Here is a 120,911-nt window from a genome sequence, read left to right as displayed (position 1 = left end):
GGGGTGAAATAAATCTCCTTGGTCTTTCAAGATGGCTGAATAGCATGTAGCCACTAACCTCAGCTTCTCAGGAATATGAAAGAACAAATGAAGAACCACCTTTCCAAGGGTATAACTGATGGCAATTTCTGGTCAAGAAGTAAAAAAACGTGAGGCAAGAAAAAAGAAGACAGAGACACCGCTACAATCAACCATGCAATATGTCCATCTATCAGCTCTGAGCCACTATCTTACCCCATCAAGTACTTTCAGTTCCTGATACCCCAACAGAAGATAAATTCCTGCCATCCTTATTTTGCTTCCAGGAAGTGAAGCAGCAGCTCCATGCCAACAAACTGGAAAATCTAGAAAAAGTGGATAGATTCCCAGACACATACTATCTATAAAAGCTGAGTCATGAAGATACAGAAAACCTAAGCCGACCCATAACCAAGATGGAAACTGAATCAGTAATAAAGACCCTCCCAATAAAGAAAAGCCCAGGACTAGATGGCTACACTGCTGATTTCTACCAGACATTTAAAAGAACTAATCCCAATTCTTCTCAACATAGTCAAAACAATGTAAAGGGAGGAAATCCTCCCAAACTCCTATGAAGCCAGCATCACCTTAATTCTAAAACCAATAACAGATACAACAAAGAAAGAACTTTATATTAATATTACTAATGATCATAGATGCAGAAACTCACAACAAATTACTAGCTAACTGAATCCAACAACACCATCAGAATGATCATTCACCTGGACCAAGTAGGATTTTATCCCTGGCATGCAGAGATGGTTCAACTACGTGAATCAGTAAATGTCATATATCACGTTAACAAACTGAAAAATAAAAACCATATGATTACCTCAAAAGACAGAGTCAGCATTTGAGAAAATGCAACATCCTTTCATGATAAAAAAAAAATTTACACAAATTGGATTGAGAAGCAACATTGCTCAACAGAATCAAGGCAATTTAAGACAAACCCACAGCCAGCATCTTACTGAATGGGGCCTAAGTTGAAAGCATTTCCACCAATATCCAGAACCAGACAAGGATGCCCACTCTCATTATTGCTATTCAGTATAGTCCTGGAAGTTTTAGCCAGAGCCACTAGGAAAGAAAAAGAAATCAAAGGGATACAAATTGGAAAGGAGGAAGTCAAACTATCCCTATTTGTAGATGACATGACTCTACATATGGGGAAACCAAAAGACTCCACTAACAGACTATTGGAACTCACAGAAGAGTTTGGTAGAGTCGCAGGATATAAAATTAAGATACAAAAACCAATAGCCTTGTATACGCAGACAATGCCATGGATCTAAGAACAGTCCCATTCACAATAACTGCCAAAAAAATTAAATACCTTGCAATAAATTTAACCAAGGAGCTGAAAGGTTTCTATGATGAAAATTACAAAACATTAAAGAAAAAACACAAAGAAATGAAAAATCTTTCACATTTGTGGTTTGGAAGAATATCACCAAAATGTCCATAATACCAAAAGCAATTTACATTTTCAATGAAAGTAAATCAAAATACCAATAACATTTTTCTCAGATCTAGAAAAAATGATGCTAAAATTCATATGCAAACACAAGAGTCCTGAATAGCTAAAGAAATCTCATACAACAAAATCAAAGCTGAAGGCATCATGATAACGAATTTCAAGACATACTACAGGGCTATTTTAATCAAAACAGCCTGGTACTGGAACAAAAGTAGACATATAGACCAATGGGACAAAATATATACTCCAGAAATCAATCCAACAAACTAATCTTTGACCAAGGAGCTAAAATCAATCCATGGAGCAAGGACTGTCTCTTCAACAAATGGTGCTGGGAAAACTTGATCTCCATGTTCAGAAGTACGAAGCAAGACCCCTACCTTATATCTCACAAAAAAAATTCAGTCCAAATGGATTAAAGACTTAAATCTATGACCCGATACCATCAAATCACTGGAGAACATTGGGGAAACCCTGCAAGACATTATTTGCAAAGACTTCTTTGAAAAGATCCAGAAGCACAGGCAGTAAAACCTAAAATTGACAAATGGGATTATATTGAACTAAAAAGCTTCTGTACTGCAAAGCAAACACTCAACAACGTGAAGAGGCAACTGACAGAATGGAAGAAAATATATGAAAACTATGCAACTGATAAAAGTTGCATAGTTTAATATTCAGAATCTATAAAGAATTCAAGGAACTCAACAACAAAACAAACAATGAAATAAAAAAATGGGAAAAGAACTTGAACAGGCATTTTCCAAAAGAGGAAATCCAAATGGTCAACAGCACATTGAAAAATGCTCAGGATCACTAGCCATCAAGGAAACACAAATCAAATCAACACCACAATAGTTTTCACCTCACCCCAGCCAGAATGGCTCTCATACAGAAATCAACAATAAATGCTGGAGAGGATATGGGGGGAAATCTACCCTAATCTTCTGTTAGTGGGAATATAAACTAGTAAAGCCATTGTGGAAGATAGTATGGAGGTATCTCAGGAACCTGAAAATAGATCTACCATATGACCTAGCCATCCCACTCCTGAGAATTTACCCTAGAGAAATGAAATAAGCGTAACAAAGAGTTATCTGTACCCATGATTACTGCAGCTCAATTCACAACAGCTAAAACATGTAATCAACCCAGATGTCCATAAACTTACATCAGGATAAAGAAATTTTATGTGTGTATGTGTGTGTGTAAACTATGGAATACTACTCAGCCATAATGAAGAATGAAATCCTGTATTTTGCAACAAAATGGATGCAACGGGAAACCATTACATTTAGTGAAATAAGCCAGTTCCCAAAAGACAAATACTGTATGTTTTCCCTATCTGTGGTGACTAATAGAATTCCAAAGTATATACTGTATATGAGTAAAATTGACATTTTTGAGATCTGGTGACTGCTTATAGCTCCTGTCTCTACTGTTGAAGAACAGTGTTTTTTTCTTCTTATCATTTGTTGAACTCTTTATTCAGTATAGGGTTAATCTTATAAAAATAAAGTAAAGTGTGGGGCTGGTGCTGTGGCGCAGTGGGTTAATGCCCTGGCCTGAAGCGCCAAAATCCCATATGGGCACCGGTTCTAGTCCCAGCTGCTCCACTTCCAATCCAGCTCTCTGCTATGACCTAGGAAAGCAGTAGAAGACAGCCCAAGTCCTTGGGCCCCGGCACCCGTGTGGGAGACCCAGAAGAAGCTCCTGGCTCCTGGCTTCGGGTTGGCACAGCTCCGGCCATTGCGGCCAATTGAAGAGTGAACCAATGGATGGAAGGCCTCTCTCTGCCTCTCCTCTCTCTGTGTAACTCTTTCAAATAAATAAAAAAATCTTTAGAAAAAGAAAATAAAGTGAAAGTATGTCATGGTAAAAATTAAGAGAAAGGTTAAGTGAGGAAGGAGGAGGAAATGTGGGTGCATTGGCAAGAGTGAGGGTAGCATGGGAAGTATCAGTATGTCCCTAAATCTATATATACATGAAATACATGAAACTCGTGTAACTTAAATAACATTTTAAAGTAAGTAATATAAAAAAGAATTGTATCTACATCATATTCTATCTGTTAAAAACTAATTAAAATTTAAGTAAGAATAAATTTAAAAAAACAAAAATCAATAAATCTGCTTCTTTTCTAAGGAATCCCTCCCATGTATTTTAGTTGTAGTCATGAAAAGCTAACACATCCCAAGCCCAGAGCACAGGCTGCAGCAGGGTGATACCACGGTGTGAAGGGGGTCACTATCAAAATCCGTCACTGCTACCCACTTGGGAGATACAGGACTCAGGTGCAGCCCAGCAGTTTCAAACTCTGAAAGACTGTGTATGTGTGGGTGGGTGGGTGGGTGTGAGAGAGAGAGAGAGAGAGAGAGAGAGAGAGAGAGAGAGAGAGAGAGAGAGACTGTGTATATACATGTATATATGGCATAAAGACATATCAAATAAAATCAAAGTAAGGTTGTTAAACAAAAATACATAATTATAAAATCTACTTGCAATATTTCTCTGTAAAATAAATACTCGGCATTGTCAAACTGATCGAGCAGCATGTTTTAATCACTCATAAACGGAAGGAATAGGACTTCATTATTTTCAGTGATTTTAGGAAATTGGAATCATGCCAATATTCATAAGCAAAGCAGAGAAACCACAGGCAGATGCCATCAATTTGCAATGACACTTAGGAAGTCATGTTTGACGTGGACCATTACATTAAAACCAATGGGATTTTACATCTTACTATGGAGTAAATTCCTGACTTTTAACTGGACAACCTTATCCCCTTTCCAGAATATTAGTCAGGAAAACAGTGCCTGAATGCATCAGGAGTGCCCACTCATGAGAGCTCCTGTGGACAGAACAGAGGCCCCAACAGCAACCCTCCAGCTGTCTCCACACTGTGCAGAGTGCACGCAATTTCATCTGGGCACACATTCCACCTCTCTGTGTTGTGAACTGGAAGGGAGGCATCGTAACAGAAAGCATGTGGCTACTTCTGTGCTAATCTATCAGTTCTATGATAAAAGGTACTTGGTGGATGAACATTTTATCAAAACAAGCTTGAAAAATCCCCTTAGTGGGTCCCTTCCCACCTCATCACACACACCCCTGACTAGCACAGCATGGTCCAGGAGATCAGGGAACTGCACAGAACTCCCCAATGGCAGGATGAGCTTGGAGACCCTCCTCAAGTACAGCTCTGAGGAACGACAAAGCTGACATAGCACCTGCTTTCCCTGATGTACCAGGCCCCAAGATTTTATGCACTTTAGAAAGCAAACAGCCTTAAGAGGTATTTGAGGTTCTCAATATAATCAGACAAGTCACTGGGAAAATAACGTGGAAAAAAGTTCTAAGGTTTCCTCCTAAGAGTAGCACAGAGAAGACTCACTCCACACCCTGCTCAAGGCAGCCTTCCTTTCAAATGCTCTGTATCCTGCAGTTCCACTCAATGGGCAACACTGTGACACATGACACCATAAAGTGGCCCAGGAACTCATGAACAATGCTTAATTCCATGCACCTGAAGCAGCATCAGGAGCTTAGGGGAGGATGTGACAGCACCCAGTACCGGTGTGGGTGTTCATGGCCTTGTTTGTGGACAGAGCACAAGCTTAAACAAAGACAGTGAGGGCACATATACTGTCTAATTTGCAGCATAAATTAAACTGTATGTATCGCTTGAGCTGATCTTACCCCTTCATGAATGAGCACATGACCGAGTAACGCTTGGGTCTAAACCAGCTAAATTAAACCAGCATGCAGAGAAGGTTCAACTATGTGAATCAATAAATGTCATATATCACGTTAACAAACTGAAAAATAAAAACCATATGATTATCTCAAAAGACAGTCAGCATTTGAGAACATGCAACATCCTTTCATGATAAAAAAAAAAAATTTACACTGTATGTATCACTTGAGTTGATCTTACCCCTTCATGAATGAGCACATGACCGAGTAATGCTTGGGTCTAAACCAGCTAAGGTGACACAGTGACTCAACTCACTCAGTTTGAGGAACGGGAAACTAAAGGTATTTAACTAGTTATTTAGTACCAGAAATTCAACTAGTTTTATGAGTTACCTAATTAATGGACTAAAAATACTCAGGGAAATTTATCCGTAGCATCCTAGAGACAAGAATCCTCCAATATATGGTGCACTCTTTGAGCTGGATGTCTATTCCAAGGCTACCCAAAACCTAACAGACTCAACTGACTCCCCCCCCCCACAGTCCCTTGCCAGAAGCCCAGCTGTCCAGTGATTCCACATCCATGGAAAAAATATTCACCAGGCAGACCCAGGACATGCGATTCTGTGCACCTGAGAAGAACCTTCAGGGTTTTAAAGAGCTCGTCTCTCTGTAAATTGTTATTTTGGTCTGGAGAAAGGTGACAAGATTCCACTGGGGAGCACAGAACATGAGGCCCTGCTGGAACATGTCACCCGTTTCTTCATTTACCTCTATTCTCTCCTGGATAATAGCAATCTGGTGAGGGCTGTGCTCAAAACTTTCCTCTGAGTTCCCTGACACAGGAGTGTGAGGGTCAGAAGGGGCCCAGCCCTGTAGACGATACTGAGCTCTCTCATTTTGATCCTGAGAGCACCTTAGTCCTATCCTACTCCATGCTGTGCAGTGCCCCTGGCTGGACTGAGCGACCCCTGGTGCTCTGAGCTCCCAGTGGCTCTGAGGTCTTCTCCCCACAGTGTGAGGGGTGCCCTCCTCCCCAGGTCCACTCACTGACCATATGGTCTGGGGTATTATTGGCCAAATTTTCCATGATATTAAAACTCATGCTCTAAGGTTAAATAAGACAAAAATATCCCTTATGTCCATCCATGAGCAAAACAAAGAAAAAAATTATTCCAACTCTTTTAATTTTCCAGAATTCCTCGGGTAGCCAGAGATGAGACACAGAGGCACAGCCTACATCCTGATGGCCCAGACATCTCCGGGGAGCACATACCTCTGCTCAGAGTTGAGATCCTTGACTTTCTGTGGCAAAGAAATCCAATCCCTGAGCCCTCAGAGCCAAAGTGGACAAAGGTCAGGATGAGTGTGCAGTGACCACAGGGTTCTCTGATGATACAAGGATTCCAAGCTTCAAATGCAACATTATTCACAAGCCAAGACTGCAGACAATTTGGTCTTGGGCAACTCTCTAATTTCCAGGCCCTATTAAATTCATTTGGTTTCTGTATGTTCAAACAGGTCTATAAAGCAAAATAAAATGTTCAGGAACTTCCCTTATTGTACCATCATCAAGACCAGCGCCTAATACAAAGTGCCATAAACCACCATGTGTCCATCAGCAGCCTGGTTCTTCCAGGCTAGCATATAGGATTCACTGCCCTGGTCATCCCTGATCACGAATATGCAGCACCTGATCTTGGCTGCTGACAGACTGAGTGGCAAGTGCAAAGACTGCTGGAGTGGTAACCACTGCGCTAAGCAGGAAAGTTCTTTCTCACCCTTGCACAGCACCAGAGAGCTGCTATCTTACCAGCTCATATGTAAACGCCACAAAGGGATGTCACAAAAATGATGGACTGGCAGTCTCCAAAGCAGCACTCAAAAATTCAGCAGAAACTTTTTGAAAAAACCTTTTAAAGAGCTATGGAAAAATTAATCAGCCAGAAGATTACAGCCATTAGGTAAACAACCAAGAAGATATCTTCACAACGGTAGGAACATATCTGCCTTTTGTACTCCATCTTGTCCCAGCACCTTCCCAGCGTGGCAGCAGTCCTGGTGTTGAAGGGCTGACAGTCCAGATCCTCGTTACATCACATGAATGGGAAGTGAACTGAGCAGACCTTACCTTCAAAGTCAGGAGCATTCTAGAAGCACTGATCCAAGGTGCTGCTATCCTTTGCTCATAAAAAGTGATCATCAATTAAAGAAGTCTGCAGGAACAGATTATAAATGGAGACATGTGACATTAAAAAGCATGAGGTAGACGTTAGCCTGATACTCTTTGGGAAATTCAGAAACAATCAAGCATATAAGGGATCAGAAAACCATGGGTGTGCTCGGGGAAGTTGCACAGCAACAAAGACCAGAGGAGAGCTTTGTGTTTCACTTCACACTGGTCCAGCAGCCCAGAGCAAGGCTAGCTCCAGCAGAGACACACCCTGCACAGACTAGGGGAGCTCCTGACATTCAAGCAAATCTGTCAGAACAGGAACAGAGACTTCAGGAATACCATGCAAAAAGGAAAAGTCTGCAAAAACAGGCAAAGAAAAGGCAGCTTTGACCTTAAACTATTATAAATTCATTTGTTTAAAAAAAAAAACTCCTGGGGAAGTGGAAGCATCAGATATCCAGACACATCACTTTGTAGTCAACAAAAGATTAACTTTCAACCCAAAAATCACAAAACAGAAACAAGTGAGAAAACATGGGTCCTTCAAAAGAACAAGAATGCTGCAAAGAAACCATCCTTGAGGAATCCCAGAATGACTTAATAAAGAAACACGTGTAGTCAACTGCCTTAAAGTATTCCAACAGCTAAAGGAAAAGCTGACCATACTAAATGACATCAAGATAAGCATCTATGAACAAAATGAGAATATTAGGGACAAGCGCTGTGGCACAGCGGGTTCAGCTGCAGCCTGCAGTGCCAGCATGCTATATGCCTTACGTGCACAGGCTTTACTCCGGTTTCTCCACTTCTGATCCAGCTCGCCACCCCCTGGCCTGGAAAAGCAGTAGAGGACACCCCAAGTGCTTGGGCCCTTGCACCCACATGGGAGACCCAGAAGAAGCCCTGGCTCCTGGCTTCTACCTGGGCCAGTCCTAGCTGTTGCAGTAACTTGAGGAGTAAACCAGCAGATGGAAGACCTCTGTCTCTCCTTCTCTATTTAACTCCACCTTTCAAATAAATGAATGAAATGTAGCATGGACCCAAACAAAAGCTCTGAAGAAAAAAACTACAATAACTGGAAGGAAAAATTCCATGGAGGTGTTAACATCATCTTTGAGTGGTCAGAAGAAATAATTGGCCAACATCCAGAAAAGACAACTGAAATTACTGTCTGATGAACAGAAACAAAACATCAACATGGGATAGGCACTGTTAAACAGCACGTTAAGGTGCTGCTTGGGACACACAGATTCATGTTAAGAGTGTCTGGGATCAAGTCCTACCTCTGCTTCTGATCCAGCTACCTGCTAATGCACCTGGGAGGAGCCTAATGGCCCTGGCTGAATAGGCAGTTTTCAAGAGAGCAAATTCAAATGGCCAACAGGCATGGAAAAACGCTCAGGATCACCAGCAATGAGGGAACTGGAAACCAAAAGCACAATGCGGTTTTACCTCACTCCAGTTAGAATGGCTCTCATACAGAAATCAACAAACAAAAAATGCTGGCACACATGTGGGGAAAATGGTACGCTAATCCACTGTTGGTGAGAATGTCAACTGGCAAGCCACTGTGGAAGATCGTATGAAGATACCTTAGAAATATGAACACAGACCTACCGTATGATCCAGCCATTCTACTCCTGGCAATCTACCCCAAAGAAATGCAATCAGCCTATGAAACAATGACCTGTAACCCCATGTTCATTGCAGCTCATTTCACAGTATGTAACATATAGAATCAACCCAGATGTCTATCAACTGAAGACCAGATAAAGGCGTTGTGTATATATCACTATGAAAAATTACATAGCAGTAAGGAAAAATGAAATCCTGTTGTTTGCAATAAAATGAATGCAACTGGAAACCATTTTACTTAACAAAACATGCCAGTCCCGAAAAGACAAATACCACATGTTTTCCCTGATCTGTGGGAATGAATAGAGTACGAAAAAAGTAATGTATAGGAGTGAAACTGACTTTTTGAGAATTGATGATTGCTTATAGGTCTCATCTACTGTTAAGGAACAGTGTTTCTCTTCACACTATTTGTTGAGCTCTTAGTGTAGGGTTAATCTTATGAGCATAAAGTTAACTGAAAATATATCTTTGTAAAAATTAAGAACGGGAATAGGAGAGGGAGGAGGAAGAAGGGTGGAAGCATGGGCAGCAGGGAGGGTAGAGTGGGAAAAATCACTATGTTCTTGAATCTATATACAGGAAATACAGGAAATATGTGTACCTTAAGTAAAATTTTTTTAAATATTTATTTTGTTTATTTGAGCTACAGAGAGGTAGAGGTCTTCCATCCTCTGGTTCATTCCCCAGATGGCCGTAACGGCCAGAGCTGCGCCAATTCGAAGTCAGGAGCCAAGAGACTCCTCCAGGTCACCCACATGGGTGCAGGGGCCCAAGGACTTGGGCCATCTTGTACTGCGTCCCAGGCCATAGCAGAGAGCTGGATTGGAAGAGGAGCAGCCAGGACTCGAACTGGCACCCATATGGGATGCCAGTGCTTCAGGCCAGAGCGTTAACTCACTGAGCCACAGCCCTGGCCACCCATATTTTTTAAAAACTAATTTGTTTTTCTATACATTAGTAATGAACAATCTTAAGAGGATATTTTTTAAAACTCTAGTTAGAATATCATACAGAATAAAATACCTAGGAATAAATTGAACCAATAAATTTAATGCCAAAAATACAAAATATTGTTCAAATAAAGTAAAATCATCCTTAATAGATATGACATCGCATTTTTATGGATTAGAAGATTTAATTTTGTCAAGAAGGAAATACAATCAAAGCAATCTACATATTCAATGTCATTGGTATCAAAATACTACATTTTTTGCAGAGATGGAAAAGCTGATCATCAGAGTTAAAGTAATTAAAAGTGAGCACAGACAGCCAAAAAATTTTTTGAAAAAAAGGTTAGAAGACTCAAACTTCCTGAATTCAAAACTTACTGCAAAGCTACAGTTACCAAAAAAAAATGTGGTATTGGTATAAGGATAAACATATAGACCACTGGAATACAGTTAAGGGTCCAAAAATAAGTCCATACATCTGTGCTCAACTTATTTTCAAAAGAGCACCAATATGCACAATGGGAAAAGGACAGTCTTGTCAACAGTGGCACTAGGACATCTGTATATTCACAAATAAAAGAGCATTTCGGTCTTGGTCTCATACTACATACAAAAATAAATTGTTAACCACCTAAATAGAAGACTTATAAAACTTTCTGGAAGAAAATATGGTAGTAAATTTTCATGACCTTGAACTTGTTAATGAATTCTTAGATCTTCACACACACACACACACACACACACCCAGGAGTAACCAAAGAAAAGTAGATAAATTGGACTTCATCAAAGACAGAAATTTTATACCCTAAAGGACCTTATCAAGGAAGTCAGGGGAAGCATACAGATTAGGGGGAAATATTTGAAAATCATGTATCTGGAACGTGTCTAGTAGCCAGAATGTATAAAGAACTCTTACAACTTAAAATACACATAATTCAATTTACAAGTGGGCAAAGGACTTGAATAGATACTCTCCAAAGAAGATATAAAAGAGACCAAACTAGCACAGGTAAATATGTTCATCATCTTTAGTCCTTAAGACAAATCAAAAGCACGATGAAGCCCAACTTCATATAACCTAGGATGACAACAAATCAACAAAAATAAGAATAACAAATATTGGCAGTGATATGGAGAAATTAGAACCTTATTACTTTTCAAGTGGGAACATAACACAGTACAGCAGGTATAGAAGACAGTTTGGTGGTTCCTCAAAATGTTAAACACAAAACTGCCCTATGACCTAGCAATTCCCCTCCTAGATATATGAGAGGGCTTCATAAAATTCATGGAAATATGGAATTAAAAGATAATGTTGGGGCCGGTGCTGTGGCAGCAGGTAAAGCTGCTGCTGCCACTGGCATCCCATATGGACACCGGTTTGAGTCCTGGCTGCTCCACTTCCAATCCAGCTCCTTGCTAATTTGCCTGGGAAATCAGTTGAGAATGGCACAAGTGTTTGTGTCCCTGTGCCCATGTGAGAGACCTTGAAGAACCTCTTGTCTCTTGACTCTGATTTGACCCACTGCTGCCATTGCAGCCATTTGGGGAGTGAACCAGCAGGTGCAAGGTTCTCTTTCTCTGTCGCTGTTAACTCTGCCTTTCAAAATAAATAAATCTTAAAGAAAAAGATAATGTTAATTTTCTGTGATATTCTTCCAAACATTTGTAGAAAATATTCATGAATACAAGGGATCTTCAATAAGTTCATGAAAATGAATATTATGAAAAAGCTATGCATATTTATTAAAATATTAACCTAAAATAAAGTTACTATAATTCTATTTTCTACAAACATTTTAAGTGTCCTTAAATGTGTGTATTAACACATACACACACACATACACACACGCACAATAGAATACTAGTTGCTCTTAAAAAGGAATTGATTTATGCTACAACATGAATAAATTTCAAAAACATTAAACTAAACAAACAGAACCAGAATGAAAGAGTATATAGTGTAAAATACCAGTTATGCAAAACAGCCTGAATATGTAAACCCACAGTTAGAGAGAACAGCATGATGGTTGCGACCAGCTGGGAGGGCAAGTAATTGCTCAAAGGGTATGAGGGTTTCTTTTATGGGATGGAATATTTTGGAACAAGATAAAGGTAGTGATTATACACCAATACTATAACTGTCACTAGATTGCACATCTTAAAATAGCTAATATTATGTGAGTGAAATCTTACATTTTGACAGGAAAAACGAAACACTGGAAATCTGTTCAATTAAATGGAATATCAACTCCACGGGATAATCCCTTAAACGTACTCTGGCTCTCTGACTCAAAGCTTGGCATCCAGGGATTGAGAGCCTGCTCTGTGTCGGGCAGTGTTCTCGGCTCATCTTCCCTCCAGTGTCTGGGGTAGGTGGCGGAAGCCCTATTCTACAAGAGGAAACCAAGACTGAGAGACACAGTGATTGTTCCAAGGTCATCCATCTAATAAGACAGCAGACTGGGGATCTGACTGATGACTGATCTGACATCAGACTATTGTTAACTAATAGATGACGACAGAGAGCCAGGCAGTGGTGATTTCTGGACGGAGGGGGAAGCAAGAGGAAGGACTTCGAAAGCGGCACCAGGACTCTCTGGAGTGTGATGAAAATGTTCTCTATCTTGGTGGTGGTGATAATTTTGTGGGTGTGTATGTACATCAAAACTTAACAAACTGTACACCAAACAGGTGTAGTTTATCATACATGAGTTTTACTTCAATAAAGTTGCTTTAAAAATGAACAAAGGATCTGAACAGACAGCTCAACACAAAAGATACACAGATAGGAAATAAGCAAATGAAAAGATGCCCAACACCATGTCATGGGAAACCGCAAAGTGAAACACTGAGCTCTGCTACACTCCTGGAAGATGTCTAAAACACAAAAACCTCACAAACCAAATGCTGGAGAGGATGAGGAGCAGGAAAAACTCATTCATCGCTGGTGGGATTTGCAAAGCAGTGCAGCTGGAGTGGAAGATATCTTGATGGTTTCTTTTTAAAAAAATTAACTTATTTCTTTGAAAGGCAGAATTACAGAGAGAAGTGAAGACAGATTTTCTATCTGCTGGCTTACTCTCCAAATAGCCACAATGGCCAGGGCTGGGCCAGGCCAAAGCCAGGAACCAGGAGCTTCTTTCTGGTCTCCCATGTGGGCAGAGTCTCAAGCACTTGGGCCATTCTCCACTGCTTTCCCAGGCACATTAGCAGGGAGCTGGATGAGAAGGGGAACAGCTGGGATTCAAACTGGCACCCATATAGGATGCTGACACTGCAGGCAGCAGCTTAATCCACTGTACCACAGTGCCAGCCCCTTGATGGTTTTTTACAAAGCCAAACAAAAGTCTTACCAAATGATCCAGCAATGACTGTAACCACCCAGAAGCTGAAAAATTACATCCACACAAAAACCTGCACCCAAATATTTACAGATGCTTCGTTCCTAACCACCAAAAACTGGAAGCAAACAAGGTATCCTAGGTCAACGTACAGATCATTAGTCAACCAACAGTGATACATCCATACAACAGTGTATCATCCAGCAATAAAAAGAAATGAGCTAACAACCCATGCGAAGAAACGGGAACACCTTAAAAGTGTGTTGCTAGAGGAAAGCAGCGAGTCTGATAAGGCCACATGCTGTGTGATCCCAACCTTTTGTCCTCCTATCAGGGGTAAATCACAGGCAGTGAAAAACATCAATGGTTGCCAGAGATTTAGGGAGAATGGGAGAGTGAAAGTAAAGAATGGGAAATTTCCAGGGTGATGAGCTTATTCTGTGTACTACTAAGGGTGGGAACTCAACATCACTTTTTTTCACAACCTATAGAACTGCACAACATGGAGAGTAGGCAGTGTAAACTATGTGTTTTAGTTAATCATGAGATAGCAATACTGGTACCATCATTTTGGCTCAATAACTGAAACACATATGCTACAGCAATGCAAGATGTAAATACTAGGGAAGTGCAAGTCGGGGTGGGTATGTGGGAACTCTACCATAAGCTCGGTTCTATGTAGAAACAGTTTTGGTCTAGGACAGGCATTTGGTGTAGTGGTTAAGTTACCACTGGGGACACCAGCATCCTATACTGGTGTTCCTGGTTTCAGTACCAGCTCCTCTGCTTCTGATCCTGTTTCCTGCTAATGTGCATCCGGGGAGGAATCAGGTGATGACTCAAGTGCTTGGGTCCCTGTCAATCACATGGAAGACCAAGATTGAGCTCCAGGCTCCTGACTGGTGATGTCCTGCCCTGGTCATTGTGAGCATCTAGGGAGCAAATTAGTAGGTGGAAGATCTTTCTCCATCTGTCTGTCTCTGTCTCTATATCTCTTAAATAAAATGAAAATAAATAAATAACATAATTTTGGTATGCAATTAGATGAATCCATGAACACGCGACCATGGACATGGAGGACTAACCTTCCTTCTGCTTACCTGACAAAATCCTGTAGGAAATCAGCAAAATGATTCACATAAAGAAGTGAGCTGGCACACATTATAGATAGATGTATTATGGTGGATATTATTTTGAAACAGAACCATTGATCAAAGGAAGAATGGACATTTGACATTTCTGCATGCAAAACATTATTTTCTATTTTCATAGTAACATAACCCTTCTTCCATGTGAGAAATCCCTTTCTGGGCTCTGGCTGTGACTGACACAAACCTACCAGCCTCAGGCCTGTGGATGAGTTCTGGCTGACAACTTCCACTCCATCCTCATGGCAGTGTTTGGTCGAGGGCACACACCTGATAAGGGCAAGTCACTGGCTGCCCCCACTTTTTCTAGCCCATGCTAACAGGAAAGATGCTCTGTTTTGCTGTCACTAAGCTGGTAAGGAGGGAGTCCTGAGTGACTGACACCCACAGTTCTCACACCACTTCCTCTTGGCTGGGTAAGAATGCACTGTGCTGGGTAAGTTACCCAGGAGCACAGGGGTGGCTGACGTAACTTCCATAATGGCATTTTCTTTAATAACAAGGATATACCAGCCAGCACCGCGGCTCAATAGGCTAATCCTCTGCCTGCAGCGCTGGCACACCGGGTTCTAGTCCTGGTTGGGGCTCCAAATTCTGTCCTGGTTCCTCCTCTTCCATTCCAGCTCTCTGCTGTGGCCCCAGAGTGCAGTGGAGGATGGCCCAAGTGCTTGGGCCCTGCACCCGCAAGGGAGACCAGTTGAAGCACCTGGCTCCTGGCTTTGGATCAGCGCAGTGCGCCGGCCGCAGTGGCCATTGGGAGGTGAACCAACGGAAAAGGAAGACCTCTCTGTCTCTCTCTCTCACTGTCCACTCTGCCTGTCAAAATATATTTTCAGCAGCCACTGAAAGCATGACCTGAGTGAGAAAGGTGGTGGAAGTTTAAAATGCAACTTAGAACACTGCCAGTGATTCTTAAGCTGACTCGTGGTAGACAATCCTCTTTTCCCTTGGTGACGTGTGTGCCTGCCGCGGGATGACAGGGTGAAACTCACTGGGACTGCTCCAAACATCTGGGCTCTACATCCAAATTGGGATTTGGATGTACATCTGCATTCGGTTTCTTAGAAATCAAATGCTTCATCGCACTCACTAAGAGTGTGTGTGTGTTCCCTTCTGCTGATTGCTGAGATGCCCAAGAACAGGCAAGTTGTTTGATCAAAGGTCCACTTTGTTCTTATCTACAGAAACACCGCCAGGCTTGCTGCTTGGGTTTCCAGCAGGTTGAGCGTGTGTGTGTGATGAGAACATCTCCTGCTTCCCATCTCTGAAGTCTATGCAAATACCTTGGGGTAGTAAATATTCCAGCAGCAAAAGAGTGTTAGCTCTACCTTTCATCAGCTTCTACTGTCATCTGTGGTTTAAAATTTTTTTTAATTTGAAAGGCAAAGTTAGAGAGAAAGCGAGAGAGAGAGGCCGGGGTGGGAGGGGGTGTTGGGGGGGATGGTCAGTGTAGGAATCTTCCATCTGCTGGGTCTCCTCTTTTATTTATTGATGCCATCACAATATGCACCCTGTCAAGATTTCCCTGAAGTGAAAACATCTATCCTACCTCCAGCCGCTCATCTGGAAGTTCTTCTTTCCTTGTAATTTCTTTTTTTTTTTTTTTTTAATTATTTTAAGGGCAGAGTTAGAGATGGAGAGGCACATAGAGAGGCAGTGAGAAAGGGAAAGAGAAAGAGAGAGAGGGAGAGAGAGAGGAAGAGAGAGAGAGAGAGAAAGAGAGAGAGCGAGAGAGAGGATCTTCTATCTGCTGGTTCACTCCCTAAATGGCTCCAACAGCTGGGGCTGGGCCAAGTCAAACTCAGGAGCCAGGATCTTCATTCAAGTTCCCCACATGGGTTCAGGGTCCCAAGCACTTGGGCCATCTTCTGCTGCTCTCCCAAACACACTGGAAGGAGCAGCCAGGATTGGAACTGGCACCCATATGGGATGCCTGTGTCACGGGCAGCATCTTAACCCGCTGTGCCACGGCACTGGCTTCACACTGTCACTTGTTTAATCCACAACTGTCTAGTGGTTTTATACCAACCACACTGAATTTTCCTGTTGCACAGAGAGAGTGTGGCTCCCTGTGAAGGAGCCAGTGTTTCCCTGTATTCCTTCCATGGTCAGGCCTTGCTCCCATGAGTACCGTGTCAGGAATACAGAACCTTGTACCTTGATAAAGCTGCACAATCACAATGAATCATTCAAGTCATTTTTTCCCATATTTTTACTACTGATATGGGGACTGTGAAAGAGATTTCACATGTCACACAGATCAAAGACTTATAAGGCATGGAATATTTCAAAGCTTGAGTAAAATGCCTGAATTCAGATCATGTCCCTGGTGCTCAATGCGATTTTTATTGTGTAGAACTCCAGGTAATGATGAAAGATCAATTAAAGGAGACTTGAGGTATTCACTCATACCTCTGAGCAGCAGATGTTTTCAGGTCATGACTGAACAGCCTGCAGCAAGCGTCTTGTGTAGAGTGCCTTGGTATCACCGAACAAGATACCTGGGGGAGGCAGCTTCCCCAATACACAGGTCTGAGAACAATGAGGGAATAAAATGTGGTATGTACCACTTTACTGAGAATTGAAAAGGAGACTCCTCCGGCCAGCTTCCTGTTTTCCTGGAAGTGGTTCTGAATGTCAGAAATATCTGGATTTCCTGGGGAAAATAGAAAAACTGAAGAAGAAAAAAAAAAAAATGACGATAGCTAGACTAGAATACCATCAGTGTGCCAGGGTGAAAGTTTGTCACAAGAAGCCAGTGCTATGGTGGCCATGAAATCGCCACTACGCTGCAGTAGCTGCTCTGAGCCACAGTAAGGCGACGAAACAATGCATCAGTGAGGAACACGGCCACAGTGCTCCAGGTGTGTCAGGCATTCTCTAAACACTCTCCATTACTTACACACACTCTCCCAACAACGCCATCAGGCAAGTGCTTCTGTTACCGCCCTCTTGCGCTGATGCTAAGAGTAGCAGGGTCTGGGTCCCGGGCTTGTTCTGCTGAAGCCCTCATGACTTTGAACTCCTGCGACTAAACCACGAGAACGGGCCGTTGGGATTATTCAGCCAGAAGATTGTTACCTTCACTTGTCCAGAACTTACACCAGCGGACTGTGGGGAGCAATTTCTAGGTAAGCAGCAGTGTTTCAGGCACTGTAGATCCAAAGACTAGTAAGAAACCATCTCTGTCGTGGCAAAGTCGGCCAGCTGCCCGTGAAAGTGGGCAGGACTCAGGAGCAGCTGAGGCGGAGGGGTCTCTGCTCACAGAGAAGGGGGTGACATGACACCACCAGGTGATGACTTCCTTGGAGGAATGAGTGGGGTGTGTTGTGCACTTACAAGATGAGATCAGAGCCATGTTGAATTATTTTGGTTAAAGTGACGATTCTGGAGATGCTGATGCAGTGACTGGGAACCTGCCGGTGAGAACAGAGCTGTTGTCACACGCTCCTGCTTTTCTTCCTAGCCCTATCTGGTTGAATGTCCTCATGAAGATGAACAAACGTTTCAGTTACATTGCCTTAAAAAATGCCTTTTATCCTCAAGCTGGCATTGGGATCTCAGCAAACTCGGGCCTTCTTTCCCCGCACATTTCAATGTTCTCCGTGGGCCCCAAGCCCAAGCTCACGGACCTGACCGTCACCCACCTGGCTGTGGTCCACATAGTGATGCTTCTCACCAGGGGGCTCCTGCTGTCCATGGACCTGTGGGGAGCACGTGACGCTCAGAGCGACATCTGGTGTAAAGTGATCGTCTTCCTGAACAAGCTAATGCGGGGAGCTCTCCATTGCCACCACGGGCCTCCTGAGCACCCTTCAGGTCGTCACCATCAGCCCCGGTAGCTCCTGGTTGGCGCGGTTCAAATGTAGATCCCCACATTTCCTCCTCTGTTTCTCCCTCTTCATATGGGCCCTGACCTCGTGCATCTGTAGCAACCTGCTCCTCTACACGGTGGCCACACCCAGTGAGCCCCAGCCTGGACTCCTCTTCCTCACGGACCACTGCTCCTTCTTGCCCATGAGCTCTGTGCACAGGGCCCTGTCCACCCTGATGGCATTCAGAGATGTCTTCTTCATTGGGCTCATGGCTCTTTCGAGTGGCTACATGACACTTGTCTTGTACAGACATGTGTGGTGGTCCCAGCATCTCCACAGCCTGAGCTGTTCTCCAAGGAGCTCCCCAGAGAAGAGGGCCACTAAGACTATCCTGCTGCTGGTGAGCTGCTTTGGGATTGGATACTGTGTGGACATCATCGTTTCGGTTTCCACAGGCACGACATAGACCAGTGACCCCAAATCCTGGTGTGCGTCCAGATACTTGTGTCCCATGGCTACTGCACGGTCAGTCCTTTGGTGCTAATTAGGGCTGACAAACACATAATAGAAATTACTCAAACCATATGGGGAAGGAACAGTAACTGGCTAAGGAAATTTATCTAAAGAGTGTTTTCCACTCTCATTAGAATAATTTTACAAACTTCACAGAAATTTTCTCTCTAAAAAAAAAAAAAAACCGATTAATGTGGGATAACAGATTTTCTGTCACAACAAAGGTATTTGAGAAATATGGTCAGCAAGTACCTTGTAGATATTTCTGTCCTATAGCCACATCAATTAGATTAATTTCCATCCTTATAAGTTTGCTGACTTTCCATTTCTTCTTGCATCTCAGATCTTCATTCTAAGATTATTTTCTTCCTGAATCTTTACATTATACTATTTCTTGAAAAAACTCCATAGCAAGACATCCAGTTCTAGTGCACTGATGTTTTCTGTATTTTGGAGAAATTATTTCTTTTTGATGGAGGGGGAGGCTTACACTCTGATTTTGAGAATTACACTACCATTCTGGAGATTTCCCTTTTGAGGAAAATTCCCTTGACTCTTGGCTAGTTTTAATGTCTTGTAATAGTTTTAAGTATTCTGATTTTTACTAAAATGTATGCACTGTGATATCCCTTCTACATTCACTTTGTCATATAATATCTATTTTTAAACTTCAATCCATGTCATGATTCTTTTTAGGGAAGTCCTGTTATTTACCTCTTCCTAAATTTATCTGCTCCACTTACTATACTGAAATTCAACTTACTGTGTATTAAACCTCATAATGATGTTCTCTATATCTCTTAATTTTTTCATATTTTCCATCTCTGTTTTCTAACTTGTATTCTGAATAATTTCTTCAGCACAATATTCTAATTTAATAAGTCTCTCTTTAGCCATGTTTAAACTATTATTTATTAGCCATTAATCGGGTGTTACTTTTTTTATTAAGTTTCACTTTTTAATCTGCCTTAAAGCATATCTTGATGATTTTTACTCATTTTCATGTGGCTTTAAATTTTTAAAAATATTTTTCTTGGAACTGGTGAGTTAATCCTCCGCCTGCAGCACCAGTATCCCATATGGGCACTGGTTCTAGTCCTAGCTGCTCCTCTTCCAATCCAGCTCTCTGCTATGGCCTAGGAAAGCAGCAGAGGATGGCACAAGCATTTAGGCCCCTGCACCCATGCAGGAGACTGGGAGGAAGCTCCTGGTTCCTGGTTTCAAATCAGCACAGCTCCGGCTGTTGCGACCATTTAGGGAGTGAACCAAAAAAGCGTGAGGAAGACCTTTCTCTCTGTCTCTCACTCTCACTGTCTGTAACTCCTCTCAAATAAATAAATCCTTAAAAATATATTTCTCTTGTCTTAGAAACAATGATATTAATGGAAAAATTATTTCACTTTAGTTATTGACCCCTCTTAATATTTTCTAATTTTAGATTATAGGCTTGTATTTTCCAAGTTTTAATTCAAAGGAAAACTGAGCATTCTAGTGTGAGATGTATTTATCTATAGGGAAATTGCATTTTCTTCCTCCTTCTCTTTTACAGCACAAATCTGGGGGATTTTCAGATTGTTTGGATTTTTCTGGATTCAAAAACATGAAATCAATTTGAACTCTAAGCCAATATGAAAATAAGACATTCCTTCTTCCTCTGACCCAAACCCCTGACCTTTGCCAAGAAAGAGCCAAGGAAATAATAACAGAGTAATTATTGGTTGAATGTTCATTGTTAACTCCCTTCGTGAGATTTTGCTAGCTCAAATTTTTCTGAAGACATCAATCAATCCTCAAAAGCACTGGCTTTAGGTAGGAGTCCTGGCTTCTCTTCTTTGTCTTGTGTGGTCCGTGGTGTCTCCATACAGCTGTTAAGAGCCAGATTTCCAAGTTCCTAGTACCAGTAAATAATCCAAAAGAAACACAACTTTCTACTTCCAGACTTACTAACCTCCTGGGGACTTCCCAAACTATTTTGCAAATGCACATTTAGAAGACAATTGCTTTATATATGGCTTATACACATTTGTAGTGGAAGGTTCGTCTGTGTCTCCAGTCTGGTATCAGACTACTGCGTGAGTAAGGGAATAGCTTCTCCGACTGACTACACCATGCACAGACTCTGTGTTACGCCTGGTGCATCATGAAAGGTTCTGATTTCATGATGCCCTGTGCTCTGTTATCATCATAAACATAGTTGCATGGTGTGTTTTCAATTCAGAAAGTAAACACACTGCTTTCACCACTGCATAATATTAGGACTTCCAATCTTCATTGAGTTATTTATGTCCAGGGTTTATAAAACTGGTAGTTCCTACAGTTCAAGAACTGAATTAGGGCAATTTAGCTCTAATAATTCCTTAACAGAAACTCTATTCCTGAATATTTGTAACTTGTTTTGATATACTTCATAATCAAAAAACCATTTAGGATAAAGTTTAACATATTCAAAGTATATAGGCAATATTTCTAGACTATCCTTTTGTTGTAGAAGAAACTCCTGGCTCCTGACTGGAGGCCAGTTGGGGAGTGAACCAGCAGATGGAAGACCTCTCTCTCTCTCTCCATAACTCTTTCAAATAAATACATTTTTTTTAAAAAAATGCTAATAAACTGGTGCAAAACCGACTTGATTAGTTACGCTGTGAATATGTGCTGAAGTATTGCATTGTACATCACAAAAATGTACAAGTATTACATTAATCCCCCTCAAAAAAATGGTCTACAGCAACTGCAGTCTGGGTCTAGTGAAATTCATTAGTACTGAGCTTGTACTTATTTCTAGACCTCTTTTATTGAAAAACTAAAAAATATCTTAAAGAAAAATACAGAGTTCACACCGATAATTCAAATTAAAACTGAGCACTAAGGGATTTTAACTACACTTTACGTCTTTGTCTTTCTCCCACACCAAAATCACAAATGCAACAACAGCAACTCGCTTTTGCATCATCCCTTGTAATAATCTCATCTATCAAGGGTTTGACCCGGGAGCCCTGACTTCTTGAAGTTAGAAGGGCAAGGAGAGGCTGGCACTGTGGCATAGTGGGGGAGGCCACCACCTGCAGTGCAGGCATCCCACATGAGCGCTGGTTCATGTCCTGGCTGCTCCACTTCTGATCCAGATCTCTGCTGCGGCCAAGGAAAGCAGTGGAAGACTGCTTGAGCTCAAGTGCTTGGGCCCCTGCACCAGACCCGGAGGAGGCCCCCAGCTCTGGCTTTGGATCAGCGCAGTTCTGGCCACTGCAGTCATGTGGGGAGAGAACCAGTGGATGGAAGACCTCTTTCTATCCGCCTCTGCCTCCTGAAACTCTGCCTTTCAAATAATAAATAAATAAATCCTTAAAAATCAAAAAGAAAGAAAAAAAGGCAAGAAAGGGACTCTCCACTTCCTGGCCGCCCTGTGAGGGTCTCAGAGCGGCTCTCAGCTACTGCCAGCCTGTTCGTGCTCCCAGAGCCCCGGGCTCTCGAGTCTCCCTGGCCACGAGCTGTCCTCCAGGCCACTGAAGTCTGCACAGCCAGGTAATTCACCAGTTGCCCTGTTTCTTCCTCACTCTGGACAGCAGCTTCAGAGGACTCGGGGTGGGAGGGGTCTCCAGATGGCTCCATACAGCAAGACCCTGCGTGCGGTTCAGAGCCAATGACAGGGACAGGGCTCTCCAGTGGTAAATGCCTCAGTGGCACGAGCAGGTACTGCCAGGGTCCTCTGGCTGACCCTCTCCCCAGAGGAAAGCACCAGAGGTTTAGAGTTAATGTTGAGACAGAACAGCAGACCCTACATGCTTAGTTCCTTTCTAAGTCCATCGTGTAGCTCTATGTTCTGCAAAATCTAGAGCTGCGTTCACTTTCCTGCCCCATATCTGAACAGGAAGTGTCTTCTTTCAAGACACGCTGCTCAAGGTTGGGGCTGGGGAAGTGGACGCAGTTACACGGCCACCTGGCTAATGCAGTTCCAGAGGCTCCATCTGCAGATGCTGGCCTACAGGCAGGGACTAGGGGGGCTCTGCCCGGCACTACGTTTCACGAGAGGCCTGAGACTGGGCCTAGTTCTGAGGCCTGAAAACTTCTCTGTCCCCTAAGCAGGAGGTATCTTTCCAGAGCTGCTACAAGTTCAGGGAGGGTAACAGTAATTTCTTCCTTCCTGCAGCCTTCTTCTATTAAAACGAGGCACAGGGTCTCTCACCTGGCTTCCTTAGTTCTTGCAAAAGTAGACTTTTGGAATGTGAATAACTGTCCCAAGGTGGGGAAATGGTCGATGTAGGATTCTACTCAGCAACCACCTTGCTCTGCTTCAACCACAGTCAAGATGCTTATTTTTAAATCTTCAATAAGGTTCTGTAAGTGGTAAAATTTCACATTACTTGGGGACTGACACTGTGGTACAGTGAGTCAGCCTACCTGAAATGCCAGCATTTTGTATCAGAATGCTGGTTGGAATCCTGACTGCTCCACTTCCGAACTAGCACCTGTTAATACGCCTGGGAAAGCAGTGGAAGATGGCCCAAATTCCTGGGCCCCCCAGAAGCTCCTAGCTTCAGATCGGCCCAGCACCAGCCACTGAGGCCATTTGGGGCATGAACCAGCAGATGGAAGCTCATCTCTCTCTCTCTCTCTCTCTCTCCAACTCTGCCTTTCAAATAAATAAATCTTAAAGAAACTGGACTGGGAGCTACTGAGTACTATGGTTCTCCTCCGGCGTTTTGCAGGTATTTATTTCTTGTCTTCTATTTGCACTGTGAAAGACCCTCTGTCATCATTACTGTTACTTGTTTTTAGAAAAGTTGCCTATTTTTCCTGAATTTAAGATTGTTTTTATCTTTTTTTAACCTGCAGCTTCTTTACTTTTGCGAAACTTCTACTTTAAGATAAAGTGTGCCTTTCTTTCTGAGAAATTCTTCATAATTCTCTCTGGATATTTCTTCCCATGTTTCTTTATGGTCTTTTAGATTCCCACTAGACTTACTTTGAAATTACTCAAAAGACCCTTATTTTCAAATTATCCCATATATTTTCAGTAAACGTTTGTTCTTTTAAAAATCTCTTATATGACTGTGCTACACTATAAGGGAAATTCATGCAAGATGAAATTATATAATTTACTTTCATGCAAAAAATTTTGAAATGCATGCATAGTTTTTACATGCTATGCATTTCCATGAACTTTTAAAAAATTATTAATTTATTTGAAAGGCAAAGCAACAGAGAGATCTTCCATCTGTTGGTTTACTCCAAAATAGCCCATAATAGCCAGGGGTGGGTGGGCCTGGCCAAAGCCAAAAGCCCAGAACTCCAATCAGGGTCTCCTGCATAAACGCCAGGGACCCAAGCACCTGAGCCATCCTTCAGTGCCTTGCTGGATCTGAAGCAGAGTAGCTGACCCTTCAGTATGGGATGTGGGTGTCCCAAATGGCAGCCTAACTCACTGTACTGAATGCTCACTCCACATTTTAACTTTAACCTAACTTTTAGCTCCTGGTATTCACGCCCTTGTGTCTTTCCCCTTAAGGGTGGGCTGTGATTCACACTTCTAACAAGCAGGACAAGGTCAAGTGAAGGAATGGCACAAACACTCCGACTTACACCTTGATCTCTCCTTGACCCGATGGATCCACCTGTCATGGTTGAGAGCTGACCAAAGGTAAGGCCCACATAGCAAACAACTGAGGGGGGTTTCTGGGCACCACTCCATGAGGAACTAAGGACCTGAATCCCACAACCCACAGAGATCTGACCCACTGAATCCTGTCAAGATCCCTTTAAGTGACTTTGAAAGGAAAGCCTGTCAAGCCTTGAAATGACTCCAAAGATCATAGCTTCATGACAGACTGAGCTGAAGGACCCAGGAAATGCTTGCTGTTCCAAGTTGCTCTGTTTTAAGGTGATTTTCTTACACAGCAATAACTGGTTCATGTGGGAAAATGAGGCATCCCACCCAACGGCCTGAAAACTATGCTGCAGTTACCTTGGGCAAGTTAATCTGCACGCTGCATTTCCCTATCTGTGGATGTACTGCGATGCATGTACGAAGGCTGCTCAGACAGAAAAAGTGAGCTTGCTTTGAACTCAACATGAAAAATGTTAACACACTCAAACTGGCTTCCAGTATCTTTTAAGAGAAATTTCAGTTGAATGTTTCCTAAGTTTTATGCCCTGACATCAAAAATACTTTTAACCCTAAAAACAAAGGACACATTCAAAATCAAGTACAAATCAAGTCTTATTTTAATGGAGTACTTCATTCACACCGTTTCCTCTCTGCGCTGCCACTCTGGTAACAAGTAGGTCCCCACATCTCAAGAACACAGCATCTGACCAGACTGAGAGCCAGTCTGAACAATGGCCCCAAACCAGGCCTTTCTAGAACAGCAAAACAAGGAGCAGGAAAAACGAGCCTTTGCTTTCACTTAAAAAGCGACTGTGAATTGGAAAGCCCAAGCCTCCACTTTCTAAACTAAGAAAATCTGGAGTTTAATGCAAACACAGAAACCAAAATGTATCAGGAATGAAGTATGGAACCCTCATTCACACAAAGTCAAGACGCCTTCTGAGAAATATGGATCTCACCACCTGGCCTCTTCTACTAGGAATGGCCCCATTCCAGCACATTTAATGGAAGAAGTTTTTGCTTCAATTTATTTAAATGGATGTAATAGATGAGAATGAGTCAGCTCACTCTCAAGAAATATTCCTGGGTAATAATTTTTGGTTGCTGAGAATATTCAGCACATTATTTCAAAAATCTGAGGATGAGAAAAAGAGAATTTGGAAGTGGCAGCTACATTCACTGATAGGTTTATGTAAAACGCACATACATACAATCCCCATTTTTTTCAGTGTATATATCAAGGGGCCAAGACCCCTAATCAACAAAATAAGTTATTTTGTACATTACAGTGCACAGAACAGAGGAAAGACACTTCCTGGGAGGTGAATAAAAGGCATTTTGTAAAGGTCCGTATCACTCTCAAGTGGGAGGACTGGAGCCCAGGCCGCGGGGCCTTCATTAGCTGGACCCCTTCTCTTCTTTGGTTGCAGTGGCCTCCCTGGCAGATGCGTCTGCGTCCCGTTCTGCGGGCTTCTTCTCGTCCTCCTCCTCCTCATCATCCTGGGGGTAGAGGTCGGGGTATTTCTGCATACATTCCTGCATGGCCCGGAACTGGTCTACACAGTCTGATCCCTTGATATCCTCCTTGCTGTAGTGGAAGCAGGAAAAGGCAGACTTGAACTGTTCCCCACACGGGCCACTGGCCATGCCCCCGAGGCAAGGGCAGTTCCAGTTAATGTCTCCATTGGGCAGTATCAATCCTAGAACAGGAAGATGGGCAAGCAGAATGTGAGAGATGTTCTCTAAAGTTTCAGACAAAGCAAAACCAGTCCAGTCCTTACAGGTCACTCAGGAGGAGGGAACAGTACTAACCGTTACCTGGCAGGCACTCCCTTGTTTCCTAACATAGATACAGCACCCCTTGGCCCAGCGGACAGAAGCTTCACCAGCATCTGTCCCCATGCGTGACACTCATCAACATTCTTAATGACCTCCTGGTTCTGTGATATACTGTGCTCCAAGAATTAAATGCTGGAAACCATTTCTTTAATCCAAAGAAGCAGCCATCTCTTCAATGGTTAGCAAGGAGCTTTTTGAAACACTTCTCTAAGTCAATGCTTGCACCCCAGACAGATGATCAGGCACAGACCACCCTGAGGCTCCCTGCCCCTCAAGCCCCTCCGCCTGGTAGCTGCTGTCAGAGCTCAGCACAGTTAGGACACTGGTAAAAAGGGAGGGATTATCCTTGCACACTGAGGTGGAAAGATGTCCACGGCATGCTGTATAAGATAATGCTAGTGGCATACCAGGCGGTAGGATCAGATACTTGTAAAAGTAAAATATTAATCAAATTGTTAAACTGCACATATATGTGCTGAGAAAGAAACGAAGTCATAGATGGCTTTTAAGTTCCAATATCATGGAAGTCTCTTGCTTTTGAATTTCAAACTTTTCTTTTCTTTGAATTTTGTTCACATCTAAATAGTATTTCCCAGATTTTCAAAATGTTTTCAAGACAACAGCTTCATTTCTGGCTTTGTGATAGGCCAGAAATATGATTCACCGTGCATCTTCCACACAGACTGACAGCACTCTGAAAGCCTCCAGAATGTCCAGTGAGGTCACCGCACTCCACCACTCCGGGGAAGTACCCAGGCATGGCACTCTGTACTTGTGTCCAAAGTCCAGGGCTGAACTCTGCTTCCAATTCCAGCACACGAAGTTTCACTGATCAGTGGGTCGGCTGTTGCTGTTCCTCATTTATAAAATGGGACAGTGGTGGGGACATCTATTGGTATTGCCCCAAAAGCACTGACCAACTGCACCATCAACAGTTACAGAGCAAGTTCTTAGGCAGTACATCATACTTGCCAACTCACACTCTCTTTGCCAACCTTCACAGTGGTACTACTAGCCACAGCTCACGCACAGTGCTTTCTGGGTCCATGAGGTCCCAGTCAGGGTTTCAGCAGGATCCACCAGGTTCCCAGTGCCCACACCCTTTCCCCCATATCACAGCTCCTCTCCGTTCCTCAGGGATTGCAGGGCTGGAAAAACACAAGGAAATGCTGCCTTCTGGAGGTCAAGTCTGCTCTCAAACCTGCACAACCAGCTGCCAAAAGAAGAATCCCGACATGTGAAAAGTAAACCCCAATTGGCAGGATCCTTGCTTCATTATTTCTCCGGGGAGGGTGAGCTAGAATGAGATGGCTCCTTACAAAGAAGTTACATTTCAGAAACACAACACAAACCCATAGAGAGTCACTTTGACAAGTTAAATTAACCCAGACCCAGTAAGTGTTCAACTTGCCATCAAAGGCCTGCCGTGCCACTCCCTGCCTCAGCCAGGTCCTGGCCCCTCCTGGCCCTCAGTGCTCCCACACGACAAGATGACCCTTAAAACCTCCTGACTTTTAATTCTTCACTGTTCACAGCGCTACCACAGTCACAGAACTGGGCACTGGCAGCCAGGCAGCTCAAAGAACTAGTGACCTACTTAGTCTACTTAGTGGTTTTGTTATTGAGAGCTCAGAACTTGGATCCCAGAGTTCCCTGTGCTTTCTAAGATTCCATGAACAATTATTCACTAGAAGGGGTTACAAAAACAAATACACTATAGGGGACACTCTTAGGGCCCAGGTCAATACATTATGCATGACAAGCTGGTAGAGAACAACAGGGACAACGAAGAATGGCAGGAACTAGAGGAGAAGGCCCAGTCTAAAGGCAGACACACTCACACACTTACATTTTTTAAAACCACCGGGTGGCAAGCAAGGTCTGATTTGTCCTGCAGGCCTCAGGAAGTCTTTTTTTTTTGGACAGATAGACAGTGAGAGAGAGAGACAGAGAGAAAGGTCTTCCTTCCATTGGTTCACCCCCCAAATGGCTGCCATGGCCGGAGTTACACAGATCCGAAGTCAGGAGCCAGGTGCTTCCTCCTGGTCTCCCACGTGGGTGCAGGGGCCCAAGCACCTGGGCCATCCTCCACTGCCCTCCCGGGCCACAGCAGAGAGCTGGACTGGAAGAGGAACAACTGGGACTAGAACCCAGTGCCCATATGGGATGCCGGCATCACAGGCAAAGGATTAATCAAGTAAGCCACAGCGCCGGCCCAAGAAGTCTTGATAATTAATGAAATGTGCTAAAAATGGACCTAAAGATAGGCAGAGTACTAAAATTGACACGATTTATTTTTCTTTATAAAAGAGTGCAGCTGTCACTCAGAACACTAACATTCTGTGTAACTTCTACACGTCCCACTGTCCCTTAGGTATGTGTCCCTAGCTTTATTCTAACCTCAAGGAACAACAGGGTAACAAGCAAATTGTCTATCTAGGAATACCCACTTAACTTAGGGTTTGGAAAATTCCAATCAAGATTTCATACGCCAGAGGTGGCTATTTCAAGCTCTTCAACCATATTTATCACCCAATAGCACTCAAATGTTTGTTAGTATCCCAGACGTGAGGAGTGGTTTTCGACTGGGAACTGAGTAGTTTACTGCATGTGGACTGTTCATGAACACCACATACACACACACATCTTGCGCAGGCTATCTGAAGTATCCAGTGAGCCCAGAAGCCCAAAGTCTTTCATGAAGCCCGAAGTCCAGGGGCCACGTACCCAGTTCGGACTAGGTTTAGCTGAATCCTCATGCTGGAAAATCATCAGAACACATCATGCGAGGTGCTTGCTGGGGCACTTAAATAGAGAGCAGGACCTCACCAGCCTCACATTACAAGGTGTCTGGTCACTTTAGTGAGCAGACTATCACTTTATCCACCTGCGACTGCTGCAATACACTCCCCAACCCCCAAACTCATTCACCGTGACATACCCAACAACTTAGGTCAGTGTAAAATCTGAGAGAAGACACACAAGTGTTTCAGTAAGGACAAACTCTGTGTTGTGCCCACTGGCTCAGGACAGCCCAACATCTTTGAAAAACATTTAGCACCCTGAGACGGCCCGCGGCTGGGATGGACACCTCAAAACTCAGCCTTAGCAAGGATAAAATGGAAAAGGAACTATGAACACTGAGCCTCCCTCCAAAAAACCTGTCTGTGGGTTTCTGGGAGGCCCCCATCCCTCACCGTGCTCCTCATAGGGATCGTTGGGGTCATCAGCCACCAGCTCCGCATTGCTTGGCGTCTCATGATCTTCTTTGGTCACAAATATGATTCGATCCTTCCCTAGTGTTTGGAGAACAGAAGAAAAAATGTTTCAAACAAGAGCAGCCTTAGAACAAAGTAGCCACACAAACCCAGTTTGTCCCATGTGTACTCCCAAGGGAGGTGACACCAAACTGCTCCCCCTGGGCTCTGCCACTGACTGGGATGGGCCTGCAGCTGCAAGAAAAACCCCATGATGGTAGTGGGCAAGGCGACCGCACACTCCACCCTCCATGCACTTCTAGGTGGGAGACCAGACAAAACACCCTGATCCAACCAAAGGTGTCTGCTTTTAGTCTCCAAGGTTGCCAACAGCCCATCAGCACAGCCCCCTGCCTCACACCCCTCACCCCTCATGCCTCAAAAAAAGAAGAAAAAATAAAAGAGGCTGTCCTCCTCCTGAGATCTTCCAATGCATTTTGCCTGTCCACAGTGTTCCCCACAGGCCTGTGGGTACCCCACCCACTTGCTGGGCCTTCCCTCCTGCCAGCCTCCCAGGAACCCTCCAGGAGTCAGCCCTCACGCAACCCTAGCAACACGAAGGGCCAGGGCTGCTCAAACTGCCTGCAACTGAGCAATAGCACCCAATTCTGTTACACAAGCTGCTGTGGTAAAAGAGGAGGGGAAGGGACAGACAGGGAAGCAGGGCAGGAAAGAGGCACGGATGACAGAACTCTGACCAAGTCACAGCATACAGTGATGCCGAGTACTGCAGCCCACACAGCTGATGCAGTCATTAAATCTGCCCACGGAAACCCTCCACAGGAAAACGGCCCAGGCACCTGCTGCTGAAACGCTGAGGGGCTGGCCAAGTGCTCACAATCAAGACCCTCTCTCGGCCTCTCAGCCCCCGAAGCCAGCAGAAGGCAGGCTCATGATGCTGGGGACACTACAGCCACCTCCACAGCCCACAAGGCCTGGGGGCTATTTCCCAGTGAATATAACTGGGGAAGGGGTCTCATCACAGAAGCGCTCATGCTTTCACTTCTGTGACCTTCTGCAGTTTGCTAGTTTTTTAGGACAAACACAACAGGCTGGGAGGTAGGATGAGCATGTGGCTGGACAGAGACCTGCACTGGGGAGCCTACACTTTAAGTGCAGAGAGCCTTGTTCAGGGTGGGAGGGTCCTGAGAGCTCCAGGGAAACAGCCGTGCAGGAGCAAATGCATTTCCATCTGGAACTTCTCCTGAGCAGTTAAGTGAGCACAGAGAGGGGCATCAGCAGTGAGCGAACGGGATGAGTGAATGAATGTGTCATGTCAGCCAAACCCTACAGTGCCACTGCTGTGTGTGGCAGAAAACCAAGGCTGAGAGTGGTCACACGACACCAAGCACAGGCAGGCCCTCCTATCTGACTTCCTCACTGCTCCTTTCCAGCCACCATTTAGCTGCAAACACTTCACCACCTTCCTCCACCAGCTAAGCACATGGCAGACATGTGCCAGATACGCCCCTTGCGGTGTGGAGACTCAGCAGCCCACGTGCTGCATGGTGAGGACGGACAGGGCCGATCCACATCTGGGTCCTGCATGTCAGCTAGTCCCTCCGCCCAAAGCAGGACCCCCATTTAACAGCAGTGAGACTGAAGCTCTGGGTGGTGGCTCGCCCAGGCTCACACAGGCCTGGAACTGCCAAAGTCCACATGGGTGCAGGTCCTTTCTACACACCCACACGGTCCCTCCCCAACACACACGCGAACAGTGAAAGCAGACACTGAGTACTCAGCATGACTCAGGCACAGTCCAAGGGTTCACGGGCCTTGGGCATGAATAAATATGATAAATCCCAATCCAAGCCCCATTGCAAGAAGCCTAGAACCAAGGGAAAGTTTGCTGAGTGAATAAGCATCTTTCTTGAACCTTCCCAGAAAAGTGTAAGGACAAATCCTACAGGCCTACTGACAACTCACTCTGACCCCAGATCTGGCATAATGGGACCCTCAACTAAAGGGAATGGGAGGTGCCTCGCATTTAAAACTTCCTTAGAGGCCGGCCGCCGCGGCTCAATAGGCTAATCCTCCAGGCTAATCCTCCGCCTTGCGGCGCCGGCACACTGGGTTCTAGTCCCGGTCGGGGCACCGATCCTGTCCAGGTTGTCCCTCTTCCAGGCCAGCTCTCTGCTGTGGCCAGGGAGTACAGTGGAGGATGGCCCAAGTGCTTGGGCCCTGTACCCCATGGGAGACCAGGAGAAGCCCCTGGCTCCTGCCATCGGATCAGCACGGTGCGCCGGCCTACCGCGGCGGCCATTGGAGGGTGAACCAACGGCAAAAAGAAAGACCTTTCTCTGTCTCTCTCTCACTGTCCACTCTGCCTGTGCAAAAAAAAAAAAAAAAAAAAACTTCCTTAGGTACCTCAAAAACTGCCCTTGGAGAGGGCCCCAAGAGTGGCCCTGAGCATAAACAGCCACTGAGAGCCAGAAGCCCGGCCTGCAGAGGTGGCTCCACAACAGCTGTTGGCATTGCCTCTGAGTATTTTAAACCTTTTTGGTTTCCCTTTACATTTAGGAAACTTCAGTCACTGATATGCTAAGGGAAAGATGTGGAAGCAGACCCAACCGTGAACGGGAACATATGCGATGGCCAGCTGGCAGGGGAATCAGCCACACTAGTGGTGCTCATGGAATTTCTCTAGGGGAACACGAGTAAATACGGCAATGCTTGTGTTTTCATTCCAAGACAAACCCAAAAACGGTGAGTCCACACGTTCAGGAGCACTCTGGCTCACAGCAGCTTCCCCTTCCCACAGAACCCGGGCACTGGGGTTCAGATCTGGCTTAGCCACCCACCTGCCAGCTGTGTGACCTCAGCACCCTCTGATCTCAGACAATAGCTCATGTTCACCCCGTGAGCAAGAATCAAGACAGGTGACAGGAGTCTCTGCTCTCAGCTGAAATCCCACTCCCAGGACAGTAATTTTTTAAATGGCATCAACTGACAATGACACTGTGGCCAAGGTAAAGACAATCACAGGCTAGAGAAGTACAAAAAGTTTTGGAAGTGGTGTTCTCCATCTCAATCAGTGGAGACAGCTAAGCCAAAGTGCACAAAGAGGAAGTTAGCCAGAGCAAACCAGTTCCCATCCCAGGCTCGTGGGTGAGTCAGGGATGGAAGGTCCCTGGGCCAGTCTGAGAACAGGACTGCAGGATGGGGCTGAGAGGAGAGCTCAGTGAGCAGCTAGAAACCCAGAAAGCTGACCCTTTTTGCAGTTTTACTCTCTGTGGAGTCATCCTTGAAGCCTCTCTCTCACACCTCCATCAGCAAATCCACAGTCCTACCTTCACATACATCCACAAAGATCTGTATCCCTCATCTTCTATGCCCCATCTCCCATTGTCTGCTCCCTCCACTCCAGCCATGTCAGCCTCTCTGCTTTCACTGAACACACCAGGCATTCCCCTGCTATCTGGGCCTTTGCACAGAAAACTACCTCTCCCTGCTCAGATGCCAACCCCCACCCGGACCTCTAACCGGCTCCCTTACCCTGCCTGCTTTGTTTTCAACACATTTGCCCTCATCTAACATGTTATATAGAACCTAACTCTCTTGAAAGATGCAACTCTTCTGTATTTAGGAGGCAAATTCAAAATCTAGGAGAGAAATCCAACTCAACACACATTTGCTGAACTCTTTGTGCTACAGACCTTGCTAGAGTTTGGGGAGCAGAGATAAAGACACCCTGCTAGCCCTTCAGAATCCTAAAACTGGAAGAGGTGGAGGGGAAAGCGGCACATGTCTCCGATGAATACGTAAAGAGCTTTCACAGCCTAAGAAGGAGGCAAGCATACAAAGTTTAGTTCAGGAGCAGGCATTGTGGCTCAGCGGGTTAAGCCGCCTGCAATGCCAGCACCCTCTTAGTGCCACTGGCAGTCCTGGCTGCTTCACTTCTGAACCAGCCTCCTGCTCATGTGGCTGAGAAGGCAGGGCAGATGGCCCAAGGACTTCACCCACTTGGGAGACTCAATGAAGTTCCAGGATCCTATCTTCTGCCACCTGGGGAGCGAATCAGCAGATAAGATTGACTCACCCACCCAAAAGCCTTAAAAAATGTTTAACTCCTGCTGTGCCAGAACCTGGCAGGGGGTAGGGGGATGTGGGGAGGTAACAGCTAAATAAAACACAGGCATCCAGTGGAGAAGTATGGTTGGGAGGGAAGGTAGAGATCTTCATTCAAGAAGGGAACCCCATCTCAGGCAACATCTCGGGGAACTGGGGAGGGAAAGAGGGGATGAGCCATTCACCCCCGACCCGGGCAAAGCCTGGAAGGCAAACAGTGGTTCTAAGAGGCAACCTCACTCCAGGGTGTGTGGTCAGGACTGGAAAAGGTTTTGAGAAAGTGATATGTGAAATATCTCCAAAACCTCCACAGCCTCCTCTGGCCCACAGGTGGGCCATTTCACTACCATAGCTTTCTCTTCACGTCACTTATCACAGTTTGGGACTACACATTCCCCTAGTGATGTTTTCATGCCAATCCTCTACCATGAACGAGGGCACAGAATGTGCTACCCTGCTCACTACTGTATAACCAGAAGCAGGCACATCACATGCACTCAATAAATGTCTGTTGGCACAACAGGAGAGGGAAAGTTCTGTTCTAGAAAGAGAAACCAAAGAAAGGAATAGTGTGGCACCAACAGTGAAGTGTGGGCAGCCCTAGGTCACAGAGTGAGGTCAAGCCCCAGAGTAGAACACCTTGAATGCCAACCTAAGGCCTTTAACCAGATGCTGGGTAGCGGCTGGACGCCTGACGTAAATCTGCCCAGGCTCTGGGGGCCGCCGTTGTAGTGCAGCAGGCTTAGCAGCCCACTCCCACCTGTGATGCCAGCTTCACCTGTGAGACCCCTGGTCAAAGCCCCAGCTGCTCTGCTTGCCACCCAGCTTCTCGCTAATGTGCCTGGGAAGGCAGTGATCCAAGTATTCGAGCTCCTGCCACCCACACGGGAGACCCAGATGGAGTTCCTGGCTTCCACTTAGCTCAGACCTGGCCATTGTGGCCATCGGGAAAGTGAACCAGCAGATGGAAGCACACACACATATACACACACTCTCTCTGTGATGCTCTGCCTTTCAAATAAATAAATAAGTCTTTTAAAAAATACATTTGCACAGGCTCAGAACAAAGCATGTATGTGCATGGGTTCATTTCATAAAGATCTGAGAATCTGCTCCACAGCAGGTCCTGGGTACAAGCTTAGAAGACGGGAGGTAAGATGGCAGCAAATCCTGTTTCAGAGAATTTAGGATGTGACAGACACAAGTTCAGGGAAGGCCTCCCTGAGGAAGTGGCACTTGAACTCCATCCTAAAGAATGGGAAGAGCTGGAAGAAGAATGCACTTGGCCAGGAGACCTGTGGCTGAGCAAGCGAACAGGGGAAGAAGTCAGGGTGGAGGAGTATGCAGGGGTTGGCTTACATAAGCCTTTGTGCGGTAAAATGTTTGGCATCATTTTTCTAAATACCAGAGCAATCATAAAGAATCAGTGGGCAGAAAAACAAAAGCTGGGACTTTTTAGGGGACCATCGTATAGATAAAGACAAAAACTAAGGACTGCTAACAAGTGCTTTCAATTCTCATCCTCAAGCTAGGATAGGAGTGACCTTTGACCCAGGAAAAAACAGTGGCCTATGGGAGGCCCTGGGTTGTGGCACAGCACTGCTACCTAAGACACGGGCATTCCATGTGAGTGCTGGTTCAAGTCCCAGCTCCTCCGATTCCAATCCAGCTCCATATTAACGTGCCTAGGAAAGCAGCAGAAGATGGCCGAACACCATGGGCCTCTGCTACCCATGTGGAAGACCCAGTTAGAGTTCCAGGTTCCTGCAGCCATTTGGGGAGTGAACCAGCAGACCTCTCTCTCCCTCTCACTGAAACTCTGCCTTTCAAATAAAATACATAAATCTTTAATAATAATGGCCAATGGACTAGGACTCCTTTAACCCACAGAGAGAAGGAAGGCTCATATTAATCTGCATGGTGTCTTTACACGCAAAGGCTCAGTATTTGCCAAATGAAGAAATAAATGAGACTCAGAGACAAGTGAAAACAAGAAGCTAAGAGACCTACTGTCTAGCGAAGTGGTGGGGCCGAGGTCTCTGGGGCACAGAGTAAGTGTTCATCAAGAGAAGCAGTACAAGCACACCTCAGAGACACTGTGGGTTTAGTTCCAGGTCACCACAATAAAGTAAATAGCACAATAAACTGAGCGACACAGCGTTTTGGTTTCCCATACATATTAACTTATGTTTGTACTATATTATAGTCAATTAAGTGTGCAATAGCATTATAGCTACAAAATAATACACATAATTTAAAATATTTTATTGCTAAAAAACACTAAAACGGAAGCTGCACGGTATGTGGAGCACAATGAAAGTGAGGTGTGTCCGTGGTCCTTAGAGAGGGAGAGTGACAGCTTTCGGGTCCGGGAAGCAGCCGTTCTACACCCAGGCAGAAGTCCTGCGGTAAAGACCCGGCTCATTTCTTTATTTACTTGCGTTCCTAACATTTTACTTATTCTCATCTACTTGAAAGAGAAAGGTCTTCTTCCATCCACTGATTTCCCAAATGCTGGCCAGAGCAGGGCCAGGCTCACACCAGGAGCCATGAACAGCCTCTGGGTCTCCCCCGGGGGTGGGCAGGGGCCCAAGTACTGCAGCCACCAGCGGCTGCCCCAAAGGCGCTTTGGCGGGGGCTGGATGGGTGGCCACCCCTTCTGGGCCTCAGGACCCCTAAGTTAAACTGAGGGAGCAAAGCTGTTCAAATTTCCGGCGGAGTGCTAACCCCACAGCTGTGCATTCGCTGCAGCCAGCCGCCGCTGCCCCAGCACCGAGAACGCGCTGCCGAATGAAGGAGGCCCGGCGCCGGGGCCTGGCGGGGTCGGGGGGCCGCTCGGACACAGGGGCCCCGGTAGTGTGGCGAGGCCCAGCGACGGCTCTGGGGGGCAGAGCAGCAGGGCCTCCAACGCCGGCCCCACCGGCTCGGCCGACTCACCTGCGTCTCGGTTTACGGCTCAATGAACCGGGCCCGGCGTGTAAAAGCGGCCGCGCGAGCGCCGAGCTAGGAACACGCTCCAACGGCGCAGGGGCGCTTCCCGCGCCCCGACACCGCCCACGCCTCCGTGGAGGGCCCGCGCGGGGCGCGGACAAGTCGCCGCAGCACAATCCCAACCGCGAGCCCGGCGCCCGCTTCCCGGGCGCCCCCGGGCCTGGTGTGCGGCTCTCCCACGTGCAGGCCCCTCGGAGCTCCGGGTCCAGGCTGCACCGTGACCTTGGACCAGCCCCGTTCCTCCCAGAACCCCGTTTCCTCGTCTACACAACTCCATGCGGCGACCCCGACGCCCGGTCAGCCCCGAGGTGGGCACCCCCAGACCGCGCCTCGGGGAGCCCGCGCCGGCCGCGGGGGCCACAGGGGCCACAGGGGCCCGCGCGTCTCCCACAGGCCGGCGCAGCCCGCTCTCCCTACCTTCCTGCCGGCAGTAGGCCATGGCTGCGGCCCGGCGACTCGACCTCGCACCGGCGGCGGCGGTGGCGACGGTCACGCCGTGACCTCCCTCTACTCAGGCTGTGAGGCCCGCGCAGACCCGCCCCCTCCAAGCCTGCCCGCCGCGCGCCTGCCTCCGCGCCCTCGCAGCGCCAGCCCCGCTCTCCTCAGCCAGAAACTACATTTCCCAAGAGGCTGAGGGGCGCCTGGGCGGCCCTCCAGAAGGTGGGAACTACATTTCCCAGGAACTCTTTGCGGCGCGCAGGCGTGCCAGTGAATCTCGCGCGTCTTGCTACTTTGTGGAGAAAATGCCCGCCGCAGGTTTAGCTGCGCGCATGCGCAAAAAAGTTGGGGTTCCCTCGGGGCGGGGACTGCGTAGCAAGTCGCTCCTGATCCTGGGCTCCACGCGGATTTGCTCGGCGGTAGGGCAGCGAAGAGGCCGCGAGACTCTGCGCTGCGATCGTCCTCTGGACCAGAGCGAGTGGGCGGCCGCGACTCGGGCCCCACCATGGCGGCGAACGTGAGTGCCTCCCTGTCGGCCGGGCCGCACCCAGGCCGCCCCGTCTCCCTGCCGGCCGCCCGGGTCTGTGGGGCTGTCCGCGCCTCGTCGCTGTCTTGTCCGCTGTCGCTCGGCCTGTCCGTCCTGCTCCCGTCTCTGTCCGCTGTCCTCGGCGCGGCTCGCCCTGCGGGGCGCGGTGTGGGGAGCGGGGCTCGGGAGGGGTCGCGCCTGGCTCCTCGGGGGTCTGAACCCTGCAGAACTGGGGGGCCGAGCGCGGCCTCGGGGAGGGGGCCGGGCCGTCGCGAGGGCGGGAGCGGATCCCGCCCGCGGGGAGCTGTCCAGCGAGGGACAGACCGGGCAGAGAGCGAGGCCCCCGCCCAGAGGCTGCAGAGGACGATCGTGTCCCTCGGCCCGCCCTTCCCTCCCCTCCCCTCCCCTCCTCTCCTCTCCCCTCCTCTCCTCTCCTCTCCTCTTCCCTCCTCTCCCCTCTTCTCCCCTCCCCTCCCTTCCCCTCCTAGCGGATTTGGTCAGAGGGGCCCTAGCCGGGGATGCCCTTCAGGGCTGCGGGCCTCTTTGCAACCTACAGAACATTCATTCGACAAACCTCGCCCTCCTCCCGGGGTGTCTGCGGTGCGAGAAGCTGGTGACTCACTCCCTTACTCTGTGGAGCCAGCTCCAGCACCCTGCCAGCCCAGACCCGCCCTCCCCGGCCTGTCACTCTCTTGCCAAGGCTACTGCTCTGTCCCCAAAGGGACCCCGGGAGGCCAGGGTTTGTGTCGCCCCTTGCCCCTGGCACAGTGCTCTAGAAAAGGCGGGCTGAGGGCCTCCAGGGCAGACGGTTCCAGGAGACCCGCCTGGCCCTGCAGCAGGTGGCGCCGCCATCCATGGAGTTCACAGATGGGGAATTTCCAGATCCGGGGAAGGGACCTGCCCAGGGTCTCGCCTCCACCCTGGCACACACCAGGACACGGGAAGGTGCCGAGGACTCAGGGAGAGCTGGGGGCACACCCGCTCTGTAGCTGTGTGGCCCTGCGCTCGCTGGATCTGTGTTTCATCACGGACTCAGCACAGAGCCTGGTGCCCAGCACCGAACAGCAGGTGGTTCTCACAGCCGTAGCTTGCCTGGCCCGGGTGTGTCACCAAGAAACGGGGGTACCTTTGGGCCGCCTCTGCCGCCAGGCTCCTGCTGATCTGCAGAGCTGGGGACACGTCGATGGCAGCCACCAGGACAAGTGCAGAAGAAAGCTCTGAAGAGTGGGGAGGGCCAGGGAGGGGGCAGCATTCCCTATGACAGTAACTGTCCCTTGATGAAGGTCCTGACCCCCTCTGCGTTTCCTGAGTAGGCGGGGTCAGAGAAGCAGAGCAACTCAGCCGAGGTTGCCCAGCAGCCGACTGGCCAAGCTGGCTGTGAGTCCTTGTTCCCACCACTTGTTCATGCAGCTGAGCCTGGAGTGCCCGAATGGGTGTGTGTGTGTGTGTCTCGCTGGGAGGGGCTCATTTGCATATCTCCTCCCTGCCCCTCCTGAGTGTGGAGTGTGGGAGATTTGGTTCAGAACCTGGGCTGGGTGTGTCTTGTCACTACCCACCTCCCTCCAGCCTGGCAGGGAGCCTCCTGGGCCTCTCTTCCTTGGAGCCCTGGATGCTGGCCAAGGGGGGCCCAGGAGGAAGCCATGCCTGCAGCTGGCACCCAGAGTTCACCTCACATTTCAGCCCCAGCACTGAGGGACACAGACGTGAGCTTTACGGTAGAAAAATCCAAAAGGCCGTGAGATCTGGGCAGACGCCAGAACTGCTGAGACTTGGTTTTTCTCACCGGTGAAATGGGGCATGGTGAGCGCCCGCCCCCCAGATCTTGCCCACGCCTGGCCCGTGGTAGCCTGGCAGGTCTGCATCGCCGTCCTTACCGTGGCCAATGGTCAGTGACCCACCTGCTGACTGATTCCAGCAGTGTATCTGTTGATACCGGAAGTCAGGTCGTTTCTGGGCGCGGTGGACACGTGTGGTCCCGGGCAGGCCTGGGCTGCGGTGTGCAGAGATTCTGCTCTGTCTCTCCTCGGACTGGGCGGTGGTAAGGTGGGGCCTCAGGCAGCGGGAGCTCCTCTGGGAAGCACTTTCCACCTTCGTGACCGCTCTTGGCTCACCCACAGCCTGGCTGCTGCCCCCTGTCGGATGCAGAGACCTCTGATAAAGCCCTGCTAGTGAAAACCCACAGGGCCCCTGCAGGGCCCGCGGTGCTCAGCGGCCTGGCCACTACGTCCTTGGCTTCTCACCACAGCCTGTGCACTGGATCCCTGTTCCCACTTTACTGATGAGGAAGTGGAGGCTACAGAGGGTTTCCATTGTCTGGCCAAAGGCCCCTGGCCGGTGTGTGGCAGAGCCTGGATGGCTAGCCTTCCTGGTCGGCAGGGGACGCACTGCAGACTGTGCCTGGGAACTCGCCCAGACATGCCCGTGGCCCTCATGCTTTCCCACGCCTTCACAACCCAGCCAGGCAGACGGCAGCCGCTCCTCAGACACACGTCCTGCTGCCACACCACTGCTCACCTGGGCCCTCTGCTAGGCAGGCCCTCCCCCAGGGTCTGCCACTAGGGCCACACTCAAATGCCTCCTCCTCCAGGGAGCCTGCTTTGATACCTCAGAAAGGACCAGGTGCACCTCTCTCACAGGCTACTCAGAATGACCACCAATCTTATGGCTGTGACTTGAGTGCCCTCAAAGCCCAGGAGCAGTTCCGGAAACTCAGCCCCTATTTGTTAAATGTAAGAAACAGCACGTCCCTAACGAGCTTTATGTACATCAGTTTGGCAGTTTCTTAAAATGTTACGTATGACAGACTGGGCTTTGTGGCGCAGAGGCTTAAGTCACTGCTTGGGACACTCACCAAGGAGCATCCTGGCTACTCAACCAGCTTCCAGCTAATGTATCCTAGCAGGCAGCAGCTGGTGGCCCCAGCACTTGGGTTCCTGCCACCCATGTAGGAGACCCAGATGGAGATCCAGGCTCCTGGCTTGTGTGTGTGTGTGTGTGTGTCTTTTTCTCTCTCTCTGCCTATCGTGTAAATGAAAAATAAAACATTTAAAAAAAAACTTTAAAGTTAAACATGGGGATGTGTGTTTGGTGCAGACATCCTCTATGGATTTGAGTCCTGAATCCACTTCCAATTCCAGCTTGCTACTAATGCACACCCTGGGAGGCAGCAGGTGGCGGCTCAGCCCCTGCCGCCCAAATGAGAGGCCCGGTGGAGCTCCTGGCTCCTCACTTTGGCCTGGCCCCTCCCCGGCTGTTGCAGCCATTTGGGGCGTGAACCAGCTGATGGAAGATCTCGGTCTCTGCTTCCCCTCCCTCCACCTTTCAAATAAAATAAAAATTAAACTTATGTCCCTAAAGTTAAACACCCATCCTCCCTCTGACCCAGCAGTCCCACTCCTCAGTATGGTTGTCCCTCAGTATCCTTGAGGGGATTGATCCTGGACCCTTCACACACATACACACAGCAACGTCATTGTCAAAACCCATCAAATTGTATACTTAGAGTCTGTGCGTTTTTACTAACTGTAGTTAAAGCTCAGCAGAAACTGAGTGTACACCGCAGGAGTCAGCGTGTTTTCAACGCAGTTTCTGCTGTGACTTCCCCGCAGTATTCCAGCACGGCTCCCAGAAGAGAGCACACCAAAACCAGCACCGCCGCACAGCCGGGCTTCCTGGAGCGGCTCAGCGAGACCTCCGGGGGGATGTTCGTGGGGCTCGTGACCTTCCTGCTCTCCTTCTACTTAATTTTCACCAACGAGGTACGACGTCTGGGGCCCCTGGCCAGAGTGAGCACCTCCACTGTGTCAGGGGCTGTGACTTTCCAAAGAGAAGGAGGGCTGCGGGGCTCCGAGCAGTCTTTGTGCTCCACTCACAGCCAGGCTAAGCTGGAGGGCAGGTGGACCTGAAAATCCAAGGGCAGCACCCACCTCAGGCGTGGTTGGTGCAGGTGTTTGTGTGGGAATCCCCAGGGACTCCTCCCTTTATCGCTGGCCCGCGGTCCTCCGTTGCGTGTTTCTCTTGGGCAGGCTCTTCCTATGTGGTGGCAGAGGTGGCCCCACCAACTCTAGGCTCACATCCAACTGGTTGAGCAATCCCAGAGGAAAGGTCCTCTCCCTAAGTCCATGTAGAACGGCTGCAGGACACGTGCGGCACAGGATTTGGTCAGCAGTGAGACCAGCACTGTAAAACATGAGGCCTGCGAGAAGGGGCTGAGAAGCAGAGGACAGTGGGGGAGATAACGCAGAAGGCAGAAACCCGGCTCTTCCAGCTGAGATGAGAAGGGGCCGCTGGGAACCAGGCAGTGTTGGGTAGAGGTCTGCCTGGGGAGGCAGGAATCCTGGACTCTGGTCCTCTCAGTCTGCCACCTGCTGGGCCTCAGTTTTCCAGGAGTGAAATGGGGAGACCAGTCAGGCTCTGCGAGGCCCCTGCTGAGCCTGCCCCTCCACACCCAGGGCCGCGCACTGAAGACGGCGACCACGCTGGCTGAGGGGCTCTCGCTCGTGGTGACCCCCGAGAGCATCCACACGGTGGCCCCGGAGAACGAAGGGAGGCTGGTGCACATCATCGGAGCCCTGCGGACGTCCAAGGTAAGCTGGGCGGCTCAGGGCACGTGGCTGGCTGTGGTCAGGCCACGGCTGGAGGGTGTGGCCTTGCGGGTGGGACTCCGGGGGGCCTCCCCCACTCCTCAGGCTTGGTGTCACCTGTGAAACATGCACAGTGATGGCAGCAGACTCTTGGCTGGCTCAGAAGATCTGGGGAGATGAGTCTGCTAACCTTTTAGCACAGGGCCTGGCACGTGGTGTGGGCCTGAACTTCTTACCCGGGGCCCCGAATGACGGTGCTTAGCATGGTGCGCAAGGCTGCAGAAGTCCCATGGTCACTGGAACTCCCCTGCTCTTTGCACAGCCAGTACCCTGTAGTTAGCGCCATTGGGTCGTGCAGCCCTAGCATGAAGCCGTAAGGACTTGGGCCAGGAAACACCTGCAGAATTCTGCATTCTCTCCCTGCTGTCTACAGTAACTTCTCTTCCAGTCCAGCTTTCCCGAGCCAGGCATGCTGAGCTGGTGTGAGTCTTACCTTCATTTTTTTCGGTTTCTTTGATTCTCTCCATAGCTCTTGTCTGACCCAAACTATGGGGTGCACCTGCCAGCCGTGAAGCTGCGGAGGCACGTGGAGATGTACCAGTGGGTGGAGACTGAAGAGTCCAGGTGAGGGCGGGGGCTGAGAACCACCTGGGGTACACGTGCAGGGGGCTTTCAGTCTGACACCTCTGAAATTCGGGAGAAAATCTTCCCATGAGAAAAATGTCAAACTATTCTGATTAGTAGGCGGTGACGCCTTCTTTGGAGCAGGCAAAAGAAGACCCAGCTCAGGGAAGACAGAGGTGGCTGCCTCCCTCCTCGGAAATCCTGGGTGTGCACGCTGAGGCACGAGCCATTAGGGTCCTGTGTCCCCTCCCCACCCCAGCCCCTGTGCTCAGCTTCCCCCGCGTGTCCCATCTCCCTCACAGACCCATCAGCTAACTAGACCATGGGGCCTCCTGAGAACTGAACAGAGAATCCCCAGGAGAAGTCAGCTAGAGGCTGAAGAGTGGAGCTGGCCTCCTGGCTCACAGCCGATCCTCTCCCCAGGGCAGGCTCAGGTTACCTGGGCCACATGGCCTCTGAGTGGGGCTGGGGAGATGCTGGAGGAGCCAGAGCACAGTGGCTGGGACTTGGAGCAGAGGGGCAGCCTCATCTCGGGCCCCGAGGGCAGGGCGGGGCCCTTACTGTGCGCCAGCTGGAGGCAGATGACGGCTGAGCAGAAGGCACTTTTCCAGGGCTGGGCCTTGTGGTGCAACAGGTTCAGCTACTACCTGGGGTGCCATCATTGCCTATCAGAGCGTGGTTCGAGTCCCAGCTGCTCTACTTCTGATCCAGCTTCCTGTTAATGCACCTGGGAAGACAGTGGAAGAGGGCCCTAGTGCTTGGGCCCCTGCCCTCGTGCGAGACAGGATGGGGCTCCTGGTTTTGGCCTGGCCAGTCCTGACTGTTGTAGCTGGCTGGAGAATGAACCAGTGATGGAAGATGTCTCCTGCTTACTCTGTCACTTTTCCTTTTAAATAAATTTTTGTTTGTTTTAAAGAAACAAATACTTTTCTGCAGTCAGGGCTTTCAAGGAATGGGCTGGCTCTGCCAGGGAGTGAGGGTCTGTCTCTGGGCTTCTGCTCTGTTTGGGGGTTTGGTAGGGACCTCGAGTGCTTCTGACTGCAGATGCTTAGCAGCAAGACTGCCTCGGGGTGACTGGGCTGACTCCCCACCTGTGCCCCCCCTACAGGGAGTACACCGAGGACGGGCAGGTGAAGAAGGAGACGAGGTATTCCTACAGTGAGTACCGGACCGTGGGCTGTGGGCGGAGCCATGGGCAGGGTGCAGAACCAGGCACGGGAATACCCAGCACCAGTTCCCAGGGCCTACTTTGTCATGGGCTCAGGTCCGAGGGCCTGGGGTTGGGGCCTCCGCGTGCAGCCCCCTCACCTCTTATACTGGAGTCTGAGTTCTCCCTCTCCCGAGCAGACACTGAATGGAGGTCGGAAATCATCAGCAGCAAGAACTTCGACCGAGAAATTGGCCACAAGAACCCCAGGTGAGACGAAACGCAGCCTTGCCTGCTGTTACCAGGCCTCCAGCCCCAGTCTTCATCCAAGTCGAGGACTGAGTTAATTCTGTGGGCTAACAGAAAGGTGGGACATGGTTTTGAAGCCAAGCCGTGTCCTGCCCTGGCTCCTGTGACCCCAACAAGCTCCCCTCGGGCAAGCCACCAGTGTAGGGTACAGACCGAGTGCCCACATCCAGCGCCAACTGTGGGGGAGGGGCAGAGGGAGGGCTGTTCGGGAGGCAGCAGCAGCGGCCTGGGCCTTCTCAGGAGTTCCGCAGAGGGAGTTAGCCTGGCGGCGTGGGCCGGCGATGCTGGCACTGCATCTGTAACTCGCATGGCTGGGGTACAGACTGTGTGCTGCCATGGTCAGGGGCTCAGATGCCACCTGGGGTGTGAGAGGGTCAGTGAAGGCACAGAGTCCACAGATCTGTGTGATGGCTGGTGGGCAGGGTCGGACAGCTGGCAAGGGCCTAGGCAAGAGGTGTGAAGCTCTGGGGTCAGGGAGACAGGGTGAGGGTGCTCAGCCCGGGGGCGGGGGTACAGGGCCCCCAGGGGTGGTAAATACAAGATGTCTGCCTGGCCTGGGTGGGGACCGTGCCCAGCTCAAACAACCCAAAGGGACCCACACAGCTCCCACCCTGCTGCCCCCTGCTGACTGCTCCCCCCTCCCCGACAGTGCCATGGCGGTGGAGTCATTCACAGCAACAGCCCCCTTCGTCCAAATCGGCAGGTTTTTCCTCTCAGCAGGTACGTCTCAGGCCTCCCCCGGGGCCCAGCAGGCCAGAAGCACAGCATCAGAGCACCTTTCCCAGCATCCCCCTTCTGGCTGGGGATGGGGGTGAGGAGGGTGGCCCTGGGAAAGGCAGTGTCCCAGGAGGGAAGGACTGGGCGCAGACCCCACACCTCGCCCAGGCAGGTTGACCCAGGCACTGCATGCTGCTGCCGGGCTGGGGTCTGTCCTGAGCAGCCCTACCTCAGCCAGCGGTAGTGACAAGGCCACTCCCTCCCTCTGGCCCCACCGGCGAGCCCCATGGGTCCCCGGCCCTGAGCCAGGAAGCAGACCCATTGCAGCTCCCCCAGTGACTCCTAGGAAGCGTTCAAGGCATAAGGTGGCACCACTGGCCACACCAACCTGGGGCTCTTTCCCCTGGGCCTGAGCCAGCAAAGTGGGAAAAAAGATACAGCCAGGCAGCCCTGGAGAGGAAGGAGAGGCTGTGCTAGGCAGGGCTCAGCCTGGTGGGCTCCTGTCTGCTGGGGGCACCCCGGGCCAGCCTGCGGTAACCCTTGGACGTGGTGATCCTAAGCTGAGGCGGGATGCACAGACTTGGTGGGAACGGGCACAGGGAGCTTCCCGGGAGGAGGTGGTGACTGGAATGAGACTGGCGCAGAAGCTGTGGAGGAAGAGTTAGCACTCCAGGCAGGAGGGCCGCATCTGCAAAGGCCCTGGGCGTGTTGGGGGGGTGCAGGCAGTGCAGGCCAAGGGCTTTGCAGACAAGGTTTCTACTCACGGCTCCTCACAGGCCTCATCGACAAGGTCAACAACTTCAAGCCGCTGAGCCTGGCCAAGCTGGAGGACCCCCACGTGGACATCATCCGCCGGGGAGACTTCTTCTACCACAGCGAAAACCCCAAGTACCCAGAGGTACAGAGCAGCTCGGGCTACTCAGATAGCAAGGGCCCGGCCCAAGCACAGAGTTAGGTGACTGGGTCGCAGGAGTTTGGTTGAACCTAGCGGCTCTTGGCCAGTGAAATTGCAGGGGCGAGGCCCGCTAGGCAATGGGTCAGGCTGGACAAAGGGGAGGAAGTGGCAGAGGAGGCCGAGTGCCAGGTGTTGGACGGCACCACAGGCACCGGCCCAGGCTGACCGCTCCCCACCCTCTCCCCCTCTTCTCTTCCGCCCCCCAGGTTGGAGACCTGCGTGTCAGCTTTTCCTATGCGGGACTGAGCAGCGATGACCCTGACCTGGGCCCCGCTCATGTGGTAACCTGGCTTCTGCAGAGGCAGACCCTGAGTCAGGGCTTTGTGGCTCCTGGGCACAGAGTCAGGACACTCTGGACGCTCCCTCTGGAGACCGTGCACCTGCTCGGACCGCATGCCCCGCCAGGCTTGCCGTGGAGCTGTTCTAGAGGGGTCTCCTGGTCATGCCCAGTGAGGGACATGTCAGCGCCCCCAGCCTCCGAGCTGCAGCTGTGTGGTCCTGCATTCCTGAGCCAGCCACACAGTCAGGAACTCCACCTGGGGCCTGACCCCAGAGGATGGGAGGGAAGACATTTGGGGCTCAGATAACCTGGGAGAGGGGAGAGGGGCCAGATGCACAGGACTTGGCCCAGTGCCTCCTGTGTGCTGTATGGCCCTAGTAGTGCCCGCTGTGCCAGCCAGACCCTGTTCTCAGATGGCCCTCAGGCCAAGGCCACGTGCAGCCCTGCCCCGGCTCCAGCTCGGCCCAAGGCCCTCCTGCAGCTTTCAACGAGTGGCTCCCCTGTGCTCTGGAGGCCTGGGAGGGTGGGCCGTGGGTTTCACCTTGTGCTGTCCCCTCTGACGTCTCCCCCGACTCTAACCCTGAATGCCCTCCTCAGGTCACTGTGATTGCCCGGCAGAGGGGTGACCAGCTGGTCCCCTACTCCACCAAGTCTGGGGATTCTCTGCTGCTCCTGCACCACGGGGACTTCTCGGCAGAGGTGAGTGGCTGCTGCCCCTTCTGGACAGGGAGGTGAGTGGCCGCTGCCCCGTCTGGATGGGGAGGGGAGTGGCCACTGCCCCATCTGGACGGGGAGATGACTGGCTGCTGCCCCATCTGGACAGGGAGGTGAGTGGCCGCTGCCCTGTCTGGATGGGGAGGGGAGTGGCCACTGCCCCATCTGGATGGGGAGATGACTGGCTGCTGCCCCGTCTGGACAGGGAGGGTAGTGGCCGCTGCCCCATCTCTATGGGGAGGGGAGTGGCCATTGCCCCGTCTGAACGGGAAGGGGAGTGGCCGCTGCCCCGGCTGGACGGGGAGGGAAGTGGCCGCTGCCCTGTCTCTATGGGGAGGGGAGTGGCTGCTGCCCTGACTGGACGGGGAGGGGAGTGGCCGCTGCCCTGTCTGGACAGGGAGACACCAGCGCGTCCTTCCCTCCTTCCTCTGGTGCTTTCAGAAGCCTCCACCACTAGAGGTGAGAGCCAGCACAGAGAGGCAGGAAGAAGAAACAGGGAATGACACCTGCCTGGGCAACAGAGCAGCACAGACGAGCCCCCAGGCGTGCAGTCTCGTAGGGGATTGAGGGACACACAGCCGGGCTGGTGCTGTGAACGGGAGAGCAGGCCCCGCAGATAAGCAGGCATCGTGACAGGAAGTCAGTTTCCATGGTGGCCAAGCAAGGTCCCCGACAAGGGACATTCGTGCTGAGACCCCAGTGAGAAGGGTTCCCCACCCTGGAAGACTCGGGTCTGTCAGTGGTTCCGACAAGAACAGCCAAGTCCAGGGAACAAAGTGTTCACCTCATCAGGGTGCCCGTGGTGCTGTGTGGCCGCAGCCCACAGGGGAGGCAAGGCCATGGCTGTGAGGCTGCCCCACAGCACAGGCCCCACGGGAGCCAGCTCACCAGGCCCGAGCGAGGGCGAGCACCCTCAGATACAGGTCCCCGAGCCACACGGGCATCCCTGTCCCCAGCTCCGGACAGGACGGTCATGCCTCACCCGTGTCCCAAGTGGTGGTGCAGAGATGCTCCGATGAGTCAGCTGTGTGCCTTCACAGTGAGCCTTTCTCCTCCCTGCAGCCAGCAAGGAGGCGTTTCCTCTGACGTTGGTAAACACAGGGACCGGCTCCACTTTTCATTCCCAGGGCCAGGAAGCTGAGCAGGTGGCTGGGATTAGCCACAACCTCTGGGTTCCTATTAGGCTCTCAGCTGCATGGGGTGGTGCACAGCTTTGCCCATTCCTTGTACCTGGCCGGGCCTGGGTGTGGTCGGGCTGTTGCCCAGGAGCCCTGCCACCAAGCTCAGGGCGGGCTGCCAACCCAGCCCGGTGGGCTGTGAGTCACCCTTCCCTCAGCAGCTCTGAGAGCTCCCTAAGGGGTTTCTAAAATTAGAGGCCCCGTCCAGGCCTCGTTCCCTCTCCTGGGGCTCATACCCAGCCCCAGGCTGCCAGCGTCCGGGGTAGAGGCCCCAGTCTCGACTGCTCCCCTCCACCAGAGAGGAGTGGATGGGGCAGGCAGGCAGCCTCCTGGGCATCCCAGCCTCCTGCTGTGTGGCCATTCCCCCCATCCCTGCCCAGCTACTCCCACCCTGATGTACCCAAGGCCTGGGGTCTCTGCCAAGTGGGAGGAAAGGGGCTGAACCAAGGAGGCAGCCAGGACACTGTGCACAAGCCCAGCCCAAGCCCTGACTCGGGCTCCACCTGCCATGAGACCTTAAGCCAACGTCATGCCCTCTGAACCTGAGTCTTCATCATAAAATGCAAAGAACCTGTTTATCTGTAAAGGGTAAATTTTCATCCGGATCGTCATGTCTACCTTATTTGGTTGCTGTGAGCATCCTTCATTCATTCATTCAGGAAGCCCTATTGAGCACCAGGCCCTGCTCTTGGGAAGCCAGTTAAGCCTGGGGGGAGGCCCCCTACATGTCACTCAGCCTGTCTCAGAGCCTCCGTTTCTCTTCTGTAAAACGAGGATACATGTCCCACCTCCTGGAGTGACTCTGAGGGTAAATAGTGTGCTTGGAGAACACTTAGGACAGTGACAGATAAACGTGCACTTATTTGTTGCTCTCTGAACAAACAGCATTTAAGCCAAGACTGGAACATTGTATAGGAGCTACCGAGGCATGACGGTGGTCAGACTTATAGGCAGAGGGGCGAGCGTTGTGGCACAGCAGGTTAGGCCTCTGCTTGGGACACCCACATCCCATGTCTAAGTGCCTGGTTCAAGTCCCGGCTACTCTGTGCTTCTGATCCATCTCCCTGCGAGCGTACCTGGGGGGCCGCAGATGATGGCCCACATACCTGGGTTGCTATCACCCTCATGGGAGACCTGGATAGAGGTCTAGGCTCTTGGCTTCAGCCTGAACCAGTACATGGAAGATATCTCTCTCTCCATCTTTCTCTGTCATTCAGTGTTTCAAGTAAATAACTCTTCAAAAAAAAAAAAAAGAGAGAGAGGAATGGATATTTAAAAAAAAAAAAAGGCAGAGCAAAGTACTTAAACAAACACCTAGAAGTGGGAGGACCCTGATGTGGTTTCAGGACAGGCAGCTGTGGGGCCAGGGCACAGCAGCAGGGTCAGAGAGGGTGGCAGGGCCCTAGCAGGCTGCCCTGTGGAGAACTTGATTAGGCAAGGGAAGGAGGCAGTGCAATGGTGCAGGGGAGGGAGGATGCTGGTACAGAAGAGGAGTAGGCTGAGACCTGGCTACACTCCATCCATCTGTCCACTGGCTCATTCCTTTGCCCGAGAGACACGGGGGAACATGGCTATAGGTAGAGCTGACATGGCTTACCCATGCTGGACAGAGGACAAGGCGAGGAGCGAGCCAACTCTGCCTCCAGGTTCGGCTGGGGTAGGTGGGAGGGCAGGCGGTGGTACCACTGCTAAGAGAGAGGAACAGGTTGGGCTGGAGGCTCTAGTGTTGGTGTTGGGTGTACCAAGATGCCTAGCAGAGACGTCACGCAGGGCATGGGAGTCCAGGGCTGTGTGGCCCAGAAGATGCACCAGACCACCAGCTCTCAATTTGCAGGCCGCAAGCATATGGGGGAGCTGGGGGGGATGTCCTAGGCCAAGAGTGTGGATGGAACCAGCTGAACCAGAGCAGGAACAGCAGTGGGGACTGAGGAGGAAGAGGAAGAGGCTCCCTGATGTCCAGGGGTAAACTGGGACACCCTGATCAGTCAGCGCCCTGCCCGACTGCTCATGGGGGTTAGCCAGGGACCACCTGCAGCGTGCTGGAGGTGACACTGGCCTTTGAGGGCCCTGGAAGGTGGGCCCTGATCTGAGAAAGGCTCCCATTGTTCCCAGAGTGTCTTCTGCAGTGCTCTGTGCTCTGTGCTCTGCCAGCCGGGCAGAGGAACTTGGACTGGGGGAGGTCAGGAAGGAAGTTTGGCCCTACCTCTGTTGTCTGTTCAGAAGTGGCCAACAGCTCGAGTCAGCACAGCCCCTCAGCAGCTGCCTGCCCCCTGGGTAGGCCAGGGAGTGGCTCAGAGTCCTGACCGTGGCCCCTCCTTGTTCCGCAGGAGGTGTTTCGTAGAGAACAGAAGAGCAACTCCTTGAAGACATGGGGCCTCCGGGCCGCCGGCTGGATGGCCATGTTCATGGGCCTCAACCTCATGACGCGGATCCTCTACACCCTGGGTGAGCATGGAGGGGGAGCAGGGGGGAGGAGCTGCTCACATCCCTCACCTGTCAGCCTCCCCGCCGTGGGGCAGCTCAGGCAGCCCTGCCCATCTCTCTGTCCCCACAGCTGTGAGATGAGTGCTCAGGGAAGGGAGGCTTGAGAAGCAGATGCCCCCCGGGGTGGGCTAGGGCGAGGCCGCTTGCCGGGAAGCTGCTGTGTTGTCTCTGACCTGAAAGACTGGCTCGTTCCTTGGGCTTCACGGCGTGAGGATCTGGCCGGCCTCTGGCGTGGGTAGGACCAGCATCAGGAGTCAGCTGGGTCAGAGTGCTGGACGCCTAGGCCATCCCCTTTGCTGCCTCAATGTTACTTACCCGAGTTTCAGGAAAGGTTTGGGAGATAGGAAATGCTTAAAAACTTCCAGGCTTCATCCCCCTACTCCAAAACCCAGGCTAGATCTGGGGCAGCCAGCCAAGTCTTGGCATAGGAGAGTCTGTGGGCCTGCACACTTGGCTTCAGACTGGCTCCAGGGAGCCCTGCCAGAGCCCACGTGATCCAGTGTGGTTCTGAGAGTCTCCGGGATGGAGAATGTGCTGGGCCTAGCGTGTTGGTTTGGGAGGAGAGGCTTTCTCAGGGGAACCTTGTGTCCCAGCCTTTATCCTATTGTTGTTCCTGATCAGGGTGTTCCAGTTTACCTCTGGACATCAGGGAGCCTTTTCCTCTTCCTCCTCAGACTCCAATGCTGTCCCTGCCCTGGTTCAGCTGGTTCCATCCACACTCTTTATCCTATTGACCCTATCCACCAAGCGAGCCTGTCCACCTTTTCCTGGATGCCAACAGAAACCACCCCACATAACAAGTGTGGGAGTCAGGCTGCAGCCCCTCCCACAGTCAGAGCTGGGAGGGCCACCGCCCTCATCTATAGACAGCAGAGCTGGGGCTCAGAGGGGAGGACAGTTCCTAGCAGTAGGACATAGGGCAAGTTTCTTAACTCCCTCTCGGTAGGATGAAGAACGGCGCTTGCTCTGTAGGGCAAGCGTGAGGGTTTCATGCAATGGTGCAATGCTTACTACAGAGACAGATGGGTGCTACCTGCCCGAGAACAGCCCAGCAGGAGGCCAAGAGGTGGCTCCAGGGCATCCGGCAGTGAGGGCAGGTGCAGGGCCTTGCTCACAAACCCAGTGGTTAAGTAGACCCCGGGGGCCTCCCGAGAACTGAACAGAGACTCCCCAGAGAAAGCAGCTAGAGGCTGGAGACCAAGGGCAGAGGACAGGGTAATTCCCCATCCATCAGCTGGACCTTGGCCTTCATCCAGTTGGACCAGCAACCTATGAGATCCCTGAGGTGGATTAACTTCCTCCCCCCTGTACACAGCCGGGCACTAGCCAACTGCTAATGTCTTGCTGCACAAATGACCCAGCACTGCCAGGGGTGGCTCAGCCCGAGGGGCACCCATAGGGGGCTCAGACGGCGAGCCCAGCCACACATCCCCTGTGTGGGGTTCCCCTCCCATTCCTGCCATCTCCTGGCTCTGCACGAGGTGATTTGTTTTCACCACCCTTACCCCTTCTCCTCACAAGGCAGCAAAGGCCTCCCTTGTCTAGACAGGGACAAGCTGTGGAGGAGAGAAGAGCCTGGCCTCAGGGCCTCATCACCCTTCTCTTCTCCACAGTGGACTGGTTTCCTGTCTTCCGAGACCTGGTCAACATTGGCCTGAAAGCCTTTGCCTTCTGCGTGGCCACGTCACTCACCCTGCTCACCGTGGCCGCCGGCTGGCTCTTCTACCGGCCCCTGTGGGCCCTCTTCATCAGCTCCCTGGCCCTGGTGCCCCTCATCATAGCCCGGACGCGGGTGCCTGCCAAGAAGCTAGAGTGAAGCTGGAGCAGGCCCTGGCATCTGCCTGGCCTGCACGAGCCTCAGGATCCAGGAGGCCCCAGCCTCTGACCTGGCTCCACACCAGAGCAGGCCCCCAGCTCGGCTTGGCCTCTGCACTCCCTGCTCTTCTGAGAGCTGGCGTCCACCAGTTCCCCCTTTCCCCACCCCTGTTCTTGCCACTAAGCCGCTGTGCTGGGCAGAAGCAGCTCGCATATGGGGCCCTAGCAAGCATTCTCCTGCTCCTTCCCTTCCCCTGGGACCGGGGGTGTGGCAGGTACGTGGTCCACTTCACTCACTCCAGAGACCCGCTGGGAGGGCTCAGCCCTACCATCGCCTGTGTCTCGTCCCTGAGGACAGGAGCCAGGGCTGTGCCACTGCCATGGGCATCCATCATCCACACGGGGCCTTTACACACTGTTGCCACACAGTCCTGGGCTACCCAGCCAACTGAGCAGGTGCACCCAAAGCAGTCTATGGACAGAACACACTGCAGGTGGCGCCGTGAGGAAGCTGACGTGGCTGGGCTGTGCACTCACCGCTCTGGTGGGATCTCCTGGGTGTGCAGGACCACCCAGGCCCTGCGAAGGCTTCTCTGTTACTTTGCAACTTCACTTCTTCATGTGCACTTTCTCACCCAAGAGGGACTTGTCTGAAATAAGATTTGAAAAAACCAAAGACTTCCAGAATCACTAGCGTTTCAGACTGTTACAGAAAACACCTTTTAACCTGTGAGCTCAAGTTCACCCGGAGCACTGACAGGCATTAAGCTGGGGTGCAACTTCAGTGGTGCGGGGTCCCTGCGACACACATGATGCTATGGGGACAAGCTCTAGCAAAATGGCTGGTTTTCACTCTGGGAGACCGGAAGCTCACAGGGTGGAGAAAGCACCTTCTTTGATCCCTGCTACAGACACTATCTTCGCCTGAAGACAGCCATTGAAGGACGCTGACTGGAAGCTTCGTGTAGCCGGCTGCATCACAGGGGCCCCCAGCCGGCCAGAATCCAGAGCCAGAGGGCTGAGGCATGCATGGGATGCCCACGCTGCCCTCTGCACCTTCCACAGTGGGAGTGCTTGGACCCAGGCACCCAGCCTCAGAGGCTGCTTCCGGCTGGATTTCTGTGTTGTATCCACAGCTTTACTCCCCAGTACAATACACTCCCACTCAACTCAGCTTCCAAGTTTCCCAAATTTCCCCAACGCTCTTAAGGATAAAGTATGCTGTAACCTTAACATCCCAAAAAGTCCTCTGTGCAGCCTTTACCCCACCAATACTGGGAGCGGGTGCTTTAGCAGCTGATACTGGGGCTGAATCAAAGGGGAGACCTTCTGAGCTGCTCTCGCGTCCTGGGCTCTGGTCTGTAAATGGAGACCCTTTGTGTTAAAACAGCCACCCTCTGAGATGACTCACCTGGTGGAGCAGTATTCACTGCTGCTTAGTACCGACCAACTTCATCAGATCTCTCAACTCTCAAAGGAGATTTCTGGAAAAGTTCTAACTAGAAGATGGCTAAATATACAATCTTTGGGGTCTGCTTTGTGTTTGGGTTTCTATTTTTTAATATGGACTTCACTGCCAATTTCAGATGTTCTTAAAAAGCCAAATTTTTAGAATTTTAAGAGTTTGGAAAATCTCTGTTAAATCTGTATTACCTTTGTTATTTTTGATAAAATTTGGAATAAACTTATAGTATCTTTTGGTATAAGACCTTGCCACTTTTTTGGTCTTGGTGTTTTTTATGAGGCTTTTTTTTCCCTGAAATCTCTAGTAAAAGAATTCAGCCACAGAATTCATCAAAAACTATGGATTTTTAGAACTGAGTTTTAAGTAGCTTTTCAGTGGTTAAAGCTAGGTTTCAGTTCTTTTAAAGAGGGCGACTCAATATTGCCAACACTTAATAAAACTCACTTTGGCCTGATTTGAAGTGAATGACTCATGCTTCGCCCAACTTTAGAATGTGCTAGAAGAGGTGGAAGAGGCATGGTGCAGCAGAAACGCGAAAGGCATCATGGGTTCTGCTATCGTGCGACCCAGGTTCCCAGTTCCATCTGCCCCTCACTGGCTGTGTGACATGGGATCAAAGGTCATAGAGCCGGCTTCCTGCCCCAGGACACAGGGACAGTGTCTGGCAGGGCTGGCCTGCAGGGAACACAGCCACAACAGACACGCGGCTCCCACTTTCTCATTCAGTGCTTCCGGTCCCGCAGCAGGGCTGCTGCCCTTGGTCACAAGCAGAAGGGGTGGGAGCTTCCCCAAACCTGCTGCTGGATTTCGTTTCCACAATGCCTCTTGCTGCCTCTGCCTGGCTCCCTTCCCTAGACATGGCAATGCTCTACTGTCACTCACCTGCAGGAGGGCTGGGGATCTGGTGCAGGAAGTGTGGGACTGCGGTTTCTATAGCAACGCCCATCTGTTTCTCAACCAGAGCAGTCCTGCCAGGCTCCTGCCCCTGTGAGTCACAACCCAAGTGTTTTGTTTGTCTCCCTTGGATAAAACGGGCCCTTTGTAAAATTCAGTGATCTGAGTTCCCAGCAGAAAGCTGATCTCCTGTAGTCTCAACATACATACAAATCACTGTCACGCAGGTGGTCTTAGCTGGTGGAAAATCTGAAAGAAAGAACGTAAAGCCAAGTCTTCGTATATAAATGCTTTATTTCCTTCCTCAAATTGTTATAAAAGTTCTCCTTCCTGAGAGTCTACGGCGTGTGACACTCTAAGTTTATCCAGGGATGAATGAAATCCAGTTTCACACTGACCCACCTCTAGTGACAGTTCCCTAATTCTCGGGGGGGTTCCTTTCCATGCCTGAGTTCAGCTCCCGCACTGTGACTTCAGAGACAGATCCCGAGGGTGCCGAGGCCACGTGGGCGACCTGCTCTCCTCCCTTAGGAGGTGCTGTCAGCAAAGCTGGCTCAGTGGTGATGCAGAGGGCCTGCAGCAAGAGGGTGGACTGTCCGGTAGATGGCTGCCACCCTCCAGAAACTTCCAGTAGTTTCTATCAAAAAGCCAACCGCACAGGCAAAGAGGGGAAGAACAAGGTCAGAGCAGGAAGTGCCCCCCCGGGGGGAGTGGATGTGACAAGGGCTGGGGCCCACCAAACTTGCAGCACAGCCTCCGCTCTGGCTCCTGTGCCGGCCCCTGGGCCCAGTCTGCAGTGCCCGCAGCTTCTGTTTGCCCTCTCAGCAGAGAAGACACCTCCACCAAGGCCTGGCCACCCCCGGGGCAGGAGCAGGGCTGGCGGGGGCCCGCAGGTCACGGCTTCTCAAAGAGGCCTGGCCACCCCCGGGGCAGGAGCAGGGCTGGCGGGGGCCGCAGGTCACAGCTTCTCAAATGGAAACAGGTGGGAAGCCTCGGCCTTCTTTCCCCTCTTGCTCTTCTTGGCGCACTGGGGCTTCTGCTCTTCTTCAGCTGCTCTGTTCTGAGGCCAGGAGGCAGCCAGGATCCTGGCCGCTTCTGCTTGAGAGCTGGTCCCCTCCTCTTCATCAGAAGAAAGGCCACCTCTGGCATCCGAGCGGGGGGCTCCCGCCTCGCTCTGAAGTGGGGAATGGCGGAGGGGGCACAGGCCACGGTTAGTGATCACATCCCAGGGAACACCGCCCAGAGGCAGTAGAGCTGCCAGCCGCCTGCCTGACGGGGCTGCTGGGAGGGGCCAGGGAGCCCAGACCTCGCTGTGCCTTGCTCACCCCAGCAGGGACTTGGGGATGTGGCAGGAGCAGTGCTGGGGACACACGAGCGCATCCAGGGTAACCGGGCCTGCAGCTGTTTTGTCACCTCACTCCTGGACAGACTGCACTAGGCTCTGAATTTCCCAGATGCCGAGCACCACACCCAGTCCCACAAGATCGTAGGCAGCACTCCCTGGAGCCTGGGGCGGGGCGCAGAAATCTGGCTGGAGATGGGTGTGGGTGGCGGGTAAAGCCAGGTAAGGGGGTAGAGGGAGGGAGTCCAGTGAGGAGCAGGACAAAAATGTTTTTCACAGGCCCACAGGCAGCACGTAGAGGGACCAATCATCCCAGAGCGCACTTCTGCTGTCTCACACAGCACTGATCGTACCAGGTAACTGCCTCAGGGTCTGCCTGCCCCTAGGAGGGAGCCCCCTGAGGGCTGCCTGTCAATTCTGCACCTGTGCACAGCCCAGCCAGGCACGGCACAGGTGCCGCAAGAGCACCTCCAGGGCTGAAGGGTGCTGCGGGCCCTGGGAATGCCGAGCGATGCCCAGGACGCGCGGCCTCCCTCCCTCTGTGGTGCGGAGCAGAGACCAGACTCAGGGCAGGCACTCGTGTGCACGGGGGAAAGGGAGCTTGGGAGCTGGAGGAGGCAGCTGCGGCCCGACTCCAGGAAAACACAGGGCGTCTTAACAAGGCTGTCTGCGGCTGGATGTGCGCACAGGGTAACTCAGCTGCAGCTCTAGAACTGACCCCAGGTCGGTCGCCTCCGCCGAGGGCCCACGCTCACCTTGGCCCCATAGCGAAGCCTCAGCCGCTCCCTGATGAGCAGTCCTTTGGCCAGCAGCTTCCAGTTCCCGAGAGCCCGCTTCTCCTTTTTCTGCAGGCAAACGACAAGCGGGAGACCATGAGAGACACAGCCATTTCCAGGAAGACGGGTATAAAGACAGGTTTAGAGTCTGCGGTGAGAGACACAAACTCTCAGTCACCCTAAGCCTCGTTTTCAAACACTGGTCTGATCTGGAGAGGGAAACCCGAGAGCCACCACAACCCCAAACTACTTTTAACTACTTAGCTCTGGAATCTGCAGCCGAAGAGGCCGTGCAGACCCTGAACCTCAGGCAATGGCTTCCAAGACAGGGCCAGGTGCTGGAGCTGGGACCCAGGCCCAGTGTGGACAGTGGCAGGAGCCTGTGACCCAGTGCTCACACCCTAGCGCCCCTCACCCGAGGTCTGAGAATCAGAACGGCTCCAGGTCATGTGAACATTTCCCCTCTCATCCCGTGTGCAGCCGTGGGCTTACCCCGCACCCTGCACCCTCCACCCCGCCCCACCCACACCGCTCACCTCCTTTTCCTTCTTCTCAATGAGTGCCTGCTCATTCTCCCAGGCAGCCAGGAGCACGTCCTTGAACTCCTCACACACGACATACCCTTCAGTGCTGTGGGGATGCGACACCACGACCCTGAGCTTGCCGCCGACTTGGGTCTCTGCTCCCCGTTCCTTCTGCAGGGGACAGCGGGCCACCTTGGCGCCCTCGGGGCCCAGGGGCAGGCAGCCCCCATGCAGCAGTGGGCCTGCAGACACCGGCTCCCCAGCTTCCTCCCAGCCCTTCCCCCAGGCAGCCTGTGCCCCACAGCAGGAGCTCCTGGGGAAGAAGCGCCTGGGACCATCCCAGCAAACTGCTTCACTCCAGCCTCTGAATGCTGGTTTCACTGGTCTGCTGCTCCAGGCAGAAGCCAGAACTGGTGGAGTTTGCAAATACAGCGTACAATGTTCACAAACAGACTCAGCCCGCAAGAGCCTTGCATCCTGGCCTCCACAACCCCCTCCCCCCCCCCCCCCCCCCCCGTCCCTCACGCACACGGGATGACAGTAGCCTCCGTGGAAGTCGAAGCCAGTGACGGCCTGGACACAGTCGATGTCCAGCTTCCGGGCCACGCGCTGTAGATTGGGCAGGTTCAGCTGGACACAGCCAATGGGCATCATGCTGGGCAGGAAGAGGTACACGTTCCCAAACTCATTCCGGGGCACCTGGGGAGGGGGCACACCAAGACTCAGCCTGCAGAGAACACAGCAGCCGGGCCCTCGCCCCTTCACTGCTCTCCTTACCTTCCCGTCCACGGCCACCGGAGGCTGATACTCCTCTGTCTGCCAGTGGCCGAACAGGCCCAGGTCATTATGGTCGTGCAGCTGGGGCTCGGTGAGCCGGGCTTTCCGGGCACGGTTGGAAAAGCCTTTCACCATCTACCGGGAGGGGACAGCCCCGTCACAAGAGGCTCGCCATTCCGGGCTGCGACCATCACACCAGGAGCACCTGCTACCTGACGCAGCCCCCACAACCGGCCAGGAGACGGCTGTGCTCTGCATCCCTTTTACAGCTCCCACTGCCAGGCAACGTTTGCAGAGCTCCCAATCGTCCCGGGGCCTGCGCTCAGGGCTTCAGGTGTTAGCCACCCTGCGGGTGCAACCTCTTCAAGAAACCGCCAAGCAGAGTCCTAGTTCACCTCCATTCCAAACGAGCAGCCTCAGAGGGGAGACGATTCACCTGCAGCCACGCAGCCGTGCAGGCCTCAGGCCGTGCTTCCCCCCCCCCCCCCCCCCCGTCCTGTCCCACACCTCCTCCACTGACACACACAGGGGCACGCAGAGGATGGCAGGGCCGGTGTGTCGCTACAGCCAGGACTGAGACCGGGGTGGGAAACGCCTGGTCTGGCCCTGCCAAGGCAACCACAGGCAGAACTCCAAGTTCAGCAAACCCACGGCAGGCTAACTTCTCAGTTGATAATTTTGTTTTGGCCCACAGGTGACGTCAGGAATATCCAAATGGGCCCTGGCAGAAACAAGGTTCCCCGGTCCTGATTTAGACCAAGACAGCCGTCTTCCTGCAGAGCCCGTGCCACCTCCCGCACCCGGGCGGCGCTGACAGGTCAGGACCCCTGGCACACTTCCCAGCCATCGGGCCAAGGCCTCGATTTTCCCTGGTGAGTCAGGGGGAGGAACAGAGGACTGGCGAGGAGGAGGTGGTGGCGTGGCACGGACACGGGGCTGCGGATTGGCTCGTGGGCCCGGGTGAACACACTGCCTCTAGGGCAGGGGTCAGGGTCCCAGCCGGCCTCCGCTGCAGTCTTTCTTCATTGCCCCAGGCCTTTACAAATGGGAACGCCATCCTGAGACCCAGCGCCCAGCACACAGGCCCAGGCTGGGTGAGACCGGCACGCTGCAGTTTGCTGCCGTCCGCTCAGGTGTCCGTGTCTGCCCAGGGCTCTGGGTCCCAACGGTGCCTTTCAGGGAAGCCGGTCCTTCTGCACTGTCCAGGAAGCACCACTGAGCACGGCTCACAGGTCAGCCTGTGATGGGAGTCCCAATGACAGAGGAGGCACGGACAGCCACCGCCACAAGTAGTGGGAGGAGTCCAGGGCGGAAGGGAGCTTGGAGAACAGAGAAGGGAAGGGAAGTCTGCTCGGAACGGCTCATGTCAGGCTGAGTGCAGTCGGCCGAGGACAGGGCTGGGAGCAAAGAGGCAGAACTTGTCCTGGAGGCAGCATGGTGTGGAGGAGGGGCCACTAGACCACAGGTGACAGGCAGCTAGGGCCGGCCGAGGGCAGCTCGGCGGGGCGCTGGGTTTCAGCAAGACCCATGGCTGCCACGTGGGGAGTGGACAAGGCCGTGGCTATCAGTCTGTCACAAGCGGCTGAGGGAGGAGCTGGGGCAGTGGCCATCAGGACCAAGGATGGACCCAAAGGATCTGCATTCTTCTAGACCAGGGCTAAGAGGACAGCCGCCAGTCACACGTCACCACTGAACACTTGAAATGGGCTAGTCTGGGATCAGCGCCATGCAGGGAACCTGCTGCCTGGGCACCCCCAGCACACAGCTGACGAGATGCGCATGGGGCTCAGGGCCCTGCTGCAGCACCGCCTGCACCAGCGCTGGGGAGCGGCTCTCGCCTGGCAGCAGCCCAGGGGAGGCAGAGGGCAAAGCCACCGGCCCTGAGGTGCCTCTGCAGAGCAGCATGGGAGATGCCAAAGCAGGCTCAGTGCCACACAGTGGGCAAAGGTGGAAAACACAAGACAGGTCCAAGAAACAGGACAAGCACAAGGAGTTCCTTATTCTGATGCAATCACAAACGTGCTGTCTGGGGAGAAGACACTCTGACGAAATATTTGGAGAACCCAGGGAGATACACCCCTGGAACTAAAATAGTCTTTGCTGTTCTTAAAAAGTATAGTGGTAGCCAGCGCTGTGGTACAGCAGATAAAACTGCCACCTACAGTGCCGGCATCCCTTATGGGCACGGGTTCAAGACCCAGCTGCTCCATTTCTGATCCAGCTCTCTGCTATGACCTCGGAAAGCAGTGGAAGATGGCCCAAGTGCTTGGGCCCCAGCACCTGCACGGGAGACCTGGAAGAAGCTCCTGGCTCCAACTGTTGCGGCCATCTGGGGAGTGAACCTGCAGATGGAAGACCTCTCTCTCTCTCTTCCTCAGCCTCTCTGTAACTCTGCCTTTCAAATACAATAAATAAAATCAGAGAGAAAGAAGAGTTTATTCAATATTTGAAACAGGCCATATCTTTTTGAAATGCTATTGCAGCTTCAAAATAACAGTTATAAGCCAGAAATCTTCAACTGAATCTTTTTAGAAGTAAAAAAAAGAAAAAGAAATGGGGGTCGGCACTGTGGTGTGGTGTAGCAGGTTTAGCCACCAGCCTGCAGCGCCAGCATCCCATACGGGCTCTAGTTCAACTTGTGGCTGCTCCACTTCTGATCGAGCTCCTGCTAATGGCCTGAGAAAGCAGTGGGCTCCTGCACCCATGTGGGAAGATAGGAAGAATCTCCAGGCTCCTGGCTTTGGCCTAGGCCAGCCCGGGCCATTGTGGCCATCTGGGGAGTGAACCAGCAGATAGAAGATCAATCTCTCTGTCTCTCCCTCTTTCTCTATAATTATGCCTTTCAAATAATTTTTTTTAATTAAAAAAAGGAAAAAAAAAAAAAAAGGAAATGAGCTAGCCTGAACTGGGGAAGGAACTGAAAGTCAAATCCACACGAGATTATGAAGAGTCAAAAACAAATTTAAAATATCTTAGCAACATCTTAACCTATTTCTCATGTTATTTTATACTGACTTGAACATATCTAAATATTAAAATTCCATTGGTTTTTAAAAAATGTATCTGAAAGGCAATGAGATGGAAATGTGGACACAGAGAGACCTTGCGTCCACCAGTCCATTCCTCAAATGCCTGCTAGTCAGAGCCGCTGCACGGTGCCCTGGCAGCCCCTTCCCACCACCTGAGGCTCCTCCTCCTCCCACCCAGCTCCCCAGAGCCCAACACCCACCCAGACCCCCACACCCCTGGCCTGAGGGGTGTGATACAGAGAAATGAACATGCCTCTGTGACCGCCACCGTGCTGGGCTCCGTGGCCATGAAAAGGACGTAACTCTGCCAGGCACAGTTCTGCAGACCAAACCGTGCCACAGCGCGGTGTGTGAGAAAGGTCGCCGGGAGGCAAAGAGGGCTTGGCTTCCCGCCTGTACTCCGCCACCCAACTCTAACACCTCGGACAAGGTGTTTCTCCTTCCTCATCTGTAAACAGGGCATTGTAACGCCAATCCCCAGGCTGCCGAGGCTGAACACAGCTCCCGGCGAGAACGGTCAGAATGAAGGGGAATTTGGCAGGTGGACATTCCCTCTGTAAAGCACGGCTTCAGCCACTTAGAACCCTGCACCAATTCCCATCTGCAGGGCCTCCAAGCTCACAACAGCAGTCCAAGGGCTACTTTCCGGGCCACATTTCTTGTGTTTTAGAAAACCTATGTCTGATCAATTCCTCAGTAATAATGTAAATGCTTAACTCTTTCTCAAATCCTGCTCAGGCCAGAGAACTGGAGCATCTCCTACCCAGGGCATGCTCTGCGTAGCCCCTAGACCTCAGCCCTTTGCCCTCTCCCTCGCAGGTGCCTCCCCAGCTCCGTTACCTTGTAGGGCACTTCTCCAAGCCTCACCACTCGAGCCTGCTTCAGCCACGTGTCCCTGGAATGCAGAGTATGCACACAATCCCTAGGAGGCGACATGGAGACAAAGCACATACTCAGTGCACAGCCCTCTGCAGGAACCCAGGGTCTCCCAGGACTTGGAGGAGGAAGAGCGCAGCCTTGCTGATTCTCCAGGCCGTCTTGTGCCCCAAGGTGCCCACAGAAGCTGCCTCAGTCAAACAGCCTCTCCCACTGGGGCTGCCGGTCTTCAGGGCAATGAATAGGGCTCCTCTGTCTGAGGCTCCAAGCTTGGCCTCCACTGGCCCAGCCCTGCTGTGCAGAGTCGCAGTGAGAGCTCCCCCTGCAGCCTGTGGAGCAAGGGAAAGCCACAGCCGGCAAGTGCAAGCCTGACCCCCACAGGGCTCAGCACCGTTCCCCAAGGCTCCCTTCCAGCCAGGCCCGACGCCTTGCACCACTGAGCCTTCTCCGCAGAGCTCAGTCTGCGCCCACGCCCACTGTCCAGAGACAGGGGCTCCACCAGCAAGGGCATCGGCTCTCCTCCTGGCACAGACACCAGGCAGCCCGAGGCACGATGGACGTGGGTCCATCTGCTGTGCCACTTGCCAGCTGGCTGACCTGGATGAGGCACTTGCCCTTCCTGGGCCTCAGCGTCCTCATCTCCCTACCAGGAGTCACGAGCTGTGCTTTCCCTCACCCAAGGCGGCCAGGAGGAGCCGACACTGCCACAGCGCCGGGCTGGTGCTTCTCCGTCACAGCCCGAGCACGCCACCCCACACTCCCACTTGACTGCCCAAGTGATGTCCTGGTCACGGTCTTCAGACAGGGATGGGGAAGGCAGGGGTCAGAGGGGCTGACAGGTGGGCAGCTCCTGGACATTCCTAGGGGAAACAGCAGCGGGTGAACACAGCCCTCCCAGTAAATGTCAACTTCCAACACTCCACACCCATTAGAATGCTTAACACCGAAAGCAGAGTCACGCGTGCTGGCAAGGAGGATGTAGAGGAATGTGACCCCGTGTGTTCTGGGTGGGACATAGAATGGCACAGCCCCTGGAGACGGAGCACAGAAGCCCCTCACTTTCAGGGATCTGTCATCTGACCAGCAACTCCACCTCTCGGATGTGCCCAAAGAACAGAAAGCAGGGTGGCAAAGGGCCACCTGCACACCCGTGGTCACAGCAGCCCCCGCGTCCACTGACAGGTGAGGGAGAAACCAGTGTGGCCCATCAGAGGGACACAATTCAGCCTCAAAAAGGAGCTGCAAGGACACAGGCGGCCACGGCATGCTCATGAGACATGCCAGACACCACGGGCTAGGAACTCCCTGCACGCCCAAGCCCGTGGGCTTCCGGCGTGGTTAAGGTCAGAAACACGAAGCAGAGGGCTGGCTGCGGGCAGTCTGCGCTGAGCAGGTGGTTTCAGGCTGGGAAGTTACCAGACGGTTAAAATGACAAGCTGTGCTGCACGTACTCAACCACAATCTTGAATGCACGTCCACCTCCTAAAGCTCTCTGCTGTCACGGACCTGGCCCCTGGCCACGACACCAGCTCCTCCCCACCACGCTGGAGGCCCAGGCCGCTTAGCCTTTGGCTGCTGGGCACTGATGTCCCAGGGCAGGAAAGCCCTGGCCAGGAGTGGACCAGGAAGCACTACACGTCAGAAAGACTGCCCGATGCGATGCAGACAGGCGCGGACAGGACTCCAACCCCCACCGCGTGTGCGCTTCCCTGGGCCCCTGCATTTCTCCTCCTTCTCTGTGCTTTCTGCTGCCCTACTGTTTATGGAAACTTCCCATTTCTTGGTCTTGTATTTCGGGACTTTCAAAAAGTATTTCTTTTATTTGCTTTCTGGTGCTATTTCTCCAAAATTCCAGCTTCTATTTTTGGTTTCTGCCACTTTTTTCAGTTTTAATTCTGCATATATTTTGCACTTGTTTCTGAATGAGGGCACTCTGCTTTGGCAGTTCATTTTCACTGCGGTATAAAATACACCATTTCATCCGCCGCTAAGTGTACAGTTCAGCAGCGTCAGGGACACACACAAGGCTGTGTACCCAGCACCACCACCCCTCCCCATAATTCCTCACCCTCCCAAACAGGACTCAGAACCCAGTCACTTCACGGTCCGTCTGCATCCTCTACGCCTTCCTTCCACGTGCCTGTAACTTCTAATCAAAGGCGTGCTTTTTACTGTCCTATCTTAAATGTGATGTGTTCTACTCTCTAATTTCCCCTGAAAGCTCTTCCCCCCTGTCCATCAATCCTGTTAATCTGCGAGCAGGTGCACACACTGCAGCTCATCGCAAGAACGCAGTGAGGAACGTGAAGCAATGCGATGCGTTGACATCACAGCCGCTGCCCAGCAGGCAGCCCAGGCCACCGCGCAGCCCCACGCACCTGGAGTAGACGGCCTCGCCGCGACAATAGCCGAGGATGGCAGCCGTCTCGGGGTAGATGGCCTCGTACTTGAGGAGGTGCCGCTTCAGGGCGTACAGAGGGTGGTTCTTGTACGTGCCGATGGAGGTGGGCAAGGGCTGATCCAGGTGCTTTGCCTGAAACTGCAAGGAACAGGAAGTGAGGCGGGAGCGTTCTGAGAGATGCCGCGCCAAGGTCTCCCAGGCCCTCCCGACTGTGTAATGGCACACCATTGGCTCTGGCCGTGAGGCAGGTTTTGGAGCAGTTTTGGAAAGCTAGGACAAACGACGTCATGGTGTGGCCGTGGCACCACCTGAACGTCCCCGGCCTATCGCAGTCCTCAGACTGTGCTTTGCTGTCAGAGGCCTTGACAGCAGGCAGCTTCCTGCAGGAAAAGGCTGGCCCCCCGAGCGGCAGCCCTTCCACCCTGGTCCTCCAGCACCGCAGCGTGAGCGCCACACCTGCAGGCTTCCTCGCGGGCTGCTCTAACGCACACACTCCTCTGCGGACTCTGCCTTCTCAGCAGCCAGCTCCTCGGCTGTGCCGGCATCCTGTTCACCACGCGCTCTGAAGTTTTCCCGACAGACTTCTACGGCCTGGCCGTGGGGACTGGGCAAGAGCAGGAGAGGATCTGCCGCTGCTCGGCTCCCAGTGAGCCTGACTCAGGCTGTTCCAACACCAGCCGCACACCTCCCACCCCCACCACTGCACAGCGCTCTCGCACGGGGGAAGTGTGCTGCCGGACGCGCAGCTGAGCCGACCCTGCCCTTCCCCATCCTGAGCGCCGGCAGGTCTGCCTCTGGCCTACCCGGGCACATCCCCACACACAACCACCGCCAGGCCCCAGCCACCACGGCCACAGGCAGCTCCGGCTTTCTCCCGGGGGTCAGGGCTCATCCTATGACCAAGTAATACAGCTGCATTAGGTTTTCTAAGTCTGCTTCCCAATGTGCTTGTCCACGGACTGAAACTATTTCCTCATCCCGAATGCCTTCCTCTACATGAGACAACCGGTCTGTACGTGTGAGCTGTATCTGTGTATGTGTGCACAGATGGCAGGACACAGGAAGAACACATTTTTGAGTTACTCCTTTTTTTCTCATGTGTTTTACAAATTGCATAAATTATTTTAAAGCCTCAAACCTACAGCCAGACAATAACCAGAAATATAAAATTCAAAACCACATAGACCTGGGTTCAAACCCCTCGTCGGTCACTCTCACTTCTGCAACCTCCTGCCAGTTAAGGCCATAATAACCCCAGCTTTACAGCCGTTGTGACAATTACATGATGTAGTGCTGGGAATGCCCAGGGTTCTTCAGAAAGTTCGTGGAAAACTTAGAAAAACCTAGAAAAAAGTTCATGGAACATGCGTATTATGAAAAAATTACACATGGATTTCAATATGTGCATCAAAACAAACCCATCTTTTAATTCCATTTTTCCCATAAACTTTTTGAAGTACCCTTGTATAAGGTGCTAAAAATGGGAATTATTTTAATAAACCAACTGGGCTCTGAGCCCCTGGCAGCCAAGGCCTTACCTCCGAGTCTTCTTTCTTCTGCCTTTCCACAAACGGGCTCTGGTACGGTCGCAAGGTCTGGGCCCACCACTCGGCATCAACCCGGCACTTGCGGGTTGACGTCATCCAGGCCGGGTCATACCTCTGGGTGACGTCCCGCACCCAGCCCTCATTGTCAAAGCCCACGACATAGCTCAGGGGCTTGGTGGCGAACCTGTAGCAGGTCAGAGGCTGGCCCACCACCCCGTGCACACAGTCCACACACACCCACTTGGCCTCCTGCTCACAGAACACCTCCAGCCACTGGTCCACGCCAGCTGCTCTCCCTCGCTCATGCTCCTCACCGTCCCGCGACAACTTCTTGCTGCCCTTGCCACCTGCAGATCTTGAGGACGCTCCTGGGATGCCTGAGTGCTTGCTGTGGCCGCCACTTGGGGTCCTGGGGCCATGCTTGGACCCGGCCTTTGTCCTCTGAGGAGCTGGGGTCTTCCTCTGCCTTGGGGGGCCAGGCTCGGAATCGTCATCCCCACTGGAGGGCTCAAAGTCAGAGCTACTGTCGGCCCCGTCGCTCCCACTCTCCTCTTTGTAGGACACCCTGGAGGCCACCCGCCGCTGCCGGCCGCGCGCTCGTCTCGGGGTTTCCTGCTTCTGCTTCCCCTTGCGGTCGCCTTCTTCCTCGCTGGAGGAGGACTCAGCACGCTGCCTGCTGCCTGCAGCGGCCTTGCTCTTCCTCCCCCGGGCACCCGGTCTGCCAGTGCCCTTCAGAAAAGTCTCCTCTCCTTTGGCTGCTTTGCTCGTCTTTGGTTTGGGATGGTTTTCTGCAATCTGGCTGGAAGTTTCTGAGGAGCCCCCAGGATCCTCTGTGGGTCTCTCCTTGGAAGATCTGCTTCCCTGAATCAGAATGAAAACTGTTACTGACAGGATAGAGACAGCAGTCACTGGCCACCCACGGGCTCGGCGCTGTGGTGCAGTAGGCTAAGCCTCCACCTGCAGTGCCAGTATCGCATATGGGCACCATTTCAAGACCCAGCTGCTCATCTTCCAATCTAGCTCCTTGCTAATGGCCTGGGAGAGCAGTGGAAGATGGCCCAAGTGCTTGGTCCCCTGACCCATGTGCAGATCTGGATGAAGCTTCTGGCTCCTGGCTTCAGACCAATCCAGTTCCAGCCTTTGCGGCCATTTGGGTTATGAACCAGGGAAGACCTATTTCTCTGTCTCTCCCTCTCTCTGTAACTCTCCCAAACAAATCAATCAGAAAGGAAGGAAGGAAGGAAGGAAGGAGGGAGGAAGGGGGAGGGGGGAGGGAGGGAGGAAACAAAGAAAAAAGAAAGGGAGAAAGAATTAGCTAACACTTACAGATCCTCAGATAAGGCCATGGTACAAGGAGTCTTCCAAAACCCATGGAAAGTGTTTCACGAAAAAAACACAAATTAAATTCAAAAATCTCTTGAGCCAAAATAAATGTATCACTTAATTCCATTTTCCCATGGACTGTTTTGAATTCTTTTTGAAAAGAATTCATTTTTAGGGCAGAGAAAAGAGCATAGGATTTGGAAACAAACAAACCCAGTCTGGAATTTCAGCTCTGCCTCCGCTGGCTGTGTGATCTGGGTCAGTTATGTCACCTGTGACTGTCAGATGCCTCAGCAGTAGCAGCCACCTTGCACACAGGCGTTCTGCTGAGAAGACTTCTAGACTTAAACAACACACCTGCTGTTTAAAGAATACAGAAACTGCTGGGATGCTAGTCGACACCCTGTGAGGCGAACATGATGACCACTACACTGTGGATACTTGCTACAGCAGCCAACACTGTGGCCCAAAACGCTGGCATCCCACTTGACCACTGGTTCCATTCTGGCATCTCCACTTCGATCCAACTCGCTGCTAACATGCCCGGGAAAGTAGCAGAAGACGCCTGACTACTTGGGGCCCTGCTACCCACGTGGGAGACGCAGATGGAGTTCCAGCCTCCTGGCTTTGGTCTGGCCCAGCCCCAGACATTGCAGCCATTTGGGGAGTGAACCAGCAGATGGAAGATGATCTCTCTCTGTCTTACCTATCTGTAACTCTGCCTTTCAAATAAATAAATTTTTAAGAAAAAAATTTTAAGAACCACAGAAATCACAAAGAGCAACTTCCAGAGTGTCAGGCTTCAGCCAGTGCTGACCCCAACAAGCATAGCAGTTGGCCTCCTCCCTGGAGCGTGTGGAAGCCACGGCGCCGCACAGTGTGCAAACTCGCGGCACCACCGAGCCCAGGGCCTCCTGACGGCTGCCTGCACCCACGAGGCTCAGGTTCATGGTGCTCACTCACGTCCCGTCTCCTCAGCGCTGGGCAGCTGCACTGCAGGCTCGGGGAACCCGTGCTCCATGAGCACCAGCTCGTTAAAAAGTGGTAATTTCCCCCCTCCTCCCTCCTCCCTCCCTGACCAACTGCCTCTTCTCTGGGAGCCTGAGAACCTCACCTTTGCCATTGACAGCTTCAGAGGAACTGGCTGGAGAGACAGCACCAGTCGTGTCAGGAGCTGCAGGGCCCGGAGAATCAGCAAAAATATCTGCGAGGGGAAAGAACAGCATGTTTATCCCAGGAAACTAAGTGACCGCTTCATGAACTCAATGTTGTTTACAACAGGGGAAAGCAAGAAACAACCGAAGGGTCTGAAGAGGCCGCACTGTTACACATGCTGCTGCAGAGGTTTGCTTTTGCAGAAAAATGGGGAAACGCCCACCACATCACAAGACAAGCTTTTCCTTGCCATGGGACTCCAAATCCCATTAAGCTGACAGATAGCAATGCCATCTTACTAGTCAAAGTGAACAGTTTAAGTTCATAACTGATCATAAAGATAGGACTGTCAAAGGGATCATATAAATAAGACCAAGTGTCTGCTAATACTAACTGATAGAATTAAAAAGGAGAGAACAATCCAACATGGCAAGCGGGATACACAGCAGACTCATAGAATGACAAATATCCTAGACAGCACTTTGGCCTCAGAATCAGCCCTTAAGACATTCAGATCCGGCTAAAAAGCCCATGAGAGCATTTCAGGAAATGGAAAGCCAAGACACTGTGGCAAAAAATGACCTACATGGAAGATCTCTGTGAGATCCCAGTGGAAAGAATGGGCCATCAAAGAAGGTCGGAGTTTGTGAACTCAAGAGGCTTCCATAGCCTTGGCAGCTCAGGACAAGAGCCTTGGGTGATCACTGACATCATAAATGACAGTGTCAGTTGTTAAATCAACAATAGGAGTCACTGTGCACTTACTCCCCATGTAGGATCTCTGTCTTTAATGTGTTGTACTACGCAATTTAACAGTAAAACTACTACTCAAGCAGTACTCTGTACTTCGTGTGTCTGTGTGGTTGCAGTCTGTTGAAATCTTTACTTAGTGTATACTAAACTGATCTTCTGTATATAAAGTTAATTGAAAATGAATCTTGATGAAGAATGGGATGGGAGAAGGAGTGAGAGATGGGATGGTTGTGGGTGGGAGGGAGGTTATGGGGGGAAATAGCCGCTATAATCCGAAGTTGTACTTTGGAAATTTATATTTATTAAATAAAAGCTTTCTATTAAAAAAAGTTTTTCTTTAAAAATCTACAGTAGTATCATGTTTGTAAGAAAACGTTATCTATGGCTGTAAATAGGGATATATCCTATGGGATAAATGGGATAAATCCCATTTCGAGAAAATGGAACAAAAAGTCAAAATCCATGCGCACAAAGGCTCTTGAAAAACTTCATGGAAGATGTCTATCATGAAAGAACTGTGCAGAATAACTTACGTTGTAATTCCACTTCCCATGAAGCACTCGCACGCATCTGGCTTGAAAAACGACCCAGTCCTGGGCTCTGAGTGAGAACTCTTCTGACTGTTCTGTGTTCAACATGTGGTGCATCTAACTTCCAGGTCTTTTTTTTTTGAAAAGCAGACACTGACAGACGGGAAGAGATCTTCCATCTGCTGTTTTATTCACCAAATGCCCACAGCAGCCAGGGCTGGGCCAGGCAGAGCCAGAAGCTAAGAACTTAACCTGGGTCTCCCACATGGGCGGCAGGGACCCATGTACTTGAGCAATCATGTGCTGCCTCCCAGAGAGCGCACCGCGGGACGCTGGAGTAGGAGCAGAAATGGGACCTGAACCAAGGCACTCCAACACGGGATGTGGGCGCAATGCCCAGCTCCGGCTCCTGACCCTCACTCTCGTTTCCTGCTGATGCAGACCCTGGGAGGCAGCACTTACTGGCTTAAGCGCTTGGGTTCCTGGCACCCATGTGAGACCTGGATTGAGTTCCCAGCTCCCAGCTTCAGCCCTAGCCCAGGCCTCAGTCATTGTGGGCATGTGGTCAGTGAACAAGCAGATGGAAACTGTCTCGCTACCTTTCAAACAGATGAACTAAAACAAAAATTTTAAAGGACATTAAGAAAACAATACTATTCATAGATTCATCACAAAGAATACCCAGGAAAAAAATTAACCAAGGAGGTGAAAGATGCATAAGCTGAAAATCACAGACACAGCTAAAATTACAAGCAAAAACTCCCTGATTATGGGTCAGAAGACTTAGCACTGCCCAGAAGGCACTGCCATTTAATCTTGCTCCTGATCCAATGCGATCCCCATAACAATTCCAGTGGTCTTTTGGAGAAACAGGAAATCAGACCATCAGATTCAAAGGGAATCACAAGGCGGCCCAAGTAGGCAAAGCACTCTTGTAAATGGACGAAGTTACAAACACACTTCTGGATTTCCAATCGCACTACAAGCTACAGTACTCAAAGCAGCACGACAGGCGCGAGCACAGGCCTGGGACCCGACCCTGATCCCAACACTGACCAAGTGAATCTGCTGAGCTTTAGTAGCCATCAGGGCGGCTAAGAGGGCTGCCGAAGGCACGGAAAAGCCCTAGAAAGGTGTCTTGCATGGGACTGCCTTTAACACTGTGACAGCACCAACACAACAGAGCTACTGCAGAGCTCCTTACATGGACCAGCTCCTTGTCGTCTCGTGCAGAGTAGATGGCGAATCTCCTTTCCAGCGTAGTCTGCAGGTTGTCTTGCTCACTGGCTGAAAGCTCTGCGTTAACTGTGAACGTTCCGATGAACCTGGGGAGAAACCAGGAATTGTGTTGTGAGGGGTCAGGGTGAAGGCAACGTCCATTCTCTTACAGCCAAGAAAACCTCAAGCAGGAAGCGGACTGTGAGGTGCACCTGCTTCGGTTCTCTTCCCAGGCTGTCTGGCTGATGGCTACATCACCAGGCCCCACCTCAGGTTTCACCTTCCTGGGGAGCCATCCCAGACCCCCCAGCCTAGACAGTCCCCAGCACAGGTCTTCCAGAGTACGCCTCACGTGTCTCCCACCAGCTTAAGAACTCTTCCAGGGCAGGGAGCATACCTGGTGTTTCCCCACCTTCGATGCCCCTGCCCAGCACAGAGTCACCACCGCAGAGAAGGGCTTCAGAATGGACCTGAACCAGCCCCCAGAAACACACATCCCCCACTCCAGCTCCGCAGGTGAGCGGGGGCCTTACCACTTCACCAGGCTGGAGAGGTAGCTCACGTCCACGTCCCCAGGAGGCACTTTGGTAAAGCGAATAGGGATGATGGAAAGGCCAATGGCATGCAGGTCTGGCTGGCTGCAGACGCTGTTGCGGTAGAAGCCGTTGGCCAGCAGGCACAGAAGGTGAACCTGCAAAATCGGGAAAGGAGGAAGGGGCAGGCATGGAAGGGAAGCTGAAAACAGGCAGGGATTTTTGCCACCAAATTCAGAGACATTTCGTGGCAGGAAGGAACTGTAGCCAAGTCTGGGTACAGGAAGTAAACGCATCTGCAGCAGCCATTTCTCAGACCGGTCTCCCCCACTCCTCTCCTCTCCATATGCTCACTCCCTCCAAGAAGTGATCAAACCTCAAGGCTTCAAAATACAAACTTTTCCATTCAAGAGGGTTTGTCTCAAACATAAAATGATTTATGGATGAAACACTGCAGTGTCTAGGGTTTGCTGGGAGTGAAAGTGACTGGGGACGGAAGGAGCAGGGCTGCTGGAGAGCCCCTGACTGCGCACGTGGCTGTGAGCAGCAGGTGGGCAGGGCTCGTTGTTTGCCCTCATCCCCACCCTTCATCAACCCACGGAAACAACCACATGGCGTGGCTGCCATCTTCTCCCCACGGAGCTTTACGCTGTTTCCCTTCAACACTGGTCTTCCTTCTCCCAGCCAACAGCCTCCTGATTGTAATCCATGGCCCTGCCCATCCCCACCTCCCTTCAGCTCCAAACCTCAGTCACCTTGATTCTGCCCCTCCTTTCATTTCCCACACCTGCTAAGAGGTGAAAGGAACGCGGCGGCCTCTTCAATCCACCAGGCCACTCCACCCACCCCTGGACGTGTGCGGCAGCTGCTGACAGGGCCTCCTCCCCCATCCTACACTCTCCCACCCCACCACGACCCTGGCTAGAGGCCCACCACACTTCCCTCACCTGCACCCTAGACACATACAGGCATCCCTGCCACAACCTGGCCCAGGTGTCTTCCCACCTGACCCCTTCTCTGAAACAAACCTTTCCCCAGCCACCAGACCCCCGAAGGCCTTTCACTGTTCTAAGCAGAGTCTTGAATTTCTCCTTTCAGTCCTTGGTCCATCTGTGAGACTGGAACTCCTTAACTTTGCCTGGGACCAAAGTGTTTCCTGGATTTCGGAATATCTGCATAGACTTTACCAACTGAGCACCCTTAATCCAAAATCCAATATCCAAAAAGCTCTAAAATCCTACGGTCAAAAAGTTTCCGAATGGGACCGGCACTGTGGTGCAGCTGGCTAAGCTGCCGCGTGAGGCACCAGCATCCCATATGGGCACCAGTTCGAGTCCTGTCTGCTCCACTTCTGATCCAGCTCTCTGCTAATGTGCCAGGGAAAGCAGAAGATGGTCCAAGTGCTTGGGCTCTTGTACCCATGTGGGAGACCCAGAAGAAGCTTCTGGCTCCTGGCTTCTGCCTGGCTCAGCCCTATGCCTTTCAAATAAAATAGAAATAAATTTTTTTAAAAAACGTTCCCAATTTGGGGGTACTCCAAATTTCACATTTTTGGATCAGGGACACTCAGCCTGCACAAGTCTCCATCCCTACAGAGCCACGCACCCTGCTAGGTCCTTCCCCGTGCTCAGCAAGTAATGCTGAAGTCAAAAGCCAGTGGCTTTCGCTGCAATGGGAATGAATGTTAGCAAATGGCTGAAAAACAGAACTGGGAGAGCTCCTCAGGCCCGGCAGCCGCCAGGCACTGCGCTACAAGTGAGCTCACACCAGAATCTGCTTCATCCCACACCCACCCCGAGGCAAGCGCCACCAGCACCTCTCAGAGAGAAGCAAGCAGCCTGCCACGGTCACCCAGCGAGGAGCAGAGCCAGAAATACGCCGGCTTCTTTCCACGCACCCGCGCCCTCACCTTGTGTGTGTTCTCGTGAACTTCCTTGTGAAAACGTTTCATCGCCCTCCGGATATACGTCTCGAACTCCATTTTTATCTTCTCTCTGCAATGCAGAGTGGAAAAAAATCCAACAATGAGGCAGGAAGCCAAGGCCAGAGCCCATACCCCAGCTATTCCGCTCACACTGACTCCAGAGCCACCCTCCCCGTCCGCCGGGCAAGGCTGGACTCGGGCAAATCTGCAAGCAGCGGCTGACCTGGGCACCTTCCTGCAAACAGCTCGGGACACTGTGTATCCCGACTGCTTCCCGGCCTGGCTTCCTGCGGGAGCCTGCGCTGCCTGGCGCCCTCCCCAGCACCGCGGCTCTCTGTGCCGTCCAGGCAGCCCTCTGGAGGATGCAGTCCCGGTGCAGCAGCTCCCGGATCTGGGCAAACTCAGCTTCTTGAATGATTTCCATGAGGTCCTCCTCTGTGCGTCCACATCAGACAGTGGAACTCACTGACCCGTGACCCAGGCCACCGGCAGTGCAGAGGCACTGGGACTCTGGGAAGCAGGGGGCCCATGCACGGCGGGCACTGTGTCCAGCCCGGCAGTGGAATGGATGGGAAAAAGCACGAGGACTCGGCAGGCCAACAGCGATTCAGACATGGCTCCTGAGCATACTGAGCAAATGAGTAAACAACTCCTGAGACGATTCTCAGCCTGCGAGCCACTGGCTCCTCACCAAAATGTACCAAGGATCTGGCAAAGCAGCGGCTGAACCAGAGCTCAGCCCTCGGGCAGGGGCGTTCCCCCCCTCCCAAAGGTTTCCCATTCCAGCCCTAAGGACAGGAGGTCCCAGGCACTTTGATGCTGAGCCCTGGCTCGCTGCTTCTCCAGCTTTCATTGAACAGCAGCTCTTGCCCACCGTCTGTGACGGGGACCTACAAGCAAGGGCCTGACCTACCTTTTTTCTCTCATTTTCGCCTGCTCTGGCGTTTCGATCTCTATCTCCACCGCATCCACGGGCACGGCGGACTGAGAGGAAGCTGCTGGCTCTGCCACATCGCCCAGCACAGGCTCGGTCAGTTCTAGGAACAATCAGGTTTTTTTCAGCAACAGCCACTCCACCGAACAAAGCCGAGCTTCTGCTGGGAAGGGGGAGGTGAGGGGATGCGAGGCGCCCCCCACGCCGACCACGGTTCCTTCCACGCTTGGCATCCCCAGAGCGCACGGGCACCGCCCCCTTCCCCCGCACAGCCCCCAGGGAAGCTTCAGATGAGGAAACACAGAGGCAGTGCCGCAGAGCCGACGCGCACGTGCGTGTCACCGTGACTCTGATGCAAGGGCCTCCTGGTCTCTGCGTCACCACACGTCACCTCTGCTTTGCAACGCCATGGCTGGGGCGTCTGCCCTCACTCTCCCCTGCAGATCCTGAGTGATGAGCAAGGCGGCGTCTTCGTCTCTTTACCCTACCTGGATCCCGTGCTTAGCTCTCTATTAGCAAGAGCACTTGAAGCTCGGAGCCCACCTAATGCCAAGAACCTGGCTGTTATCCACTCCTCTCCTAAAGAACCTGGGCTTCTTGGGGTGGGAAAAGGCTGCCCTCAGGTCTGGGCAAGGAAAGCCAAAGAACAGTGTAAAACATCCCGTGCCAAAAGACAAAAACGTTCTCCACAACGAATGAGGTCGTGTCAAAAGGCCATGGTGGCGAAGCAGGCTTGACCGAGCGGCACCAGGACAGCGACACCGGACATGTAGGCAGACAACGTGAGACGGACAGCATCACCTGCCACACATTCTCACCTCCACCCCTGCCACGTACTTCAGTCTGTCAATCAAGTCTTTGGAATTCACTCACCATTCACAAGAGATACAGGGGATACTGAAACACATCTAACAGCACCGCATGGCGCCTCAGTATTTATCAAACAAAACCAGCACAGGAGATATTCTACAAACCCAGAGGCTGGCACAGCTGGAAAGATGGCGCTACTACGGAAAGCAAAGTCAGGTGACGGCAGGGTGCTGCTCCAGATGAACAGAGAGGCACAGCCACCAAGTGTAAGTGTCAGGCTGCCACCCTGCTGGGTCCTGGACTGCCCAGAGCAAGGAAGCGGCTGCACAGATGTCTTACAGCACCTGCGGACTTAGTGCTCATTTTCTGAGCTGCGGTAACATTGTTTTGTTAGGTAGGAGAATGTCTTCTTAAGAAAAACACACCCAAGTATTCATCACAAATGAAGTGTCCTGGTGTCTGTAACTTATTTTCGCTTGGTTCACAATGTGTAGAGACAAGGATACACTCAAGGTGGTGTGAGAGCTAACTAGCCGGAGGAGCCAGTACAGGAAAACACACTTGAGCAGGAAGCGAGGCCCACCCTGGCTGTTTACTGGAGCAGAAGATAGCCTGGGCTTGGGACACCTGCAAACATTTTTCTCCCTAGCACTCCTGGGCCTAGACTGCGGTGGCTCTCCGCACACATTCACAGTTCACAGACGGCTGCCAGCGACACAGCACAGTGCACAGAAGGGAGGTTATGGCTGGCAGAGCCCACCCAGCTGGCAAAGCTGGGCTCGGAAGCCAAGCTGAACTTGCAAAGCCTGTGCTCCTTCCACGAAGGTGATGCTGCCCCTGCTACTGCTACTCCACTGACTGTCACCTCCCAGGACACACCACTGACCTTGGTGCCTTGGCGCCCAAATTCTTCTATCAAAGCACTGCAGCCTTACCCTGCGTCTTCTCAGTCCAACAGAAAAACAGGATGGCAACAGTGACTTGACTCCAGGCAGAACCAAACAGTCCTAGAAGCAAAGCTGTTTTCTTACCTTCCACCTCTTCCCAATCGTCTTCACTTTCTTCCTCTTCTCCTTGGTCACCGCCTTTGCCAGCAGGAGCCCGTCTCTCCAGAGGTTGTGCCTTCCGGAGGTCACTCGGACAGTCCCTGTGCAAACACGACAGGAAGGACGCTGAAGGCAGCGTCACACCCCTACTGCATGAGATTCCAAAGCTCCTCTATCTGCGGAGAAACTGCTGCATTATTTCCAAGTGCCTGCCGAGCTGAGCCTCACTTCCCGCGTCAGCACGGGTCTCCAGAGGTCATCACAATGGGCGCGGTCAGTCTGCCACGAGATGTGCTGTCCACTCAGAGAGGGCAATGCTAACCTCAGCCTAGAGCTGGGAGGGAGAGCACAGCTGTGGCCACGAGTGTCTCGGGGGAGCTCAGAAGACATCAGCACTGGGTGCGCTAGCTGAGTACACCCGTGTGTAGCACATGTGCACCGGCGCCAGCAGGGAGAGACGGGAATTCACGGCAGCTGACTGCTCCGCGGACCGACCCAGAGACCGTCTTCTACCTCTGACAGGCAGGGTGTAGGGAGACGAAAGCTGGCAGAGTTCTAACCCCAAGACGAGTGAGGACTTGACAACACATAGGTAGGCCATGAACAGTAAGAAGAACACAGCTGGTTAAGCAGGTAACTGCACTGATCGCTAGCTCTCTAAGCAAAGGCTCAAGAACAAATGGTTGCCGCCGGGTACAGATTACGGCAAATTTACACAAAATGTGTGCAGGGCCAGGCGTGTGTTCTGGTAGTTGCGATGCCTGTGTCCCACACTGCAGTATCAGGGGTCAACGCCCAGCTCCGGTTCTCGCTCCAGCAGTCAGGCTCCTGCCACCCATGTGGGAGACCTGGATTGAGTTCCTTCAACTCGATACCGAGTTACTTCTAGCCTGTGTAAATTTTCACACTTGGCTATTACTTTAGCACAGACATGTAAAATGACCACTTCTCAGTACTGAGCTCTGATAACTTACTTTCTTCTTGGTCTGCTCTCAGAATTACAGCAGCAAAGGCCGGCGCCGCGGCTCACTAGGCTAATCCTCCGCCTTGCGGCGCTGGCACACCGGGACACCGGGTTCTAGTCCCGGTCGGGGCGCCGGATTCTGTCCCGGTTGCCCCTCTTCCAGGCCAAATCTCTGCTGTGGCCAGGGAGTGCAGTGGAGGATGGCCCAAGTGCTTGGGTCCTGCACCCCATGGGAGACCAGGATAAGCCCCTGGCTCCTGCCATTGGATCAGCGCGGTGCGCTGGCCGCAGCGTGCCAACCGCAGCGGCCATTAGAGGGTGAACCAACAGCAAAGGAAGACCTTTCTCTCTCTCTCTCTCTCTCACTGTCCACTCTGCCTGTCAAAAAAAAAAAAAAAGGATTACAGCAGCAAATCTCTCCTTGGAACAAAGGAACAAACAGGGCAGAAACACCCACATGGTATGGGCTTGAGCATAGTCATCTCTCAGGGGAGAGAGCAGGGGGGACCCAACTGCCCCCAGCAGCCTCCTGCGCTCTCTCCACAGGCAGAATTCCAGCCGTGAGGGAGGCAACTGGGAAGCAGGGAACTCAGAGGCACGCTTCAGAAAGACTAAAGCAAAAGGAACTGTGGTGACAAAGTGCACGCTTCCCACGGCTGCCCTCTGCCGGAGCACTCCCTATGCTAGGACTGGCAGGTGGTCCTGAAGCAATGACGACCACCTCTCTGTTCTTCCTCTCGTCCCCTCCCCCAACTGTCCTGGAAGCCAGATAACGACCCGGACTCCTATTCACTGTTCAGCACGTGATTGTGAACATTCCAAAACACTCCGGTGTCCATCGACTAAAAGGCCCAGCCCTAGATGGGCTACAAAAATGAACCAGGCATGGTTCCAGCATTCAGTGAGCTTAGGTGGCACCTGGCACACCCGTGGAGGAAAGGAGGAAGCAGCAGTGAGGACTGTGGCACGGAAGCCGTCAGGCAGGGGGAAGGAAGCATAGAGCATCCCTCAGGGTAGCAGCTCAGGTGCATGTCCAGGGAAGCTGAGTGTCCAGGTGGTCAAGGGCAGAGCGCACTGGAGCAGAGCAGGACTGAGACGAGGCTGCGTCATCAGATGAATGCCCCGTGTGCGGCCAGCATCCGGCAGTGCGGGAGCACGAGGCGGGCCGTCTGGTTGCTCCTGGGTTTGCCACTACCTGGCCATACAGCCATGAATAAACTGCTGCAAGCCGCCGCTGTGCTGGCCTGCAAAGCTGCCAGCCCTTCACTGGTCGAAGCTCCACGAACGCCCAGTCTTCCCCAGGACCCCAGTGGCAGGCAGAGCTCCCCCTGGGGAACGAGTGAGAACACCGCGCTCCGAGGCTTTTCCCTCAGCTCACCTGAAATCGTCATCGCTCAGGGCCTCCTCCTTAACAGCCGTGAGGTTTTCAGATCTAACAGCTGCCGTGGCCGCCTTCTTCTTGGCTGGCCCGTCGGCTGTATCTGCAGCTCCCCTGCAGCCTCTCTTCCTCTTTCCTTGTGAGACTCTCGAGGGAAGACTCTTCTTTGGGGGTTTTGCTTCCTCATCTTCAGAGACACCTGGGCGGCAACACGGAGTGAGAGGTGAGGGAGGCCAGGAAAGGTGGAGGCAACGTGGCTGCCGGACCCGGTCCTACAAAGGCTCTGTACCCTCCCCAGACCACAGCTCCCACCTGCCGGCCCTTAGCCGGCCCCATCTCACACACCCCGTGTTCATGGTAAAACCACCTTCCCCAGGCAGCAGTTCACTCTACTCTTCCTAAGACTAGAGACCCCCTTAAGACTCAGTTCAACCTCCAAATCCTAAACTTCAGCTCATCTCCAGTGGGAAAAAGCCCAAATCCACTCACTGACTTCTTTTTTTTTTTTTTTTTTTTTGTTTATAGGAGAGATTTATTTGAGGAAATATTACAACATATAAAAACTACATAAAGTCTTAATTTCCACTTGGACAGTGGTCATTTGATATAATGCGTAATAAAAAACTTTTAAAATCCGGAGCGCACGGAGAACTGCACGGAGCGCCTGCCGACGCCGGCAGCCGGGACGCACACATCGCGACAGCCCCTCGGCGGCCGGGGCCACGCACAGCGCACGGCCCGGACTGGGCACGCGGCTCGAGGACGGCGCGAGCTGGCGGGCGGGGCTAGTCCTGGGCGGCCTGGTCCTCCTGCTTCACCTTGGCTGAGGCGCTCTCGCGCGCTCTGGCCAGCATACACAGCTTGATCTCCAAGCCGATGGCCTTGGCCAGGGGAGGCGGCACGGCGTTGCCCACTTGCCGGTGCTTGTCCAGGATGTTGCCGAAGAGCCGGTAGGTGTCGGGGAAGCCCTGGGAGCGGGCGCACTCCCGCACGCTCACCACACGGTGCTGCTCAGGGTGCAGCACGCGGCCCTGCTTGCCCATGGGCTCGGGGTTGGTGACGGTGGTGCTGAAGAAGCCGTCCCACTCGAGCCGCCCGTAGAGGCCGGCCCAGTGGTTGTGCCTGTTGCCCGTGTGGGGCAGGCACCAGGGGATGAGGGTGTTGAACTGCCTGGCCATGGGGTCGCACGCCTTGCCCGCTTCCACGCAGGAGCAGACCCCGCGGAGGGCGCCCGAGATGCTGCGGCCGTTCTTGCGGTCGTGGTGGGTGTAGCGCAGCTTCTTGGCCAGGGTGCCGTCCGACAGGCGCACCTCGATGTTGGGCAGGTCCCGCCAGTCGGAGCCGGGGGCCAGCGGGATGTGGCGCATGCGGGCGGCCACCAGCGCGCTCATGTCCTTGCAGATGTGGTCCCTGAGGATGGGCTGGTACTGCGCGCCCCGCAGCTGCCGCTGGAACCAGGACTGCGGCTCCCCGTTGTAGGAGATCTCGGGCGCCGAGGCGCCGTTCCGGATCTCGGGCAGGTCGGACATGGTGTCCCGCACGGTGATGGTTCGGAACGGCCCGGAGCTCAACCTGGTGATGTTGCTGACGAACTTCTTGTCATCCACCACGACGCTCAGCTGGCAGGCCCGGGGCGCAAACACGTGCAGCGGCTCGGGGAACAGGGGCAGCTTCTCGCCGGGCGCCGCGGCCAGGATGATGGCCCGCCTGCGCGTCTGCGCCACGCCGTACTGACCGGCCTGCAGCACGCCGAAGGTGCACTGGTAGCCCATGCGGACCAGGCAGCGCAGGGTGAGCTTCAGGACCATGGAGCGCTTGAAGGACACGAAGTTGCGCACGTTCTCCAGCAGGAAGAAGCGCGGCCGGTAGTAGTCGCAGTAGCTGAGGAAGGAGACCACCAGGGAGTTCTTGAACTTGGAGTAGGTGCGCGAGTTAAAGCGGTTCATGCCGCTGAAGCCCTGGCACGGTGTACAGGCCTGGGCAGATATCAGGGGCTTCTTAAGAGGTTAGATGTTCCCCAGGGTCCAGCGGGCACGTTCTCTGGGAAGGAAAAGTCTATCCCCTTTAGAGAACCTCTAGGCATGCCCAGAGCAGAGCTGCCACTCCCCTTCGGAGAGTCTCAGTACTCTCCTCAGCATTCTCCTCAGCTGGTTCCCTCAGCACTCTCCTCAGCATTCTCTTCAGCTGGTTCCCTCAGCACTCTCCTCAGCATTCTCCTCAGCTGGTTCCCTCAGCACTCTCCTCAGCACTCTCCGGTATGCTAATTGTCCCTCCGAACCGGCCAATCCCATATGCTAATTTGTTGACTATATAACCTGTGTGAAACTGCCGCTCAGGGCTCCTCACCGCCTTAGGTGGGGGCCCGTTTGCGCAAACGTACAATAAATACCTCATGCTTTTTGCATCAAAAAAAAAAAAAAAAAAAAAAAAAGGCTCCTCACCGCCTTAGGTGGGGGCCCGTTTGCGCAAACGTACAATAAATACCTCATGCTTTTTTTTTTTTTTTAAAAACCATCTGTGTATTTTTATTTGAGAGGCAGAGAGACAGGGAAGAAGTTTGCATCCACTTATTCACTCCCCCAGAGCCCATGATGGCCAGGACTGGACTATGCTAGTGCTGGGAGCTGGGAACTCAATCCAGGTCCTACATAGGTAACAGGGAGCCAACTACGAGAGCCAATACCTGCTGCCTCCCCGGGTGTGCACTGCCAGGAAGTCACAGGTGGAGCTAACTGGGACATTCCAGTACGGGATGTGGGCATCCCAACCCAGAGCCTTAAATCATAGGAAATCACGGATGGTGACTGCCTGCCCACTCGGTGGACAGTCACCCAGACAAGTTCACTGTTGTAACAACTCCCGTGCCCACCCTTGAGAAAGGCTGGGTGGGTGGCCGGGCAGGCAGACAAATGATACATCATGTGGGGGAAGAATGGACAGGAAAGAGCAACGAGTCAAAAGCAGAATGAGGGAAGAGCGGGGCTGGGGTGGTTGGGACACACACCTCCTGCACCCTGCCTGCCTCCCGTGTACATGGTGTTGGCTTGTTTCCACCAGGGCTTCATTCGCCTGGACATGTCCGAGTCCATTCCAGGGATAATCAATCCAGTCTGCTCAGAGAAATGCTTCAAGTTCATAAACATGTGAGTGTTGCCTTAACCTCATTTCTACTAAATCCACGTTTCTGGCATCTTTTAAGATAAACTCTGCTCAAAATACATACTGCTGGGGCTGGTGCCATGGCATAGCAAGTAAAGCCGCCACCTGCAGCGCCAGCATCCCTTACGGGTGCTGGTTTGAGTCCTGGCTGCTCCACTTCCAATCCAGCTCTCTGCTATGGCCTAGGAAAGCAGCAGAAAATGGATCAAGTCCTTGGGCCCCTGCACTGGCATGGGAGACCTGGAGGAAGCTTCTGACTCCTGGCTTTTGATCAGCCCAGCTCCAGCCATTGCAGCCATTTGAGGAGTGAACCAGTGATGGACGATCTGTCTGCCTGTGCTTCTCTGTAACTCTCTGCTTTCAAAAAAATAAATTTAAAAAACAAGCAAACAAAAAAATCATACTGCTACTAAACCTTCCATTCTAACCCAGTGCCACTCCTATGCCAACCACCTCAAACTGAACATTGTGGTAACATAGCAGTCAAAAATGTTTCTGCTTCCTTAATTTTTTTGTTAAAGGGAAATATAAAAAAAAGTGTAGCCTGTTGATTTCAGCTAAATTTGGTTATCTAAAAATACGGTGGTTATTCACACATAAACAAGCAACTATAATGATTTTAATACTTTATAAATAACACAACAGGGAAGGATATTTCCCTATTTTGCAAATATACTCACACAAACAATCTTCAATCTGAAAAATATTTTCCTCTACCTTTCTATGACCTTGCTTCAATTAATTTTGGTAAAATAAAAATATTCTTTTTATTTTACTGAAGTTTCAAAATGGGTGCAATGTTAACCCAACATATCAAATTAATACATTCCTTTTGTGATTGATTGACTCTGGATAGCAATTATTTTTTTCAAGGATGTATTTTTGCATTTCATTTAGCTAAATGAAATCAAATTTAATTCAATTAAGTACACATTGTAAAGGCATTTGTTTGAATGCTACATAAATCACCGATTCAGTACTATGTCTTTTTTTTTTTTTTTTTTTTGACAGGCAGAGTGGACAGTGAGAGAGAAACAGAGAGAAAGGTCTTCTTTTGCCGTTGGTTCACCCCCCAGTGGCTGCTGTGGCCAGCACCCTGCAGCCAGTGCACCGCGCTGATCTGAAGCCAGGAGCCAGGTGCTTCTCCTGGTCTCCCATGCAGGTGCAGGGCCCAAGGACTTGGGCCATCCTCCACTGCCCTCCTGGGCCACAGCAGAGAGCTGGACTGGAAGAGGAGCAACTGGAACAGAATCCGGCACCCCGACCGTGACTAGAACCTGGGGTGCCGGCACCGCAGGCGGAGGATTAGCCTATTGAGCCACAGTGCCGGCCTCAGTACTATGTCTTCTAGACTTGTTTTACTTATGCACTGTCATATTTTATTTTATTTGACAGGTAGAGTTATAGACAGTGAGAGAGAGAGACAGAGAGAAAGGTCTTCCTTCTGCTGGTTCACTCCCCAAATGGCCACTACGGCCGGCGCTGCGCTGATCCGAAGCCAGAAGCCAAGTGCTTCCTCCTGGTCTCCCATGCGGGTGCAGGGCCCAAGCACTTGGGCCATCCTCCACTGCCCTCCCAGGCCACAGCAGAGAGCTGGACCGTAAGAGGAGCAACCGGCACTAGAACCCGGCACCCATATGGGATGCCGGCACCGCAGATGGAGTATTAACCAAGTGAGCCACGGCGCCAGCCCCGCACTGTCATATTTTAAACATTTTATGGAAACAGAAAATAAGCAGAGGCCAGCGCTGTGGCGTAGCACGTAAAGCCGCCACCTACAGTGCCGGCATCCCTTATGAGCGCTGGTTCGACTTCTGGCTGCACTACTTCCGGTCCAGCTGTCTGGGAAAGCAGTACAAGATGGCCCAAGTTCTTGGGTACCTGCACCCACATGGGAGGCCCAGGAGAAGCTCCTGGCTCCTGGCTTCAGACTGGCCCAGCTCCAGCAGTTGTGGCCAACTGGGGAGTGAACCAGCGGGTCACTCCAGGAAGACCTCTCTTATCTCTTTGCCTGTCAAATAAATAAACAGATCTTTAAAAAAAAAAAAAAAAAAAAGCAAACATTCTAAAATACAAAATATTTCAACAGCAGTTATTTCGACTCTGGGAAAAATTTCTTATCCCAATGCCAGAGAATGATTAAAGAGTTATAAGGTGGCCGGCACCATGGCTCACTAAGCTAATCCTCCACCTGCAGCGCTGTAACCCCGGGTTCTAGTCCTGGTTGGGGAGCCAGTTGTGTCCCGGTTGCTCCTCTTCCAGTCCAGCTCTCTGCTGTGGCCCGGGAGTGCAGTGGAGGATGGCCCAAGTGCTTGGGCCCTGCACCCACATGGGAGACCAGGAGGAAGCCCTGGCTCCTGGCTTCGGATCAGCGCAGCCGTAGCAGCCATTTGGGGGGTGAACCAACGGAAGGAAGACCTTTCTCTTTCTCTCTCTCTCACTGTCTAACTCTGCCTGTCAAAAAATAAAAAAAGAGTTATAACTTGACAGTGTAAGTAGGTTACCTGTAAATTCAGGATTTCTGAATGTCATATGCAAATGTACTAAATACTTCATTTTTACTCATTTAAAACACAGGTGAGGGCATACTCCAGAGGCACTGGGAAACTTACTTGGTTGGCTAAAATGCACACCTGTTCTCTGTTCACAAGGGAGACACAAGTCACAAGAATAAAAAAAGAAACAAAAAACTCAATCAAAATGTTCCTAGTCTCACTACGCACAACATCCAAAAAATTAAAATAACCTCACTGCCAACCAGGAGATAATGGTTCATTACGGCACAGTTACACGAAGAAATGTAACTCAGTCACCTTCTAAGAAATATGAAAGAAAGCACGTGACCCACGCAAGGGAGTTACAGTATGAGTTCTGCTCCGTTCAAGAACAGACCAGGGACAGGAGCTGGTGCAAGGGTTAGGAAGCCACCGGGGTCACTCTCAGCCCACAGTGCCCTGCCCGCCCCACCTGCAAACCCAGCTTCTTAATGCACACCCTGGGAGGCTCAGAACCGGCTCCTGCCACCCGCCTGGGAGACCCGGCCTGAACTCTGGCTCCTGGCTCTGGCTGTTGTGGGCATGTGGGAGGTGCATCGGGAGATGGAAGATCTCTGTCTCCTGGTCTTTCAAATAAAATTTAATTTGGGGAAAAAAAAAAAAAAAAAAAAAACAGACCACAAGGAAACAAGACTGGCAGCATCCAGCTCATACGGTGGGGGCACGAAGGCCTCGGAGAGGGAGCTGCAAGGAGGGGTCGCGGCGGGACCACGGCGTGCCCTGCAGGCTCCTCCGGTTGCAGGTGTCCACGCCTGGGAGGGGCGGGTGGTCGTGGCCGTGCGAGAGCCCGGAGGCAGCACGCGACGCCGGGGTCTGCAGCAACAAGGGGCCGAGTGCGGGACCCAGGGAGCTCGGGTTTAAAGAGTAGGGGGAAGTCGCGCGGGATGTGGGTCCGTCCGCGTCCTGGGCACACAGAACCACGGCCAAGTCCTGTCCCGGGCCGCCCTCGGCCTCTGCCCGGAGGCTGGACTTGACCTTCCGGTTAGCCGGGGAGCAGGCTGGGCTCCGCGGCACCCGCTCCGGGCCTGGAGCGCAAAGGGGCGGCCCCGGCAGCACCCCCTCCCCCGGGGCCACCCTAACGTCGCCGTCTCGGCCAGCACGGGACTCGGGGCCGCCGCCCCGGACCTCGACCACCAGGCCTCCCGCCCCCGCACAGCATCTCCCGCTCAGCCCCGCGCGGCCCTGCGCTCACCCTCCGGCTTCCCACGCCTGGCCGTGCTCTTGCCCTTGGCCTTTTGGCCGCGCGCCTCGCGTCCCTGAGGCGCCTTGCGTCCCTGAGGCTCCCCACCCGCGGCGCGTTTGCGAACCATCTTGCCCGGGCAAGACTCGCTCCGCGCGTGACGCACCAAGCCGCGGGAAGCCGCGGGAAGCCGCGGAGCTGGACCGCGACTGGCCACGCCCCCTCTGGGGGTGTGGTCCGGGGCCACGCCCCGAGGTGAAGCTCCGCCCCCCGCCTCGAGCGGCCCGTAGTAAACCAACAGGCTTCTTTCTACTTCCGGTGCATTGCTTCTTCCGGTTTCCCGAGCGCGGACGCGTTCTCCTGCTCTCGCGAGAGGTGGGAAACGGCGCAGGGTTTGAAACATGGCGGACGACGTGGACCAGGTGAGTGCCTTCTCAGGACTCGTTGCAGAGCGCATTCTCGTCCCAGGGCGGCTTTCCCCAAGGCCACGGCAGAGAGACCTACCTGCCGGGGCTCCTCTTGCCGGGTCACCTGGGCGTAGTCCCCCCGGGCCCTTGAGTTAACCGCGCGCCTGCGAATTCCGCCGCAGGCCCTGGGCTCCGCCTCGGCCCTCTGCGGCGTGCCGGTCTCTCCCTCCCTCCCGCGTCCCGCGGCTCTCTGTGGGATGGGACTCGTCCCGCCGGTGCAGAAGGGTCGCTTCTGTCATTAATCACACGCGCGGCTCTGCGTGGCCTCCCCCCCTGGGGAGACCGGGGAAGCGCGGACGTCGTGGGGAGACGCGCGTGCGGGCCGAAGCGCACGGGTGGCCCTAGGCGCTTTTTCGAGCGCTGCCCCCCTCCCTGATGCCCTTGTGCGTCCGGCCGCCGCCCCCGGGGCCCGCTCGCTGCCTCTCTCTGTAATTGGTCTACTTCTGGCTTGCTACGCGGATGCCTCCTCGTTGAATGCCTGGCTCCCCCTGCTAGAATGCAGGTTCCCTGGGAGCAGGGATTGGTGGTGGTTCTCATTTCTGCTTGCCGGGCCGTGAACGGCACTGGAAACACTCAGCCAATGCTTATTGCCTGGCGGAATTACACGGTCAGAGGAGGCCCCCGTGAGAGGGCAGCGGATGGAACGGGTGGACACTGGTTATGTCCCCCCGAGGGGTGACCGGCAGTGGGGTATGTTTTTATAATTTTATGACCATTGCTACGCCTCTTTCCGCGCTAACATGAGCTCCTTGAGGACAGGAACTGAGACTTGTGGTTCAGTGTGATGCAGGGCTTGGTTATCTGGTTCTTGACAAACCTGGTGTACTGAGGACGGCGGCACCGGAGGAGGTCGGCTGACTTTTCCTCTCCGGTCCAGCCGTCCCGGGGTGCAGGCCACTTCCTGCCCTGACCCCCGTACCCACTGGAGAAGCTGTCCTGGAATAATCTCTGCATCCGTCCCTTCCCGGTGGGCGACCCCAGTCATCCTAGCCAGCACCTCCCACACCTGTGCTCCCGGCAGTTCATTTGTAAGTTTCACGGGGTCTGTTTTCAAAGAAGTGGCTCTTTTTGTCCTCACTAGAACGCTGTAGGAAGCATGTGACCTCATTTTACAAACAAGGGGTCTGAGGATTGCAGACTGCACGGAGTCTAATCTTCATTCAGGTCATCAGTGTCAGCTCAGAGGCAGGCGTTGACCCCAGGCTGCCCGATGGTTCCTAAGCCCGTGACCCGCCATATTCTGTACGGCCTGCTGGGTGTGTGCGTCGTACTGGCCACGGGGCACCGTGAGCTCAGCTGGCCCGTGCTGGTTTATGGTCTTTCCTTAAACCTTCATCTGGGTTTACCGTTCTGGCTAGGGTGCGGTGGGCGTGAAGTAAATATTTTCCACATGACTAATAAAAGAGATCTCAAGCCGAAGTCCTCAGACTGAGTCCCACGCCCTGAAGGGGGCCGTGTGTTTGGATTCTGAGGAATAAAGAAGTGTCCTGATTATGTGACCGCGGGACGCGTGTGCGTGTGTGTGTTAGCCCTCATCTACATGGCCCTCAATGTGTGAGAGCCACTCTCAGCTTTCATGGAGGTCACTGGAGCCTCAGAGCAGCGGCACAGGTAGACACGGTCGTTAGCAGACAGAGGTGTGGCAGGGCTGTCATTTGCCCGTGGTCACACATGGTGAGTTGAACACCACACCGGCTTTGCTGCCACCTGACAGCTGGTTTCTTTTCTCAGCAACAAACTACCAACACTGTAGAGGAGCCGCTGGATCTCATCAGGCTCAGCCTGGATGAACGAATTTACGTGAAAATGAGAAACGACCGAGAGCTTCGCGGCAGATTGCACGTGAGTACGTTTACCCGATTACCTGGAGGGCAGATTGCTCCTGTGTCGACCTTTCCTACCCTACTGCCATGAAACGGGAAAGCTGTCCAATATGAAAGAGTATTTTGAAATAAAGAAGAGGGACACAGGAAGTGAAAGTTTTCACATTTGGCAGGCAGAGTGACGTCAGTCGGGGGCTTGGGGAGGGAGCTGCATCAGAGCAGACGAAGCCCAGTGGCGCTGTGGGGAGAAAAACTAGAATGGTACTTCCATGGGACTGTGGCGCTGGACACAGGATGAAACCCTACGCTGAACCTTGGCGGCTTCCTCACTGCTGTGTAGACTTGATTGCGTGTGGGCTGTGTGGCCTGGCCGTCTGTGTGCTCTGCCCCTCTGCTGTTTGCCTGCTCTGTGGCTGTGCCCTCCTGGCAGTTCCCCACATGACTGATAGACTACTCTTTATTTTGATATGAGCAGGCAAACCACTGAACAGTTTGGTCAAAGTAAACCTAATGAGTTCCCACGCTTAGTTGAAATGCAAAAATGCATCCACTTTGGAGCCTGGATTCAGCATCTTACTTGCAACACTGATTGAGCCTTTTGGATAGGCTGTAAGTGAGCGAGATGTTGTCTCCTTACTTCATCTTTGTGGTGTTTGCTCTACACCAGAACAGGGAGACTCAGATGACTGTCCTGTGTCTTTCAAAGACTGAGATGCCATCGTCTTGGCAGTCGCACAAAGGGTTCTGTCCCTTTTACTGTATTCTGTCATAGTGTTGCTGTAGGATTCAAAGTGATAAATTTGTTCTTTTTCATAACTAACTATTATAAATGATGTGACTGCCTGGGATAGCAAGTGGGAAGGATGTTTTAAAAACTCTAAGTTATTTCCAGTCAGTCCATTTTGACTATATAAAGTTGTGTGTTTTTTATCAAGTCAGTTCATTTATTGAAAATGATCTCTAAAGAAACATGTGACAGCAGCAGGAGGAGTATCTTTTGCTTCTATATAAAAGTGTGTGGATTAAGTGCCACAAGTGTCATTTGTGCAGTGTTTGTTAATTTCACCATTGAGTTCCTTGGTCCTTCACCCTCCCGTTTCAGGCTTACGATCAGCATTTAAATATGATACTGGGAGATGTGGAAGAAACGGTGACTACCATAGAAATTGATGAAGAAACGTATGAAGAGATCTATAAAGTAAGTGACGCGGTGGCGTTAATCACTGTGAAAACATCTCAATGTCTAGCACGTATTTATGGGAAACCTGTCACGTTTGGACACCTGCTTATGCTCTCAGTGGATGGAGGGCAAGGGGTCAGACGAGTTTCCAGGACTGGCCACATCCTACATGGATGAGGAATTCACATTGTAGACATCTCAGTGCTGAGCCAGCATCCTACCACTTACTGCATAGCGTTCCCAGCGTCGCTGAGCTGTGACCCTGCAAGGTGCGGGTGTGGGCTAGTATGTAACATCCCTGCACCCAGCTGCCAACTGAGCCATCACCCGGGGAGCTGGAGAAGTGTCCCTGCAAACCCGCCTCCACCCCGCCCACTCCCGCAAAGCTGACTGTGCCGGTACCCGCCTGGCGGTCCTGAGCCTTGTGAGTCTGGTGGTGGAGCTGCTGTACAGCTGTTCTACAGCCCTGCTCTCCACGCAGAAGATGCTTCTACCCGAAAGAAGGCAGGCAGGACACCCGCCTCGGGGTCCCGGGCCTCCATGAGATTGGCAGTTCTCTCTCAGATCCACAGTGCTCACTTGTGGAACAAAGACCTATAAACTTGCAACAACACATGATCGGCCCCTCCCACATCCGGAGTAATAGCAGGGCAGGAAATTACCCCAAAACCCCATCAGGAAAGGAGTGGCTGGTCCCTAACAGCAGTGAACCGCACCTCTTGATGTCGTACGCTGAGGGTAGCCTGGCACCCTGTACTCTGCTGTGTCAGGCCTCCTGGGATGAGGCACCACAGCACTCGGGCACACTTAGTAGTGTTTTGCTTGCTTTGTTTGTTTGACAGTGCAGTTTCTTTAAATCCCACAACTTCCTAGCTCTCCTATCTGTTTACTTCTGACCAGTTCTGTGGGCCACAACCTCAGATGGAGTGCTTTTCTAACCCCTTGCATCCTGATTCTTCTCTCCTTGAAACCAGCTAGTTCTTGGCTGAGCTTGTCCCTTTCTCGTCCTGTGCTGCTGAATGCAGTGGGTTAACTGACGGTGGCTTTTCCAGCCTTTTCCCCAGAGCCTGTGGGCTTGGGAGGCCCCGGGCTGATTTTCAAGCCTTACCTAATCCAAGCATTTCACCAAGGTGTCCTTCCCTGCCACCTGAGACCTCACAACTGGCTGAAGTCTCAGGCGCGGTAGCCTGTGATGGCTCGGGCCAGCACACTTGGTGTCCTGCCCTATGACAGCACCACCACTTCCGTCCAGGTGGCCAGTCAGCACCCAGGCCTTCCCGACGGCTTTGCCAGCCCCTGCATGCTCACCGGGACTGGGTCCATCCAGCGTCAGAGGAGCAACCACAGAGAGCGTTCACGAGAGGTTGACGGGGTGGTCAGGATGTGTGCCTGTCTCTGCTCACTTCTCTACTCCCGTGGTAGAACTCCTGTGGCTCTCAGAAGTTGCTGAGGGTTGGGAGTGCAGTGGAGGATGGCCTAGGTCCTTGGGCCTGCACCCACATGGGAGACCAGGAGGGAGCACCTAGCTCCTGGCTTTGTATCGGCGCAGCACGCCGGCCTTAGCGGCCACTTGGGGGGTAAACCAACAGAAGAAGGAAGACCTTTCTCTCTGTCTCTCTCACTGTCTAACTCTGCCTGTCAAAAAAAAAAAAAGTTGCTGAAGGCCTTGAGGAGTGTCCAGCCTTGTGCCCAGGAAGAGGGGGAGGGGTTTGGGTGGGTGGTGGTAGTGCCAGACAGCGACACACTGGTTCTTTGTGCTGCACAGGTGAGTGAGCAAGTTTTTCAGTCCATTCTTTGCATTATCATGAGTCCATTTTTTAAGATTCTTACAAGACATAAATAGTAATCATGCATACTTGTATAAATGTGTTCTGTTCTTCTTGTCTTCCAGTCAACCAAACGGAACATCCCGATGCTCTTTGTCCGGGGAGACGGTGTCGTCCTGGTCGCCCCTCCGCTGAGAGTCGGCTAAAACAGAGTTGACCCCAGGTAGCAATAGGAGACTTTATACAACTGCCTCATTAGAGGGACGGGACATTCACGGAGAAATTAGCATACAGTTTGATACGAGAAGTGCCCCCAAGGATTCTCCACTCCTGAAATGAGTTCATTTGCAAGTAACTTAGAACTGCTTAAGCTGAGTGGTGGTTTCATTTCTCCCCAGCCCTGCCCAGCAGTGTGGTCACCAAGGCGTAGAACTCTTCCTGGGATTGGTTTGCTCCATTGTATTCATGTAGACAGTGCCTGGGTCTGTTTTGTTTTGTTTCGTTTTTCCTTTAAATTAAATTGGATATTTCCTTTTTGACTTTTTTAAAGCGGTCTCCTATCATGAATTCCTGAAGCACTTGTCTCACATTCAGGTGCACACAATGATAGTGCGTGTACTGTGTTAAGGACCAGGTGCACATACTGACAGCACATGTGCTGTGTTAGGGGCTAGGTACACACACTGAGAGTGCATGTGCTATGTTAAGGGCTAGGTGTACGCACTCACAGCGTGTGTTGTTAGGGGCTAGGTACACACACTGACAGCGTGTGCTGTGTTAGAGGCTAGGTACACACACTGACAGCGTGTGCTGTGTTGGGCTAGGTACACACACTGACAGCGTGTGCTGTGTTAGAGGCTAGGTACACACACTGACAGCGTGTGCTGTGTTAGAGGCTAGGTACACACACTGACAGCGTGTGCTGTGTTGGGCTAGGTGTGCACACTGACAGCGTGTGCTGTGTTGGGCTAGGTACACACACTGACAGCGTGTGCTGTGTTAGAGGCTAGGTACACACACTGACAGCGTGTGCTGTGTTGGGCTAGGTGTGCACACTGACAGCGTGTGCTGTGTTGGGCTAGGTGTGCACACTGACAGCGTGTGCTGTGTTAGAGGCTAGGTACACACACTGACAGCGTGTGCTGTGTTAGAGGCTAGGTGTGCACACTGACAGCGTGTGCTGTGTTAGAGGCTAGGTACACACACTGACAGCGTGTGCTGTGTTGGGCTAGGTGTGCACACACTGAGCGTGTGCTGTGTTGGGCTAGGTGTGCACACACTGACAGCGTGTGCTGTGTTGGGCTAGGTGTACACACTGACAGTGCCTGGTGTGCACACTCACGTCATGTGCTGTGTTAGGGGCTAGGTGTACACTCTGACAGTGCCTCGTGTACACACAGCACATGTGCTGTGTCTTTGACACGCTTCCTGCCCACGAGTGCTCTGGGGTGCAGCGCTTGCAGGTCAGCGTGACTGGTGCTGCTGGAGCAGTGTGTGCACGCGATGCCAGAGAGCAGAGGGACACGCACCCAGGTGGGACCAGGGTGCTGTTGCAGACTTTAACATGGTCCTCGACAGCAAAACAGGTTCTACTTCCTGGGCCGCACTGGACTTGGAGAAGCCATCTTCCACTCTTATCACAGGCCACTGAAAGCAAAGCTGATTTTTAACTTCATCAGCCAGCACTTGCTGCTTGAAAAGTAACGGGGAGGGGTCAGCACTCTGGTGCAGTGGGTTAAGCCAGTGCCTGGGCCGCCAGCATCCCATATGGGCGTCCCAGCTGCTCCACTTCCAGTCTAGCTCCCTGCTAATGCGCCTGGGAAAGCAGTAGAGGATGGCCCATGTGCTTGGGCCCCTGCACCCACGTGGGAAGCCAGGAAGAAGCTCCTGACTCCTGGCTTTGGTCTGGCCCAGCTCCGGCTGTTTTGGCCTTCTGGGGAGTGGACAGCAGGTGGAGGACTAACTTTGCCCTTCGAATAAATAAAAAGGTGAAAGGGAACAAACCTGCATGCTCCAGCCTCTAAAGCTGTATCGAGACAAGGCCAAGGCCCATCGTGCTCCAATGAGGGAGGCGTTCTGGCTTGCAGTGTGGCCGACCAGTTGACAGCTGGCTGGCTGCGTGCTGCTTCTCTGTCCCCGAGCATGGTGTGTGACACTGCGAGCCCTGGGTAGAAGACCTGGTTTCCTTTCCTCATTGATTATACCGGCCCCTGCAGGTTCCTGGAGAAGAGCAACATAGGTGTGGTGGGCGGCCCTCCCTCCTGCTGTGCCCACACCTGCTGGTGGGGAAGTTGGCCCTGCAGGGCTGGTCTAGCACGGGGCTCCTCCATGCATCACCCTGAGGATCTTGGCCTGAGTGGTGAGGAGAAGGCACAATAGAACTGGCCTCTGGCATGGGCGTTTTGTAACCATATTCGTGCTTAATCCCGACAAGGACTGCTGCAGGGTAGATCATACAGGATTACAAACCTGCCCGACACCTGCGTGTGCGGGCCTGTGGTGCAAGGCGCTGCCGAGGCGTTCGCTCCCCATGTTCGCCACAGCTGCGCCAGGCCCGGCCATCTGGTCCTCTCACTGTGCGTCTCTGCAGGTCCCTCCAGCTCTGTGTTCATTTTTCGTGGTCTCGTGCTCAGTCCCTGGGTACCCTTTATTCCTTCCTTGGCCGTCTTTTCCCCATGGATTACACCAGAATTATCACCTGTGAAGACTGGCTTGTATGCAGGTCTAGAACCCAGGAACCCTAAACCTGACAGTTTCCCTCACACACGAGACTCAGCTGTAGCCTACAAACATCCCTCGGCCCAGCGGCTCTCCCAGTGAGGGGGCAAGGCTGTATGAACTGCCAGATAACCATGTGTACTTGGCAGACAGGGAGAGGAGCCCCCGTGAGCTCCACAAGAGCACAGCTCGAGCGGAGCCCTGTCCCAGTCCACCCCGAGGGTTCCTTTGTGTTCTGCAGGGATGCTGTCCTCTGAGGTGTGGGGCTGTTGGTAGCCCCCAGGAGCCACGCCTGAGATTGCCAAGGCTGTGCAGCACTCTGCTTCCGCCAGCTGGGTCCCTGTGGTCACCAGAGCTGAGGACGGGTTTGTATCGTGACGTCACCCAGCCCACCTGGATCCCTGCCTTGGTTTCACAGAAGAGACTGTAAGAGGTTGCCTTTGCTGTCCACAAAGAAAGGTGGACAGATAAAACACAGGACCAAGGTGAAATGTGCACCCATGGAAACCCAGCTAACATGAGGATTCCACCTTAAAGTTACCAGCTGCAAATGGACAATTTCCACATTCCAGATGGAGGCTTCGGGGGACGCGCCCACGTTGGCGGTGCCGGCCTTTTCCGCGTAACTCTTTGCTATTGTCCACACTGTGTTCAGCTCGCTGCCAGGAAGGGAGGAGTGTTGCATTGTGTGATCGACTGCCAGCTGTGAGCTGTGTGCACCTGTGCCAAGTGTGGAAAATCACTGAAGTCCAGGCTTCACCCTGGTAGGGTCTAGAAACGCGGCTGGTGTCTGTCCGTCGCTCAGCTCCGCTAACCCTGGCTCGCAGTCTTGGGCAGGCTCCTGTGCGTAGCACACCCAGACTTCATGCTCCCTGTCCACCAGCTGCGGTGGTCTCGTTCTCAGCTTCTTCGTGGGCCAGGCCTGCATCACAGGCCCATCCCTGACACCACGGGCCGGGCCGTCCCCACTGAGCCGTGAAGTCTGCGGTAGCTGGTGTCCTCTGGGGGTCCAGGTGGCTGAACCGTCACACAAGGGGGTAGCAGGCTTGCAGCAGGTGCTGGGTCCTCGGAGCTGCTGGTACGGGCTGCTGGGAGGGGCTTCCTCTTCAGGCCCCACTACGGGGTTGGCCACACACACTCCTCTATGGACACTAGAAGATGATGAGGCCAGCAAGCATAGCACTCTGAGCTGCACTGACACGCTTTTCCATGCACTTGTGACGTCCTTACCTCACCTGGACGGCGCTGCCCAGCGTCTCACCCTGCCAGCCATTCACCCAACAAGAACAGCGGCTGCCTAACTAGTTACCGATTTACGTGGAAAAGTAACACTAAGAAATGAGGAAGATGAGGCCAAATGCTTTAAATTCCTCTGCAATCCATTGCTCAATTCTAATAAACCAGAGCATGTAGATGCTTATTCTCTTGGCTGCTTCTAGAACCTTCCTAGCGTGCCCCACTGCCATCTCTGATATGGATTACTCTGGAGGAATTTCTTTCTTGGTATCCATCCCACCTGGCTGCAGTGCCCGAGGTGGGACGAGGATCTGGGTGTTGACGAGAGCCCCTCCCCTATCCCCAAGTTGCCCCTCATGGTTTGAAGACAGGCCACAGAGGACCTCCCAGTACGAGGACAGTCACACACTGTGCCAAACAAACCTGATCTCAGACCCCAGCTGTGTCCATGTTGGGGACTAGAGAGCCGTGACACAAACAGCCAGGAAGGGAGCGGTGCCGGCAGGCGCTGACCCCGGGGTCTGGAGGCACAGCTGTGGCAGCAGCCGTGGGGCCCACGCAGCTCGCCGAGGTCCCCTCCGCCTTATGCCAATAGGACCCAGCCTGGCTCTCCCCGACGTGGGCCTCAGGAGATCCGTGACTTTGAAACAATAATTCATTCACTGTTAAAGTGTATTGTCAGATGTCCGTGTGCCAGGATCGGTGCCCGATGCTGAGTGCTGGGCAGGACCTGTGGGAGGGGGCAGAGACGGGGCAAGGACCCAGCCTCAGAGGACTCTGGGGAGGTCTGTCTCTGAGTGGATGGCCAACCTCCAGGAGGGAGCAGGCCCCGTCCAAGTCCACCAGAACGAGGTCAGTGGCTCTGGGGCAAGAGCAGCTTTGCCCAGTCAGGGAAAGCCACTGGGCCGGGGGGAGCAGTGGGAGATGAGGTCACAGAGGGGCCAGGTCACAGGGATCACTCAGCACCTACAGATGGCGATGAAAAGCCCAAGAGAGCAAAAGATTCGCCCAAGGCCACGGCGAGTCCAGGCTAGCCCAGTCCCAAAAGCCTGTGTCAGGGACACTGCACGGCCCGAGGCCAGCGGGGGCTGCTCCCGCCTCTGCTTGGAGTCAGGCTATGCGTGGGCTCTGCAGCTGCACCGTCCCCTGGCCATCATTGCCCCCGTGCACCGTCTTGTGTGTGAGCTGTGCTCCCCGGCTACGAGGCAGGCAAAGACCGGGCTGTCCTCCCCTCTGCTGAGGCTTGCGGAAAGAGCAGAGTTAGAATCAGGCACGGCTTCTCACCCGTTCCGGGCCTGGGTTCCTGAGTAAGGCAGGGAGGGTGCGCCTAAGCATACACCTCTCGGTCATGAACACCAGGTGGTGCTGTTCTCTTTGCTTTTCAATCTCAGCCTTTCGGTCCGAGTGGCCATGGTTTGCTGGGCAGCAAACTCTGTGTCCTGTGTTCCCTGAAATCCAGTTTCTGGAGCTCCAATCCTGCGATAGCTCCTACTGCCTAGAGCCAAGAAAGGAAGATTCACAGCGTGGTCCTCGGGTCCCGGGGAGAAAGCTCTAAGTAAGGCACAGCAGGAGCGCCGTCCAGGCAGCTGGGGTTCATGGGCTCCCTGGATCCCAGGCCTGTGACTCCAAGGTGGAGTCACAAGGGAGAGCATTCATCAGATGGCTTCCCCTGCTGCCAGCCTTGGTGTCCCCATCTCCACAGCCTCCTCTCAGCTTGAACACTGTGGGTTTCAGAAAAGCAGGTTCAACCTGCTGTTCATGTAGCCTAACACTCTGGCTGGGCGTCTGTGAAAACCCACCTGGGGTGTGGCACGTCCAGATGCAGACCGGAATCCTAGCACTGCTCCCCACCCATAAAGTGGGGGTGGGGGTGGTTCCCACCGCCGGAAGCAGTGCTGAGGGTTAGCCGGGCTGGCTAGGGCCGGAGCTCGGGGTCTATTTTCACTGATGGAGCCTGCCTGCCTCCTGACTGCCTTCCAGGCTCCGTGGTTGGTCCGAAGCACACAGAGACCACTCGTAAATATTTATCTGCCTTTACAACAAGGATCAGAGTCATTCCTTAGGAGTTCCTAGTTTCTGCCTTCTTCAGTCTACTACGGCATTTAAAAAAAAAAAATCCTCGGTGATCTCTACTTCCACGATTTTTCTGACTTTCCCAGGCTGAGAACTGCTAGAGACTGGTTTGGAGCAAAGCTCCAAGCAGTGAGGATCTGGAGTCAGACAGGGTGGGCAGGGGCTTCCCCCTTGCAGGGTCCTCTGCCTCCCCACCCCCGCCTCCCCTAGGGCTCTCTTTAAACTTCAGGATGCAAGAGAAAGGAGTGGAAGCAGCTCTGTGACAAGGTCACCCCAGAGCCTCACGAGACGGTGACATCATTGTCAGCTCCTGCCCAGGAGAAGCCAGGACTCGGATGACCAAGAGAAAGGGCAGGCCATCTCCCTGGCAGGTCGGCGTCCAGTGTCAGGCCTGGGAGTGTTGCTAAAAATTGCCCAGGGACCGTGCCCGCCTCCGTTCAGTTGGCTCAGAACGACAGAATGTCACCAACGGGCGTTTTTTCCCCCTTTTCCTAGAAGAAAGGTTAGCAGCTGCCAGAATCAAAATAGAACGTGCATCTTGTCCCAGGAGCTCCTCCCGGGACAGAGCAGATATGCAGGGGCTCCACTCGCAGCGGCCTCCCTCCAGGCTGGTGCTGTGGGCCAGGTGCCCTCGGGGCCCTGTCTGAGGAGTGGCCCAGATACAGCGCCCAGTACCAAGAATCGTCATCGTGTTCAAGGGAGCGGTCACCCCCGACTCTATATCCGTTTCCCACGTTCACAGTTTCACACATTAATTTTTTTTTTCCGTGCTTGGCTTAAATTCTTTCCGAATCTTACTGAGATAACGTCACTGCCCGTGCCAGTGAGGTGGGCAGGGTCACTGGCAGTAGCACATGGGAAATTGAGCGGTTGCAGCATCCGTGCCTGGCAGGCTGGCCTCTCCTGCGTGTGATGAATGCCTTCTTCCCCCCGAGCCTCTCCGTCTGCCTGGGGAACTGAGTCGCCCTTGAAGCCATCCTGTCCTTTGGCCTCTGAAATGCTTCACGCTGAGCACTGTGCAGGATTCCGTCAACTTACACATTAACTTCTTTGTACCGTCAGCACTTTTTGCACACTGCGCGGGGTGGGCATTTGAAAAATATTTGTGAGTGAATTTTTTCATATTTGTGGTGAAAAGCACATAATGCAGAAGTGACCGTCAACCGTTCCCATTGTACAGCCAGGTAGCATGAAGTCGATTCACGTTGCTGTCCAACGCACACCCACTGCTCTCGGGGCAGAGCAGCACTGGAGGTCTTCGCAAGTAATGGGGATGTCCCCTCTGCCCCAAAGCCTCCTCCCCTGGGTCAGCCCTTTACAAAATCCATGCACAGTGTTTGTTTAAAACGTGGGGCACACTCAGGGAAGGCTGGGAAGCTGCTTCACCTCTCATCCATCACAAGTCCGACAACTCGTGTGGCTGGAAGGCCCCGGCCTGGTAGGGGGACCAGGGGGCCAGGGCCACAGATCAGATACTTCAGCCTCACCCCGGCAACACACAGGGCTGATCAGGTTCACACCTCGCCACCTCCCCGGGCTCCTCGCCACGGCCTCGGAATACCGAGTTTATTGCCTCTTACAGGCCTTGGTATTTGCTCCCCTGTTCTGAGAACAATCTCGAGATGAGTTGAGCGATAGCGCCACTACAGCACTCATAAAGCTCTCAGCATCCAGGCCACACCCTGTGCCAACCAGGTCGCAGTCTCTAGGGCCTGGAGCATTTTTCTCTTTCTTTCTTTTTAATATTTATGTATTTATTTTTCAAGGCGTTACCAAGAAAGGGGGAGATAAAGAGATCTTCCACCTGCCAGTTCGCTCCCCAGGCAGCTGGGCAAGGCTGAAGCCAGGAGCCAGGAGCTTCCTCTGGATCTCCCCAGTGGGTGGCAGGGGCCCAAGCACTTGGACCATCTGCCGCTGCTTTCCCAGGCCATAGCAGAGAGCTGCATCGGAAGAGGAGCAGCCGGGACACGAACAGCGCCCATATAGGATGCCGGCACTGCAGGCGGTATCTTAGCCTGCTAGGCCGCAGTGCCGGCCCCAGGAATGTTCACTTCTGCAAGGCCTCCAGCTGATTCTGACGCATAGGAATTTTGGGCTCCTCTGCCCTGCTCTCTGGGTGCTCAGGGGCACCGCCTGTCAGACCTCCAGGGCCTCTCACACCACCCATGCTGGCAGCTCTGACCTTCTGAGTCACAATCCGCTTTAACAAGATCCCCAGCGACTCTATGCACAGAACATTCCAGAAACTCCTGGGCTCTGTGCCAGGCGAGGACCTGAAAGCAGTAACACACTGGAAGCAGGAGCCCACCGAGCCCCCAGATCTTGGGCTGACTGCCTTTCCCATTGGCCAGAGTGGAGGAGAATCTGAGAGCAGTAAGGTTGATCACCTACTGGGTAAGATAAAACTCCGTGAGTTCATGGCCACATAGAGAAACGAATGTTGTGTAATCAAGTGGAGAAGGAAAGCTCTTCCGTACACGAGAATGCTGAGAACTGTTAAGTGCAGAAGCAAAAATAAAGCCGGGCAACGGCCCCCAAAAGCTAAAATGAATGAGGGTCCGAGCAGTTACGCTGTGGAAGCACTGCTCACGAAAGCAGCTCTCAGTTACAACAGGGGGAATGGTGTCCTCCCAGGGGAGGAACTGGAGGAGACCTCCGTGGCCCCACAAGCACAGTGGACATCCCCACTCCCGGGGTGAACCGGCCACTCGTGCCTCCTGCTGTGAGGTGCTGCACACGTGCTGCTGCTTCCCTGGGAGGCATCAGGCGAAACCCAATACAGGGACGTCCTGCACAGCAACTGGCCTGTCGGGATCAAGAATGATCAAGAATAGCTTGGGAACGGGTCCAGATTGAAGCAGCCCCAAGAGCCACGTGGTCTTGATGTAACATGTGATCCTGGCCCTGCAAAAATACGGGTAATTTGGAAAAGGTTATTATTGTTGGAGCAACTGGCAGAACTTCAACACGAAGTGTGGGTTAGGTGTAACTAAGGTTATGCAAGAGAAAGTTGTTGCTCTTAGGAAATACACGTGCCAAGGTTGGGGTAGACGGGCAGCCTGTGTCCTCTGTGAGCTCTCGAACGGTTGTCCCAAATGTGTGTTTCTGTGAGTGTGTGTGCACGCCTGTGTGCATTTATATCTTGTGTACTTACAAAGAAAGGGCCAAAAAGTAAACCATCCGTGCTGAATCTGGGCGCTGAAAGTTCCTGTAGGTGTGAAATGATTCTATCGAAATAAAAATCCCGTCCCTGCTTGTGGCCAGGACAGACCCCTGAGAACGAACACGGGAGTCAAGCGTGCAGGAGACGGGGTTCTGCAGGCCCCTGCTTCCCAGGCCAGCGTGGCTGTCCCCTCCTGGTCACCTCCACAGAGGGGGCCTCCCCGGTCACCCCGTCCCACGTAGCCCCCACCGCGGTCCCAGGCATGGACACTGTCTCCTAGGACAGCGCACACGGCAGGCGCCTGGTGCGTGTGCGTGAAGCTAAGCAGATGAGCAAGCAGATCTACTCTGCTGCTCTCATCTGCACAACAAGAGAGCAACAGGTGTCCCTGCCGGATTCCTGTGTAACCAGCGCTGAGGATGCCCCATTTAGACCTCCCCGGGGCCCCACAGCATTGCAGATGGACGGTTCCTAGCCCCGCTTCCCTGCTGGGCCCACAGATGGCGGAGATGAGCACAGGAAGCACAGTGTCGGGCCCCAGGAACCGGCAGAGGGAACTGATGCGCCGAAGCTTGAAGCCACCCAGCAGGAGTGGGCAGAACTGGGGAGCCGACCACCCGCTGACCTGTCTCCACTGCAGGGGACAAGGGACCAAGAGAGGGGCTCTGTGGGTTGGTCCCTCCCTAGGAGTGGCGAGCGAAAGGGGGACTCCCTCCACTGTCACGCCCACTGTCTGGTGACCGTGACACTGCCCCCCGTCCTTCCCTGGCCTCTCGAACAGTCCCATTTACCGCAGATAAGCCAAAGGCTGTTCTGGCTAGCTGGGCAAAGGTCGAGTTCTATTCAGCCTGCGAGGAAGTTGCCCATGCCAGAGACGCCATCCAGCCACCTCACCAGGAAAAGGACGGAGGAGGCCAAAACACAGTCACAACGTAGAAACCCACTTCAGAAGCACTCCACGGAAAGATGGAGCACGCAGAGTGTCAACAACCTTAGGGAATGTCTCCTTCGTCAGTCGCTGATCCCTTCTCTGCCCATTCATCTCTCAGTTTTCGGCCAGGCCTGCCTTCCCTGTCTTTGATCCTCAGCCTCAGGAATCCTTTGTAAGGACCACAGTAAATCTCCCTGGTTAGCAAGACAAGTGTTTGTCTTGGGGATCAATGACCAGGCTGGGAGGTCTGAGATCGCTGGGATTCGGCGCATGCCTTCCCCTTGAGTTTGTCGGTGACCTGCCATGCCCTGCACCCGGGTTTCTGAAGCTACGGGAGAGCAATGTCACCCCCACTCCCCAGGCCTGTCCTGAGCTGGCTCCTGCGCAGAGGGTACTTGGCCAAGGCTGTGATTCATCTATGCCCAGAAATGCGTCTCCCTGCTGCTGCTGGAAGCCGACTAATTATGTTCAGCATTGCAAATGCGTTCTCTGTGGGCATCCAGAGAGGATTCCTCTGGGTGGGTGAAGGAGAGAGACACATTAACAAAGCTGAGTTATTGTAGAGGGAGAAAAAATGCCCTCTGTCCTTGCCATGCGCCTGGAGAGGCCAGCGCTGGGGAGGGGTAGGCGAGAGAATCTCACTGCTCCTCGGGATGTGCCGGGCTCCACGTGAGGCTCAGTGGCACCTTTCAACAGCCAGGCAGACGACCAGCAGCCATGTGAGTGGGGAGCCGCCCTGCCCTTCTGTGTAGTGAGTTGCCTGTCCGTGGAGGTATGCAAGATTTGGTTGAATGAACCCTCGGCAGAAAGGTCGAGCACCAGGAGAGGGTTCAGCTAGGAACCATTCCCTTTCCTCCAGCCCTGGGTTTCGGCGATGGGGGAGTGGGGACCCAGGGCTCTTGGGTCACACAAAGAAGGGGTGGCTTTACACCTGCTGTGGGGCGTGAACCTGAATGAGGACAGCAGGGAAGAGAGCAAGCAGCCTGCCATGAGCTTGAGGCCATCTTTCACCAGGAAGGGCTTCGGGGGCCACGGACTCTGTGGGCTGGGTGGGAATTCGGGAAGCCTTCAGCCAGAAAGGGTGAGCAGCATGGCGGAAACGGGAGAGAAACCGTCAGGCTAGAGGGCGGCACAGCCACCACAGTACAGCCCCCAATGAGCAGTCTGTGTATCGTTTGCCTCAAGGTAAATTCTCCCAGCTGAGTGCTGCACATGAAGACACCGCGGCTTCTCCACAGAAGAGGGAACCTGCTGGCAAAATGGCAGAGCCGTGTTCAAACCCAGACCCATGCAACTCAGCATCCACGTCCCGGGCAGCACGTGCACAGCCCTGACTCCAGGAAAGACCGAGCTGATAAGCTACAGGTAAAAGGGGGCACACTCAGGGCTCAGGGACTCCTGATCTCCCCCTGGGGCATCCTGGGGGAGAAGTCGCAGTGCCTTGTGGGAATCTGAAACACATGCTTGCTGAGTGAGCATCAGACTCCCTGCCCCAACACACCCAGGATGGTAAAACTCAATTTTGAGTAACACCACCTTGAGAGGACCCCCGCCAAGCGCGAAGCTGTGGATCGCTTTCCTGTGGGTGCTTTTGTACTTCGGCGACACAAGGCAGGAAAGCGTCGCTCACACGCTGCGTGTTTCTGTAACCGGCGCCCAGGCAGGGCTGCTGTGGGATCGGTTTCGTCCTCAGGCGGGTTCGCTGAGTTGCTGCTGCCTACTTCATTTGCTTTGCGGCTTGCCTGCAGACAAGAGGCATGTGTTTGTCTAGGTCCGATCCTCCCTCTAAAACTTCAAAGCCTCTTTGGTTTTGCAACCCTCGGTCTCTAAGGCACTTTGCACAAGCCCGGAGTTTCCGGCTTTATACACAACCCAGACTTGGGTGCTTGGAAAGAGTCATCTGCCCGTCCTTGCGTTTCCAAAACAGGAAATCCATGGCAAGCCAGGCTCACAGTGGAGCTCCCTCTGGCGCCCACATGGTCCAAGGTCATTGGCGATTCTGTGCGCTGGATCCTTGCCGCCCAGCCCATACTATGACCCTCCATTTGAGCAGCTGGAATCCTGTCTTACAACTGAACTCCACCTACGCTTTTCATTCAGGATTCGGGATGCAGTTTAACATCACACAGAGAGCCCAAAGATCAAAACGCTGCGTTTGCACTGAAAACTTTGTAGAGCTGGGAGGAATCCTACAAATGCCCCAAGCTAACTCTTCCCAAAGTCAGTTCCTCCCCAGGGTACTGGACCCAGAAACACTTGCTCTGCCAAGTAAGCTGGAGACTGCCGGGGGCTCTGCCTCCCCATGGCAGACCCACAGTGCACAAGAGCAGGCTGAATTCCCCAACTCCTGTAGGAAATGCACTTCTGCTTAACTTTGTCCTACCCAGTGGTCCCCAAATTACTGGGCTGCGGTGGGTCTCTCTCTCTCTCTCTCTCTCTCTCTCTCTCTCTCTCTCTCTCATTTCTGTAAAACACCTACTGGAAAATACTTTGGGAAACACCACTCTAGTCAACCCAGTGTCACCTCCCAGTTTCTCAAATATGGAAAGCGATGTTCAGAAAGGGCAAGGAAGTGACCCTGAAGCTGTGCCCAGCTAAGGGCAGAGCCGGCCCTGGAACACCAGGTGCACAGTGCTTATCCACCCTCCCAGGCTGGGATGGCAAAGGGCTGTTGATGGAGATAGGCACTAATCGCCCTGGCCTTCACCGTGCCAGATCAGCTGCGTCGGAAGCTTGTGGGGTGAGAGACCTTCCAGTCACCCCTGGTGCCTGGTTCCAGCTCACTATTCCAGGTCACTGGTTCTGCCCCACCTCTTTTCCAGCTATTGCTTCTTACAGAGCTCCTGTGGGGCAGTTGGAAGGTGGGCAGGTGAGGGGGCTGCGAGCTGGCAGCCCAGGAGGTGCCTGTGGATGCGCGTGTGACACACCAGTTAGAGCTGGAGGGGGAATCGTCTGGGGGAGGTAAGGCGAGAGATGCTCGGTCCACAGAGATGAGGGGTTTGTTTGTTTTTAATGAAAACTGAGGCCAAGAGCAGTTATGGGAGACTGATGGATCATATCAACCAGGCTTCCTCATTAGTAATCAATAATTACCACCAAAAAAAGAAGTCAAACTGGATGAAGGCAAAAGAGACCAAACGGAAGTTCTGGCGTCAGGTCTGGCTGCATCCAGGAGCTCAAGGGGTGTGTCTGGGGAATCTGTCTCACCCCCTTGCTTCTGCTTACCCTGGTGCGACTTCCCAGGTGCTCCCCTCCCGAGGTCAGGTGGTTGTGACAGCACCCAGTTCTACAGCTTAGCCACCCTCTCTCTCCCAAAGTTCCAGCCCAAGTCCCAAGACTCACCATGGTCAGCCTGACCAGGGTCATGGCCCCTTACAATCACTGGGATCCATTGGCCAGGCCTGTTCCACCTGCTTCTTCCTGGAGCTGATGCAAACACGGAGCTGGGACCTGCTTGGTCTCCTGCCCGTTTCCTTCAGTGTCCTGACTCATGTGTGTTCCTCTGTCGTCGGCCCACTGCTCCCCGGGCCCTCACAACCATGTCATCTGTGCAGGTGACACACGTCACGTCAGCTGGGACCTCTCCAGGACTCAAGGCAGAGACAGGCCATGCCAGTTCAGCTGCTGGAGGCAGTGCCTCGGGTGGTGCTAGGACAGCGAGGGAGGCAGAGGTGTGGGTGGCACTAGGGGAGCAGCAGTGTCTTCATCACACGGGACACCCACGGCAGATCCCCCTATCCACAGGGAACACGTTCCAGGACCGCGGATAGCACCACACTCCATACATACTGTGTCTCTTCCTACACACACACACACCTACAATACAGTGTAATTTATAAACAAGGCACAGGCAGAGATTAATGATAATGACTAATAATAGAAAAAAAGTTTAACAGTATACGATAATAAAAGTTATGTCCCTCTCTCTCCTTTTGTCTCAAAATACCGTATTAGATCTTGACAACCTCAGCAAGAAGGGATTTTTTTCTTTCCTTAAGGAGAGAATTTCCACCTTTTCACTTAAGAAAGCACTTTGTGGCTTCTCTGTGGCATATGCACCACCAGCATCGCTACTCTTGCACCTTGGGGTCACTGTTAAAACACGTGTGCCCCAAGTAGTGTACTGAGACGCCATCAATGTGATACATCAGTCTGAAAGCCAAGGCAGTCACTAGGGGCAGTGTGGACAGCGTGGACGTGGGGGACGTCGGGCAATCGTGTCCCCAGTGCAACACAGAGGGACAGCATGAGATGTTCTTATTGTTTTTTTTTTCTTAAGATTTTACTATGTATTGAGAGGTAGAGTTACAGACAGAGAGAGGCCTTCCTTCCACTGGTTCACTCCCCAAGTGGCCGCAACAGCTGGAGCTGGGCCAATCTGAAGCCAAGAGCTAGAAGCTTCTTCCTGGTTTCCCAAGCGGGTGCAGGGGCCCAAAGCACTTGGGCCATCTCCTACTGCTTTCCCTGGCCATAGCAGAGAGCTGGATCGGAAGTGGAGCAGCCAGGACTCAAACTGGCGCCCATATGGGATGCGGACACTACAGGCAAAGGCTCAGCCTCCTACGCCACAGTGCTGGCCCCATGAGATGCTTTATCACAGCACTCAGAATGCCATGCAATTTAAAACTTATGAATCGTTTACCCCTGGAATTTTCCATTTAATATTTTCAGACGGCAACTGACCACAGGTAATTGAAACTGTGCAGAGTGCAACCACAGATGGGCAGGGGCTGCTGTATGATTCATCTTGCCTGACTGCGGGCTGTTTGTCAGAGGATGGTGGTGCTAAGTCCAACCCACGGGGAAAGGAAGTCATGACTGACAGATAGGGTCTGCCGGGAGCGCTGGGGCAGGTCAGGGGGGCAGATGTAGTGTGCACAAGTATCTGCCAAATTTTATTAAAGAAAGAGGGCGCTGGCTGCCTGCATGGTTCCCTGGGCCTCCTGGCCCTGTGGTCAGGAGCCAGGCAGCTATGCAGTCGAGGGTCTGCCCACCTGCACGATGAGGACAGGGCTCCTCAGGAGCTCCGAAAGCTGGAGAGTCATCCCTCTTGGCCGGGGCTCCCTCCCCCAGGAGCTAGCCTCGCCCACCACATCGCAGGCACGTTCTCCTGGATTTGAACTCCCTTCTTCAACACCTGTACATTGATTCCTTTCCCCTATGCTGTGGACTCAACCAAGCACACTCAAGCCCAGCTCCCTGAAGCCGGGATCTATTTCTCCCTGTTCTCAGCGGGTCCCATGTCATCTCACATCCCAGCAGGGGACGCACCACATGGCAGGTGGATATGAAACAGGTGCGTGGCCATTGGGTCCATGGGTCTCCCTAAGGAGTGCACCACCAGACGCTGCTGGCTGACCTGCCGGACACCTGTGGGATGCACAGCTAAGGGGCCAGCCTCGAGGGGCCTCCTGCAAGGTGCAAGTGCTGTGTATGCTTCGTTCAGGGAAAATCCACATCACATGAAACTCACCATTCTAACCGCTTTAAAGCATGTATGTCCGTGGCTTTTCGTGGGTTCACAATACTGCGCAACCATCACCACCACCGGTTTTTAGAGCATTTTCATCACCCTGAAAAGAAACCTTGTACCCATTCAGCAGTCAGTCCCCATCCCTCCCTCACCCCAGCCTTTGACAAAAAAACCAAGTCCTTTTCTGTATCTATGGACGCTCCTAATCAGCTATTTCTCACAAAAGCAATCGTATAGGGTGTCGCCCATATGTCCGGCTTCTTTCACTGGGTGTGGTGCCTTTGGAAGCTCATCCACATTGGGTTATGGATCAGGACTTCTTCACCATTAGTGACTGGTTAATATTTCTGATCAATATTTCATTTTCACAAGAATCAATGTAAGGTTTATTCATCTGTCTCTTGGGACAAGCGCTGGATGAAGCCTAGTAGAATGCCATGTTTGAACCCCTTTCTCCCATTCTTTTGGGTGTATACTTAGCAGTGGAATTGCAGGGTCCCATGGCGATTCTGGGTTTAGCTTTGTCAGGAGCCAACTCTTACTCTACATTACCGCTAGCAGTGCATGAATTCCAACATACCGATATCGTCACAAACACTTGTTATTTTTAAATTTAAATAATAGCCATCCTAGAGGTCATGGTGTCTCCTTGTGGTTTTGATGGGCATTTCTCTGATAACTAATAATAGCACGCATCTTTTCCTGTGCCTATTGGTCATTTCTCTATCTTCACTGGAGAATTGTGTTTACAAGTCCTTAGCTCATTGTTAATTGAGTTTTTGTTGTTATTGAGTTTTAGGAACTCTTTATATATTCTGGGTCTTAATCCCTTATTAGAGATATAATTTGCAAATGTTTTCTCCCATTCCATAGGTTGGTTTCTCTCTTTATTGACAGTATTCCTTGGTGGACACAAAAGTGTTCCTTTCGATGAAGTCCAGTTTCTCTGTATTTCTTTCATTGCTTGTGCTTCAGTATAGTGTCTGAGCATCAATAGCCAAATCCAAGGTCATGAAGATTTATCCCTATGTCTATTGCTAGGGTTTTAAATTTTCAGCTCTTATGTTTCTTATGGTCTTATGTTTCTTATGGTCTTCATTCCATTTTGTGTTGACGTTTTCACACAAGTTGGATAGGGGCACTTCATTCTTGCCTCGCTTGTCTCATGCTCATTGGCTGAAACCACCCTTCTTTTCCAATTCAGTTGTCTTGGTACCATGGTTGAAAACCTGTTGACCACAGGTGCATGAATTTATTTCTGCATTCTCAATTCCATTCCGCCGGTTGACATGAGCCTGCTTAGGCTGGAGGAGCACACTGACGTGGCCACTGTAGCAATGTGTATGTTTTGAAAATGGGAAGTGTAAGCCCTCCAAATTTGCATTTTCTGTCTTAGATTGTTTTAGCTAGTCAGGTCCTTTGCAATTCCATATGAATTTCAGGGTCAATACATCATTTCTGAAAAATAAGCAATTGGAATTTTAACAGATTGCAGGCAGTGGGTTGACATCTTTGGAAAGTATTGCCTAAGTGCAATGGATCAAACTCACAGCACATTGGTGGTTGGAAGCAGTAAGAGAAGATATCCTGGCCTTGTTTACGATCTCAGGGAGAAGTCCTTGAATCTGGCTTTCTCATGGGTGCCCTTTATTACACTGAGGAATTTCCCTTCTACGGAGTGTTTTTTTTTTTTTTTAAACAGGCAGAGTTAGACAGTGAGAGAGAGAGAGAGACAGAGAGAAAGGTCTTCCTTTTGCCATTGGTTCACCCTCCAATGGCCGCCACGGCTGGCGCGCTGCGGCCGGTGCACCGCGCTGATCCGATGGCAGGAGCCAGGTGCTTCTCCTGGTCTCCCATGGGGTGCAGGGCCCAAGCACTTGGGCCATCCTCCACTGCACTCCCTGGCCACAGCAGAGAGCTGGCCTGAAAGAGGGGCAACCAGGACAGAATCGGTGCCCCGACCGGGACTAGAACCCGGTGTGCCGGCGCCGCAAGGCGGAGGATTAGCCTGTTGAGCCGCGGCGCCGGCGTACAGTTTTCTTTAACTTCATCTATTGATATGGTATAGTGTATTGACTAGTTTTTGTATGTTGAATCACCCCAGCACTCGAGGGATAAATTCTGCTTGTTGTAGGGTACAGTCCTTTAAATACGCTGTTGAAGATTTGTGTTCCTATATCCATAGGGATGCTAGTCTTTTCCTTTCTTGTGACAGCTGCAGCTGGTGTTCACATTAGAGTGTCTGCTCCCTTACAGAATGAGTGAACAGGCATTCGCTTCTGTTCTGTGGAAGAGCTGACAACTATTTTTAATTTTTTAGATATTTGGTAGAATTCACCAATGAGGCTATATGATTCTGGGCTTTTCTCTGTTAGAATTGTTTTTTTTATTACTGATTTAATCTCTTCATTTCCATTTCTTCTTGAGTCAGTTTTGATACTTCATGTGTTTCTAGGAATTTTTCCATTTCACCTAGATTATATAATTTGTTGGTGGACATTTGTTTGTAACTCTCGCTTATAACCCATTTTGTTCCTGTGAAGTCATTCCTGACTTTCATTCATGATTTGGTAATTCCTGCCTCCCTTTTTCTTTATTCAATCCAGCTTAACATTTGTCAACCTAACAAGATTGTTTCAAATAAATAAAATATCTCTTCAAAGGGCAAAATCTTAATTCCACTGATTATATTGTTTTTCTATTCTGCTTCGTGTACCTCTATCTTCCTTATTTCTTTCTTCTTGCTTGATTGAACTAAATTTGCCCTTCTTTTTCTAGTTCATTAAGGTTGAAAGTTAGATTATTTGAGATCTCTTTTAATATATGTATTTACAGCTGTAAGTATCCCTCCATGAACTGCTTTCACTCCCTCCCATTGGGGTTGATAAATTCTGTTTTCATTTTCATTCATGTAAAAATAGTTTTAACTTTCATTGTGAATTCTTATTGAGTCATCAATTCTTTAGAGTGTGCTGTTAATTTCCACATTGTCCGTTTTCCAAGGTTCTTTTTGTTGTCAATTTTTAACTTCATTTCATTGTAATTGGAGAATATGCTTTTGTGATTTCAATCTTAAAATTTATCGAGACTTGTTTTGTTTTCTAACATATGGGTTACCCTGAGGAATGTTCCATGAGAATTTGAGAAGAATGTGTATTTTGCTATTATTCGGTGGAGTGCTTTGTACAGGGGTAAGCGCTTGTGGAAGTCTTTGTAGAAACATTACAGTGTTACAATGCTGTTCAAGTCTTCTGTGTCTTTGTTCATAACTTTTGTCTGTTTTTTTGGTTGAAATCTCTGTTATTGTAGAAATGTCAACCTCTGCCTTCAATTTAGTCTGTTTTTGTTTCATGTATTTTGGGTCTATGGTTAGATGTGTAGATATTTATGGTTTTGTATCTTCTTGATGGAGTCACCCTTTTATCATTATATGAATGATATCTAGTCTGAAAGTCTATTTTGTCTAATATCAGTATAGCCACTCCAACCCTTATGGTTACTGTTTGCACGAAATACCTATTTTCTTCCTTTCATTTTTGTTTTATTTGTGACTTTGGATCTAAAGTGAGTCTTTTGTAGAGTGTACAGTTAGATCAGGGCTTGTTTATTTAACCTTGTTTTGTTTACTTAACATTCTTGCAATGACTGTTAATTAAAGAGATTAAACCGATTGTATCCAATGTAATCACAACATGGAAATCCTTGGGGCTTCCCGTTGCTACTTTTTTTTGGTGCCTCCTGCCTCTCTTGCTTCTCTACCCCTCCACTCCTTTCTGCCTTCCTTTGCACTGGACACTTCCTACTGTACCATTTCGAGTTCCTTCTTAATCTTTACAATGTGTATTTTAAGTTGTTTTCTTAGTGGTTCCCTAAGCATTACAATTAATATCTTAATTTATAACAATTAGATTACTTTAAATTAATACCAATTTCAATAGTATCATAAATACCGCTCCTATATAGCTGTCCTATACCCACTTAGATTTTTATTGTCGCAAATTACATCTTTACAATTATATGCCTGTCAACATGTAGTCACAATTGTTTTATGTGGTTATTTTTAAATTATTTAGAAAAAAGAGGAGTTATAAGCCATAAATGCTTTAATACTAACTTTCAAATTTATTTGTATAATTATCTTTACTGGTGTTCTTTATTTCTTCATGTGGTTTCAAGTTACTCTTAGTTTCCTTTGAATTTAAACTGAAGAACATTTTTTTTTTTTTTGACAGGCAGAGTGAACAGTGAGAGAGAGAGACAGAGAGAAAGGTCTTCCTTTTGTCGTTGTTCACCCTCCAATGGCCGCCGCGGCCGGCATGCTGCGGCCGGCGCACCGTGCTGATCTGAAGGCAGGAGCCAGGTGCTTCTCCTGGTCTCCCATGGGGTACAGGGCCCAAGCACTTGGGCCATCCTCCACTGCACTCCCTGGCCATAGCAGAGAGCTGGCGTGGAAGAGGGGCAACCGGGACAGAATCTGGCGCCCCGACCGGGACTAGAACCCAGTGTGCCGGCGCTGCAAGGCGGAGGATTAGCCTGTTAAGCCACGGCGCCGGCCTGAAGAACATTCTTTACCATTTCTTACAGGGCAATTCAACTCTCAATTAACTGCCATTTTTTCCTTCCCTGGGAGTGTCTTAATTTCTCTTTTACTTTTGAAGGTTCGTTCTCCTGGATACAGAACTCTCCGGTGGTCATTGTGTTCCTTCAGCACTTTGAACAAGCCACCACACCGCTCGCTGGTCTGCCTGGGCCGTCAGCTGGGGCTCTGACGGAGGGTGTCTGCTGTGCGCTGCTTTCATGATTCTGTCTTTGGTTTTTAAGAGTTTGATTACAACGTGTGTCAGTGAAACTCTTGGATGTGCAGGTTCACTTCTCTGGCCGATTTTGCCAAGTGTTGGCTCTTACTGCTCCAGGTGTTCTCTCTGCCGCTCTCCCTTGGAGCTCCTGTTAGGTATGTGCTGGTACTGTGGACAGCACGCCTCGGGTCTCTCAGGCTCTGCTCCTCTTGTCTTTCTTTCTTTTTTTCCTTTCTGCTCCTGAGACGTAATTGACCTCTCTCAACTAGTCTACCTTCAAGTCTGCTAATGTTTTTTTTTTTTTCCTGCTTGCTCAGATAAGCTGTTGAGCTTCTCTTTTTCATTTTAGTTACTGGATTTTCAACTTCAGGGTTTCTTTTTTGTTTCCCCTTTATAATTTCTATCTCATTATTGATAGTTTCTATTTATTGAGCTACCATTCTCATCGTTTTCCCTTTATTATTCAAAGATTTATTTATTTATTTGAAAGTGAAAGTTACACAGAAAGAGGGAGAGACAGAGATCTTCCATCTGCAGGTTCACTCCCCAGGTGGTCACAACAGCCAGGGCTGGGCCAAGCTGGAGCCAGGAGCTCCTTCCAGGTCTCCCACGTGGGTGCTCAGGCCATCCTCCACTGCTTTCCCAGGCACATTAGCAGGGAGCTGGACTGGAAGTGGAGCAGCCGGGACACTAATCAGTGCTCCTATGGGAACTGGTGTTGCAGGCAGCAGCTCTACCCTCTGCGCCACAAAGCTGACCCCTATTTGTTTACTTTTCGCACAAGGTTTCCTTTGGTTACAATTTAAATAGGTGATGCATAGTCTTTGTTCCTTAAGCCCAGTGTTGGCTTCCACAGGGACAGTTTCTGTTAGTTTCTCTTTGTATCTGCGTATAAGCCACATTTTCTTGTTTCACTGCATGACTCACAGCTTTTTGTTGAAAACTGGACATTTTGTTTATTATCATGTGGCAATTCTGGAAATCATATACTCTCCTCTCTCTAAGGTTGATTATGGCTGTTTGTTCCAGTTATCATTTGCTTGCTTGCATAGTTTTCGTTTCTGAATTAATTTTGTCAAGATTTTACTCTTGTGTGCAGCCGCTGGAGTCCTTGTTCTGTTAGCCTTGTAGTCAGCTGGTGACTTTTGCGGGCTTGTATTCGTGGTCTGCCAGCAACCTCCCCATTTGCAGTGGATTCTGTGTACGTGCTGGGACATGCCTTCACCACGTGGACAAGCATTTTACACCTCTGCCTTACTTCACCTGCTGCTTGTGGAGTCTCTAGGTCAGCCAGACGTGAGAACCTAAGACCTTTTCCTGAGTGTGCACCTGGCTGTGGGCGTGCAAGGTCGGATTTTAGATTTCCACTAAGGTGTGAGAACTTTTCAAAGCTTTTTTCCCCGAGAGTGTTTCTTCCCAAGTCTCTTGGTTTGTCCATATTTTGTCCCAACTATTATCGGTTGTCCTAAGTGGCAGCAGCTAATCCGGCTGCCTTTTTACTAAGTGGTCAACCAATGACGCCTGGTGGCCCCCTTCACCCTCGGGAAGCTCAGCGGTGAGGCAGTCCTTCAGATGGTCAGCAGAGAGGTCAGAACCCACAGTCCACTCCGTGCCTGCAGTGCTAGGGACACCTAGACCAGGAATGCAGGTGTTGTCTTCAAGGCCACTGCTAAGCCAGAATATCTTAAATACCACAAAGCTGCTCTCTTATTGGAAGACCCTGGTGGTTTTGTGGTTCGTTGGTTTTTCTTGATTAAGCATTTTCCTGGTTGCCATAAAGTTTTAATTAGTTTCCCAAGTTCCAGTATAGTTGGTTCTGACAAGTTTTGCCAGTTTGTTTGCTCCTTTTGTGGAAGGACAGGTTTTTGCAGCTCCCTACTCCAATCTCCACTCTGGGGTATGTGCTGTATTTTGAATGACAGGGCTGGAGACCCGCCTGTGTGCCCAGTGCTGGGTGCATGCTCAGGAGAGGGTCTTAACCTCTGACCTTGAGGGTCTGCACCATCTCTGTGGGAAACAAGGGCTGGAAGTAGGAGTTACCCTATCAGCATCACGCCCAGAGGCCCAGTTCAGGGATCTCTGGACCAGCATCCTTGGTCCCCGGCATGGCTGACAGGTGGATAAGGAGGGAACTACAGCCTCCCTTTGTCAGCCACAGCTCGTTATGCGCACAGAGACGCAGGACAAGAAGGCAGTTGCTATACTTCTGGGGAAGTCGAATCCTGATTATCACGAGGAAGGGACGAGTACAGCCCAAATTCAGTGATCATCATGGATGATCACGCAGCAGCTATGGTCTAACCGACACCCAGGTCTCCGGGGATGAAGGTCCAGTTAGCCATCAGATCAGCAACCTCAATATGAGGGAGTGGCAGTGCTGGGTCTTAGTCCACCCGTACAAGGATGGACTGGGTCCGAGGAAAGGTAAGTGCGCCGCTCGCCCGTTACCCAGCCTCCCGATCCCGGAGACAATCAGACGCAGCGGGGAGCCAAGTCTAGCAAGGACTCATTTACTTCCTGAGAAACAGAACCTTTTATAGTACAAAACTGCAGAGTCATTGGGGCAGGGCTAAGGACCAGCCAACCACTTAAAAATTCACCTTACGGGGGGCTTTCTATAGGACTAGCCATATGTCTATACACTTGTTACTAGTTTTGTTACCTCCCCTGATGTTGCGCAACCAATCAGTTTTAGTGGTAAACAACTTTGGATTCCGCCCACCTTACTTCCCCTGGGGTCCATCATGTAACTAATTTCCCCACATGGCAGTGAAGACTGAGGGCTGTCCAGGATGAAAGAACAAATCATGAGCTTGGAAACAATGACAGCAGAAGGGCCTGTAGCTTGTCCCACGAATCCTCTTTCTTACCTTCTCTGCAGAAACTGTGCCAGGCAACTCCTGGAATTATCTGTGGCCAGGCGGAGTGGACTTCACTACAGGCCACCAGGGTCCCACTCATACCTCCCCAGTCCTCTCCTTCAAGGCTCACAGACTCATCACCACCATCCTCTGCCTTGGAGATCTTCTGTACCTACCCCAACATTTCCATGTGACTGAGTTGGGAGAAAGATACCAGATAAATCATCAACCCAACTACCAAGACCACCTCCGATAAGCAGAAAACAGAAGCAACCATGGAGGGAAGAGGTTACCAGGAGGGGCTTGGGAAAAGCCCAACTGCAGGATGAATGATGGAAACAGCATTGCAGGAGGGAAGGCACATGCGTGAGCAAAGGCCCCGAGGCTGGCTGAGAAGGCCCTGTTCTCAGAGCGGAAGTGGGCTGTGGGGCTGGGCTTCAGGGAAGGCGGGAGGCAGGCTGGGGTCCCATGCAGCAGGGCGCTGCAGGCTGTGTTAAACAAATTTTTGCTGTTGTTTTTCGTTCCACTGTGCAATGTGCAATGGCTGGCCACTGGGGGAGCAAAGTGCTCTGTGCATCTAAATACCTTCTATTTTCATGCAGAAATGGAAGGAAAATGCCAGAAGTTGGAGTCCCCTGAGGGAAGGGGAGTCCTGATGCTGGGGTTTGCCCGTGGTTTGAGTGCACTCCCCAGGCGTTCATGTGTAGAACTCTGGTCCCCAGTGCAAGGCACTGATAGGCCAGAAACTGGAGCTGGCACCACGGTGAAGCAGGTAAAGCCACTGCCTGTGACGCCGGTGTCCTCCGTGGACACAGGTTCGAAGTGCTGGCATGCCATGTGGGTGCCGATTCAAGTCCTGGCTGCTCCACTTCCAATGCAGTTCGCTGCTAATGTGCCTGGGAAAGCAGCAGAATACAGCCCAAATGTTCGGGCCCCTGCGTCCATGTGGGAGACCTGCGAGAAGCTCCTGGCTCCCGGCTTCAGATTGGGCCAGCCCTGTTAGTTGCACCTGCTTGAGGAGTCAACCAGCAGACAGAATATTTCTCTCTCTCTCTCTCTTTGTAACTCTGTCTTTCACACAAATAAAAAATCTTTGAAGAAAGCAAAGAAGGCAGAAACTTAATCAGATTGTCTGGAGGTGGGGACTTCGGGGGTGCTTGGGCTCGAGAGGGGCTTCAGGGGGCGCCCACCCCACGTCGAGGGTTTCAGATGCCTCCTATAGGCTGACGACTCCCAGGTCAAAGCCTCTGGCTTGGGGCCCCTCCCTGCACCCCAGACTCTGTGCTCAGCTGCTTCTGTGTGGCTGCTGGTGGATGTCAGACTCGCGTCTCGCAAACGCAGCTAATGCTGGCTTCACCTCACTCTGCTCCTGTGGCTGCTCTCAGCTGTCCGTGACATCAGGCTGAAACCCTTGCGTGCCCCCGGCTGCTCCCCACATCCAACCCTCCGTCGCTGTGACAGCTGATCTCTTTCTCAACCCTGCAGCCTAGGTGATCGTTGGAAAAGTCAGTTGGGTCTTGTCACTTCTTGGCTCAAAAAACACCAGTGGCTTCCATCGGCTGAGGACCAATCTGAGTCCCAGCAGACGTGGACACCAGGCCCTGCGTGATCTTTCCCCAACCCTGTCTCTCTCTCCTCTCACCTCCCACCCTTCTCTTCTTCTTTCCTTTGGTTCCAGCCCCACCCCCCGACCCTGAACTGTCTGAAACACACCAAGCTCTCTCCTGCCCCAGAACCTTTGCACTGCTACTTTTCCTGCCTACAGTCCTTCCCACAGAGGGCCCCAAGACTGGCTCTCTCATTCCTTCAGCATTCTGCTCGAATGCCAGCTTCTCCATGAGGCCTCATGTAACTGTACCTTCAAAGTCCATGCCGTCAGAGCGTCCTCCATCCTGAACCTGCTGCGTGGTCCCGTGTGACATTCTCTGTAGTTGTTATGCCCCCCAAGTCCGTGGTCCCCCGAAAGTCACACCACCAGAGACCGAAGTTGAAGCTAATAAGCAGGGTCGTTTTTATTTCGAGTTCGAACTCGGGCCTCTCAGTGCCTCCAGGAGAGGAAGCCCTCCGAGAAGCCCCGAGCCTAATTGTTACAGAGTTTTTATTACCCCTTACAAGCAAGTGTTAAGGGGATGCTGTAGATCAAGTTGACACTTCTGATAAGTCCCGGCATCGCAGCTGCTGACTCCGGGGGTAGTGGCTAGTTGTTATCTAAAGCTTTGAACCCTATAGGTATAGATAATTGCTTTACATTCCTGGGCCTGGGTCAGGGTAGGGTCACATCTGGCCAGATGGAGGGAAGGGGAGGGTACAATAAAGAGTGCCAGGAATGGGCAGCGGTTCAGGTCGTACAATAATCAACTTAATATAGTTACTGGATTACTTAGCTCATCACCTAACATAATACATATTATAAAGTCTAGCATTGCTTCTTTTTACTAATGGTTGCCTAACAAGCTAACGTGGTTACACTTTAGGTTACATTGAAATAATGATAGCACTAGTACAATGGATAATAAAGGCATAGTAAAAGCTGGTTGTGCAGGTGCCTTCTCATTCCCCCCTTTCACATGAGACTTTTTTGGAGCCAATCTTGGCTCTTTTCTAGGCCTTAAGCTTTATAATTTCTGTTCATCTAAGGCTTGGTACTGTGTCCGCAGCACCATAAGCTGGACCGTGTTTATCCTGTCTTTAACAAATGTTACTAGTTTGTTGATAACACAGGGGCCTATGGTTAAGATTATTATTAACAGAAGTAAAGGGCCAATTATAGCTGATAATAAAGTTGTTAGCCAAGGAGAATAATTAAACCATGATTTAAACCATCCCTCTTGTTGTTCCCTTTTTTGTTTTCTTTTTTCTAGCCCCTCACGTACTTTAGCCATGGAGTCCTCTACTACTCCTGTGTGGTCGGCATAGAAACAACACTCCTCCCCCAAGGCGGCACACAGTCCTCCCTGCTGTAGAAACAGCAAGTCCAGTCCTCGCCTATTTTGGAGGACAACTTCCGACAGGGATCGGAGAGACTTGGTTAAGCCAGCGATAGATCGGTCAATTCTCGCTAAGTCTTTATCTATCGCCATTCGGAGAGCTGAATACTGGTTTACTTGCCTGGCTACGGCAGTGGCTCCCAGCCCTGTCCCTGCCAGCCCTAACAGTCCAGCTACTGTGATTATAGCGGTTGCCACTTCCCGGCGCTCTCTGCTGAGTGACGTGGTGGGCCTCAGGCTGGACAGGAGTTCGTTATAGGGATGATATATTATTCGAGGGTACAATCTAACTAGAAGGCACCATTCATTATTGCTTTGTAACACTGTCCCTGACACACACGGGGTCACTCCTGAAGCATTACAGGCCCACCACGTATTTCCCGGCGCTGGGTAGAACAGGGAGGCGTTGCTGAGGACAGTATGGTTACACATGGATCCAGCAGAAACCGTGGGGGATATGCATGTTTCACGACCTCGCACAACCTGTAAGGTGGTCCCAGATTCCATCTGTCTCTGCCAGCGGCAGCCCTCTTGGGTTGTCCCAGAGAGTGAGAGACTTGTCACGGCTGACGCCTCATAATAGGGTGGCGAGGCCTGATAACATAGCCAGCAGGAATTAGTTAAGTTAGGGAAAGAAGCGTTTAGGGCCACATAAGCACTATTTAAGAGTCGCCACAGTGGACCAGATTGTTGGGGTTTTGACATTTTTCTGTTACTGGCTGAGGCAGGTCGGGCCCTGTCTTTGTGTGCCCCTTTTGATTTTGAACCTTTGCCTCGGCTGGTCATAATGGGTCGGTCCTTGCCCTTTTTTACCCGGGGAGGAGGACTTGGGTTGGGTCTGGGTCTTTGGGTCGGTGAGGGCTCAGGCTCGGGAATAAGGAACTTATTCGGCCCCACCCCAATTGTGAGGCTCGGTTGAGACCACCACTGGATTGTAAACTGAATGCCTGGGTCAGACCCGGAGACATATAGTCTCAGTCCCCATGTTTTCCCCTTAACCCATTGAGAATTCTGTATTTCTTGCCATGTTTTTACCTTAATTTGGATTGGGTTTCTTTTTCCCACCTGAGGACTTGACCCACCCACTCTGGCCATCTCCAGATTTTTGTCCCTAGGAGTCAACCATGGGGCTATTGTCTCACATCCCCAGTGATGGCAGTAATAATCGCCCGCCCCCCCACAGCCTGGGGAGCCTTCTGCAGGACAGACATACCATTTAGTTTGTTGTAAGTTGGCCTCTATACCAGTTTGCCCACACCCCACCAACCTTACCCCGGGATTTCAATGCCAATCGGCTAGTGAGGTAAATGTTTTAACTCCGGGCCTGGAGATCAGCCTCGTGTCCACTCCCTGCCACAGGGTGCAGAGATCTACGATAAACGTGGGCTGTCCTGTGCCATTATAGCGGTCAATTACTCTTCCCGTCACACTCAAGGTCCAGTAGCCTGGTGGAGGTTGGTGAGGAATGATGTCCAAAGTCACTCTCCCCCCGACAGACAGAATCAGTAGGATTATGAGGTCAGGCCTCATTTCTCGGGTGATCAGTGGCCTGCGGGATACGACGCAATCTAAGCTTCAGGGGGTGACTTTTATCTCGGGTTTTGTCGACCCTCCAAGTCGACTTGGATGTAAGAGGTTCTATGAGGTCCTGGAACGGGTCCGCTGATTTAGCGTGAGTGTGATGAACCCAGGAGGACACTCCGTCTACCTTGAGGGCAGTGGGGGTTGTCAAGATGACTTGGAAGGGTCCCTTCCACCTGGGTTCCAAGTTTTCCCGTCGGTGGCGCTTCACGAACACCCAGTCGCCCGGCAGGTAGCTGTGGGGCACCGGAGGAGGCCCTGTCTCGTACAGGTCTTTCAGTTTTGGCCACACCTGTTCGTGGACCCCCTGCAGGATTTGGAGTGAAGACAGGAGTTCAAAATCGTCGTCATTTTTAATCAGATTTTCTTTAAGATTAGGTATAATGGGAGGTGGCCTGCCAAACAAAATTTCATAGGGAGTAAGCCCTAGTTTGTATGGGGAATTGCGAACCCTATACAGAGCGTAGGGGAGGATGGCTACCCAGTTTGCGCCAGTCTCCATGGTCAATTTGGTTAAAGTCTCCTTTAATGTTCTGTTCATTCTTTCTACCTGTCCTGAACTTTGGGGCCTGTATGCACAATGTAATTTCCAATCCGCCCCAAGTATGGAAGCCAACCCCTGACTTACCTTAGAGACAAATGCTGGTCCATTGTCCGAGCCTATCATTACTGGAAATCCATACCTGGGTAAGATGTCCTCCAGTATCTTTTTGGCCACCACCTGGGCTGTTTCATTCTTAGTGGGAAAGGCTTCTACCCATCCTGAAAAGGTATCTACAAAAACTAATAAGTATTTGTACCCGTACTTCCCTGGCTTTACCTCAGTAAAATCTACTTCCCAATAGGCTCCTGGTTTATCTCCTCGCTGTCTTGTTCCAGAATTCTGAACATTTTTTCCTGCATTAGTGAGTTGACAGACTTTACATTTGACAACAATTTGGTCAATTTTGCTGGGGGCCTCTTTTATTCGTAGTTTCGTTTGTCTCATTAAGTCCTGTATCCTCCTGGTGCCTAGGTGAGTGCTGTGGTGGATTTTTTGTAATACTCTTTCTCCTAGTTTTTCAGGGAGTATGATGCGACATTTAGAGTCTCTCCACCACCCATCAAGGAGCTGTGCCTCAGGTAGTGTTTTTACCCATTGCAGGTCTTCCTCGGTGTACTCGGGCGTTGGAGGCAAGTTCCTGGGTCCTGGATCAGGGAATTGTTGTTGTACGACTACAGCCTGAATTGGGGCCATAGCTATTTTCTTAGCAGTCTGATCAGCGAAATAATTGCCCCTTGACACGGGGTCTATAGGTTTCTGGTGGCCCAGGCAATGCACAATTGCCAATCTTTTTGGCTCCCATAAAGCGGCTAGGAGAGCTAAGATTTCTTCTTTGTTCTTTATGGTTTTTCCCTCTGCTGTCAGGAGACCTCTTTCACGATATATAGCCCCATGTATATGGGCAGTGGCAAAGGCATACCGGCTATCAGTGTAGACTGTAAGTCTTTTTCCCTTTCCCAGTTTTAAAGCTTGGGTTAGGGCTATCAGTTCCGCTTTCTGTGCCGAGGTGTCTGCCGGCAGGGGCTCGGCCCATATTATCTCAGTCTCTGACACCACCGCTGCCCCCGCATACCTCTGTCCTTGATGTACGAAGCTGCTCCCGTCAGTAAACCAGGTTACCTCAGTGTTGGGCAGGGGTTGATCCCGTAGATCTTCCCTTACTCCATGCACCTGGGCTAACACCTCGACACAATCATGGAGTGGAGCTTCCAGGTCCGGGTCAGGGAGCAGGGAGGCAGGGTTTAGGGTGGTTGGTGGCTGAAAGAAAATTCTGAGAGGGTTTAGCAACAGCCCTTGGTAGTGAGTTAGCCGTGCATTGCTGAGCCATCGGTCGGGAGGCTGCTTTAGGAGGCCTTCAACAGCATGGGGTGTGGTGACCTGCAGTTCTTGCCCCATGGTTAGCTTGTCTGCATCTTTTACCATCAGGGCAGTAGCCGCTATCATTCTGAGACAAGGGGGCCATCCGGCGGCTACAGAGTCAAGTTTCTTTGATAAGTATGCTACAGGCCGTTTCCAAGGGCCTAAGGCCTGAGTCAGAACTCCCTTAGCTACCCCCTTGCTCTCGTCCACAAATAGTTGAAAAGGCTTGGAGGCATCAGGGAGTCCCAGTGCTGGGGCCGAGAGCAGCGCTGTTTTTATCTGCTGAAAGGCTTTTTCAGCCTCCTCTGTCCATTGGAAGGGCTGCTGATCTTTTGTCATCAGGTACAGGGGTTTGGCCAACTCAGCAAACCCAGGGATCCACAATCGGCAGAAGCCGGCTGACCCCAGAAACTCCCGAACCTGTCGTTGTGATTGCGGTTGGGGGATTCGGAGCACAGTCTCTTTGCGTGCAGGGGTCAGCCATCGTTGCCCCCCTTTCAATAGGTACCCCAGGTATGTTACCTCAGTCTTGCAGAGTTGGGCCTTCTT

General features: G+C 51.9%; 5 protein-coding genes across 5 annotated transcripts; 3 read left to right on the top strand and 2 right to left on the bottom strand.

The window, feature by feature from the left end:
* Window positions 1-17,944: 17,944 nt before the first annotated feature.
* LOC133766185 (putative vomeronasal receptor-like protein 4) lies at window positions 17,945-18,737 on the top strand. Its single transcript, XM_062199906.1, has 2 exons — window positions 17,945-18,294; window positions 18,389-18,737. The coding sequence occupies exons 1-2, from the start codon at window positions 17,945-17,947 to the stop codon at window positions 18,735-18,737; spliced, it is 699 nt and encodes a 232-aa protein (XP_062055890.1).
* A 6,248-nt stretch (window positions 18,738-24,985) lies between these two features.
* On the bottom strand, window positions 24,986-37,264 carry CHCHD4 (coiled-coil-helix-coiled-coil-helix domain containing 4). Its single transcript, XM_062200520.1, has 3 exons — window positions 36,959-37,264; window positions 29,423-29,521; window positions 24,986-26,086 (listed from the first exon to the last, which is right to left on the bottom strand). Exons 1-3 carry the CDS (start codon window positions 36,978-36,980, stop codon window positions 25,785-25,787), a joined length of 423 nt encoding a protein of 140 aa, XP_062056504.1. The 5' UTR covers window positions 36,981-37,264; the 3' UTR covers window positions 24,986-25,784.
* Window positions 37,265-37,382: 118 nt separating this feature from the next.
* Window positions 37,383-54,224, top strand: TMEM43 (transmembrane protein 43). Its single transcript, XM_062200519.1, has 12 exons — window positions 37,383-37,496; window positions 41,114-41,263; window positions 41,957-42,091; window positions 42,618-42,712; window positions 43,821-43,870; window positions 44,060-44,129; window positions 44,818-44,888; window positions 45,662-45,783; window positions 46,047-46,121; window positions 46,718-46,819; window positions 50,340-50,457; window positions 52,110-54,224. Exons 1-12 carry the CDS (start codon window positions 37,485-37,487, stop codon window positions 52,310-52,312), a joined length of 1,203 nt encoding a protein of 400 aa, XP_062056503.1. The 5' UTR covers window positions 37,383-37,484; the 3' UTR covers window positions 52,313-54,224.
* Window positions 54,225-54,946: 722 nt separating this feature from the next.
* XPC (XPC complex subunit, DNA damage recognition and repair factor) lies at window positions 54,947-85,581 on the bottom strand. Its single transcript, XM_062200518.1, has 16 exons — window positions 85,417-85,581; window positions 78,511-78,709; window positions 76,154-76,269; window positions 74,292-74,415; window positions 73,364-73,448; window positions 71,455-71,612; window positions 70,908-71,028; window positions 68,380-68,469; window positions 65,934-66,803; window positions 64,373-64,533; window positions 61,959-62,040; window positions 58,090-58,224; window positions 57,842-58,011; window positions 57,325-57,418; window positions 56,768-56,857; window positions 54,947-55,844 (listed from the first exon to the last, which is right to left on the bottom strand). The coding sequence occupies exons 1-16, from the start codon at window positions 85,532-85,534 to the stop codon at window positions 55,629-55,631; spliced, it is 2,829 nt and encodes a 942-aa protein (XP_062056502.1). The 5' UTR covers window positions 85,535-85,581; the 3' UTR covers window positions 54,947-55,628.
* Window positions 85,582-85,735: 154 nt separating this feature from the next.
* LSM3 (LSM3 homolog, U6 small nuclear RNA and mRNA degradation associated) lies at window positions 85,736-91,180 on the top strand. The gene is made up of 4 exons (XM_062200517.1): window positions 85,736-85,826; window positions 87,603-87,713; window positions 88,797-88,892; window positions 90,766-91,180. Exons 1-4 carry the CDS (start codon window positions 85,806-85,808, stop codon window positions 90,844-90,846), a joined length of 309 nt encoding a protein of 102 aa, XP_062056501.1. The 5' UTR covers window positions 85,736-85,805; the 3' UTR covers window positions 90,847-91,180.
* The last annotated feature ends 29,731 nt before the right edge of the window (window positions 91,181-120,911 follow it).

This window comes from Lepus europaeus, chromosome 9, assembly GCF_033115175.1.
Source record: "Lepus europaeus isolate LE1 chromosome 9, mLepTim1.pri, whole genome shotgun sequence".
In the NCBI taxonomy this organism is placed as follows: Eukaryota; Metazoa; Chordata; class Mammalia; order Lagomorpha; family Leporidae; genus Lepus; species Lepus europaeus.
This window is presented reverse-complemented; position numbering and strand designations above follow the sequence as displayed.

Excerpts from the sequence above, each read along its gene's own strand:
- LOC133766185 (XM_062199906.1), top strand. The coding sequence starts at position 17,945 with ATGAAGATGAACAAACGTTTCAGTTACATTGCCTTAAAAAATGCCTTT. Across the intron at positions 18,295-18,388 it reads GGTCGTCACCATCAGCCCCG|CAACCTGCTCCTCTACACGG; the intron begins GTAGCTCCTGGT and ends GTGCATCTGTAG.
- CHCHD4 (XM_062200520.1), bottom strand. The coding sequence starts at position 36,980 with ATGGCCTACTGCCGGCAGGAAG. Across the intron at positions 29,522-36,958 it reads GGCCTACTGCCGGCAGGAAG|GGAAGGATCGAATCATATTT; the intron begins GTAGGGAGAGCG and ends TCCAAACACTAG. Across the intron at positions 26,087-29,422 it reads CGATCCCTATGAGGAGCACG|GATTGATACTGCCCAATGGA; the intron begins GTGAGGGATGGG and ends TTCCTGTTCTAG.
- TMEM43 (XM_062200519.1), top strand. Across the intron at positions 43,871-44,059 it reads GGAGACGAGGTATTCCTACA|ACACTGAATGGAGGTCGGAA; the intron begins GTGAGTACCGGA and ends TCTCCCGAGCAG. Across the intron at positions 45,784-46,046 it reads AAAACCCCAAGTACCCAGAG|GTTGGAGACCTGCGTGTCAG; the intron begins GTACAGAGCAGC and ends TCCGCCCCCCAG.
- XPC (XM_062200518.1), bottom strand. The coding sequence starts at position 85,534 with ATGGTTCGCAAACGCGCCGCGGGTGGGGAGCCTCAGGGACGCAAGGCG. Across the intron at positions 71,029-71,454 it reads CTCTCCAGCCTGGTGAAGTG|GTTCATCGGAACGTTCACAG; the intron begins GTAAGGCCCCCG and ends GTTTCTCCCCAG. Across the intron at positions 68,470-70,907 it reads ACGACAAGGAGCTGGTCCAT|ATATTTTTGCTGATTCTCCG; the intron begins GTAAGGAGCTCT and ends TTCCCCTCGCAG.
- LSM3 (XM_062200517.1), top strand. The coding sequence starts at position 85,806 with ATGGCGGACGACGTGGACCAG. Across the intron at positions 85,827-87,602 it reads TGGCGGACGACGTGGACCAG|CAACAAACTACCAACACTGT; the intron begins GTGAGTGCCTTC and ends TTCTTTTCTCAG. Across the intron at positions 88,893-90,765 it reads CGTATGAAGAGATCTATAAA|TCAACCAAACGGAACATCCC; the intron begins GTAAGTGACGCG and ends CTTGTCTTCCAG.